At 37.6% G+C, this 144,179-nt stretch overlaps 1 protein-coding gene across 13 annotated transcripts; it reads left to right on the forward strand.

Annotated features, from left to right (window-relative positions):
- Positions 1-12,204: 12,204 nt before the first annotated feature.
- Positions 12,205-117,302, forward strand: KTN1 (kinectin 1). 13 transcript variants are annotated; one of them, XM_070469389.1, is made up of 45 exons: positions 12,215-12,293; positions 40,093-40,273; positions 41,463-42,015; positions 45,123-45,260; positions 46,659-46,829; positions 48,373-48,503; positions 55,449-55,565; positions 57,415-57,555; positions 60,630-60,736; positions 61,569-61,701; positions 63,094-63,181; positions 65,706-65,872; positions 66,286-66,354; positions 67,623-67,660; positions 68,483-68,573; positions 68,948-69,016; positions 69,741-69,778; positions 69,924-70,005; positions 70,778-70,846; positions 77,702-77,736; positions 78,171-78,261; positions 79,204-79,272; positions 79,877-79,914; positions 80,587-80,677; positions 80,828-80,896; positions 82,036-82,073; positions 82,668-82,758; positions 82,836-82,904; positions 83,376-83,413; positions 85,177-85,267; positions 88,223-88,291; positions 89,257-89,294; positions 90,799-90,889; positions 92,900-92,986; positions 96,481-96,570; positions 100,929-101,009; positions 102,129-102,218; positions 102,335-102,427; positions 103,462-103,533; positions 103,755-103,838; positions 104,004-104,087; positions 107,052-107,135; positions 108,982-109,074; positions 109,924-110,044; positions 116,828-117,302. In XM_070469389.1, the coding sequence occupies exons 3-45, from the start codon at positions 41,493-41,495 to the stop codon at positions 116,830-116,832; spliced, it is 4,074 nt and encodes a 1,357-aa protein (XP_070325490.1). In that variant the 5' UTR covers positions 12,215-12,293; positions 40,093-40,273; positions 41,463-41,492; the 3' UTR covers positions 116,833-117,302. The 13 variants fall into 13 exon arrangements, with proteins under 13 accessions (XP_070325489.1, XP_070325495.1, XP_070325494.1 ...); XM_070469388.1 differs by lacking the exon at positions 40,093-40,273 and having other exon boundaries at positions 12,205-12,293; XM_070469390.1 differs by lacking the exons at positions 12,215-12,293; positions 40,093-40,273 and adding an exon at positions 13,036-13,077.
- The last annotated feature ends 26,877 nt before the right edge of the window (positions 117,303-144,179 follow it).

The following is a 144,179-nucleotide window of genomic DNA, read 5'->3' on the forward strand; positions in this document are numbered from 1 at the left end:
TTTATTTAATATATTCTTTATTGAATGAAAGCTTTAAACTCTACGGTGCTTTACAATCTTCAAAAGTGTGGCACAAGTGATTCCCACAGCTGGTAATAACCCTTTTTCTCCTTCTCCTATACTGTCCCTCTCCCCTCCCCTCTCCACACGCAACTAGTTTGTTCTGTGAGTCTGACTCTTTTTTGCTTTATTCACTAGCTTGTTGTATTTTCTAGATTTCAGATATCATACAGTATGCGTCTTTTCCTGTTTGACTTATTTCACTTAGTACAATGCCCTCCAGGTCCATCCATATTGCTGAAATGGCAAAATTTCCAGAATGTGTAAAATTTAAACTATAGATACTATGTGAGGAATGGAAGGTGGTAGCATTCCAACATGAGGGATTGGAAGGCAGTGCCACAGGAGTAATATAATTAGGAATGAGTAAGTAGGGGGATATCGAACTTTAACATTCATAAGTATTACCTATGAAAGTATTAAGTCCTGAATAGGCCTCCCTCCACCCATCCTCCCCCAAAATTCAGAACACGTGGTCTGCTGTGGATCATACATGATTTGTGGACTACACTTTGGGAAATGCTAGTAAAGGCATGGCGGATACTGTAGGTCCCTTTCTTTTTTAGATCATGTTGGTATAATTACTTTAAAAACCCTGTGGACTTCCCAAGTGTCCATTTATAATCTATTTCATTATATAAAAGTCAGGGGACTTCCCTGGTGTTCCAGGGGCTAAGACTCCATGCTGCCAACGCAGAGGACCTGGGTCGGGTCCCTGGTGGGGGAACTGAATCCCACACGCTGCAACTAAGGGTTTGCATGCTGCAACTAAACATCCCACATGCCTGCCGCAACTAAGACTGGGCACAGCCAAATGAATAAATAAATATTAAGGGGAAAAAAAAAGCCAGGCCCATAAATCTCTTTCAAATAAGCTATTATCTACCTTGGACTCTCTGTGAAGTTGTGGTGGGAAAATGGCTTTAGATTTTTAGAAGCCCCACTGTTTAAACAGAGAACATCTGCAAGGTAGGCTTTTAAAAAATCCTTTAGAACTTTTGTCTGTTTGCAAGGATCTAATCTGCTCCACCTTAAACCTCTCTGACTTACTTGCTAAAGAAGCTCGTAGTTCTAGCCTAGATTTACCTTCTGCTCTGAAGTCATTTGAAAATCGTTCGCCATCAACAATAGATTCCTACAACCGATGGGACAAGATTAACTACAAAATTTATGAAAAGAAACTGGAAGAAAGTTTAGGAATCATTCAAACCTGATGCTTTGTGTAATACTTCAGTTGTTGATTTGTACTTCTTTCAATCAAAACATTTTTTTCTTTTTCAGAGATATGCTATTTCCCTTTGCTCAATACTAAATAACTTTTGACAAAAGTACTCATTGAACTTTTCAGTGGAGTATCTGTGCTTGGATCTGAGCTTTTCACTAATCTTGACACTATATCCTCTATTGTTAGGCTAGAAGCTGAAAGCAGTTTGTTACTGTTGACCTGTATGCTCCTGTAATTTAGTTTCTTTTCAATCTCCTGAACCAATGGGAATTCAGATCTCTCATAACAGTCCTGATACACTCAGTAGAAGAAAATACAGTTATAGAAAAATAAAATTTAAAGTCAAAGAAGGAAAAAAGTGGTAAACAAAAAATCTCTTTCATTGACCTTTAGCTGACAGTAGACATCTCCTTTCTCTCTTGGTAATTTCACAGGAGGTAGACTCTGAGTTTCTAAGCATGATGAATATTTCTTGGTTAGTATTTAAATTCACAGTTCATTGTTTTTTGCAAATTCTGCTCTTCTTTATTGTTGTCCTTGAAAAATCAGAAGAACTGATTCATAAGAGCATAACACAAGACTAGCAATCTATTTACCCCATTATATGGTTGAGGGTAGTACCAATAGAGGTTTTGTGGGAGTGTATTGTTTTATCTCAGTTGTTTCTGACCTGAAATGAAATAAATCTTAATCTTGAGTTCTACTCTGTGATTGGCGCTGTAAACTCAGTCCATCTGTGAACAGATCTTTTGACAATCACTGATGTCATTACCCAGACACAATAGAAAATGACAGTGATGTTCAATACTTAGAAGATAAGGGTACCTCACCAACAAACCCTCATTGAGAATGACTTCTGATGAGATACTAAAGAACACTGAGCTTTTTCTAGAGAAGTCAGAGCTCACAATCATACAAGCAAAAAATAAATTACTGGATTAAATGGGTAAGTATAATTTTTGATCAGTTAAGGAAATGAATGCTTGGTGAATATGACACATCATAAACTAAAACAAAAGTAATAAGGCTTAAATAACAGAATATTGCAAATAAATATGAAATATTTGGGTTGGGTTAGATGATTTCTATCATCCCTTGAAGATCTAACATACATTTTTCATACTGCTGGAAAAATTAGATTAATGAGAATTCACAAAAAAAGATAAAGATCAGAGTACCACATTCATGTCCTAGAAAATATGGGACAATATGAGTAAACAGCACACATTAGCATGACAGTCAGTCAGAGTTTTCCCTTCAACTTGCCAAGAAAGCACTGTCCCCAAAGACATGTAAACAGGATGTTTGTGAAGGGAAGCTAGCGAATGAATAGGCAAGCCATTGTCAGATGGTTCCCTCTGGGATACAGAATAAGCCCGGGTGTCATCAAGGATATATTTTGGGAGAGCAGAGATGGGTTGGGCCTGACATAAACAAGAGCCACGATACAGCAAATATGTTGAATTCTTTCAATGTCTCAGGGAACTTAGTTGGGTGACCAGCTGTCCCAGATTTCCTGGACCTGGGGGGTTTCCTGGGATATGACACTTTGAATAACAAATGAGGGAAAATCTCAGGCAAACTGATAGAATTAAGAAAACACAAAACATCTAATTGGAAGCCTCTGCATTCAGCCCAAATAGACCTATGCTGTGTCTCCTGGTAGAAGCCTTCCTCCCTTGGGAATTAAGACCATATAACACTGCAGAGATCAGAAGCAAAATTTTTAGAAGCAGATGATTAAGTAGGATAGTGTGAAAAGCTGTTCTTACTTTTTCCCCTTAGATTTCTGACATGACTGAAGCGACTTAGCAGCAGCAGCAGCAGTTTGAACCTATATACTCTGTCTGTGGGGTGAAAAAAAAAAGCCAAACACTGTGTGGATCACAACAAACTGTGGAAAATTCCTAAAGAGACTGGAATACCACACCAGCTTACTGAGAAACCTGTATGCAGGTCAAGAAGCAACAGTTAGAACCAAACATGGAACAATGGACTGGTTCCAAATTGGGAAAGGAGTACTTCAAGGCTGTATATTGTCACCCTGCTTATTTAACTTATATGCAGAATACATCATGAGAAACACTGGGCTGGATGAAGCACAAGCTGGAATCAATATTGCCGGGAGAAATATCAATAACCTCAGATACGCAGATAACACTACCGTTATGGCAGGAAGTGAAGAGGAAATGAAGAGCCTCTTGATGAAGGGAAAAAGGAGAGTGAAAAAGCTGACTTAAAACTCAACATTCAGAAAATGAAGATCATGGTATCTGGCCCCATTATTTCATGGCAAATAGATGGGGAAACAATGGAAACAGTGAGAGATTTTATTTTTGGGGGCTCCAAAATCACTGCAGATGGTGACTGTACCCATGAAATTAAAAGACACTTGCTCCTTGGAAGAAAAGCTATGACCAACCTAGACAGCATATTAAAAAGCAGAGACATTAGTTTGCCAAAAAACATCTGTCTAGTCAAAGCTATGGTTTTTCCAGTAGTCATGTATGGATGTGAGAGTTGGACCATAAAGAAGGCTGAGCACCTGGGAATTGATGCTTTTGAACTGTGGTGTTGGAGAAGACTCTTGAGAGTCCCTTGGATTGCAAGGAGATGCAATCAGTCAATCCTAAAGGAAATTAGTCCTGAATATTCATTGGAAGGACTGAGGCTAAAGCTGAAGCTCCAATACTTTGGCCACCTGATGCAAAGAACTGACTCATTAGAAAAGACCCTGATGTTGGAAAAGATTGAAGGCAGGAGTAGAAGGGGACGACAGAGGATGAGATGGTTGGATGGCATCACCGACTCAATGGACATGAGTTTGCGCAAGCTCTGGGAGATGGTAAAGGACAGGGAAGCCTGGCGTGCCGCAGTTTTTGGTGTCACAAAGAGTTGGACACAATTGAGCAACTGAACAACAACATTGCATCTTGTCGAAGAGCACCCTAATGTTGAAAGGCAATGTTTCTCTCACTTGTCACCAAAACTGGGTCTTTGATAGCCATCCCAACAACTCTATAATGTCAGCTACTTTTATTCCTTTTGTGTGTGTACTGTGAAATGATTTTGTCAGAACAAGTTGTGTGGTATTTTGTGACCATGAATAGGCATGCAGTATGTAAACAGATGGTAGTGATGGCAGAAGATTTGCATGCAGGGAAAACAAATCCATATCTAGAAGGAGTGTCTATTTCTGGGGGGACCAATCACTAACTGCTTCATATGGAAAGTGCTTGATAAAATCAACCTGCCATCTGATGGCTGATGTTTCCCCAGGATATGATGTTATACTAGGGTTCACTGTAGGTCTCTGATGTTGGTAGGCATGGCACTTAGCAGTGGTGGTAGACAGATTAATCTTGATGAGAAGTCCGTGAACTTGCACTGCTGTAGAACCTCCATCTCTGCCTTATGACCACTTTACTTTTGAATTCATTGAACACATTGCAGATTGGTGGAGGAAAGAGATTGGTGTACCTATAGTGGCCCATATTATCTACCTGAATATAAAGAAGTGCAGTCTTTTACCCTAGATAAGCATTCCTACAGGAAAGAAATATCCTTACATTCTATGTTCATTATTAAGTGGACACACCTACATGCTTCTTCCCCAAACCTCCTTTGTACCAGTTCTCCAGTCTTTTACCTTCTAAGTCTCTGACTTCAAACCCATGACTTTTTGTAGGCATAAACATATGTGCATCTCTCCTTCCAGGAAAAGTGCAAACCAGATACACAGCTTGACTTTATGCCCTGTGGGAAAATTTATTCCCATAGTTCTTCAGGGCCACCCCTGTAAAACCATAGCAGTTTACTTTCATCTAAGAGATGAAAGTAATCAGTTTCTGTAGCAGTTTACTGCTGTAAACTGTAGCAGTTTACTTTCTGTAGCAGTTTACTTTTATCTAGTACTCACATGTTATGCAGTTGCATCTCTAAACTAAGATCAATTTTTTTCTTCCTTGATTAGCTGGAATTTCTCATGAGACCACAGGTATGAATGAAGGCGAGGTGGTACTGGAGTAGATGGTGTGGAAGTTTTAGCTACTTCTTTATGTAACTCATTTGTGCTTTCAGAACCTGTTCAAACTAGATCTTGCAAAAGCCGTATCTTTTTAATGATGAACACATTTTCTCATTCCCAAGTTTATGGGTTGATGGGTCAGGTTGCACCCAGTTCATAATGGGCAACTTGGGTCACCTAAATGGTTAGTGTTCCAAGGTCAACTAGTTGATCTTTTTTTTTTTTTTTTTTTGATTGGAGTACAGCCAAATAACAATGTTGTGATGGTTTCAGGTGGACAGCAAAGGAACTCAGCCATATATATACATGTACCCATTCTCCCCTAAACTTCCCTCCCATCCAGCCTGCCACATAATACTGACATAGCTCTTTAACTTGCTGCAGAAGGGAAGTGGGAGAAATTTATGGATTCTGTTCATTTAATAAATTACCATGTATTGTCATACTGTGTGTTGGGCATTGTGCTATAAACTTGCTGAAAGCAAGTACGTGATCTTGATTAGAGGACAAATGATGAGCATATCCCCAAGTCTGCACTATGAGTCTCCTGCTGAGACTTGCCAGTGGTTTTGCACAGTTATCTCATCTTCATCTGCTGGGTCACAAGTCTCAACTGACCACAGGGTACATGAGTCCTAGACCTGCTAGAGTGCTTTCTTGATCTGGGCTTCATTCAAAATTAGTAGCCTGACAGTTTGCCCAGTAAATGAGTTAGACTAGCAGACTCAAATGTAGTTGCATGTTGGATTCAGAATCTAAAGATATGTGATGATTAATTTTATGTATCAATGTGACTAGGTCACAGTATCCAGATATTTGGTCAAACAGTATCCCAGATGTTTCTGTGAAAATATTTTTTTTAGATGAAATTAACATCTTAATGGACTAACTTTGGGTAAAGCAGATTATTCTCTATAATGTGGGTGAGCCTCATTCAATTAGTTAAAGGCCTTGAAAGACAAAACCTGACCTCCCCAGTAGAAGATGGAATTCTGCCAGCAGACTGCCTAGGGACTTGAAGAACAATACTCACTCTTCTCTGGGTCTCCAGCCTGCCTTGCCCAGCTGCAAGATTTTGGACTTCCCAGCCTCCACAATCATGTGAATGTGTAAGAAATGGGTTCTGTTTCTCTGGAGAATTCAGACTAATGCTGATGCCTTTTTCTTAGTGGTTCAGTTCAGTTCAGTTCAGTCGCTCAGTCGTGTCTGACTCTTTTCCACCCCATGAATCGCAGCACGCCAGGCCTCCCTGTCCATCACCAACTCCTGGAGTTTACTCAAACTCACGTCCATCGAGTTGGTGATGCCATCCAGTCATCTCATCCTCTGTCGTCCCCTTCTCTTCTTGCCTCCAATGCCTCCCAGCATTAGGGTCTTTTCCAATGAGTCAACTCTTTGCACAAGGTGGCCAAAGTATTGGAATTTCAGCTTTAGTCCTTCCAATGAACACCCAGGACCTATCTCCTTTAGGATGGACTGGTTGGATATCCTTGCAGTCCAAGGGACTCTCAAGAGTCTTCTCAACACCACAGTTCAAAAGCATCAATTCTTCAGTGCTCAGCCTTCTTTATGGTCCAACTCTCACATCCATACATGACCACTGGAAAAACCATAGCCAGACAACCTGACCTACCTCTTGAGAAACCTATATGCAGGTTAGGAACAGTTAGAACTGGACATGGAACAACAGACTAGTTCCAAATAGGAAAAGCAGTACGTCAAGGCTGTATATTGTCACCCTGCTTATTTAATTTATATGCAGAGTACATCATGAGAAACACTGGGCTGGAAGAAGCACAAGCTGAAATCAAGATTGCTGGCAGAAATATCAATAACCTCAGATATGCAGACAACACCACCCTTATGGCAGAAAGTAAAGAGGAACTAAAAAACCTCTTGATGAAAGTGAAAGAGGAGAGTGATAAAGTTGGCTTAAAGCTTAACATTCAGAAAACTAAGATCATGGCATCTGGTCCCATCACTTCATGGGAAATAGATGGGGAAACAGTGGAAACAGTGTCAGACTTTATTGTTTTGGGCTCCAAAATCACTGCAGATGGTGATTTCAGCCATGAAATTAAAAGACGCTTACTCCTTGGAAGGAAAGTTATGACCAACCTAGACAGCATATTAAAAAGCAGAGACATTACTTTGCCAACAAAGGTCTGTTGAGTCAAGGCTATGGTTTTTTCTTAGTGGTAAAGGATTGCAAAATGCATTCACTTGGGAAAATAGATTGTAATAGAAGACCAGAGTAGGACTGCAAAGTGGGAAAATAGAGGGGCAAGGCTGGAACCCTGAGGAACATCAACCATAAGAGACAGAGAAAAAAAAACACAAAACCTGAGAAGCTTCAGGCTGGAGAGAAGGAAAAGAGGGGCCAGAAGAGCTGTGTGGTAAGGTCACCGAGATTAAGAAAAGAAAAGCCTTACAAGAAGCAATCAGCTGTGATATGTGACAGAGAGGAGTTAGCAGCAGAGAGATCCTCGGTGACTTCAACAACCCAGTTGTTGGTGCAGAAGCAGAAGTAGGTTCCCGGAGTATAAGCAGTGAATGAATGGGTAGTGAGAATACAGTCAAGTGAGTTGCTTACCAATCTACCAATCAATGAAAAACCTGGTTTTGAGGGAAATGGGTAGATGGGGTGATCTGGAGTTTGAAAAAACTAATTTCCCCCTCATTTAAGTGGAGAGATTCCTGAATACACTCATGACTGATGGAGAGGGAAAGGTTGAAGGTTCAGACAGAAAGGGCACTGCTGATGGACTAAGGTCCCCAAGGAGGCCCAGAGGGCTGACATCCAGAAGTCTGTGTCATGAGAGTTGGCATCCAGAGGAATTATTCTACAGCCTTCACAGACTAACGATTCATAATGGAGCTGCAGTCTGTTTACTCATTCTCACAAATACAACATTTCCAAAGCAATGTATGGAAGTAACAAAAGGTAGCTTTTAAAAAGTGTTGACCTGGATCAAAGGAAACTGGTAAATTGGAGATGTGGTCAGAAACAAATGGAACAAAGCCTGGGAAAGGTTAATTATAGGGTTGTCATAGTATAGGGGGGAGAAACACTGGGCACGGACTGACTGGGATCTCAGAGTTGTCAAGAGGAGATGAATAGGGGCAAGCAAATAGAAGCGTGGTTTAAAAAGCAGGCACTATTCTGTGGGACACATATTTGTGAATGTATGTTTTATATTCAAACACCTGACATGAGGCTGTGCATGTTGCAAATATTGCTGACCTGGTTTGATTTGTTGCTACTAATCTGCCCTCACCAGGTCATGCTCTTAAGAATTATTTGGGCAGGAGTGGTGACGGTTATGCTGAAATATCCATGTTCTCTTACCTGATTCCTCGGGCTGAGGTTCTTCCCTGCAACTTAGCTGCTTGGGGTGAAGCTTGTACAGACAGCAGTGGTGAAAGAGAGCAACTTTTTTTCCCCTTTGTGTGACTAAGTTGCCTTCATGTTGACACGTTTTAAAATTTAGGGCTTACTGAACAACTAATACTAATCAACTGAGCTAGTGGCTCAGCAGTAAGGAATCTGCTTGCCAGTGCAGGAGATGAAGGAGACACACATTCGATCCCTGGGTCAGGAAGATCCATTGGAGAAGAAACTGGCAACCCACTCCAGTATTCTTGGCTACAGAGTCCCATGGGCAGAGGAGCCTGGTGAGTCCATGGGGTGGCAAAGAGTCTGGACCCCACCGAGTGGCTGAGCACACACGCAGGCAAAGTAGCTTTACCTCCGTAATCAATCCTGCCCAAGTTTCTCTGCAAAGGCCCCAGTTATGTCTCAGGATTGCATAGGCACAGTGGAAACTCCCTTCTGCTTAAATAAGACTATAAGATTTCTCGCAGCTATTTAGGAATGGAAGAAAGATGTGTTGCTTAACTATTATTGTATAACAAACTATCCAAAAGTCATAAAAAATTAAACACAGTCAGAAATTCAAGCAGGGCTTGGCTGGGTAGTTTTTCTGCTCCATGAAGTACTGACTGGGATCACTTTGTGGTATTTAGCTTGTGGCATGGATGGTCTGGGGTGTCTAGAAGTCTACTTTCATATGTTTGGCACCTTGGTGGAGGCAGTTGGGAGGCTGTGCCCAGCTGGTCCTCTCTTCTCCCCCTGTAGTCTCAAGGCCTTGCCACATGGTCTCCCCAAAGAGGTAGCTGGACTTCTCACATGGCTTAAAGCTTAGGGCTTTAAGATCAATGGTTCCAAGAGACAGCCAGTGAAATTGCCTTAGAGTCTGGGCCCAGAAATTGACACAGTGTTACTTCTGGCATACCCCGTTGGTCAGGTCGGTCACAGAGCCCCCTCAGAATCAAAAGGAGGGACACTCCACCTCTCCATGCGAAGAGTGGCAAATGATTTACAGTCACCTTTAGTCTGTTACGGAATAATTTGAATGCCATATGCTTGAAGAGATTTTATGTGAACATGAACAATACAGATCTCTGATAAGCAGTTAAGTGCCAGATACTTTGTTAGAATACCTGGTTATTTCTAGATCTGCAGTTGTAGCTGTCTGTATGAACGGCCCCACTCCATTGTTTGGGTGGAAAAGGTGGACTTGGAATCTTGTTTTTACTTTTAGTTCTGTGAAATGCTTCTGTTATAGTTTCTTCTCTGCCATCCCTTCACTGGTGAAGTTGGGGAGATGTAATCTGTTACTCAGGCACTACTCAAATCTCTATATAATCACCACTTCTGGGAAGTCTTCCCTAGCCAAAACAGGAATAGCCTGCTTTCTCTCTGTCTACTAGAGAGATATGTACTGTGCATCTTTAAAGCTTTTCCAAAATTAGAAAAAAGAATTATTACATGTTAAAAATTGGAAGGCACTCTCCAATAAATTGCACTTTTTTAAATAGAGGTGGGGGGAATACTCTTTAGTTAACAGTGTTACACTTAATCATTTTCAATAAAATTTATTTTCTAAGTTGTCACAGCTAGATATAGCTCAGATACTGGGAGTGTTAATCCTTTTTAGCAAGTTAGTTGCTGTTTCAGTAACACTGAGGGTAGTAAGCAGCAACCAAGGTTAATTATATCTGTTTAATTATAGTTAATTATATTAAATTATATTTCAAAACTTAGAGGGTAGGTCTTAATTCCTAATAGGGTTTATCATGCATAACATTTCTAATAAATCTTTTTGATTTGACGTGGGTAAATATGAAGCTTGTAAGAAGGAATGAAGCACCCAGTCACTTCCCTTTTAAAAAGTCAAAGTTCAAAAACTCAGAGAAATTGGAATAGTTGATACATTTACACTTCTTTGTTTCAAACTACAGAACACAAAAATAAGTGATCCCTGAATATAAAAAGTGGCATATTTGCTGTAAACATGTCTTTAAGCTCGTTTCTTGTCTTATGTACAAGTGTACCTAAAAATTACTGCCTCTAAAATTACCCTGGGGTTTTACAGAAATCATAAAAATTATAGAATTTAAAAATTCTAACCTAAAATCTGCTTTAGTACCAACCAGAGGAAATTAGACGGTTATTGGTAGGCTAATCAAGAGTCCTTAAACTCCTTTTACAGAAATGATAGATTTCCCCCCGCTTTGTAGTAAGAGACTAATGGCTCCTCTCCTCAGTGAAGCTGGATCCTTTATCACAGGCTCAGGAGACAGCCCGCGGCTTAAGAGACAGACTGCTTTGAGGACATTGGAACCGCCGAGGTGCTGAGTAACCCTACTGAGAAAGAAAAAAGAGGAGGCGCTTCCGGAGTTAAAATAAGACAGAATGCATCACTGGAGAACACAGCGGCTGAAGACTGGCAGAATTCTCAACAGCTCAGGCTACCACATACTGCTCAGTTTTCGTTTGTACTTTGGAGGGTCTTTAGAAACCTCTGACAAAAAAAATAATTAGAGCTACAGTACCTTTTTAGCCAGTCAATATGAAGGAAACCCTGTCGGTATAGGAACGGTTCTGATGTTCATTACTTAAATATTGCTCGTTCCCCTTTGTCAGTATGGAGGGGGAGGTGTTAGTGATGAGTCTTAATTTTTTGTATCCCTATCCACTCTCTAAAAGCTTTTGAATTATTTTGAGCGCTCATGGCATTTGAGGAGAGTTTGTCGTGTTTTGTGTATGTTCTGGACAATGCCTGGCATTCTGCGAGAAATTGATAAGCAGTAAATAATAAACACATCTCATTCACCAGTGGACCAGAAAGATCGCTGTCATTCTTTTAGCAAAGAGCGAACTAATAAGCAGGAATTCTGGCCAGCCTCTCCTTTCCGTTACAGCTTCCAGTTATTTACCCGGGCTTAATGAATGGCCACCGGCTGGCAGACACAACAGCTTTACAGTATTTGCACACAATTTATTTAGGTCGGTTTAAAAATTTTCTCTCTCTTTGACGCCAGGGTTGCCCGACGAATTCAGAGAGAAACTCTGGAGACAGAGGGACGGAAGATTTCGTTTTCCAGTGGTTTCCGAGGAGGAATCTGGGACGGGCTGGGTGAAATAGAGTACCATTTGCTTAAGGTTAAAAAAAAAAAAATTCCAGTCTGGGGGGCCAGGTGGTGCTTCGGTAGGAGGGCCTTGCAATTTGAAACCAGCTTTGGGGGAAGAACGCAGGGGGTGGGGGGTTCCTGCACGAAGAGAATTCCGCTGTGCCTCGAGCGCCCACCCTCCCCCTGGCTGCGGGACGTTATCTCTGGAGAAGAGCCCTGGAATCCCGAGCCCGCCGGACGCTGGGACTTACCCGGGCGCGCGGGAGAGCGCGCGGGGGCCGAGGCGGCGACGCCTGTGCCTTTAAGGGGCCGGTCTCCGGGCACCGCCGGGGCCCAGACGCCGGGACGTGCCGGGGCCGCCCCGCCCCGAAGCCGCCCGTTTCCTGCCGGGCGGCGCGACGGCACCTGAGCAACTGCGGCGGCGGCGGCGACTCGGTGCGGGCGGCCCGGACTTTAGTGCCGGCGCCGCCGCGTGTTCCCAGTCTCTTTTCCCGGCCGCACAGGGTAAGGGAGAGCAGGCCGCGCCGGGCCCGGGCTCCGACCGCGGGGACCGCGGAGGGGGGAGGGCTGCGCCGGCCGCGGGGTGCCGGGCCGACGGGAGGGCCGCGCCGGGCGGGGGGCGCGGCCGCGGGGTCCCGACACCACCCGCCGCCGCCCCGCCGTAGGCCTCGGGCGCCGGGTCGTCGCCGCCACCGGGCTCCAGCTTGGGCCCGGCTGCCGTGGCGGGCGGGCTCCGAGGGGCCTCTCGGCCTCACCGGGCCGCCCCGGCCCGACCCCGGTTCCGCCGCGGCGCCGCCTCCGAGGACGTCTCCCGAGGGCGAGGTCGGCGGGAGAGGGCCCTGGGGTGACCGAGGAGCCTATTTTTAGCCAGGCGTGAGGGCCCCCGGGAGGGAAGGAGGATTACCGCCTCCTCGGCCGGTGGACGGAGGGAGCGTGTCCCCGGCAGCGGCCCTGGGCCACGCTTACGCCATGCTGGAATTTCAGCTCTCGCCGCTCTCGGGGTGCTTGGGGAAGCAGCGCTCGTCCGTGCTCAGGCCCCCCCTCCCGCCGCGCAGTGCTTGTCCCCGGGCCCCAGAGTGGGGCGGTTGAGGATGGGAAAGCAGCGTGAGGGGAGAGTTTGGAAAAATCTGGGGACCGCCCTGGAGAAGGGGGAAGTTATCCTTCCTCTCCCTGAGGGGTGTGTCTTCCTTACGGATTCTTCCTCCCCTCTTCGGTTATCCAACAAGGAGATTTTTGGCTTCGGGGACCTCGGCAGAAAACCAAACCTGCAGCCAAGAGAAGTCGTACGGTAATCAGACTTGGGCAGTGCTGCCCCGCGCGTCGGTGGTGAAGGAGCATGTGTGTACCGGAGACCGGCAGCCCCAGGCGCGGGGAGCGGCATCCTAACCTCAGCTAAGCTGCACCCTGTGTAGATTCAGGAACGGGTTGTTTAATACTAGCTGTTCCTTTTGGGAGGAAGGAGGACTCTTTAAGTTCATGGTTGGGCCTATTCCAGGAGAGGATTCCTTAGCAGGTATCTTAATAAGCACTGCTTAAAAAGCTGCAATTGAAGTTAACTGTTCAGAGTTGTGGGGTGTTTTGAGATGCTTTGTGGAAACCCTCGAGAAATTTAGACAACCATTTTCTGCTAAAGATAAACATCTTGAGGTGAATGAACTAAACACCCTAAATTGTGTAGGACTTCTCTTGAAGTTTGAATTCTTGGTTAATTAGGTGGTTCTTTTCACTACCTCACCTATCAAGCGAATGGTATCACTGTCTCCAGCTTGGCTGAACTAGTTGCTGCTGAGACTGGTATGATTGTCCCAAGAATAACACCAGAGTACTCTTGAGTTGATCTGTTTTGAGTAGACATGCCTTGCTATAAATACTTTCATATTTAATGTGTTAGCTGAGAAGCACCCCCAGCCTTCGACCCCCCACCTGCTCTTCAAGGCTATAACAAGAAATAACTGTGTTTATTGTTTGTAGATTCTAAGGAAAATTCATTAATTCATCCCTTTCCCCCTGCCTCCAACACTGAATTAGAAATGTCTCTTCTAATTTTGCAGCTTTGAGCAGTGTGACTGTCTCTATCAGGTGCACTTAAAGAGTGAGGCATTCTGTTTACCTTTCTGAGATTCATACTGAAACTTAAAATATAACAAAGCCTGATGAAACTTTTTCTTAAAAATGTTAAGCACTTTAAAATTATAAAGAATATTGAGCATTGTATAGCTGTTATGGGATCAAGGTCAGCATTATGAAAAGCCATTAATTTAACATTTTGTTTCCACTTTAGTTTTTTCTGTATCCTTTAATATCACAGTCTCTTCTGCTTGATGCAGATGTTTTCTTGATTCTCTCACTCCAAGCCTCCTCAGAGTTTATAGGCCTTAATCTGCTTTTAGTAGGGCAAACATTCTAATAATTAGATATTAAATGGTAATCAATATGACATTTATGAAGGACCTGAGGTTAGTGAAGGACAGGGACGCCTGTCGTGCTGAAGTCCATGTGGTCTCAAAGAGTGGGATGCGACTTAGCAACTGAACAACAACATGCATAAATAAAGTTGAGTTTTACTGTTTCCTCTTTGAGTATTTGTGAACATGACTTTGGGTGTTCTAATCTTAAAAATGTAGTTTATGTACAAAGCACGCATAAAACATTGGTTTAGATAAGAATAGAAGCTTTTTTCCCCTATAAACAGAAAATTAAGCATAAAGAGGGAAAATCATTAGTATCATGACTAAGGAGTTTGATGTAACTTAACCTTCTGTATCTGAGCTCTCGAAAGAGAAGAGTAATGGCAGTTTATAACTTTTTGCATGCCAGGCTGTTGAATTAGTGTTTTAAATGTTTTTTTTGTTTTTCCCCCTCAGTCTTTGAGATAGATTGCAGCGTAAGCCATTTAAGCTCTTAAAATTAATTAATTCTTAAAGTGGTATAGGGTTTTAATTGGATTTATCTTAAAAAGATAAAATAGGTAAAATATTATACTTTTTGTTATTTAGTCAATAAGTTGTAGCAAATCTTGTCTGACTCTTTTGCAACCTCATGGACTGTAGCCTGCCAGGTTCCTCTGTCCATGGGATTTTCCAGGCAAGAATAGTGGAGTGGGTTGCCATTTCCTTCTCCAGGGGATCTTCCTGACCCAGAGATCGAACCTATGTCTCCTGCTTGGCAGGCAGATTCTTTACTACTGAGCCTCCTGGAAAGCCCATACTTATAGTACTAAGAATAATTTCAGTAATGACTCCAATAGGAAATCTGTTATTTCTAGGACATGTGTAAGAAGAGTTCACTTCCTTTTAAAAAAGTTATGATTTTAGTATTTTACCTATCACTTTACTACAGTTAAGAACTTTAACCTAATGTCAAGTTTCAGCAAAGTGATTTGTATACTACATGGGACTTACCATAAAATGAATTGTTTATACTCCCCTTCTTCCAGGGTATTGCTTTTAGGGTTTCTCTTCTTACTAATTATTCTGCTTATTTAGTCTTTATGATTTGTCCTCACTCTTGAAGTGCTCAATTCTTGGTTCACTTTACTTTCTATATTCCTCTGGTGATCTCATCCAGTGTCATGGCTTTAAATACCTATATGCTGATGGCTTCCATTTTTATATCTCCAGCCTAGACTTAACTCCTGTGTTCAGTAAAACCTGTTCTGAATTTCCTTTTGGATGTGAAGTAGTAAACTCAAACTAAAATTGCTTGTTCCTCTTTAAACCTGCCTAAGGTGTAGTCTAATCTGTCTTACTAGATGGCAGCTCTGTCCAACATTCAAGTGAAAAGAAAAATGGAATCATCCCTGACTTATTCATACTTGGTATTCTTGGCTCAGTCTTATCTTGAAAATATATCCAGAATCAAGTCACTTCTTACCACCTCCTTTGCTCACTAGGCTAGTCTAAACCAGTCTTCTCTCTTTTCTAGATTTCTGCAGTTAAGCTCCTAGTCGGTTTCTCTGCTTCTGTCTTGGCTGTCTGCAGTCTTTTTCAGCAGAGCAACCAGATCATACCTCTTCTCTCTTCAAAAATCCTGCAGTGACTTCCCATGTGCATCATAAAATCCCAAGTCCTTATGATCTACAAGGTCTTACAGAATCCTCCTACTCTCCCGTCTCCCCTTACCTTTCCCAAGTTAGCGACTGCTCTGCCTCGGGCTTTTTTGGCTCCAGTCCCACTGACTGTCTTAGGGACTCTATGCTGGTTGTTTCCCCTCCTTGAATCACTTTTTCTGTGAGCTATCTCTGTGACCCATTCACTTGTCTCCTTCATATCTGCTCTTGAAATGTTTTTCAGGAGTCTGCTTTCCTATTTAACGCTGCACTTTCCTACTTGTGATCCCTGTACCCTGTTCTGTTTTCCGTAGCAGTTGTCACCTTTCCAGCAAGCTATACAATTTACTTGTTGATTTTGCTTATTGTCTCTTTTCTCTGCTCCCAGACATACTATAATGTAACTTCTCTGAGGACAGGGCTTTTTGTCTGTTTTATTGATGGATCCTAAGAGTTGCTCAGTGGTTAAGAATCTGCCTGCCAATGTAGGAGAAATGGGTTCAATCCCTGATTCGGGAAGATCCCCTGGAGAAGGAAATGGCAACCCACTCCACTGTTTTTGCCTGGGAAATCCCATGGACAGGGGAGCCTGGCGAGCTATAGTCTGTGGGATTGTAAAAGAGTCAGGCACAACTTAGCAACTGAACAACACCAAGGGTTTAGGGCAGTGCTTGGTACATAACATAATCTCAATGAAGATTTTTTTTAAAAGATTTATTACAAGTGAATTAAAATCTTTGTCTCCTGCGGGGGGCGGGGGGGGGGGGGCTTGGTTACTGTGTTTTTTTTTTTTTTTAAACTGTGATGCATATCTCATTTTTGGACCCATTTGGTTTTCAGTTTCCTCCTTTCCTGTATGCACACAGAGACACAAGAAAAATGGCTGGGAACCTTTGGGAGCACCTTGATGGAGGAAGGGATGTTGGAGTGTGGTGGAGACCTTCTTACCTGTCCCATGTGGTTAGGATCATTGGTTAGGTCAGTTAAAAAGTTGGTTAAAGCAAGAACTCAAGGTATCTGTGCACTTGGTTTTAACTTTAAGCAGTTACTTTTATTTGCCTCTCATTTTATTTGGATCAGTCTCTTGTCTTTGAGTAGAGGTTTCCTGTTCTTTTTTCTATACATCATATCCTAAGAGCATTGTCTATGATTTCTAGTATTATTTCTTTTTTTAAAAAGTAAAATGAAACTTTCAAACTTACAAATTAGTCTAGGTTTTTCCAATCCTTATTAAAGGCTTCCAAAGGATTTGACTTAGTTTTGTAGAAATGAAAGCTTGATCTTTATTCTGTCATTTAATCGATTTGTAGAAATAAAATATAAAAGTGAGTAGGTTGTTAGCCAGAGCATTTAGCTTTCTGTAGACACTGTCCCCTGTATTTTTAACCAAGGGGACAAATGTCATTTAATCCAGTGAGAGGTCCTTTAAGATAGCTTCTATATTGAGTAGTTCTCACAGGATCCTAGCTGCCTACCATTACTAGTGGAGAATATAATTTATCCACATCTCTTTATTTTGATTCTCAGTGACATCTGTAATTAGTTATCAGAACTTATATGATTTTTAGTAATTACATTGTCTATCAAGAGACTTGATGACGTGCTACATTCTCACTGGAAAATGTGTGATGATGATTATTTATTCTTATACATGAATCACTTAAGTTGCCAAGGAAACAGTCTGGTCTGAGAGTCAGTAATAACTAGGAGACCTGCAGGTCTTAGACCTTATTAATTCTAATCTTCTATGCAAGTTTCTTATTGCTCATTTATTTAATTGTGTAATGTGTGGTGTAAGTGGATAAAGTGTGGGTGCTAGGGAGTCTGAAGAACTTGGGTTTGAATTTGGCTTTGCTTCTTAAAACCACTTACTGTATATGTAAATTTACCTGCCTGAGACTCATTTGCCTTGCTTATTTTATCTTAGTAGTTGCTACATAAGTGATGGCTAATATTAGAGTGCTTATTTGCTGTTTGAGACTTTGTAAATACTTTATGTATAGCATCATATTGAATCCTCTCCACAGCCTTATGAGATAGATGGTATTTGATGGAAACAATGGAGGCAGGTTAAGTAATTTGTCCAAAGACACAGAGCAAAGAAAAGGTGGAATCTGAATTTGAACTAGATATTCTGACTCTAGAGCCCATTCTCATCCATTGAGCTGTTTTATAAGAATGTTTTCTGGAAAGAAAGGAAACACTGTCCATGTGCAGTTGTCTGTTGTTAGGTATTATAAACTTGCATTAAGTTTATAAAGATTTCTTTCCCCTGGAGCTAGAGGATTAACTCTGAAAGCTAGTGACTTAAATTTGAGGACCTAAAGTTTTCCAAGGAGAGAAAATAGTAAAAGCTACTTAGAACCAAATGCTATAAAATATTTTATATAGAAAGCAGTAGGTAGACTATGATCTTTTTAATTTATAAGAAATTTTTTCAGTCTTAATTCCTATGTATGTGCATTGTGAGTTACTGCCATGTGATCTTGTAGGCATTGCTCAGTGGTTATTTCAGAAAACCCAACCCTGATTACCAAAATGCTTGTCTTTGTCTGAGCTTTATATTTTTCTTCATTGCATTATCAGTTATTACCTAATATCATAAAGCTGTGACCAACCTAGGCAGCATATTAAAAAGCAGAGACATTACTTTGCCAACAAAAGTCCATCTAGTCAAAGCTATGGTTTTTCCAGTAGTCATGTGTGGATGTGAGAGTTTGACTATAAAGAAAGCTGAGCGCCAAATGCTTTTGAACTGTGGTGTTGGAGAAGAGTCCCTTGGACTGCAAGGAGATCCAACCAGTCCATCCTAAAGGAGATCAGTCCTGAATACTCATTGGAAGGACTAATGTTGAAGCTGAAACTGCAATACTTTGGCCACTTGATGCGAAGAACTGACTCATCTGAAGAGACCGATGCTGGGAAAGATTGAAGGCAGGAGGAGAAGGGGACGATAGAGGATGAGATGGTTGGTTGGCATCACTGACTCGATGGAGATGAGTTTGAGTAAGCTCTGGGAGTAGGTGGTGGACAGGGAAGCCTGGCGTGCTGCAGTCCATGGGGTCGCAAAGAGTCGGACATGACTGAGCGACTAAACTGAACTGAACTGATAATATATGTTTATTTATTTATTTGGTTGATATCTGCTTCACCTGTAAGAATATAAACATTATGACACAGAAACTTTGTCTTGTTCACCACTGCAAACTATGTTTCTGGTACTTAGGTACTGCTTGCCAGATTTAATTTAAAAAATTAATTTATTTTAATTAGAGGATAAATACTTTACAATAGTGTGATGGTTTTTTTGCCATATGTCAACATGAATCGGCCATAGGTAAACATGTGTTCCCCCCCATCCTGAACTCCCCATTCAACCTCCCTCCCCACCCTATCCCTCTAGGTTGTCCCAGAGCACCAGCTTTTGGTGGTCTGCTTCAGGCATTGAAAATGAATGAATCAGTTGTCTGATGTTTGAGAATGATTGGAACCCATTGAGCCTTCTGCTTTCCTTGTCATTTGTGCCATCCTCCTTCTCCATTAGCATGACTAGTTGATTTACATGGAATGCCATGTAAAGTGAGACTTCAAGAATAAGGGTTTCAGGTTGACTCTTGGGAGTGGGATGGAAAATAAAATTTAATACACGAAATTTCAGCAAAAATACTTCTCTGCTTAGTACCAGTTAATCTTATTGATCAGTAAGTTTTTTAAGTGAAATATGTACATAGATTATTTAGTGATTGCATATGTCTAGATCTATTTATCTTTGAAATCAATTTGAACAAGCTACATTGAAAGCTCCCCAATGTTCTCAATGATGTGGTGTTGAACCCTTGTTTCCTTAAATTTTAAAAATCCACACACAGGTTGGATTTATGTGTTTCTGGACTGTACTTGTTTACTTTATTGGGAAATCATGTTTATTTGAAATGTGTTCTATAATTATTTTACATAGTTTTCATAACCTGGATGTCTCAGGTGGCTGAACATGACTTCTGTGAAGTGAATTTATCTTGCTTCTCATAGTAATTTGGTATTTTCATTTCCGGGTATAGTTTCAGTTGCTGTGATGTATAATCCTTTTTTGTATTTTTTTTTTTTCTTTCTAAACACTATAAATGGGATTCTTCTGTATGAGTTTATTTGCAACTTCCTTTTCCCCCTCAACTTTATTGTCCTAATATTTTTCTTCCATGTTATATATAACTTTGATTCATTCACTTTCACTTCTACGTGGAATTTCATTGTATGTGTATTTTCTAATTTATTATCTGTTGATGGGTATTTGGGTAGTTTCCAGTCCTCTTTTACTGTTAGAAACAATGCTGTTATGAATTCCTTGTATGGCTCTGTGGGTGCACTTGCATCTGTACTGTCTCTAGGTGGTTTAAAAAAATTTTTTTGTTCTTACTTATAATAACAAATAACTTTCACATTATGAGACTCAATACATTATCAGATATATACATATATAACTAAGTTTCTTGGGGGAAAATCCCTATGTGTTGCTAGTTTGTTTCATTAAAAGTATAATTGCTAATCAAGACCTACTAAGTTGATTTTTGTTACCTACTAATGTGTTGAGATTAGCAGTTTGAATGAATTGTTTTGGACCTTATATCTCACTTGGAGCGGAACTGCTAAATTGTAGGAGAAGTTCATTTTCAGCTTTAGGTAGTGCTGAGTTGTCTTCCAGTATAATTGTAGTACCAGTTTATTCTCCACATTCTTGCCTATATAGTTGACCCTTGAACATCTTGGGGGGTTAGGGACGCTGACCCTCTGTGCAGTCAAAATTCATCCTATAATTTATAATTAGCCCTCCATATCCCCTGTTCCTCTCAAACCGTGGTTTGGCATCTGTTGTGTAGTATTGAGGTAGTTATTATTGAAGAAAATCTGTGAATCAGACCCTCACATTTCACTCCCATGTTGTTTAAGGGTCTACCGGACCTAATGGTAATAAATAATAAAGTTAGACAGCCGGTTGGGCATGAATTGATATCTTGTGGGTTTTGCATTTTTGCTTATAGAGTGGAGATGTATTTTCTGAAATTTGCTGGCCATTTTTGTTTCCTTTTCTCAGAAATGACCGTTGGGTTTTTTCCTTTATTTTTTAAAAAATAATTTATTTTTGGTTGTGCTGGGTCTTCGTTGCTGTGCATAGGCTTTCTCTAGTTGTGGTGGGCAGGGCCTGCTCTTGGTTGAGGTGCGTTGTCTTCTCCTTGTGGTGGTTTCTCTTGTTGCAGCGCACCGGGCTCTAGGTGCATGGGGCCTAGTAGTTGTGGCTCACGTGCTCTAGAGCACGGGCTCAGTAGTTGAGGTGCACAGGCTTAGTTGCTCTGTGGCATGTGGATCTCCTTGGGCCAGGGACTGAACCTTTGTCCCCTGCATTGGCAGGCAGATTCCTGCACACTAGGTCTATATAGTCAGCAAAAACAAGACCACGAGCTGACTGGCAAAGATCATGAACTCCTTATTGCCAAATTCAGACTGAAATTGAAGAAAGTAGGGAAAACCACTAGACCATTCAGATATGACCTAAATCAAGTCCCTTAGGATTATGCAGTAGAAGTGAGAAATAGATTTAAGGGACTAGATCTGATAGACAGAGTGCCTGATGAACTATGGACGGAGGATTGTGACATTGGACAGGAGACAGAGTTCAAGACCATCCCCAAGAAAAAAGAAATGCCAAAAAGCAAAATGGCTGTCTGAGGAGGCCTTACAAATAGCTGTGAAAAGAAGAGAAGTGAAAAGCAAAGGAAAAAAGAAAGATACACCCATTTGAATGCAGAGTTCCAAAGAATAGCCAGGAGAGATAAGAAAGCCTTCCTCAGTGATCAGTGCAAAGAAATAGAGGAAAACAATAGAATGGGAATGACTAGAGATCTCTTCAAGAAAATCAGAGATGGCAGGGGAACATTTCATGCAAAGATGGTCACAATAAAGGACAGAAATGGTAAGGACCTAACAGAAGTAGAAGATATTAAGAAGACATGACAAGAATACACAGAAGAATTGTACAAAAAAGATCTTCACGACCCAGATAATCACAATGGTGTGATCACTCACCTAGAGCCAGACATCCTGGAATGTGAAGTCTAGTGGGTCTTAGGAAGCATCACTGCGAACAAAGCTAGTGGAGGTGATGGAATTCCAGTTGAGCTATTTCAAATCCTAAAAGATGATGCTGTGACAGTGCTGCACTCAATATGCCAGCAAATTTGGAAAACTCAGCAGTGGCCTCAGGACTGGAAAAGGTCAGTTTTCATTCCAGTCCCTAAGAAAGGCAATGCCAAAGAAGACTCAAACTACCGCACAACTGCACTCATCTCACACGCTAGTAAAGTAATGCTCAAAGTTTTCCAAGCCAGAATTCAGCAGTACGTGAACCGTGAAGTTCCAGATGTTCAAGCTGATTTTGGAAAAGGCAGAGGAACCAGAGATCAAATTGCCAACATCCGCTGGATCATTGAAAAAGCAAGAGAGTTCCCGAAAAACATCTGTTTCTGCTTTATTGACTATGCCAAAGCCTTTGACTGTGTGGATCACAATAAACTGTGGAAAATTCTGAAAGAGATGGGAATACCAGACCACCTGACCTGCCTCCTGAGAAACCTGTATGCAGGTCAAGAAGCAACAGTTAGAACTGGACATGGAACAACAGACTGCTTCCAAATCGTGAAAAGAGTACGTCAAGGCTGTATATTGTCACCCTGCTTCTTTAACTTATATGCAGAGTACATCATGAGAAACGCTGGGCTGGAAGAAGCACAAGCTGGAATCAAGATTGCTGGGAGAAATATCAATAACCTCAGATATGCAGATAGCACCACCCTTATGGCAGAAAGTGAAGAATTAAAGAGCCTCTTGAAAGTGAAAGAGGGGAGTGAAAAAGTTGGCTTAAAGCTCAACATTCAGAAATCTAAGATCATGGCATGCAGTCCCATCACTTCATGGCAAATAGATGGGGAAACAGTGGCTGACTTTATTTTTTTGGGGGCTCCAAAATCACTGCAGATGGTGACTGCAGCCATGAAATTAAAAGACACTTACTCTTTGGAAGCAAAGTTAGGACCAACCTAGACAGCACATTAAAAAGCAGAGAGATTACTTTGCCAACGAAGGTTCGTCTAGTCAAGGCTATGATTTTTCCAGTAGTCATGTATGGATGTCAGAGTTGGACCATAAAGAAAGCTGAGCACCAAAGAATTGATGCTTTTGAATTGTGGTGTTGGAGAAGACTCTTGAGAGTCCCTTGGACAGCAAGGAGATCCAACCAGTCCATCCTAAAGGAAATCAGTCCTGGGTGTTCATTGGAAGGACTGATGTTGAAGCTGAAACTCCAATACTTTGGCCACCTGATGCAAAGAGCTGACTCATTTGAAAAGACCCTGATGCTGGGAGAGATTGAAGGCAGGAGGAGAAAGGGATGACAGAGGATTAGATGGCTGGATGGCATCACCGACTCGATGGACGCAAGTTTGAGTGAACTCCAGGAGTTGGTGATGGACAGGGAGGCCTGGCGTGCTACGGTCCATGGGGTCGGGAAGCAACTGCGCGACTGGACTGGACTGAGCTGAACTCAGGGACGTCCTGTTTTCCTCTCTGATAGGAGGTCTCTATGTTCTGAATCGCGTGTCTCAGGTCGCAAGTGTCTGCCCACTTTGTGGTTTGTCTTTTTCATTCTCTTATGGTATCTTTGTTAAGAAAAGTTAACCTTTTAATTTAGTGGAGTTTCTTAGGATTTGTGTTTTATACTTTGTGTCTTGTTTAAGAAATCCTTTTCTAACAGAAAAAGAGACTCAGATGTATAGAACAGACTTGTGGACTCTGGGAGAAGGCGAGGGTGGGATGTTTCAAGAGAACAGCATTGAAACATGTATATTATCTAGGGTGAAACAGATCACCAGCCCAGGTTGGATACATGAGACAAGTGCTCGGGCCTGGTGCACTGGGAAGACCCAGAGGGATCGGGTGGAGAGGGAGGTGGGAGGGGGGACTGGGATGGGGAATACATGTAAATCCATGGCTAATTCATTTCAATGTATGACAAAAACTACTGTAATGATGTAAAGTAATTAGCCTCCAACTAATAAAAATAAATGGAAAAAAAATTAAAAAAAAAAAAAGAAATCCTTTTCTACCTCAAGGTTATAAAGATATTCTTGCATGTTGTCTTAGGGAGTTTAATGTTGCCATTCATAATTCTTTCGCAGGAGTTGATTCTTGTTTTTTCCCTTTTATGCTTCTGCTGTATTTTCTCCAGAATTCCACTGCTGCTTATTTCAGTTTGTTTTTTTAAGCAGTAAAATGTGTGAATTTAGTAGATACTTTTGAAATAAATCTTTGAGTTATTAGTATTATGTGCTGTCCACACCTTGCTTTTAGGGTCGTAGGTAAATATCATGTAAGAACATCAAGGTATGAATGGTTATCTAGTAAACTTTGATGTCTTCACTCTCCCCCAACCCCCATGTGAAGTGAAAGATTTGTAAACATTTCCGTGATGCCAGTGTTTGCATGTGGTTTTCTTAAGTTATTAAGGATATTTGCTGTGAAGTAGTCTGGTTAGTATATTTTCTTAAAATTGCAGCTGTTTGTGCTTGATACTTAATGGTTTTATTGTAGTGCACTGTGAGTGTAGACCCGTTTCTCTGTATCCAGCTTGGAGTATACATACAATCTGAGGAATCAGATCTTTCTTCAGTTTTGGAACATTCTCAGCTATTTAAATATATTAATAACTCCTATTATTATCAAGTTTCTTCTCCTTTGGTCGGCCTATGTTGGAGTTTGTTAGTGTATCCTCTGTGTATTTTAATTGTTCTTTCAGTTTTTTCTCTTTATTTTTCTATGCCTGATACTAGGGTAGCAATTTATGTTTTTCTTCTGCTTCTGTCCGGTCTGAGCCTACATGGCAGTATTTACAATTTTCATTTCTTAGATTTGGAATTGCTTTTTCATATACACCTGCCTGTTTCATTTGTCTCTCTTTTGTTTTATAACCTTTTTGCTATTTTGTAAAAAGATTCCTTTATCACTCTGACAGTTTCAACATGTTCAAATTTAAAAATCTTTGTCAGACTGTTACGTAAACTAATACAATCTGGTGTGAATTCATGTTTTTATTGATTTTTTTTTTTCCTCTCCACATTATTAAATTTCTTCCTGTGTTTTGGTTTATTTATTTATTGAGTACATTTTGAATGGAGCTTTTTTTTTTAAAACCTTTTTCCATTAGTGACCATTTCCATTCCCCCACCTCAAAATTATTATTTAACTGTTTCTGCCTGGCTCACTCTTCATCTAGTTGCAGTCTATGTTTGTTCTGAAACAGTTAAAAGGAGAAAGCAGGTGGATAGAAGTGTTTCCAAGATGAAATCATATACTGAGAAAGAGGGAGGTAAGGGTGTGTGTGTGTGTGTGTGTGTGTGTGTGTGTGTGTGTGTGTGTGTGTAGAGAGAACTGATATTTAGGGGAGTATTGAATGAAATCTAAAAAATGACAGTTTGCTATGATGGAGAGGAATATAGTGTAGAAGAGCACAGAAGAATCTATGGGTCAAAGCAAGCAGCTCATTTGTGTCCGACTCTTTGTGACCCCATGGACTGTAGGCCGTTAGGCTCCTCTGCCCGTGGGATTCTCCAGGCAAGAATACTAGAGTGGGTTGTCAAATACTGTATGTTTAATCTTTGAGTTCATAATGCTAAAAATTAAAAAAAGTTGCTCTTGGGCTAGCTCATTATTTTGACAGTTTTGATAAGTGAAGAAAAATAAGCATTTATCCTACTTTTCTTGTATGAATTGTATCTCAGGGTAGCCAAATAGGTCATAAGAGAAGTTTTTTTCTGTAGATATATTCTACCTAAGAAAGAAAGAGGGATAGACTTAGAATATCACCATTTTGCATCTCCTAATGAATAACGTCTAGGCAAAGATCTCCAGTAGTTGGTAATATCATGGAGACATTGAGGGACTTCCCTGGTGTTCCAGTGGGTGAGATTCTGAGCTCCCAATGCAAGGGACCCAGGTTCTCTCCCTGGTCAGGGAACTAGATCCCATGTGCTGCAACTAAGAGTTCTCTTGCTGCAGCTAAAGATCCCACATGCTTAACAAAAAGAATGAAGTTCCCGCATGCCACAGCTAAGACCTGGTGCAGCCAAATAAAAAAATGAACTTTTGGAAATGTGCCGTGGTGTCTGTGCCTTAGTCTTGCATTGAGGTCATAATCCTAAATCTGATCTAGCCTTTAAATTTAACTACCAATTTATAGGAAATAGAATAGACAAAAACAAAGCAAAAAGTTGTTAACACTGTGGGGATTCCATCAGCAAAATTCATACTGAGAATCTCTTCAAGAAAACCATCTGATTTTTTCCAACCCCAAATTCTGTGGATTACAACTGCTGCTACTGCTGCTAAGTCACTTCATTCGTGTCCGATTCTGTGACCCCATAGACGGCAGCCCACCAGGCTCCTCTGTCCCTGGGATTCTCCAGGCAAGAATACTGGAGTGGGTTGCTATTTCCTTCTCCAACGGATTACAAGAAACTGAGTATAAAAAAGATACAGGGATGACAAATGAAAGGAGACAAGAAATAAACATATCATTCAATATAGAATGACTGAAAAATATTTACATGGCAGTTGGGGAGATGTGAATACTGGCTTGATATTTGATATTAAGGGATTATTTTTAATTTTAAATTTGCTGTGAGGCTGGATTTTTGCCCTTTTTCCTCCCTAGGCTCAGGGCTTCTATAAAGCTATAGCACTGTTACCATAGGTTTTAAGTCTGATTCTTTTTCTTAGATACTCTCCCCTCACCTCGCCCTACAGCTGCCCCCTGCTTCTCTTTAAGACTGACAGGTGGGTCTGAGCCTAGCTCCTATCAACTCTGCTTTTGCCCTGGATCCTGGTGCACATGAGATTTTGTGTGCAGCCTTTAAGAATGAAGTCTTTATTTGCCTCCAGTCCCAGGGGGCTCCTGCAGTTAAGCTCTGTTGGCCTTCAAAGCCAAGGGCTCTGGATGGCTGTCTTCCTACTGCCAGAACCTTGACATGGGGCTCAGAACACTTAACTCCTCTGGGAGAACCTTTGCAATACAGTTATTTTCCAGTTTGTGGGTTTCCCACCCGGAATATTATGGGATTTGATTATATCACAACTCTGCTCTTCCTACCAGTCTAATTGTGGTTCGAACTTCTCTACGCCTTTGGACTGGAGCCCGCCAGGCTCCTCTGTCCATGGAATTTTCCAGGAAAGAATACTGGAGTGGGTAGCCATTCCTTTTTACAGGGATCTTCCTGACCCAGGGATCAAACCTGGGTCTCCTGCATTGGCAGCAGATTCTTTACTGTCTGAGCTGCCAGGTAAGAAGCCCTTACGTCTTTAGTTAGAGAAAATCTCTGTGGGTAGTTGCCAGTTTTTTTCATTGATGGTTGTTCTACAGGTAGTTGTGAATTTGGTGTGCTCATGAGGGTAGGTGAGTTTAGGGTCTTTCTACTCCACCATTTTGGGTGTTTTCCTATAAAATCTTTTTTTTTTTTTTTAATTAAAAAAAATTACATGTTTGTTTTTGGCTGTGTTGTCTTTGTTGTGACCCTTGGGTCTTTTGTTTCCTTGTGTGGGCTCTTTGTTGCAGCTTTCAGGCTTCTCTCTAGTTGTGGCATGTGGGCTGTAGAGTGCTGGGCTCTGGTTGTGGGGTGAGGGTTCCGGAGTTTGTGGGCTCTGTAGTTGTGGCGTGCAGGCTCTCCAGCTGTGGCTTGAGGGCTCACTAGTTATGGTGTGAGGGTTTAGTTGCCCCGTGACGTGTGGGATGGTCCCCATCAGAGACTGAACCTGTGTTCCCAGCTTTAGAAGGCGACTTCTTGACCCCTGAACCACCAGGGAAGCCCCATCTCTTATACAGTCTTAATGAAAGCTTTTTGTTTAACTGTTGGGTGGTAGGCGAAGGAAGCCTGCTCTCTTTTCCTTGTGTCAGTGCGGCCATTTCTTTTCCTTTAGTTTACGCTTTGCTGACTTGCAGAAAGTATACAGTCACTCAGTTGTGTCTGACTCTTTGAGACTCTGTGGACTATCTAGCCCACCAGGCTCCTCTCTCCATGGGATTTTTCAGGCAAAAATACTGGAGAGGGTTGCCATTTGCTCACTTGGACCCCTTAAAAAGTCCCAGTTTTAAGTACCTGTCTCATTTCTACTTCCCCAACTTATAGCCTAGTGTTTCCTGTGATAGTCTTGAGTGGCCATTAATACTTTCGGTTCCTGTTTCATGTTCCCTGTCCCCCAGGATTTCGTTTAATTTCCGGAAAACATGTCTATTTCAAAACAAAGCAACTTCTGTTACGTTTAATTGAAAGTTTTCACTTCTTATTTAAGAAATGGAGTCCTTAAATTAGCTTTAATATCATAGTTTAATTTATATTTTAAAATACAGTGAATTCAGTTTAAGCTTGAATTATATTATGAAAATAATATATGCACGTTGGAAAAAATGTTAACATTCTGAAAGATCTAAGATGAAAAGTTACCAGACAGGTACCCAGAAGTCACCATAGAGTTAATGGTTTCTGTTGTGTCCTTTCAGGAGCTCTCTAAGCGTGTATGAGCACGACTGTGTTGCTTGAAAGGGAATTTTCTCTGTATGGAGTAGTGATAGTGTTAGTTGCTCAGTTGTGTCCTGCTCTTTGTGACCCCATGGACTGTGCCTGCCAGGCTCCTCTGTGGAATTCTTGAGGCAAGAATACTGGAGTGGGTTGCCATTTCCTTCTCCAGGGGATCTTCCCCACCCAGGGATCAAAACCTGGGTCTCCTGCATTGCAGGCAGATTCTTTACCATCTGAGCCTTGTGCAGCTTGCTTTTTATGTATATTTGGTTTATTTACAGTATTCTTGAATGTCTTGCCACTTTACATGTGAAGCTGTACTGTAAGGTTGTTTAATCATTTCCCTAATGTTGGACATATGGTTCTTTCTAATTTTAAAGTGGCTTTACTAACAGTGAACACTCTTGTTAGTGTGTCTTTGTATTTGTGTGATTACAGTAAGCTACCAGAGAAGGAGTTTTCTCTATTGAAGAGTATGCACTATTCTTATATCTGTCTAGGAGATTGCACTAGTTACAATCAAGTTAACACTACGTGAGAATACTGGTTTTCATACTTCCTAGTTCATGCCAATTTTTTAAAATACGGTTTTATTGAGGTATAGTTGATGCACAATGAACTGCATGTATTTAAGTATACAATATGATAAATTTTGACACGTGTATGCTGATGAAACCATCACCACAATCAGGATGGTGTACATGTGCATCATCTCCAAAATTTCCTCATTCCTGTTTGGTAATCCCTCATTCCCACTTGTTCCTTCCCTGCCAATTTAAATGGGAAAAGGTAACATTGTTTTAATTTGCATTTCTTTAATATGAGTGAGGTTGCATTAAAAAAAAAATATATATGTATATATATATTTGTTGGATATCTTTTCCCCCCTAGGAATCTTGTAAAAGTGTCCTTTAACCTTTCTGTCTTGTGTTCATCTTTTTCTCACATTTTTGGTGATGTTTGTAAGTTAAGGCTACCAGACCTTTGTCTTTTTTGAGTTTAGTCCCTTATTTTTTCCATAAAATCTTTACTGTGTTTTCTGGGTCAGTTTTTCCCTTGATGGCTCTGAATATTACATGAGACATAGGGGGAAAAAAACCCTTTTACAAACAAAATTATTTTACATGAAAAGAAATACATTTGTCTTCTGGTTTTTCATGGTTTATTTTTTTAACCTTAAAAACTTTGATCCATATATAATTTCATTAGGAGCTTTGAGTTTTCCCCAAAGTGGCTACCATTTGTGCTGATACTATTTATTACATCATAGACTTACTTATTGATTTGAAATGGCTCTCTGATTTTATACTGAAATTTTCTTATGTATTTGGGGCTTTTTATATTACATTTATTTGGCAGTTTTTGGGCAAGAGGTAAACATTCTTGTTTCCTAGTGAAGTTTTCCAATAGTTCCATTGGAGTTTTTTGAATAGTATTTGACATTCTTGTCATTTACATTTCATGTTTAGTTTGTGAAATGATATTAAGTTTTATGTCTTTTTTGGGAATAGGTAAGAATAAATATATTATTTTATCATTTTAGTACCTTCACTGATGAGTGACCTAAGGTGATGCACTTTAGCTTAACACCTTTTAACTTCCCTGGTGCTCAGACGGTAAAGAATCTTGTCTGCAGTGCAGAAGACCTGGTTTCAATCCCTAGGTCGGTAAGATCCCCGGGAAAAGGGAATGGCTACCCACTCCAGGATTTTTGCCTGGAGAATTCCAGGACAGAGGAACCTGGCAGGTTATAGTCCATGGCATCACAAGAGTCAGATGTGGGTGAGTGACGAATGCTGTCACTTTAACACCCTAGCAGAACTTTCTTAAAGGATGATAGGGTTTGAAGTATGTTTTCTGTTTGTTGATAAATTTAATCAATACCATGCATCATTTATTAGGACTGCCTTGTGGTAGTGGAATTGGACACAGTTGATGAGCTTTAGGTCAGTTAGAGGGCCACAAGGAGAAGTTACAGGAGGAAGACTGTGGATCAAAACTAGGAACAATGTTCTAATGTCTTTATAGAAGGAGCTTATAGGAGGTGTTAATTCCTAATAAGCATAAAATTGCTGACCATTCAGCTGGGTGGGTGGTTGAATTAGATGGCCTCTTCCAACCTGGAGATCTTGTGAAGAAGTAGATTTTAAGACTGTATATTTTAGGGGAAGGAAGTTTTCTGTATATGGTGTAACTGTGTTACAGATATATCAGTAGTATGAATTTCATGTTCTAATGTTAATTTTTTGAACAATTCTGATGATTTATATTCATCTTTAGAAACTGATTTTATGTATTGATTTGAAATACTAATTATTTAAATGTATTAAGTTTCTGGTAGTAAAGTCTAACTTATGATAAGTTAGCTTTCTTTACAGAGTAAACTTAACCAGGTTATTTCCTGCAGATATGTTTTAAAATGAACAGTGTCTTTTCCTGAGAAAATGGACTAGCTGGGGCTCGATGGATAAGCAAAAATCTGAAGGATTGGCATAACTCTCAGCAGCTACCAGCTCTGCAGATCTGTTTCATTTTTTTGGAGAAGCTCTTCAAACTGATTTATCTAGTCTTGTATTAAAGGGAAGACAATGAATCTGGTTAAAAGAGAACGAATAGAAGTTTTCATGTGTTGTGACATGATACCTAATGGAGAAATTGAATTTCATTACTCATCTCTGGCTTTAGTTGGATTTGTTTCAGATTGGGGTAGCACTACTCTAGAATGGGTATTGCTGAAATAATGGATGTGTTAGTAAGGTGTGAGTATAGAAATAAATATGTGTTGCAGTATATAAGGAGAAATTGCACCTTAGCTTTAAGGTTCCAGTGTAATCTGTAAAGTAATTTTAGGAGGTTGTAAATGAAGTTCTCATGTTAGGCAACTCATTGTTTGCTTTGTTAGAGTATCTTATCTTTTGATTGCTTTGAATCTTTTCCTCTTGTTGTAAAAGATAATTTTTTATACTTGTATTATGAACTCTGGGGCGACTATACTTTTGTTGTAGTGACTAACTAGAGAATAGAAATTTAGTTAAGTTTTTGTATTTTGATGGCCTTTTTAGGAATTGATTAATTTGGTTTTTTTTAATTGGTTTGTAGAATCAAGTTTAAAAAAGTTTTTATTATAGATTTAATACACTTGTAAACTTTTAAACTTTCTCAGCTATGCAATACATAAGATGAATTCACCTGTTTTCGTGTGTTTTCTTGAAGTACTTTATACATTTTCTTAAGTTGTCTGGATGTCTTTATTTGATCTGAATGATCAAGCCTTTCCTCTACTGCTTTGAAATAATTTATAATAAACTAAATCAAAAAAATCAGTTTGGATCTATTTTAGATTTTGAGTTCCATTATTCTCTCTTCATTTATCTTCATTGCACTACAATATATTATGTTTCTCTGGTTGCTAGACTATTATGCCCTGTCTCTTAGAATTCTGTGAACGTGTACATAAAGAGTAAATGCTCTAGGATTTTAGGAGGAGAACTATCTGTAGGCATGGTGCTTGAGCTGGAAGAGTAGATCTCACTGACACTCAGGTTCTGTTTTTATGCTCTTTTTAAAGTTGTGGTGTCTTTATTTAATTGGCTGTGTTGGGTCTTTGTTGCTGCGTGCTGGCTTTCTCTAGCTGTGTAGGGCTGGGACTATTGTGGCTTCTCTTGTTGTGGAGAAAGGGTTCTAGGGCGTGTGGGTTTCAGTAGGTTTGGTGCCCAGCCTTAGTTTTCCCATAGCATGTGGAATCTTCCTGGACCAGGGATTGAACTTGTGTTCTTTCCCTGAATCGGCAGGTGGATTCTTAACCGCTGGACCACCAGGGAAGTCCTATGCTCTGTTTTGTAGATGCTGTATAGGTACTTACTCACCTAGATCATAAAATTCATTTAAAGTCAGTGAATCTGTTTGTCCAGTACTGCTAAGCGTCTTGTGTTCTCCATTCCAAGTTTTAAATTTAAGTGGAGAATAAAGTGAGCAAAATCTATAAATAAAATATTAGCCATATAATAATTAAAATGTGTTTTAAAGGATTGATGGTGCCCCCCTTTTTACCCTTACTCTGAATTAATAACTTTCCCATTTCATTAAGAAAATAGTGGCATCAGGAGGATAATTTATACACTGTATCCACCTCCTTGCTTGTGCTTATATATTCCCTAGATGTCTGTGCTTTCATCTAAGGCCAGTCTCTTTACTTGCACACAAATTCTTTCTCTCTTGCCGTTTGAAAACGTCCCTCACCGCTCTCTCTTCTGCCTCATCAGGCTTTTCCCTTCTACTGGATCATCTTTATCACTGCATTAACGTGCTGTAATTTCTTCTGCCTGTACAAACCAAACTCCCAAGCTCATATTCCCCTCCAGCTTCCATTGCATTTTTCTTTATTACTTCACAGGAAATCTCCAAAGAGTCGTTCTCATCTGCTGGAGTTCTCACTTTTCAATTCCTTTCAGTCAGGTCTTGATGATCACCGCTCTATTGTTTTGGTCAAAGTTACCACTAATGTCTCTGTTGCTAAAATCCGATACTCAGTTTCTAGTTTTTATTGTACTTTATTTACTAACACCATTTAACAAAGTTGTTTGCTCTCTCCTTCTTGATATATTTCATTCATTTAGCAACCAGGGTGACATTCTCCTAATTTTCTTTTTATTTTATTCTCAATTGTCCAGGGGCTCCGTCTTGAGATCTGGGCTCTGTTTATACTGATTCCCTTGATTTTTTTTCTCTAAGCCATAGTCCTTCCAATTGCATGTAAGAAACTACATGATTTTGTTCATTGTCCTCTGCCCCCTTCAAATGATCTCTTCAACCTCATCTTTTACTACATTTCCTCCTGTACATTAAACTTGTCTTTATTGTTCTTGCTCAACTGTTTGTCAGGCGTGTTCCTGTCTCATGTACTGTATATAAATTGCTGGACTGTCTTTTAGTCGAATGTTAGCTTTATTAAGGGCAGGGATTGTGGCCTTTAGTACTGATGTTTATTCAGAATGTCTTAGAAAACAGTGTTACACATAATTGATGATAAAATAACTATACAAAGTGATTTAATTGTTGTGGAAGATGGTAGTTGAAAAGATATTTTCATTGTAATGATTTGAGCTGTGTTTTGGGGGATTAGCGAAGATTTGATAAAAGGAACACGGCAAAACTTTCTGGGTTTTATACTAGGAAGGAGGGGAAATTGTACTTTGTAGAAAGTTGCTCCTTTTGGTTACCTGACTTAGAGTCGGTCGTGGCTTTTTACTGCTAGTCTTGTCTTAACTTAGTTGACCGCTAACCTTCTGTGTCTGGCTATAGTTTATAATTCTCAAAATCATATCCAGAACTCCCAGGCAAAAACTTACTCCTGTATTCTTGAACTTGACATATAATTTCATAGTTTACAGATTTCTTCCAAGCTGGAAGCATTGGTGTTGTCTTAGAGTCCATCCTAACTGTCACCATCCTCTAATCTCCATTGACTTAATTCACTCTATCAGATCTATTTAGCCTTTTGAAATAGTCATTTTAATTGGTTTCCTTGCACCTGTGTTAACCTATCCTTTGGATTTTAAATTTTGATTTGTAGAAGTCCTAATTGATTCATATCTACCTAGTTACTTTTGATAGTTTCTATTTTCTACTCATTCCCCGGTTTCCTCTTAGTTACTTTGTGTGTGTAGGTTGTAATCTATATAAGTAATTCAGGTATCTTAAACTTTTAGGGATGTGATTCCTTAGTTTATTTCTGTTGCCTCTTGCTCATGGTGGCTTATCTCATGTTCTGTCATTTTTGTGTTGTGTGCTCTTATCTGAATGACAGTATTTGGGGATCTTGAGCTTCCTGGCTTGAGGGAGCAATCCAGCAAGGAAGATGTACATTCATTTTTGTCACATGCACTATGGCTACCACCAACTTGGGACCGCTTAAATATTTTGTCTTGGCATTTCCAAGATCATGTAAGTAGTTTGGACTTTAGCTCTATATAAGAAGAGACCCCTGAAGTCAAGTCAGAATTGGGACCAAAAGTCCGGACTCTTGACTTCATTTTAGTGCTTCATTGTATTGCTGTTCATCAATCTGAAAATTTATTTTTGTTCAGGATATATCTGGGATATGACATGCATACTTTCTTTGAAGGTTAGTGACAACACAGTGTGGGCTTCTCTGGTGGGTCAGACAGTAAAGAATTCACCTGCAATGCAGGAGACCTGGGTTCGATCCCTGGGCTGGGAAGATCCCCTGGAGGAGGACATGGCAACCCACTCCAGTACTCTTGCCTGGAGAATCCCCATGGACAAAAGAGCCTGGCGGGCTACAGTCCATGGGGTCAATCTTAAATTTTACTAAGAAGGGATTGAAAATATTGTAGATAACTTCTGTTGTGGAATGGAACTCTGATCAAATGATACTTGCCCATGAATATACTTTTTTTAAGCACTGTATAGTACTTCCATACATAAACTGTTTTCCTCCAAAATATTAACTTGTATGTTAAAAGGGACTTCCCTGGTGGTTAAGACGGTAAAGAATCTGCCTGCAGTGCACGAGACACCAGGTGGATCCCTGGGTTGGGAAGATTCCCCTGGAGTAGGAAATGGTAACTCACTCCAGTATTCTTGCCTGGAGAGTCGGATGGACAGAGGAGCCTGGCGCGCTGCGGTCCATAGGGTTGCAAAGAATCTGACACGACTGAGTGATGTTTTCACTTCACTTCAATTCACTTCACTTGTACATTAAAAGAACAACATAAGATGTCATTTTGGATATAAAGGAAGAGAAACGTGGTATAATAGTGGCATGTTTGGAATACAGACTGTTTAGATTCAGCATGATGAGGTTACAGAGAGATTTTTTAACATATGAAATCTGTTTTTACTAAGAATCTGTGATAAGGGCTTTCAGCTACTTATAGTAATGTTGTAACTGTGTTGTACGTTGAACAAAGCTCTTGTAGAGTACTCTTGGTGTTTGTATATCTTAAAGCTGTATTCATTTAGTTGTTCAGACATTGTAGATTTATACGGGCATTTTTATGTAATTAAGTATTCCTGGGTTGAAAACTACCTTTGCCTCAACTCTTTGTTTGCTCTTTACAAATGTGCTTCCTCATATGTTACTTGGTGTACTTCAGTGGGGAAAAAAATGACTTAGTTTGTTCAGAGTTTAGTCTTGAATCTTTGTTACATTTTTCTTATTGGTTCTTTCCAGTCACCTCAGTTGACAGTTGAAGGACAGAGAATTTATAAGATTTGTTTTTTTTGTCATTTGTTTTAAATGTTCTTTTAGTTTAAAGAAAGTGGTGTCAGAGTCAAGAGTAACTAAAATGCTGTGGTAGTAAGAAAAGAGATTTCAAAATTTTTACATTTACTTGAAATTCAATAGTTTGCCTATTAAACTGCTTCCATTTTTCCTTGTATGTAAGGAACAAGTCTTTTAAAATTTGTGTTTATCTAAACTTTTAAAAGTGTAATTTAAAAGTGTAATATTGTGCATTAAGGGTAATTACTTAAATTTGTTTTAATGTAGAAAAGTTTTAAAAATGTGAAGAATGAACTGTATGTTAAAAATATTTGTAATTTTAATCTAAGAAAGCAATAATTCTCATTTTTCTGTAGTTTGAGACTACATATTTGTGCCCTACATAAATAATTTCAGCTTTTTTGTTATATAATGTATTTTGCAACCTTACACTGTTTATTTCAGATGTTTAAATGTGATGTGTTTGTAGATGTCCCACACTTAATCTCATCGACTTATCATTATAGACAATGGGACCTTCATTATGCATATAGTTTTATCTTTTTTGATTAACTAGTTCTCTTGAATTTTTTAAAAATAAAATCAAGGAGCAATTATATGAAATTTTAGTTTTCACATTATTTATTATATTAATATAAACAGATTGTTAAGCCTTTTGAGAAATTTACAAAATTTAAACTCAGTGGTACAGCTCAATTTTTGTATGAACAAACCTAAGTTATAGGAAGGCAAGTGAATAGAATCGTAAAACTGTCTGATTAGCATTTATAATATATACTCAGATGAAACACAGGATATATATATATCCATTCTGTAAACTTTTGGGGGAGAGATTTGGGAGTAGGGCAGACCAGGGATGAAAACTTTGGTCTGTTATTCTAGGGCAGGTTTCTTTAACCTGGAATCCATGCATATCTTTCAGGGAGTCCAGAAATGTTCTGAATGTACACTTTAGTGTATGCTTTTTTGTTTGAGAAAGAGACTGGTATCTTTCATAAATTTCTTGAAAGATTTATGTCCAAATAAAAGATAAAGCGACTGGTTTGGGCTTGATTTCTGAATGATCCCATGGATAGCTCACTCTGGTTCACTTGACAGAGGCATCTCTACTGCCATTAGCTGTTAATTACATTAAAATTGTGTTCTATTAAGGTTTAAGGTGTGATTAAGTTAAAGGGTCCTTAATATTACAAAGAGAATGTGATAATATGGAAGAAATTAGCATTGGTTACTTTTGCTGTCATCTCATAATCTGAGCCTCTGCTTGTCTGCATGTTTTTCTATTAATAACTCAACAAATGTACGTTGAATTGCTGCTATGGACTTAGATAGTATAGACTTTGACACTTGATTCCTGTCATCTTGAGTTAAATTAATTCTGTCTCAACTTCTTCTCCATCCTGTTTCTTTCACTTTTTTGTTGGCCACCCCTACCCCACTACTTCCTTTAAAAATCTTTCTGTCTTACATGTTTTCCCTGTATTCCCCTGAATTTCATTCCCAGTTCCTTCTTGCCACCTTTCCTCCTGCTTTGTATTACGCTTCTACCTATGGGTATAATGTAAAACTGGAGTACAGAATGAAGCAGGGAAAAGGCTAATAAGAGTTTTGCCAAGAGAATGCACTGGTCATAGCAAACACCCTCTTCTAACAACACAAGAGAATCTACACATGGACATCACCAGATAGTCAATACCAAAATCAGATTGATTATATTCTTTGCAGCCAAAGATGGAGAAGCTCTATACAGTCAGCAAAAACGAGACCGGGAGCTGACTGTGGCTCAGATCATGAACTCCTTATTGTCAAATTCAGATTTAAATTGAAGAAAGTAGGGAAAACCACTAGACCATGCAAATATGACCTAAATCAAATCCCTTATGACTATACAGTGGAAGTGAGAAATAGATTTAAGGGACTAGATCTGATAGAGCTCCTGAAAAACTATGGATGGAGGTTTGTGACATTGACAGGAGACAGGGATCAAGACCATCCCCAAGTAAAGGAAATGCCAAAAAGCAAACTGGCTGTCTGAGGAGGCCTTACAAATAGCTGTGAAAAGAAAGGAAGTGAAAAGCAAAGGAGAGAAGGAAAGACACCCATTTGAATGTAGAGTTCCAAAGAATAGCAAGGAGAGATAAGAAAGCCTTAGTGATCAGTGCAAAGAAATAGAGGAGAACAATAGAATGGGAAAGACTAGAGATCTCTCCAAGAAAATCAGAGATAGCAGGGGAATATTTCATGCAAAGATGGTCACAATAAAGGACAGAAATGGTAAGGACCTAACAGAAGCAGAAGATATTAAGAAGAGGTGGCAAGAATACACAGAAGAACTGTACAAAAAAGATCTTCACGACCCAGATAATCACAATGGTGTGATCACTCACCTAGAGCCAGACATCCTGGAATGTGAAGTCTAGTGGGCCTTAGGAAGCATCACTGCGAACAAAGCTAGTGGAAGTGATGGAATTCCAGTTGAGCTATTTCAGATCCTAAAAGATGATGCTGTGAAAGTGCTGCACTCAGTATGCCAGCAAATTTGGAAAACTCAGCAGTGGCCACAGGACTGGAAAAGGTCAGTTTTCATTCCAATCCCAAAGAAAGGCAATGCCAAAGAATGCTCAAACTACCACACAATTGTACTCATCTCACACACTATCAAAGTAATGCTCAAAATTCTCCAAGTAAGTCCTCAACAGTACATGAACCGTGAACTTGCAGATGTTCAGGCTGGTTTTAGAAAAGGCAGAGGAACCAGAGATCAAATTGCCAACATCTTCTGGATCATCAAAAAAGAGAGTTCCAGAAAAACATCTATTTCTGCTTTATTGACTATGCCAAAGCTTTTGACTGTGTGGATCACAAAAACTGGGGAAAATTCTGAAAGAGATGGGAATACCAGACCACCTGACCTGCCTGTTGAGAAATCTGTATGCAGATCAGGAAGCAGCAGTTAGAATTGGACATGGAACAGCAGACTGGTTCCAGATAGGAAAAGGAGTATGTCAAGGCTGTATATTGTTACTCTGCTTGTTTAACTTATATGCAAAGTACATCATGATAAATGCTGGGCTGGATGAAGCACAAGCTGGAATCAAGATTGCCAGGAGAAATATCAATAACCTCAGATATGCAGATAACACCACCCTTATGGCAGAAAGTGAAGAAGAACTAAAGAGCCTCTTGATGAAAGTGAAAGAGGAGAGTGAAAAAGTTGGCTTAAAGATCAGCATTCAGAAAACAAAGATCATGGCATCCGGTCCCATCACTTCATGGCAAATAGATGGGGAGACAGTGAGAGGCTTTATGTTTTTGGGCTCCAGAATTTCTGCAGATGGTGACTGCAGCCACCATGAAATTAAAAGATGCTTATTCCTTGGAAGGAAAGTTATGACCAACCTAGACAGCATATTAAAAAGTAGAGACATTACTTTGCCAACAAAGGTCCATCTAGTCAAGGCTATGTTTTTTCCAGTAGTCATGTATGGATGTCAGAGTTGGACCATAAAGAAAGCTGAGCACTGAAGAATTGATGCTTTTGAGCTGTGGTTTTGGAGAAGACTCCTGAGAGTCCCATGGTCTGCAAGGAGATCCAACCAGTCCATCCTAAAGGAGATCAGTCATGAGTGTTCATTGGAAGGACTGATGTTGAAGCTGAAACTGCAGTATTTGGCCACCTGATGTGAAGAACTGATTCATTTGAAAAGACCCTGATATTGGGAAAGATTGAAGGCATGAGGAGAAGGGTACGACAGAGGATGAGATGGTTGGATGGCATCACTGACTCAGTGAACCTGAGTTTGAGTAAACTCTGGGAGTTGGTGATGGACAGGGAGACCTGGCGTGCTGCAGTCCATGGGGTAGCAAAGAGTCAGACATGACTGAAGTACTTAACTGAACTGAACTGTGGTATATTAATCAGTACTGTAGTTCTTATTCATTTTGCTCTTTTTAAACAAGGAGTTGAAAACTTTATGAGTTCCTCTTGAACTAACAAAATTTAAAGTATTAAGACAAGTGAGACTGTACCCATGATTATTGCACAGTTCTTTAATTTACATATTCATCTTAATGACCTATTATTATACATGAGATATTTTGATCCTGCAAGTAAAATTATGGTTTTGATTATTCAGTATTTAATTGAATAGTCTCAGTATTTACAGTTTTAACAGCAATATTTTATTGAGTTTATACTTGCTAATTCAATCCATTCTGATGTTGTGTATTTAGTCTCAGCTTTTCTTATTATATGTAATATTACCCTGAACATCTTTACATATGCTTTTCTTTGTACATGTCTTGGGATAAAGTATCAGGAATATTGGATTAAAGCAATGCAAACATTTTCTTGACTTTAAATTTGCCTTGCTGTTTTGGTTGGACTCCTCCTAGATGCAGAAAGAGAGCTCAGATGAAGGGGCGTTGAATTGTATGAAGGGAATCTCCTGAAAATCTAAAGACTGAAATCATGATTCTTCCAGCCTCGTATGAGACCTAGAAAAGGGAGCTAGAAAAATCATCAGGAATCTGTGTTTCAGAGTTTCTGTGGTTTCGTGGCCTCTCTTCTCTGAAGGTTTGCTTCTTTATCTGCTTCGTCATAGATTTTGTCTCCTGAGAAAGACCTAGGCTGCATGGACTGGAGCTTGCTATTCATCAGAGACCTTCTGACTTTGATTTGACATTTTTCCAGCATTTTGGCTACTGCTCAGTGTCTTAGCCTCTTTTCTTTCCTCAGAGCAAAAATCCATAGAGTTCTAACTCATTGTTTTGTCCTTTTTCTCCCCTAACCTAACCCTCAGCCACATTGAACAGGCTTTGTAGCCTGTGGATGGTAATATTAAACAAAATCCAAACATAAAACATCTTTTAAAAATAATTTTTGGTTGACCAGTGACGGGCATAATAAAATTTGTCTAATAAATAAAAAATTTTGGATAGTTCATTAATTATTAGAGAAGAACAATTCTATATAAGTTTCTTTTTAGTATTTTGTTAGCCTGTGATTCGCTCTCCCCTTCATCTTGTTATATCTTTCTCTTAGTAGTCCAGGGTTATATTAATATCATTTAAATTTTGCTTATTGACTAAATTATTGCAATAGGATGGGATTACCCATTTTGTTTTTGAAGTATAACTTTTTTGCAGTAATAGGTACCTTGGAAAAAAATCAAGAGAAGCAACTTATTTGTAATTCATTTTAGTGCCAAATGACATATCCTAACATTTTGATTTTTACATTATTTCCGTATTCTTGATGGATCCCACCATATCATGAGGCAGTGGTTAGCTGGAATAAAGGTGCTCACAGATGAGTCAAGGAGTGAACTCCCTTTATTTTCTTTGCTGTTAAGAGTGTGTACTTTCAATGACTATCTAGGGTGTTGTTAATAGTTAATGCCTCTTTATTTCCATATATAGTATTTTCATGAACATTGTACAGTAAGAGAAAAACTAAATACTAATAGTATCAAAAGTGGATATTTTGGAGAAAAATGAATGGCTGCTTTTTTTCTGTCAGAATCTTTTCACATGCTTGAAAAATAGAAGAATGTCTTACATTCCTAGCTACCAAAAAATTTTTTTTACAGTATATAGTATATTTGAACTGTAAAGTAATCAAGTGTATGATTTAAAAAACTAACCTGTTTAGATTGGTAGATCAGGTTAAATCTGAATACCTCTTGAAAGAACAGAGGTTTTGTGTGTTTAATTTTTATAAGACTGACCCAAGTTTTTGTTTTTTCTTTTTTCCCCACATTTAGGTTTTATAGGATCACATTAACAAAAGCACCATGGAGTTTTATGAGTCAACATATTTTATTGTTCTTATTCCTTCAGTGGTTATTACAGTAATTTTCCTCTTCTTCTGGCTTTTCATGAAAGAAACATTATATGATGAAGTTCTTGCAAAACAGAAAAGAGAACAAAAGCTTATTCCTACCAAAACCGATAAAAAGAAGGCAGAAAAGAAAAAGAATAAAAAGAAAGAAATCCAAAATGGAAACCTCCATGAATCCGATTCTGAGAGTGTACCCCGGGACTTTAAATTATCTGATGCCTTGGCTGTAGAAGATGAGCAAGTTGTACCTGTTCCATTGAATGTGGTTGAAAGTCCAAGTAGTGTTAGAGAAAGAAAGAAGAAGGAAAAGAAACACAAGCCTGTACTAGAAGAGCAGGTCACCAAAGAAAGTGATGTATCAAAGATTCCATGCAAAAAAGTAGAACCTGTCCCAGTTACTAAACAGCCGACTCCCCCCTCGGAAGCAGCTGCCTCAAAGAAGAAACCAGGGCAAAAGAAGTCTAAAAATGAAAGCGGTATTGTAATTTATTAAACTTTATTGCATGGTTATATTTGTTTTAATAACTTTAATAGAGTTTGAAGTTCAGATACTTTAAGTGTGCACACATGCTAAATATTGAGTTTGAAATCGAGATCATTATCCTTTTCACTATTTGTTTTCATTAAATGCTGATAGAGTTAGTATTGATCATAAAACAGCATTTAAAGCTAAATTTCACATTACACATACGGAAAAGGCCTTAGTGGAAATATATAAAATGTGTTTTACTAAAACCACTAAATACCTATAAATATCAGTAGTTAGAAGCTTTTACATTTATTTCAACCAATACTTTCTAATCAGTGTGGTAGGAATTAAAGATGAAAAGAGAAATCAGGTATCATTTTCATCCTTGATTGATTTACTTTGCAAACATTTATCATACATCTGTTTTGTGTTAGTCACTATATAGGTGCTAGGACTAGAGATAAAGAGTGCATTTTCCAAGTAGTCACATGCAAACTGTATACACAAGCCGAAATATGTTATTATAATATAAAAAGTTTAGTGTAATGGGCTAGATATATCTCGGTCAGTATAGGAGTACTAAAGTGGGTCACTTAGAGCATGTAATACCTAAAATTATTCTGAAGTGTTGAATAAATATTAGCTAGTTTTTCTTGGTGAATAGGGTGTTCTAAGGAGAAGGGTTAACAGATGCAAAGGAAAGGACATGAGAAATGCTGTGCTGATAGGTGAAACTGAATTGTTTGCTCTGTGTGAAAGGACTTGTGTTTACCATTAAGTTGTTTTTGTATCTTAACTTGTGGAGTATTAAGTTATTGTTATATTGGATTTTAAATATTTACTTGCCAGCTATGTCAAGCATGGTACTAGAGAGACAAGAGTAAAGGGGAGAGGAGAACATTTGAGCCAATAATGAAATATGACTTACGTAAGAAAAGTACAAAGTATAGCGGTAGTACAGAAGCCAAAACAACTAGTACATATGGGATCCGTGGGTCAAAAGCTTTACAGAGGAAGCAGTTCCTGAACTGGGTCTTGCAAAATGAGTCAATTTATCAAGGAAATAGTGGGATTTTATTCCTCAGTGGCAGAAGATCATGCATAAAGGAATAAAGGTGCAAGAATGCAGTGTGTTGTTGTACCCTGAAGTGGGAGGTAGGGAATGATAGGAAACAAAATTGAAAAGGTAATGGAGTGGGTAGATTATGATGATTTTTGTGTAAAGAGCTAAATAGGTGGGATGTTATAATTTGGCCATTGTTGAAGATTTTCAAACAGGTTAGTTTCCATTGACAGATTTACATTTTAGAAAGGTATTTTTGGCAGAACTTGGGAAAAGAAGTTTCATAGGGCAGTGTTTGATATAGGCAGACTTGTTAAGAGAGTATTGTTTTCCACAGTTAAGCTGAAGGACTGAACTGTGGTAGTGACAGAAGAAGTTGAAAGGAGATGAGAGATCTGCAAAGCAAAAATGACATGGCTAACCTTATTGGATAGGATATGGCAGATAAAAAGGAGAAAGCAGGATTAAAGATGATTTCCAAGTTCTAAGTTAGGTCAGGGTTGGCAAACTGCAACCTGTGAGCCAGATCTGGCCTGTTGCTCATTTTTTATAGCTCATGAGCCAAGAATGATTTTTATGTTTCAAATAGGTTAAAAATAAAAGAAGAGTAATATTGTGTTAAATGTGGAAATGATATGAAATTGAAACCTCTGTCATAAATCAAGTTTTTTTAAATGCAACAACACTCATGTGTTAACATCTGTTTGTGGCTGGCTCTCACAATGCAACAGCAGGTGAATAGTTGTGATAAAGTCTAAATGGTCCACAGAACCTTTACTGTCTGTTCATACCTTTATAGGAAAGATTAACCAACCTTTTACTGGTAGATGTTGATAGCACTAAAGAGGCAATACTGGGGAGACAGTGGATGTGTATAGAGAGGAGAATGCTTTTAGTTTGTGTTTCTGGTGCCTGTGGGGGCTATTCACATAGGGAGCAATTCCGGATGCAGTAGGAAATTTAGGTACAGAGGCATAAGGCTAGAATACAGATTCAGAAGCCTTAAGCATGAAGGTAGTAGTTGATGTCATGGTTGTAGAGAAGATTATTCAAGGGAGGTATTTAAAATGAGAACACAACCCTGAAAAATACTAGATATATGGTATTCAGTAGGAACAGCTTACAAAGAGGACTGCAAAGGAATATTCCAAGTGTAAGAAAAGAATTCTCATGGGAGTTGAATTTTAAATTTTATTTATTTTATTGTGGTAAAATAAATGTATAAAAATTTTTAACATTCTAACCATTTTTAAGTGTATAGTTCTATGGCATTAAGTACACTCACATTCTTGAACAGTCATCACCACCAGATATCTCAAGAACTTTTCATCTTTCCCAACTAAAATTCTGTACCCATTAAGCACTAATTTCCCACTCTTTCTGCTCCCTAGTTCTTGGCAAGCAACATTCTACTTTCTGTGTCTATGGATTTGACTGCTCTAGGTACTACATATAAGGGAAATTATACAATGATTGTCCTTTTGTGACTGGCTTATTTCACTTAGCCTAATGGAGAGGAGAGAAATTTAAGGAGGTAGAGACCAATAGTTTGAAACGCTGAATAGAAGTTAAGTAAGGACTAAGGGATATTATTGATAGAACCAGATATTTGGGACACTAGGGACCTGAGTAAAATTTTTTATGGATATAATGGAAGAGATAAAAATCAGGTTGCAATTAGTTGAGAAATGGTTGTTAGAGAAGAAAGTACAGACTGTTCTTTTGTCAATATAAGAAGGAAATGGGTGTGGGAGGCTCGGGATTACAGTGGCGGGAAGGGTCTTATTTTTTAAGATAAGAGATTTGACAATGCCTATAAGCTGAGTAGGGTTAGGAGTGGCTGAGAAATGGGATATAAAAGGAGCAAGTACTAGAAATCTTGATGAAGTTAAAGAGCAGGTGTAGCAGAGCAAGAAAACTAGAATGATAAGTGAGAATTGTATATCAGAGTTTAAAATGTTGGTGGTAAAGCATTCTGGGAAGTATTCATTAATTTTTTTCTGATGTGTTCATTGTTTGGTACTATGATTTTTCATTTATTTTTAATAAAGATGATCAGGATAAAAAGGTGGAATCTCTTACGGCACCTTCAAAAAAGCAAGAATCATTACCTCTGCATCAAGAGACTAAACAAGAAAGTGGATCAGGAAAGAAGAAAGTTTCATCAAAGAAGCAGAAGACTGAAAATGGTGAAACATGTAGATACGTATTTTATAGCTACTAATTCCAGAGAAGTCTACTAGGACAAGGACCCTAGAGACTTCACATGCTCCTTAATTCTCAGCTTAATGTGTATACTAACAGCTTTAGTACTAATACAAGTCCAGGGTGCTTTGACAGATGGGCAGGGTATAAATTTGTGGTAAAAACGTTAATTTGAAATTTAAACAAGACAAAGCATTTATAAATATTCTCATTCTTAAGTGAGTTTTGAAAATAATGTGAATAGCATACAAGCTCTATAGCAGAAAAGTTTTCCTGAAATATATGTACTTTTAATATCATGTAAAGATCATACTTGAGAACACTATCTAGATGTATCATTACCCTGCATTCCTAATCATTAAATGTAATGTGCAGGTATATATGAGAAGCATCCAGTTAAAAGTGATGGAGCAGTTTTTATTCTCAGTTGTCCACAAGATGTCTTAGCTATGAAATTTATGTAGATTAAATAGTAACTTTTATAATATTGGGCTGTGATAGCAACCTGTGCTAGAAAATAATAAAATTGGAAAGGGAAAAGGTGAATTTTGTTATTTGCATTAAAATTATGGTATATCAAGCAATCAGGAATAGAAAAAAATCACTTGATATTTGATAATATCAAGTATTTATTACAGCTTTTAAATAAAAGAACTGTGCCTCCAAGTTTTTTTTTTTTTTTTTTTTAAAGTAGGGATATAGAGAGATTTCCATATGGGTGTGGAAATGTGTGTCTCTAACCAACAGATATCAGAACAGTATTTAAACTCTTACAGTTCTTCACATTAAAGCTAGAAACAAAGTAAGAAAGCTTCCTTCCTTCACTTTTAATGTTGTTTTGGAAGTTTTAACTAATGTAGTAAGATGTACCATGTAAATTAAAGGCTTAATTATTAGAAATGAGAAGATGTCTGCAAGGAACAATGGCTATTTTTGTATCTAGCAAGTAAAAAAATCAGTTAAGAATTATCAGTTGAAATAAGAGGTCAGTAAAGTACCAACATACATAGAAATTAATAGTTTTCCTTGAGCACTAGTTAAATGTGAATGTATTCTTAGTTAAATCAGAAGAAACATGAGATCGAACCAAAACATATAAGAATGTGTAAGAAGAAATTTTCAGATATTGTTAGAAGAGATGTGTGATACACTTTAGATAACCTAAGTGACATGCTGTAAAATAATACTGAATGGATATTTCTTAACTAGAAGAGTGTTTGACTTGGTAAAAAGGATAAATAGGAATTTTAAGCCAAATTGAACTGGTAATAGAGGTTTGAAAATAACTACATTTATCATGAAACTTAATTGTGCTTACATGTTATTTTATTACTCCATTATAAAAAACCTTGTGTGATTATGATTTGTAACTTAAATTGCAGTTTTGGTAGATGAACCCCTTATTCATGCAACAACTTACATTCCTCTGATGGATAATGCTGATTCAAATCCTGTGGTGGATAAGAGAGAGGTTATTGATCTGATTAAACCTGACCAAGTAGAAGTAATCCAGAAAACAGGGGCTAAGAAACTGAAGATTGAAACAGACAAAGGTAATGTATACAGAGCGCAGCAACCTGCTGTATTAAAAACACATATTTTTGAGTTCTTATGGATTGAGTGCTTTTTCTCATAGAATCAGTGAATTCCAAAAGGCTAATAGAGTCTTTGTGGTAAAGGATTTATTGGTAGTTTTCTAATCCAGTCCTCTCAGTTTTATAGAGCTGGAATTGGATTTTGACTTGCCTAAAGTCTCATAGCTGTTTTGCTGTCTGACAATCTTTTCCCTCATTTTATTGTCTCAGTTTTCTGTGTTAATTCACAGAAAACTATTACTATTTTGACCCACGTGGCTTGTGGTGTCTTAGTTTCCTGACCAGGGACTGAACCTAGACCCACGGCAGAGAAAGTGCTGAGGCTTAATAGCTGGACTGCCAGGGAACTCCCTATTATTATTTTATTAATAGATTTTTTTTTTTAGAGCAGTTTTAAGTTCATAGCAAAATTGAGTGGAAAATACAGAGTTCCTATATATGCCTTGTTACCATACATGCCCACAACTGCCTTTTTAAACTTATGATATAGCTGAAATATTAGAAGCTCTGGGCTCCTTTGGGTCTAACAGGTGGCTGTTGCTTTTTTGGAAATGCAGGTGTTGTCTAATATAAGAGCCCTAGGGAACTGAAGTGAGGTATTTGGTACATGGATTTTTAAAATGTCAGGATTGCTTTTATATAGTTGATTTTTGTAAAATAAGACTTTTTGTCAATTGTCTCTTATTTTTTTGTCTGTAAAATTTGGCTCATATGTTGTGAGTATTACAGTTAAATAAGAATATTTGTGGACATATTTCGTATAGATGCTAAAATACTAGACATTTGAATGCTTTTTTTTCCTGTGGCACTTTACTACTCTGCAGTTTGGATGCAGACCTCTATGTATTATATACGTCTTTGTGTGTGCCTGTGGGTGCGTGTGCGCTCAGTCGCATCTGACTCTCTGCAAGCCCGTAGACTGTAGCCTGCCAGGCTCCTCTGTCTGTGGAATTCTCCAGGCAAGAATACTGGAACAGGCTGCCATTTCCTACTCCAGGGGATCTTCTTGACTCAGGGATCAAACCTGAGTCCCTTTGTCTCCTGCATTGGCAGGTGGATTCTTTACCACTGCACCTGGGAAGCTTAGATACATAATATATGTGGTAAGCAACAAGGTCCTACTGTTTAGTTCAGGAAACCATATTCAGTATCCCGTGATAAACCATAATGGAAAAGAATCTAGAAAAGAATCTGTATATATAACTGAATCACGTTGCTGTATGGCAGAAATTAGCATAACATTGTAAATTAACTATATACTTCAATTAAAAAACATAGATATTCTGCAGTTTGAGCAAATTTTTAGTTAATTATTCCATATTAAAGATGATAAGCACTTTTTTCTCTCTTAACTAGAGCATTTATTATTGTTTGACCTGAAATGTAAGTCTATTTTCTCTGGGTTATTGACTTTTTGGGTCAAGAATTCTTGGTGCTTTACCTTTGCTATCTTATCACATATCTTTTAAATGTTAGTTTCTTTTTTTCCCCCTCTTTTAAGAAAATGCTGAAGTAAAATTTAAAGATTTTCTTCTGTCCTTGAAGACTATGATGTTTTCTGAAGAAGAGGCCCTTTGTGTTGTAGACTTGCTAAAGGAAAAGTCTGGTGTGATACAGGATGCTTTAAAGAAGGTAAGCATAGTTTTGATTATGAGCCTATTTGAGAGCAGTGATTAGAAGTTCACCAAGCAATACTTCTGCTAGAGCAATAAATTATAATCTACTCCCATTTTATACCCCAATAACACTTAGTCACATTTAAAAGTTCTGGAATGCCTTCAGAAGTTATTTCATGTATCCATACTAATTAAATTACCTATTTAGTTCAGACAGGTATTCGAGTCATCTGAGGTTTGACCAAAATGAATTGCTTGTAACAAATAAGATGATTTATATAACTTTAAAGTAAAGTCATTTGGCACATGGCTAAGTTGTACCTTGCTTTCTTGTGAATGTAAATACTGAAAGCAAGATCGGGTGATTTCTGGATAACTTATGGAATGTTTTTATGATTGAAGGTGGCACCATTCAGAGCATCTGGGAATCTTTTTCTTGTGTGTGTGTGTGATATTACTTTTTTAAAGTAAATGCTTTGAATGATAAAATCATTGCTATGACTGACTAAAACTTGAAAAAACCCCATGAAGCTGCTATTTAAACTATGTCATGTGTACTCTGGCATATTGCAGAAGGTGACAAGTTTTTAAGTGTTACTTGTGTGAGATAAGATGATGGTATCTGGTGTTCAGCATTAGATAGTGGGCTTAACCAGTTTTAGGGCTTCCCTGGGGACTCAGACAGTGAAGTCTGCCTGCAGTCTGAGAGACCTGGGTTTGATCCCTGGGTTGAGAAGATCCCCTGGAGAAGCAAATGGCAACTCACTCCAGTATTCTTGCCTGAAAAATCCCATGAACGAGGATCCTGGTGGGCTATAGTCCATGGGATCGGAAAGAGTTGGACACAACTGAGCAAATAAAACTTTTTTTTTTAAGCACACATACTCCTAACACTTTTCTGCTTTAAAGTGTTTAGTGGCTTCCATTTTTTTCTTAAAGACCACCCTAGTCGAAACCATCACTTCTCTTTTGATTACTGTCAGTATTCTCCTAGTTGATGTTTCTGTATTCCCTTGTAGCCTTCTGATCTATTTTTTCTATACAGGTCCAAGGTGACCTCTAAGGGGTAAATCAGGTTATATTGTTCACTGCTTTAAAAACATTTTGGATGCCTTGCTCTTTGCACTTAAAACATAATCTAGATTCCTTCAAAGGCCTATGTCTGTCTATCTCTGTAGCCTTATCTCATGATATTTTCCTCATCCTCTCATTAAAGCATACCAAATGTTTTCTTCTGTCTGGATTGTCATAAAACCCCTAAGCCCTTACCCCCAAACTTCTTCAGTTGGTTAATTCCTCCTTCAATTTTCCATTTAAATATCATTTCCTCATTTAAGGCTAATTTGAATTCCTAGTCTAAATTATTCTCCCTCATAGACTTTCTCATAACCATCTAAATTTTTTTGTCATAGCATTTGTGATGACATTATGTCTGTCCATATTTCCAAGTATCTGTTGACAGTGTTTTTACAAATCTGTGGCATTTTATAATGTTAGTATGCTTATTAGTCTCCATGTGGTGCCAGCAATGGTTCGGAATAAAGGATGTGTTCAAGGATCCTCAGAATAAGTGTGATAACTGTATGACTTTCTCTATCCAAAGTCAGATAATTCTCTTGCAAGGAACTTTCTTGCAAGTGTGTATCTTAATATATCTTTAAAGTGTTCTTAGAGGTTTGAGAAAATCTCCTAGCAAGGAAGAACCTCCAGCTGAAGTTAGTTACTAACTGTTTGAAATTACTCCTTTTTAAAATTAATTGGTTCAGGTGTTTCTCTTTTGGCTAAAGTTGTGGTTGGTGGTTTATGGGTGCAAGAATAGTCATTTTATTGCTTGGGACAGCTTTGAACTCTAGAGATTAGTCAGACTCCCCTTGATAGCTATATTAGGCAGGCTGAGAATGAAGTTGGGAATTGTTAAAGATAATGTTTTGAAATAGAGTGAACATTTTGAAACTTCACATTTTTTCCTTTTTCTTGGAACCTTTGGCTTTGAATTAAATCTTGTTCTGGCTTTCTCAGGGAGTGGTTCTATTCTTATCTTCAGGGACTTAGTGCCCTTGTAGATCCCCTGTATCAGGAAAAGACTAGGTGAATTTAATTACTCTCTTTTCATGTCATAAAAATTGAGTCTTGGTCAGGCCTTTTAGTAGATTTCAAGAACCCAGATATAGGTGAATATTCACATCTAATAAAGACCACCTCAGAGAAAGGGAAAAGGTAAATGCAGGAATACAAGCATAGGTGTGGGATAGAGATAGAGGAATCGGAGAACTTGCTGACTGATTAGATATGGTGGCTAAAGAAGAGTCTAGAATGAATGTTTTTGTTGGGGTAACTGGGTAAATTGTGGTGAGAATGGTTATTCTTAAATACGTTGCAGAAGAGAGAGCAGAGGGTTTTGAAAATTTTTAGGGAGTTGTTTTAGGCATACCTTGGAACTTTTAAGTGGTTATAATAATTTCACAGTTGAATATATATTTCTATGGAGTTGAAAATAGTTTGCATTGGGAGTAGTTTTGGAAAGTAATCAACTGTCACCAGTACATACAGGGGATGTATGTTGGTCCAGAGAGGATGTGCGGAGAGGTAAGAAAGCTCAGGAATGAACCTTGAGAAACATCAATATTTAAAGGTCAAGGAAAGCCACCACAAAGGATACTGAGAGAAAAAACACCAGGAAACAGTGGAATCATAGATGCTTAGGAAGGGTAGAGAGTTCAGAAGTGGTGGTAAAAAAAAAAAACAAAACAGTGAGATGCTTTAGAGCGATCAGGGAGAATAAGGATTGAAAAAATGGATTTGATATCCTTAGTGAAAGCACTTTCATTGTACTACTAGACTATAAATAAGTGGTGGATGACTAAGGACGGTGACAGTATCCACTTTGAATAAGCATAGATGGGAAGAGGAAAACAGTAGAAGCTAGAGGGGTTTTACAGAGTTGTAGAGGAGATATTCTGTGTATGTATGTACACATACATACCTATACTCTAAACATAAAACAGAAGTGTCTTATAACTTAAACACAAAGGCATTTTGTGTTTAAAAAAGTTATGACACTTCTGTTTTATGTTTAGAGTATAGGTTAAGATCCTGGGCTGTAGGGTCACATTTCCTAAGATTCACATCTATATGTTACTACTTTGAGCTTTGTGGCTTTAGATAATTTACTTAACCTCAGTGCCTCAGTTTCCCTGTTTTTAAAATGGGAATGATAATAAGGTTTTGAGAATTAAATGAGATAGTACACAATAGATGCTTAAAGTTTTAGCATAAAGTAATTGCTCAAAAATGTTAATTTCATGTGATAAATAGAAAATATTTAAAATGTATTTGATAAGTTTTAGTTGATTATTAATTTTCTCATGTTGGCCTTTAAATATACTTGCCTTCATTATGTGATTTCTTCCAATGCAAACTTATTAACTATTTGGCTCCATGTTGTATAATAAGAGGAAGTCTATTTAAATTTTTTCCTACTTTCTCTTTTCCTTTCCTGTCCACTTTTAAAAATTATTGCATTTGTTTATAAGATACTTATATATTTAATGTTTGTTTTGTGACTGTACCTTTTATGATTGTTTCAGTCTTAATTCTACAGCTTAATGGTGGGTTCAAATCTTGATATCAGTTCTTTTGTCATAAACTTCTTTATTTAATGTGACTTTGCATTGACTCTTCTATAAATATTCCCTTGGACAAAGCATGTCTTTTCAATTCGGAGAGTCAGTGTCCCTTGAAAGAATTGAAATGGGTGTTAAGCATAAGTTGGATCTTCTTTGCCTGTTGTCTTTATTTTTAAATGGTTGTCTGAGGAGGCCCTAAAAATAGCTGAGAAAAGAAGAGAAGCTAAAGGCAAAGGAGAAAAGGAAAGATATATCCATTTGAATGCAGATTTCCAAAGAATAGCAAGGAGAGATAAGAAAGCCTTTCTAATTGATCAGTGCAAAGAAATAGAGGAAAACAATAGAATGGGAAAGACTAGAGATCTCTTCAAGAAAATTAGAGATACCAAGGGAACATTTCATGCAAAGATGGGTTCAATAAAGGACAGAAATGGTAAGGACCTAACAGAAGCAGAAGATATTAAAAAGAGGTGGCAAGAATACATAGAAGAACTATACAAAAAAGATCTTCATGACCCAGATAACCCATGATGGTGTGATCACTCACCTAGAGCCAGACATCCTCGAGTCCGAAGTCAGATGGACCTTAGGACGCATTACTACGAACAAAGCTGGTGGAGGTGATGGAATTCCAGCTGAGCTATTTCAAATCTTAAAAGATGATGCTGTGAAAGTTCTGCACTCAACATGCCAGCAAATTTGGAAAACTCAGCAATGGCCACAGGACTGGAAAAGGTTAGTTTTCATTCCAGTCCCAAAGAAAGGCAATGCCAAAGAATGTTCAGGCTACCACACAATTGCACTCATCTCACACACTAGCAAAGTAATGCTCAAAATTCTCCAAGCCAGGCTTCAACAATACGTGAACCAAGAACTTCCAGATGTTTAAGCTAGATATAGAAAAGGCAGAGGAATCAGAGCTCAAATTGCCAACATCCATTGGATCATCGAAAAAAACAAGAGAGTTCCAGAAAAACATCTATTTCTGCTTTATTGACTACACTGAAGTCTTTGACTGTGTGGATCACAACAAACTGGAAAATATTGCAAGAGATGGGAATACCAGACCACCTGAGCTGCCTCCCGAGAAATCTGTAAGCAACAGTTAGAAGTGGACATGGAACAATGGACTGATTCCAAATTGGGAAAGGAGTATGTCAAGGCTGTATATTGTCTCCCTGCTTATTTAACTTCTGTGCAGAGTACATCATGCAAAATGCCAAGCTGGGTGAAGCACAGCTGGAATCAAGATTGCTGGGAGAAATACCAATAAACTCAGGTATGCAGATGACACCACCCTTATGGCAGAAAGCAAAGAGGAACTGAAGAGCCTCTTGATGAAGGCGAAAGAGGAGAGTGAAAAAGCTGACTTAAAATCCAACATTCAAAAAACAAAGATCATGGCATCCAGTCACATCACTTCATGGCAAATAGATGGGGAAACAATGGAAACAGTGACAGACTATTTTCTTGGACTATTTTCATGACTGCAGTCATGAAATTAAAAAATGCTTGCTCCTTGGAAGAAAAACTATGACCAATCTAGACAGCATATTAAAAAGCAGAGACATTACTTTGTCGACAAAGATCTGTCTAGTCAAAGCTATGGTTTTTCCAGTAATCATGTATAGATGTGAAAGTTGGACCATAAAGAAAGCTGAGCACCAAAGAATTGATGTTTTTGAACTGTGGTGTTGGAGAAGACTCTTGAGAGTCCCTTGGACTGCAAGGAGATCAAACTAGTCAGTCCTAAAAGAAATCAGTCCTGAATATTCTTTGGAAAGACTGATGCTGAAGCGGAAGCTCTGATACTTTGGCCACCTGATGGGAAGAACTGACTCATTGGAAAAGACCCTGATGCTGGGAAAGATTGAAGGCAGGAGAAGGGGACGACAGAGGATGAGATGGTTGGATGGCATCACTGACTTGATGGACCTGAATTTGAGCAAGCTTCAGGAGTTGGTGATGGACAGGGAAGCCTGGCGTGCTGCAGTCCATGGGGTTGCAAAGAGTCAGACACGACTGAGGGACTGAACTGGATCTTCTTTACCTGTTGTCTTTATTTTTCATATTTTGGTCATAAAAAAAGATAAAACTTTTGCTTTATTTCCACTTATTTTTATTTACTTCTCTACACTCTGAACTCTGTGTCTTCTATTATGTTTTCAGCAACACATCTTTTTCTGTTTGCTGCTTCTAATTAGATTATATATCTCATATGGTGTTACTTTTATTTCTACTTTGGGCTTTGCCAACTCATATTTCATCTCATTTTGTGGTCTTATTTTTCTTCTGAATTATTTCTTGTGAGCTCTGTTCCTTCCTCTTGTTTTAAAAAATTGTTGGTATGTTAGACTTTAAAAAGTCGTGGTGACATTTTTTAATCACAGTTTTTGTCTGTTCTTGACCATCTTTTTAGAGTTATTTTTCTGCACTTGGCATTTGGTTTTTCTTATTGCTTTTCTTGCTTTTTTTCTCATATCTTACATAGACCCTGTTTTATTTCTTTTTCATTAATACACCCTTTCCAATGAAAGGTGTTTCTCTTGCATCATCTCTGTGGCTAGAGGTTGATAATGAAGGGCCAAGCCCCACAGTTCTCCTTGGGCTATGAGCCTTTCCTTCTCAGATAAAAAACTTCATTCACTACCGAGAATCTCACTGTAGAGAATCTCTCGTAACTGCCTCACTGTTTAGCTGCCCTCTTTGAATTAGGTTTATCTGTCTGATATCTTCTATATTTCTACTTCTGCTTCTTGAGACCTGCTAGTAAGAAAATTCCTACCTTCTATCTTTGTTCTTGTGCCTGATACCAAATGGATTGTTGGTTTTACCTTTCAGTGTATGCTTGTTAACTTCAGAGAGCTATGTAACCCGTGGCACCTCTGTAGTCTTGGGTATATTCCGGCAGGGTTGTTGAGCATCTGCTTTGATCTCCACTACTTTTGGCAGTCTTTCTGATATTATACTTTGACATTACAGTTGATTGTTTTATTTTAGCTCAGTTTGCATTAGGTTTCATGTTCCTTGTTTTGATCTTTTAGGAGGGAGAGAGTACTGTCTTGACTTTGTGTTTAAAAGTGGAAGTCTGTAATTCTTTGTAAAAATCTGTTTCTTGATTGATATGTGTCCTGTTGTATACATCCGAACATGTAATGATATAGTGATTTTTCTAAATGATATTTCACTGACAGTGTTTGGCAGTCATTCTGTTTTATATGTAATAGTGAACTCTGCCTTGGCCTAAGAACACTTCATATCAGATAGTTCATTTTCATAATTTTCATTAACGGTTGTTAATTATTAATAATTCTGTATTGATTTCTCAATTGTAGTACAATAAAGGAGAGTTGACCGCACTTGTTCATCAACTTCAAGAAAAAGACAAGTTAGTTACTGCTCTGAAGGAGGATACTGCTGCTATGAAGGATCGGTGCAAGCAATTAACCCAGGTGAAGACATGTTTGTATTTGAGGGTTATACTTTCTGAATCAGAGGCAGTGAAGGATTTTAGAAGTTGTTTATCATCCCTCATTTATTTGTGTAATAAATTTACACCCAGTGAAAGTAATTTTCTTTTAGAATTTAAGTGGTGGAAATACCACTATTTCATGGTATTATATCCTTTAGTCAAATTGTGAATTTAAAATAGCAGTACTTGTAGGTATACTAATTTCAGAATAATGGAAGCATTTGGACTCTGGGAGCATGTTTCAATTGTTTCTGACCTAGAATTATTCTATAGAAGCACAAAACTCAGTGTGATCTTGTTTAAATCCAATTTGTTGGATAAATGTGAAACTCTTATATAGGTAGTTTTTAATCAGTGAAGTTCTTTAAACCCTTTTTACTCTGAGAGGTTTAAAAAAAAAAACTTAAAAAAAATATAAAAGTACAGACTTCCAGTTATAAAATATTTAAGTCCAGGGGAGTTTATATACAGCTTGGTGACTATAGTTATTAACATTGTATTGTATATTTGAAAGTTGCTAGAAGAGTTTTCATCACAAGAAAAAATTTTTAACTACGTGTGGTGATAATGTTAACTAGACTTATTGTGGTGATGATTTAGCTATAAATACAAGTATTGAATCATTATATACTCAAAACTAATGATATTCTGCGTCAGTTGCATTTTAAAAGATCATGTAGACTGAGAACGTAATTGAAATTCTATAGTAAATGTAGTCTCATTTTTCCTGAAGTGCTTTTTCTCCTTTTAGATGTTAAATACAGTAGAGTAAATGAGGTTTATTTCACTGTCATTTATGTAGCTACTAGATTACATTATGAGAATGGCCTCATTTGAATATAAATCTTTTCTGTGAATTTGAGGTGAATAAAAGTCAATGGAAAACAGATTAAGATTAACCAGTTATGATTGCTAAAATAAGTATTTCCATAAGGTTAGAAACTATAATTTTCTGATTATTTTAAAAATTAGAAAAAGAATCTGTTTACTTTTGTGTAACTCATTGAGCTATATACTCAAGATGTATTGTGTATACTTTTCCTAAATGTATTATGTACATCAGTAAAACAATTTGCGCGTGTAAATAAACTCATGCTAATGGGCAGCTCTTAGTTAAATGAAAATCTTAAAGTTTGTCAAGCAATTTCTTAGATCAGAGGAAATGGACTGATCATACCTGCTGGTAATTTTAAAGTTGCTTGGCTTTCTTGCATTTTAGTAATTAATATTTCTTCTAGGGGTTCATAATACTTGCAACACAAAGTGAAATCACTCTTTTAATGTTTGACTTGGGAAGATAATAAAACTTTCTGAGTTTTACTTTCCCTATTCTGCTATGAACATATCCTTATCTCTTCCTATAGGAAAGAGATTTTTCTCTTCTTGACAGTTTTTTTTTCCCCTGGGGGTCTTTTCTGTATTCCAGAAGAGAGCTGGTACCTGGAAATAATGAAGAATTAACTGTTTTGCTTTAAAAATGTTCTTTTTTATAATCAAGTTAGATGTAGATTTAATCCCACATTCAGCTCTTTAACTGTTAGACCAAAAGTACATTTGAAATATGAGTAAACAGAGCAGCTAAGTGTTTATGAAGGGAGTTGGTATAAAGAGCAAGTAAGATGTAGAAGACAATTTTTTTTAAACCTTTGACCTTGGTTTTTAAGCAAGTACTTATTTCAGGATTCATGATTGTTTTGCTGACATAATTTTTGCTGATGTTAAATATGTTTTCTTAGTAAAATCTTGCTCTTATTTTTTTTTTTTGTTCTTATTTTTTTAAGTAACAAGTTTTTCATAATTTTTTTTTTTTTTCTGATTTACTCTTCTAGGAAATGATGGCAGAAAAAGAAAGAAGCAGTGTGGTTATAGCAAGGATGAAAGATCGGATTGGAACGTTAGAAAAGGAACATAATGTATTTCAAAACAAAATGCATGTCAGTTATCAAGAGACTCAACAGATGCAAATGAAGGTATATTTTTGTTCTTTGAAAAGTGAAGTGAAAGTAAAGTTAGAATGTAAGATTTTATTCCACATTCTTTGAATACAAAATTAAATAGTTGTATTCATTTTATTAGCAAACTTTTAAGTGTCCTGTGCTGGCTTTGGTATCAATGACTAATTAAACTGGCTTCCTCTCCTTAAGTAAGCAACTTTTTTAGGTGGGGAGGCTGGAAGCTGACAAGTGAATACTCTGTTACAATAGAGGTAAGCATCTGGTGCTTTGGAACAATGGAGATGAGAGGTGGGGAACAGAAGGACTGTTAGGGAAGACTTGTTAGCATTGATAAACAGACTTTGTTGATTCTTTGGAAACAATTAGGCATTGTCAGGAAAGAGAGTGAAGGAATGGGCACTGGGTATAAGGCTTATTACCCAGTGAAATTCCTTCCCATCCCGAGAGATTGGTGGTTCAGTAGGTCTCTTCTGGGGTCCAGGATTGAGCTTTTTAATGAGTGCACTCCAGGTATTTTTGATATAGGTTGTCTAGAGATAACAGCTTATGAGAAATATAGTAATAGTTTTGGTATTTGGCATTCAGGGCTGGAATGAAGAGATCTAGAGAAATAAATAAAGGACTTGTATACCTGAAGACATGTCAATGGACATGAATTTGAGCAAACTCCAGGAGACAGTGAAGGACAGGGGAGCCTGGTCGGCTGCACTCCATGGGTTCGCTAAGAGCCGGATAGGACTTAGCAACTGAACAACATACCTGAAGACTGGCGGACCAGTGAAGGAGTTTAAGCAACCCAGCTGTGTGTTTATAGTATTTTAAATTATTACTCTGACATAGTATGCAGAGTGACAGCAGTGTGAAGAGTGGAACAAGGGATAGTTGGAGGACTTTTGCCGGAATCCAAGTAAGAGAAGGAAAACCTTAAGTCAAGACACTGATAATGAGGGCATTTATTTGATAAAAAAGAGGTAGTAGATAGGGCTTGGTGATGCAGTGGAGAAGAGAGGGAAAATGATAATGGTTTTAGCTTAAGTGACCTTCAGTTTTGTGTTCTTACTTTTGCCTGTTTTCTTTGAACATTTTAGAGGGTTCAGTGCTTTCTATTTTTACAGTGTTAATCCATTTTCATGATTTCCATTAGGTCTGGACCAGTGATTTTTCATTGTTTTCTTTCTTCTTTTCTTGTTTCTTCATCCTCCCTTCCATTGAAATATCATCTTTATTATTGATTAAAAGGCTATTGAAGAATATGGGTTTGGCTTGCTTGTCAAGTCGGCTTATAATACTCCCCTTAATTGAACCTTGTGGCTCAATGATTTTTTTGAAATTGTTTCCATTGCCAGCTGATGCTTCAGTGTGAAAGTGCTTGTTGGCACCTCAAAATAAACACGTGTGTAAAATCAAACTGTTGATTTTGGTCAGGTTGTTTTTATTTTCTAATGTTTTGAAGCATTATCATTATTATGCTTGAATCCTTTGAATTCTCTCTCACTTGCCCAATCTACAATTTGTTCTGAAGTCTTAAAGATACTTTATTTCTAGTTTTTCTTGCATTCAGTTTTTAGATATGACCTTAGTTTATTATTTCTTACTAGCATAATTACAACATTCTTTTTTATTTTTTGAGAAGGTAATTTAATTTTTACTTTTTTAAGTTGATTGATTGCTTTACAATATTGGTTTGATTTCTGTCATACATCAACATGAATTGACCATAGATGTACATATGTCCCCTCCCTCTTGAATCTCATTCCCTCCTCCCATCCATTCCCTCCCCTCTAGGCTGTTACAGAGCCCCAGTTATAGCATTCTTAATAGGTCTCTTTTCCAATTTAATATATAATTAGCACAAGATTTTTATTTGTAAAATAGTGCTTTGATCACATTAGTAGTCTGCTGAAAAATGAATAATTCTTTACTGTTATCAGAATTACAGTAGTATTTTCTGTGGAAAGGCCACTAATAATGAAAAAAAAAAAAGTGAATGAATCTCTTCTCAGGTTCTTAACCCATCCACTACCTGGATGCTTTAATTTGGCTCAATCCTCCATCTTCCCAGCCCCCAGTCTTTTGAAATATTCTTTTCCATTAACCAGATTATTGAAGAACTGATTTTTCCTGACCTCATGTGATCTTTTCCCCTCTTAATTCTGACTTACATTCATTTGAAAAGTAGTTGGATAGCTGTAGCAATATCTTTCCTGGAGAAGGAAATGGCAACCCACTCCAGTACTCTTGCCTGGAAAATCCCATGGATTGAGGAGCATGGTAGGCTGTAGTCCATGGGGTGACTACGAGTTGGACACGACTGAGCAACTTCACTTTCACTTTCAGCAAAATCTTTTATTGAAGGTTAAGGGTTTTGAAGTGATTATTTCTTTTTTTGAAACTGATCGCTTGCAGAAGTCAAGATATAGTTTATATGTGATAAGTTTTCTAAGAATTAGCAACATATATTTTTTTCCCTCTTAATTGAATAGGTTTACTAAAAATTATTAAGAGTTTTTCACATACTAAAGTGAGGATGTGGGAATATAAGTTTCAGTGTTCTTTGTCTTTTGATTCTATAATTCTGAAATAAAAAACTAGAAGCCAAATATTTTAGCAGGTAGATTTTTGTATAGTGAATTTGCCATCTACTTGGATATGGCTCAATTTGTAACTTAATGTAAATGTTTCAAACGTATTTTCAGTCTTTACACTTTTGATTACTAAAACCTTTTATTAAAATGTTGCTAACTTAATTGACATATTCTAGGATGAATACAGTCTCCGTTCTATATGAGTCTTGTGTAGGAAAGATTTCTAAAAATATCTTTCAGTTCTAAAACAGCATCTTAAGTATCTATTTTACATATGATAGCATCCAGCCTCTACTTGCTTTCTTGAATGCTCTGACAACTTATATTTACTTTGTATTTGTCACTATCAAAATTTATCCTTTAAATTTGCTTATATTTATTTGAGAAGGATATCCAGACTTTATTCTATTGATGCTTTTTTACTTTTCATCATGATAAATTTTCTTTGAGGTTAGCTCTGGCAGTTATTGTTTTCTAAATCTTATGTGTGTAAAATAATTTTAGTTCCAGCAAGTTCGTGAGCAGATGGAGGCAGAGATAGCTCACTTGAAGCAGGAAAATGGCATACTGAGAGATGCTGTCAGCAACACTACAAACCAACTGGAAAGCAAGTATGTTCCCAAATGCTTTACTTTTAATAAAATGACAGTATTTTCATTGAATGGTAGAGTGTTTTCTTCAGTCACCAAAATGTGTTTGATAGTAATTGGTTAGACTTTTGTTTTGTTTTTTACACTTGTTTTTAAAATGAATAAATTTTCAAAACCTATCCTCTTGCTTTTGAAGAACCTCTTCAGTTAAACTGTATGATAAATACTAGTGCCACCAGTGGGATAGCTTACAAATTTAAGAGACTGAATTAGCAAGTTTTAAATCTTCTATTTCCTTTAACAGTAGTTCTCAAACTTCATTATTCTGAAGAATATCTGGCATGTTAGCTGCAAATCATATTCTTGAGTCTTATCCTTATAAGTTTATGATTTAGTGGCTCTGAGGTAGAGTCCTGGAATCTGCATGTTAAGACACATTCCTTATGATAGTGATTTAGTTGGTGTGAGCCATACTTGAGCATGCAAGCATGAACAGTGGCATACTTTGAGAAACAGTCCTAGAGAAGACTAGTAGCATGCTTACATAGAATAACTATTCTGATTGGTTGATTCAAAACACTGATTTGAGAGTGATACTGTTGATTCATGCTCATGGTATGTGGTTACCCATTTTTCTTGATTACTTTATGGTAATTTTAGTATTTGTATTATTGTCATCAGAATGATTCAGACATTATATTCAACCAAATTCACTATTAGTAGACACTTAGAGCATTCGTTGTCATTTACCTATAAGTGGAATCACTAACTCAGCAAAACTCACATATTTTCTTTACTCATTTATGTGTGTTTGTAATAATGGAAGGTTCCTAATCCAGTTAACTGTTTTCAGGCAGTCTGCTGAACTAAACAAACTGCGCCAGGATTATGCTAGGTTGGTAAATGAGCTGACTGAGAAAACAGGGAAGCTACAGCAAGAGGAAGTCCAAAAGAAGAATGCTGAGCAAGCAGTTACTCAGTTGAAGGTGAAACAATACCTTTATTTATCATTTCATAAATAATGTGGCTTTTCAATCCAATAACTTGAAAGTGTATATAGCTTTTGAGAAATGTAGTTGGAGGCTTAATGGGCCTGTATAGAAACATGTACACTAATGACAGAATTGAATATAGGCTTGAGTTTGAAGTTAAAGACTATTTGAAGATATGAAAATTGATATTAGCTGATTGACAGGCATAAACAATAGAATTTCACCTTATGTGTGGAGGTGAGGGTCTGCATGTATAAGACAAAAATCAAATTTTTGGTAGGTAGTTAAAATCACCTTCAGCATCACTTATCAATAACTTGGATCTCTAAGTAAGTTTAGTAGAGCCTATTTTTATTTCAGCATTGGAATAGATTATTTTCTGTTGCTTGAGCACAAGGCCAAGTAATACTCCAGTTGCTTTCACTTGAGCCATAGTAGAAAAAAAAATCACACAGTTTCTTTAGACACCAGAGTGGAACTTGGTGCCATTAGATGCTTATACTGAGAAGACATGCATGGGGTTGCTTAGGCTGACTGAGAGAGAGGAGTGGACTTATTTTTCTTGCACATTTTAGCCTGTGCATATTGAGTAGAATGCTGAGTAGACTTGTCTGTTCCTCCTTGTACAGGGGAGAGGATTTGTTGAACAGTTCAGTTTCTGTAAGTTAAATGTATTGGATGGCTTCCTACCTAAGTCATCAATATAGATGATATACCTTAATACCAGTTCCAGAGTAGTAGAGGTTAAAAGAGCTCTGAGGATAATTGGATGTAGAAAGTAGTGTAGTTTTTGCTTGCTTGAAGTTTTCATGGGTCCCTGTGGGAGAGTGATATTGTTGTCCTTTCTTTAATAAAATATTTGTCTTGCTAATATATTTGCTGGTGGCATTCGTAAATACGATGTTTGTGCTCTATGGATATGGATAAGTAGATTAATGACATTAAACATTATAGTCATAATTGAAATGTTGTGCTATACCTCAAAATAAGAATTTTAGGAACCTACTAAAATTTAGCAATAAAGATATCATCCTGTCTTTTGAAAAGCCTATCACCTGAAGGAAGATTATTGGAAAGCTCATCATAGCTAAGTGGGTCAGTATATATATATATACACAGTAGTAGCTATATTGATCCACCAGCACAAATAAGGAGTTTCTGAAATCTCTAATCTGTAAATCTGTATCTGTAGTGGGTAGAATGGCTGTGACTGATAATATCTGTGCATATTATCAGGCTGAGCACATCTGCCTATGTTATTAAAATGTGGGAGACTAGTAACTAGTTGTTGGAAGAAGCAGTTTTATGGCACAATAGTAAAGATAGAGGATGCTTTTTTTCTGTAAATTGAAATCCTGTGTTTGCGCTGACTTATCCTTTCCGCAGGTTCAACTTCAAGAAGCTGAGAGGAGGTGGGAAGAAGTCCAGAGCTATATCAGGAAGAGAACAGCAGAGCATGAAGCAGCTCAGCAAGGTAAGGGGAAGAAATATTCACATAAAGTTACTATGTAATTCTGGGTAAAATTTCCTCCCCTCTCCATATGTGAAGAAAGTATAAATTGACAATTTGGTTATAGCTCAATAAAAATAGCTTTTACACTTTGAATACTTTTATTTCTTTAACATTTCTTAGGGTTTCAAAAATAAGTCTCTACTGGTTTTGTCTGAGGTAAGTTGCAGATAAAATTATAGTCCATAAACAAGAGTAGTAGGAATCTATGTGTGTTCCATTTCTGTGGTTATTCTCTCTTGTTCCATGATCAGTTCTTCATTTAATTTTTTTTTCTAAGAAGGACATTCCTATATTGTGAAGAGAAAAATGGTGAGAGCATTACCATTCCAAATAGTTGACTGAAAACCGTCTACTTAATGCTAACTTTCACGATTTATTCTTAATTTGATGAATTCACTTAGGAGCTAATGGAGCTTATAATAGTGTGTTTTATCTCAGTCTCCCTTCCTCCCATGAAAGTGGTGGTGAGCTAATAGTAAAATATAGTTCCAAACAGAAGAGTAGATCATACAGAGTTTTGGCTCTGTATTAGACCTTTGGTTTCCTCTCATATTTTTTACCCCTAGGCATTTCCCTTTAGTTCAATATTTAGATATATCTAAGATATTTGAAGGCTTTTGAAAAATATATATGAAGTTTTTTTGTTATATTAAGCTGTATTAGCTTATTTTTAATTAGTATATTTCATCAACAAAGCATTCAATTTTAACATTAGTATGACTGTATAACTCAAAGTTGAGTCAAGAAAAATAAAAGTACAATTCTTGAGCAATGTTTTAAATTTCCTGAAGTTAATATATATATAATATATATATATATATGCTGATTTGTTTATTTTGCTGCCTAGGGTCTTAGTTGCACATGCGGGACCTTCCTTGCATCATGTGGGATCTTTCTGTTGCAATACACACACTAGTTGTGGTGTGCAGGCTTCAGTAGTTGTACTGCTCTGTGATATGGGATGTGGGATCTTAGTTCCCCCACCAGGGATAGAACTTGCATCCCCTGCATTGCAAGGTAGATTCTTAACCCCTGGACCACTAGGGAAGTTCCTGCTTTATATTTTTAACTTGCTTGATCTTTGTTTTATTGTTTCAGCTTTTACCTAGGGTTAAACTCCTTAACCTCTCTGTTTCCCCAGCCTCTCCACATGTTAGATGCTGGTGAAGCTATCAGTTTTTCCTAAGGCTATACCTTCGCAGTCCTCATTCTCTCTGCCCCGGCAACTTGTTGCTTTCTGGGTTGACTCGAAAGCTGTCTTCTGAGACTTCCTTTAGTCTGTTTCCTCTGTGTTCCGGATCCTGTGTCACTGCCATCTCTTTTGCTTTCCTCCCTCATTTAATAGTATTATCTTTTAGTTGCTCTATAAGCATATACCTCAAAGTACATTTCTTGAGGCTTTGAGTAACTGAAAATGTTTTTAGTCTTTCTACTTTCATGCTTAATGGGTAGTTTGGATGTGGAGTTCTAGGTTGGAAATAGTTTTCCCCAGAGAATTTTGAAGGTATTAATTTGGTGTTGTAACTTCTCCTAATTTAGTAAGAAATATGCTTTCCTGATTCTAATCCTGGATGTTACCATTACATGTTTTAATTTTCAGGAGTTTTTTTGTGAGTTGTGTTCCATTTGTTACTAGTGTCTTGTTAAAGAAGTGACATTATCTTAACTTTTCTTAAAACTATGTAACACACTCTTATATATATATTTTTTTCTCTCTGTTTGCCTCTCTGTCCTTGGTGGTAGTGTGGTATGTTTTTATTTGTTTGTTTTTTCCTCCCCTGTTGTAGAATTATTTGTGTTATAGAATGGGGAGGCAACTCATGAGTTGCTGTTTTCTTGAGCTTTTACTTTACCCTTCCTCATCTTTGCCAAGTTAGTGATTATCTCTCCATTTATCTTAATTTCTTGTGATTTGGAGTTATATTTATTTTCTAATTGCATCAAAGACTTTTGTTTCTCATTTTCTTGTTTTGGGATTATTGCTAAGAATAGAAGTAGGCAGAAAAGTTTTAATTTATCTTACAACAGAACATTTGTCAGCTTTGAGCATCTTTCTCTGTTCTCCAGGTATGAGAGCATGCGGAATTGACAAGAAATTCACTGAATAACTTACTAAAACATCTTTGGGGAAATTAAGAATGCTTTCAAGAAATTATATAGCAGTCTTAAACATTCGTGTACTATTCAGTTAACACATTTATTAATTATGTATTTTGTGTCAAGTCTTGGGCACAGCTCTGGATATAGAGAAAAGGCAATCTCTGATCTCAGAAAGCTCACTCTTTGGGAGAAGAGGTGAATTAGTACAGTGTGGCAGGTGCAGTGAGAAAGGTAAGCATAGGCTGCTCAGGGGAGCCATATATAGGTGGGGAAGCACAGGAGAGATTCAAAAGGGGAATATTCCAGGGGAGATAACCTGCTCTAAAGATGAGTAGCAGTACCCAGGCAAAGGAAGAGACCTTTGTAAAATGCAATGTTTTGTTAGATCTACAGAGTAAATTTGTGGCCAAAGAAAATGAAGTACAGAGTCTGCATAGTAAGCTTACAGATACCTTGGTATCAAAACAACAGTTGGAGCAAAGACTAATGCAGTTAATGGAATCGGAGCAAAAAAGGGTGAACAAAGAAGAGTCTCTACAAATGCAAGTTCAGGTATCTAATTTTCCCTCTTTAAAAAATAATAAAGATGGGCAGTGGTTGGATGCGTCTTGTGTAGGAGAGAGAGGATAGCCTTCCTTATCCTAATTTTGGAGTGGGCATGAAAAATTGAAATTGAATCCTCGAGCGGTTGTCACAACATGGTCTGAATATGTGCTCAGCGATGCCTTTACTCACAGTCTTATGCTTTTTGTATTAGATTAGCAACAGTACAATGTCTTCTTAATTTCTGCTTTATAAATTAGCTCTGAGAATACAATGCCTCATCATTGTTATTTAAAATGGTGCCTTTTGGAATCTAAGAGTACCTTTAAAAGATAAACAGATGTACCTGTAATTAATTTTGTTAATATACATTGGCATTTTTAACAGCACACTTCTTCCTTCTCCTTTTTGGTTTTTGAAAGGATATTTTGGAGCAGAATGAGGCGTTGAAAGCTCAAATTCAACAATTCCATTCCCAAATAGCAGCCCAGGTAATGGTCCTTTCTTATTGCTTGTCATTACTAATAGCTTCCTAGCTGTGTAAATAGTTTGAGTGCCTCTTCAGTGCCCTGCACTGGATTAGTATTTGGGTGAGTAGTCAGTGAATCAGCTGGCTGATCCGGAGTGGTAAATGCTCTGATAAGTACGTTTAGTGCTACGAGAGAACAGTATGAAAAAAATCCAAATCTGAGTAATGGGAAGGTGGTTTAGAGAGTTTTTAACCTTAGGAGGGAAAAAAATGTCCACCGTCCTGTCACAAAAAAAGGAGGAATTGGCCAAAAGGTGTCAAGAATAATGGTTTATGTATTAAAAGTATTCATTAAATATTCACTAAACCTGTTTGTTCTTTGGCATCATTGTTGTGTAACATCATAGTTAGGTATATATAGATGCATAGCCTTTAGAATATAAATAGTATAACATTAAGAAGAGAAGAAACTTTTAAATACTTAACTTGTTGGCTTGTTTCCATAATATACATTCTGTGAATTTCAATTTCAGTTTTTCAACTTAAAGTTCTAAAAACTGTTTGTAGGAAAAGTAATAGAACAGAAGTCACTTTTCCATGCAAAAAGTAGTTCTAACATTAAAAGCTTGTTTTTAAGGTTCAGGCAAGTTGAAAATCCCAAAACTGTGAACAGGTTTTTTTTCTAATTGTTTTCTTTGTAGGAACTATTGTCTAAAATTAATTGAGAAAGAATTACATAGGAAAGGATGTTTGTGTGTATATGAATGTTTGTGTGTATGTAAATTATTAACTCAAATTGGATTGAGATCTTAAGTTATAGCTGAAAGGTAGTTCTAGAAGATTTATCAGAAATTAAATACTTAGTACCTTTGAAAAGTAAAGATGAACATGGGCTTTATCAAACGACTTGTTAAACTTAATCATGAATGGTATCATTTCATTACTAAAATTTGTTATTAAGGAGAAGTTCATAAATGAAAAATAGCCTTTGCTGCTTTTTTTTTTTTTCTGTGTGTGTGTTGCTTGTCAGTTAAATAAGTTTCAGGCCTGCCAACTTACTTCATTAGAAATGTCTTATGATGCTAATTCCCTAATACTGGAAGCTGTTGATCAAATTTACTTTCAGAATAATAGCTGTTATTTAGTGAACATTCATCATGAGCCAGCTACTTCCTTAACTTTATATATATTTATTTCTTTTAATTTTTAAAGCTCTATTGTGATGATTAGTGTGCAACTTTTGAACTTTCTCTTAAAGGCTTTTATGTTGACACTGTTTTTCTTTCTTAGACCTCCGCTTCAGCTCTAGCAGAAGAATTACATAAAGTGTAAGCCTGCCTTTCTATATTTCTCTTAAAATTGCTTAGTTATCTCTAACTTATATCTGTTAGATTCTACACTTATGATTGATTTTATGTTCTAACTTGTTCAAAAATTACTCTCAACTGAATTTGGAACAAGTTTAGCTCTTCTACCTCTATGCATTGTGTATTCTGTGTTTTTATGTCTTTGTCATATAAAGAGTTGGAAAAACTCTTTCCTTTGGGCTTTAGCAGTTATGTGGAAGAGATCACTGTGATTTGAGATTAGTGGAAGTTAGTTTTTGTATCTAATAAGTAGTTACAGCTACTCTGTATCTAACTATGAAATGTTTGGATGACATTGTTGACTCAATGGACCTAAATTTGAGCAAACTCCAGGAGATAGTGAAGGACAGGGAGGCCTGGCGTGCTGCAGTCCATGGGGTCAAAGAGTTGGACATGACTGAGCCATTGAACGACAGCTATCTAACTATATGATGATATGCTGAAAAATAAAATTATTTTTTGTTATGTAGTGTATAATTTGTATAGACATGGATCACGTAAGTTCAGAAGACCTGAAAAATGTTTTTGATACTACCAGGCTTGTGAGCTTAAATTATTAACTTCTTTGACCTCAAGTTTTAAAATAGGAGTATGTATTTTATGAAGTTGTAGTAATACATGTGACAGTTAACTACTAAACTGAAAGGGTATATAGAGATTGAAGGTACAGTTATATGAAAATTTACTTAAGTAAGGTTGATCATACTTGAGGCTTCTAATCCTTTAATTTGTGACTTGACTTCTAAATGTTTATTGAATGTACAAATCTATTTCCTTTTAAAGGATTGCAGAAAAGGATAAGCAGATAAAACAGACTGAAGATTCTTTAGCAAATGAGCATGATCATTTAGCGAGTAAAGAGGAGGAACTTAAGGTACAGTACTTCTTATAAATGGCTACAATACTTTATAGGCATTGAGTTATCCTGATCTTGTCATCAGTACGAGTGTCTGTGAAGCCTGGAAAATACTCTAGAATTCATTTGGAAATTGTCTCTTTTCTAAACTACAAAATCTCCTTTAGCCCTCTAAGAGGAGAAGTTCAAAGGCCTTTTCTCACATGATATTATTCACAATAATTTGGGAAATATGTTAAATAACAAGAATTGATGGTTTTCTTTCTGATGAGAAGTGGTAATTTGAGATTTCTGCTTTGAGACCTTTGCTTAGATAGAAAAGAGACATTATACAACTTCAAATCTAATTTTATATTAAATAATTCTAATATTATTTTTCCTTTTTGTTCTAGGACATACAGAATATGAATTTCTTATTAAAAGCTGAAGTGCAAAAATTACAGGCCCTGGCAAATGAACAGGTAGATCTTTATTGCTTTTAAGCATTTACCTTAGAATTACAGTTTGTTTATATTTATTTTCATTGGTATCGCAAGCCCTAGTTTTATCCATGTAGATAATAAGTATAATGGTTACTTGTGTTTGGCTGTGTGATATGTTGTTAAAAGCCTCTTCTGTTTGACCATGACCCTCACAACTCACCTGAATGTTACTATATTCATGTTGAAATTAATATTTGGTCCAAAGAAATTGATCATTTTTGAGTTATTGGTGAGTGAAGTGAAAGTCACTCAGTCATGTCCAACTCTTTGCGACCCCATGGCCTATACAGTCCATGGAATTCTCCAGGCCAGAATACTGGAGTGGATATCCTTTCCCTTCTCCAGGAGATCTTCCCAACCCAGGGATCGAACCAGGGTCTCCTGCATTGCAGGCAGACTCTTTACCCGCTGAGTTGTCAGAGAATTATTGGAAGACTTGATTGTAACACTCATGTGCTGATTTATTTTAGCCTTCTGCCATTTATCAGAAAAGGATGTAGCTTTTACTAGGATAAAAGTTGATCAGTGAGAAATAAAAAATACTAGACAGCAAAAATTATTACAGTAATGTGTGCTATTCATTTTACTATTAATATTTACTCTAAATATATGAAATATAACTTTAATAAGTAAAATTAAGTAAAAGAATAGTTTTGAGTGCTTCCTGAGAAATAATAGAATTCTCATCTCATTCCCAACACAGGCTGCTGCTGCACATGAACTGGAGAAGATGCAGAAAAGGTGATTAAAGTATTGCTGTACTTTAGGCCGTTCATACACTTATGTTGAAGTGTAATTGAAGAAAATATTACTGCTAATAACTGATAGTTGTGCACATAATTTATATAAGCTTTCTGAATATATGAAGTATTTTTTTTTCTCATAGTATTCATGTTAAGGATGATAAAATACGATTGCTTGAAGAGCAGCTACAGTGTGAAATTTCAAACAAAATGGAAGAATTTAAGGTGTGTAATTAAACTTGTCAACTCAGCTTTCTTTGAACAACCTTGTTTAGTTTTTAGTTGAAGTGAATGTAGAAATAACTACTTTTTATATGTAATCACTCTGAAGCAGTATTTCTATAGTTTACTTGGGGACTTAATCTATTATTTTGACTTATCTGTTTTTATAATAGACTTTTGATATTTGTTTTGCCCCAGCCTTTTTCTCTACATTTTTCAGTTGATAGTTTGAGATGGTTTTATTTGCCTCCATTGCTGATGTAGTGCTAGTTTCTGTTCATGGCCAAATATCTTGAGTATTATTGTAAAGTATTCTGATTGCATGGGTACATCTCTGCATGCAGTAAGAAATGCTTTTCTTTTTGTTTAATTAGTTTTTTTGCTTTCACTTAATAGTAATCCTCTAAGTACTCACTTATGAAAGCAGGGTTTCCCATTGGGACAAATTGTTAAACTTTTTGAAATACACGTGAAAGGGTTCTAAGCTCAGTGTTAAAACATTTGGGATAAACCACATGAATGAATTAGGGGGCTTAGATATCATCATACATGTGCTTTATACCATTACTGTATTCCTATACCCTGGAAATATATTCATTGAAACCAAAAAATGAAGCCACCATGAGATTTGCATTCTTAGGTCAGTATATAATTCACCTCTCACTTTATAAGTACTTACAGTAATTATATGGCTTTGATTTTTTAAAAACTTACTCAAATGGTTGCTTTGTTAATTTTTCCTAATAAAGCAGTAAATTGAGATTCTTTCTTTTAGATTCTAAGTGACCAAAACAAAGCATTACAGTTAGAAGTTCAGAAGCTACAGACTCTTGTTTCTGAACAGGTATGACTTTTCATGCATTATAAGTTAGAAATATCCAATGTATAACAGGATCTGGTTCTTCTTAAATAGTAATCAACTCATTCATTTTTAGGAATTTTGTTTAAATGTAGGTATGTCTTTTAATTGGATTTCTAGTCATCTTGTGCTAGTCAAGTATCTAAATTGAGGAAAATTTACATTTTCTTCCTTAGAAGAAGCTAATGTGAACCTGTTTATAAGCACCACTCCCACACCAAAATAAAGTTTAATAGGATGCGTAAAAATAATTTCTTTAAACCAGTTTGATACATTTAGCTCTCAGGATAATAATCCTTGGACTTTGGGAGCTTCAGTTTTTTCCTCTCAAATAGTGTGGATTCTTAAAAAGAGAATGGGTTTGAAACCTACTTTGTTGTTGTTTAGTTGCGAAGTCGAGACCAATTCTTTTTGCGACCCTCTGGACTGTATGTAGCCCGTCAGGCTCCTCTGTTCATGGGATTTCCCCGGCAAGAATACTGGAGTGGGTTGCCATTTCCTTCTGCAGGGCAACTTCCTGGCCCAGGATCAAATTCGAGTCTCCTGCATTGGCAGGAGGATTTTTGACCGCTGAGCCACCTGGGAAGTCCTTGAACCCAGTACCAGCACCTAAAAGCAGTGATGATCAAATTGTTTAATTTTTCTAATGCCTCTCATTCCAAGTCTTTTACATTGAGATTTTATTTACATTCTGAGCTTGTCAGAATTAAGTGGGGGAGTTTATATAGAGTTGAGTAGCCTAGTGCTTTGCTTATAGCAGACAGCTTAAGCCTAATTCCTTTCCTTTAGAATATTTATTTTTCCCATCTCATCTCCACCTGCTTCTGCCATGATACTTCTTTTTGTATTTATAGCAAGCCCTCAAAACTATAGCAGCCTGAATAAGCATGGCTCCATAAACTCGCACCCCAGGTGATATCTATTCTATGGCTATTCCTAAGAGTTGCATTCATACTCTTCTAAATATAATTCTTCAAATTCTGGTTTCTAAAAGTATTCTAGAAATGTGTCATATTATATGACACATTAAAATAGAAGCCTTGCATGTTTCTCTATTACTGTTAAATTTGGACACATTTTATTAGAGGCTGAAATGCAATAATAGCACTTCCTTTAGCAGATGCCTGCTTTCTTTTTATTTTAAAATTCACATCTATGCAGGTATTGCATTGGTGTGACTGTGCCAAATCCTGTGAAAGTATCTTAGAAGTATTTTGTTAACATCCATTTGCTTGTCAAGAATTAATCCATTATTTCTTATTTTCCCTTCCCACTAAATATGATTAAGTGCTTTGCATATACTTTATTACTTTATGTTTTATCCTTTCCAACTAAAGATAATAGAAGAGAAAATGCTGAATGAATAATGTTTAGTGCAGGGATGTAACTTCATGCCAATGAAATGCTCAATTGGTATTTCATTTTTGTTCTTAAATCGTATTCCTGTTTCCTTTTGTTGTGGTATGGCTTTTAGCAAACGTGGTGTTTCATCAGTGTGAGGTTTTCCCGCCTCCTCAGTTTACCACCTGAGGGTAGCTGCACCTTTGTCTCAGGTTGCAGTGTAATGAAGGCGTCGTTAATTCTCAGTGTTATGCGAAGATTCTGCCAGTTGGACATACAGCACTGGGGACTTGGATTGGAGAAAATAATGATAGATATTTTTTGGTTGTGTTAATTCTTATCCAGAAAAGCAGAGTGGAATTCTTTTTTGAGTTGGTTGTCAGAGATTCTGAAACATCTATTTTAATATGTAAAGTTTTAAACTTTCTAAAGTTAATTTCATGGGAGATAAAATAAATGCTTAGAAACTTTTCAATCTGCCCTAGAATTCTAGTATTAAAGGTGCTGGTGATTCTTACTTAGGTTTCAACAGAGTACCTGGGTCTTTTCAGTTTTATTCTGTGTTAAAAATTACACTCTTCATCATTAGATAAGAGTAAAACCATTAGCCTTAATTTTTTTTCCCTTAAGATAACATGATACCTTAAGAACTGCCATTGTAACATCTTACATAAAATTCCCTATCACATGTGTGGAGTTAATATTTTTTAAAATCCCAATTTCTTTTTTGGGGGGTTTGAATTGTATTTTGTTAAAATACTTTATATTGAAGTATAGCTGATTTACACTTGTTTTAGTTTCTGGTGTACATAAAAGTGATTCAGTTATACACATATATATTTTTATCATATTTTCATTGTAGTTTATTACATGATATTGAATATAGTTCCCTGTGCTATACAATAGGATCTTGTTTGTCTAATCTTCTTTTTGGGTCAGGCTTCCATCTATAAAACTTCTGTGTATTTTTAGATATTCTGTTAACATAACACTGAGCATGAGATGGGTTTTTTTTTTAAATGAAGAAGAGCTTTATGAAGAACAGTCCAAAGAAGAGAATTCCATAGCCACATTTTAAAATTTATCTAAAAGAACTATTTGATAAAAGGGGAAACTCATTTTTTAAGATTTGTTCTTTGACTAATTTTTAGAATTTTTTTTCTTGTTCTGAGAACTCTTTAATTAAAAAAAAAAAAAAGTCTAGAAAGCATATGTAATGCTCAAAATCCTCCAAGCTAGGCTTCAACAGTACGTGAACCGAGAACTTCCAGATGTTCAAGCTGGATTTAGAAAAGGCGGAGGAACCAGGAATCAAATTGCCAGCATCTGTTGGATATAGAAAAAGCAAGAGAATTCCGTAAGAACATCTAATTTTGCTCCATTGACTATGCCAAAGCCTTTGACTGTGTGGATCACAACAAACTGTGGAAAATTCTTCAAGAGATAGGAATACCAGACCACCTTACCTGCCTCCTGTGAAACCTGTATTCAGGTCAAGAAGCAACAGTTAGAACCAGTATGGAACAATGGACTGGTTCAAAATTGGGAAAGGAGTACATCAAGGATGTATTTTGTCACCCTGCTTATTTAACATATTTGCAGAGTACACCATGCGAAATGCCGGGCTGGATGAAGCACAAGCTGGAATCAAGACTGCCGGGAGAAATACCAATAACCTCAGATATGCAGATGACACCACCCTTACGGCAGAAAGTGAAGAAGAACTAAAGAGCCTCTTGATGAAGGCAAAAGAGAAGGTTGAAAAAGCTGGCTTAAAGCTCAACATTCAAAAAAGTAAGATCATGGCATCTGGTTCCATCACTTCATGGCATATAGATAGGGAAACAATGGGAACAGTGAGAGATGTGATTTTCTTGGGCTCCAGAATCACTGCAGATGGTAACTGCAGCCATGAAATTAAAAGATGCTTTTTCCTTGGAAGAAAAGCAATGACAAACCTATACAGAGTATTAAAAAGCAGAGACATTACTTTGCTGACAAAGGTTCGTATAGTCAAAGCTACGGTTTTTCCAGTAGTCATGTATGAAAGTGAGAGTTGGACCGTAAAGAAGGCTGAGCACCAAAGAATTGATGCTTTTGAATTGTGGTGTTGGAGAAGACTCTTGAGAGTCCATTGAACAGCAAGGAGATCCAACCAATCAGTCCTAAAGAAAATCAGTCCTGAATATTCATTGGGAGGACTGATGATGAAGCTGAACCTCCAATATTTTGGCCACCTGATGGGAAGAACTGATTCATTGGAAAACACCGTGATGCTGGGAAAGATTGAAGGCAGGAGGAGAGTGGGACAACAGAGGATGAGATGGTTGGATGTCATCAGTGCTTGATAGACATGAGTTTGAGCAAACTCTGGGAGATGGTGAAGGACAGGGACGCCTGGTGTGCTGCAGTCCATGGGGTCTCCAGGAGTCGAACATGACTGAGTGGCTGAACAATAAAGAAGCATATGACGGTGATGGTGTATTTTTGGTTGTCATTATGACTTCTGTCTTATCTTGGCAGACCAAAGAGCCAGCTGTTTGGTTTTCCCCTCTGGTCATTTTTATTGTCAATGCTAGTGAAAGAAGAGATACAAGATTAGCATAGTTTTAATTTCTTTCATTTCCACCCTTCTTTAACCCCTTCCTGCCCAGCAGTCAGAGTTCCAAGTGACAGTTGAGAGATGAGCAGTTTAGTTATAAAAAAATTTCAGTCCCTTGCCCCATGGATTTTTATCCTGGAGGAAAAGGTTGAGCTTATTGAAGTGGAAACCGACAATGGTACCAAGTTGTTGTTTCTTTAGGTGTAGGAAGCAGAAAGATAAATACCAGGTAAGGTAACCTGCTTATATACTAAAGAAGAAAAGACTTCATTTGGATGTAATCCTGTGAATAGATCACACAAATAAATCAGTCACTAAGATCTCATTTATTCAGAATAAAACAAAACTTTTTTTGGGTGGGGAATGTCCTGAGCTGTCTTTTTTTTTTTTGAGCATCATGAGCATCATCCAATATTCATTGGAAGGACTGATGCTGAAGCTGAAGCTCCAGTATTTTGGCCATCTGATGAGAAGAACTGACTCATTGGAAAAGACCCTGATGATGGGAAAGATTGAAGGCAGGAGGAGAATGGGATGACAGAGGATGAGATGGTTGGAACAGAGGAACAGCATGACTTTTTATTTTTATTCTAATACTTTTGTCAGATTCAGTGGAGCTTGATGGGCTACAGTCCATGGTGTCACAAAGACTCAGACGTGAGTGAGCAACTAACACATACACGCACAACAAGATTATTAAGTAAAGATGGTAGAAGCAGAATATTTTTTTCTCTTTTGCCCTGCAGCCTTGTTGTATTTTGTTGCAGAAAATTTCATTACTGTATAAGATGTAGTTTTGAAGATCATCCAGGGAGGAGAAAATTGGGTTGGATTAGATTAATAATATATAAAGTTAAAATACTGGGTTGATACTAAATTGGGTCAATTTAATACAATTGAATATTCATTGAGCAATTGACGAAGAATACTTTAACTGTAACCTTGTTAAAGGATATTCAGTCCACTGAATTTTTACTGAGAGTATGCTAGGTATTGTGCTACAATGCCAAGGCTATGGAGATGAATAAGACTTGATTCCTGCCTTTGAGAATATGGGTGGAGATAGATGTATACATAGAAAATTGTGATGAATAAGATTATTTTTTTCTGAAAATTCTTAAAATGTGGATAGATTTATATGAAGAGAGAATTCTATCTGAAGGAGAATAAGGATGAAGAGGCACCACAGAGAGGGGACAATTAAACCTGATTTTGAAAAAAGCCAAGTATCTGCTGAGCAGCTAAGGGGAAATCCAGGCTAAGGGAATACAGTATTAAAAGCTGTGGCAGTGTGGAAGATTTGCATATTCAGGGCATATTGTGGAAGTGTAAGAAGAGACAATCTTGCTAGGGCCTAATCATGAAGGCTGTGTAAGGACCATGAGCTTGATCTATTTATGTGGCTGTGCTGCTGAAAGATGTTGAAAGAATGAATAAGCATTTTGTCTGGTATTTTAGATGAATCATAATGGTATCCATGAGGTGTTTGAATTTATGTGGTAGTGAAGTATGCAGTACTAAAGGTGTAATACAACTGATTGATTAAGCTGTATCTAACTAAGACTTAATAGTATTTTTTTAAAATTGAGTTACAATTGACATTAATTTCAGGTGTATAACATAATAATTTGACATTTGTGTTACTGTTAAATGATTACAGTAAGTCTAGTTAACATCTGTCATCATGCATGGTCACAAATTTTATATTTTTATGTGGGATGGGATTCATGAAAAATAAAGATGGACAAAAGTCATCTGGATGAAAGGTTTATAAACTTATTGCATGATTTATTTTTCAGTTTATAATCATGATTTAATATATTTTTGACATCTCTCTCCTTTCTAGTGGTAGGAAAGTTTTTTTTTCCCATTGAGAAGTTCTCCTGTACCCCTCACAGTATAATCCTTGTGAACTAGAGGCAGGGTATTATGATATTTGAGATGTATAAAGCTGGAGACCTAGCCTAAGGTATTGAAGAAAACAGTTAATTTTTAGAAATATTTAGTAAATGGAATCTTAGGATTAGGATTTGGTAATGGAAAAATTAATAGTATTTGTGAAAAAATGGTTGTAATGATGGTTTTAGTAAAATGGGAAAAAACTACAAAACTAGTAGAATTAGGAGAAAGCAGGTAGGAAACAGAATGGGTAGAAGAGAATGTTGAAGGGAAAAAGACCCTGAACCTGTTTTGTCAGGTTGCTTAGCTGCCTGAAGGCTTAAGACTTGCAAGGGGGTGCCCCGCTGCTGGACACATAGTAAATTATAACATTGAGGAATTTGTGTCTATTGGGGGAATACTAGAAGATAAGATGGGGATCAGCTCACATGTCATGTTTTAACGTAACAAGGAGAATATGTGCTTGTGTTTCTTCTGCACTTTACAGTCAGTTTTAAAACATTCTGTATATAGGCTTAGGTGGTGGTTATGTGAAATCTGCATGTTAAAAACTCATTGAATTGAACACAGGTTTTGTACAGTTGCCTTATGCCTTAGTTGAAAAACAAATGAAAAAAAGCAAAGCCTGTTTCTTGGCCTACAAGGCCTTAGAGCCTTGGAATTTTAGAGTTGAAGAATTAATGTAAAAGAGAGGCAAATTCTCTTCTTATCCTTAAGATTTTCTTTTATGGTAATTAAAAACTTACTCACAAGGGTAAGTTTGGGCATTTCCAGCCCATTTTATACTTCATCTTTGTCTTTCGTGTAGCCTCATCTCTTGTGTTTTCTGAATGAAAAAATTCTTTAACTGTTAGCAGTCTTTAAATATGGATCATCTTCCTAAATTTTGGATCTATTTAATAGTAAACAATTTTCATAGAATTTTATTTCTAAGGTAGTTTTATTTCATGCAAACTTGGTAAAAGTATCTTTTTTTTTTTTTGGTGATTTTGTTTTAGCCTAATAAAGATGTTTTGGAACAAATGGAAAGATGGTAAGAGCTTAAAATTATTTTTGATATTTTAATGACTCATTTCTACCAAGTCTGAGATAACAGAATGATTAACTATATTAATGTAAATTCTTAAAATTTTCTTTGTACATCATAAAGGGAAGAGAGTGATGTACTGTTGATTGCTTTGGCATTACATTAGGTTTGTGAGAGTCATGTATGGCCATGATTTACTTGTTTAGGCTAGCATGTAAGCATGTATTACTTGACTACATTTTATTTATTGGTAAAGGGGAAGAACCCTTGGACCAGGATTGAAGATCATCAGAAACCATTTTAGAATTGAAAGTTTATAAAGAACGATGGGCATAAGAGTTAATCCATGTCAAATATTTATTTAGAAATCATGTTTCTTGAAATGATTTCATTTTCCTTGAAATGTAGTTCATACATGTGTTTTAAATTTATTATTTCAGCATTCAAGAGAAAGATGAGAAGTTGAAGACTGTAGAAGAATTACTCGAAACTGGACTTATTCAGGTGGCCACGAAAGAGGAAGAGCTGAATGTAAAGCATATTGTATATTTGTTTTACCTGTGATTATTCAGTGACATGAAGAGTTTTTGCTGTAGCATGTAATATTTTTCCCATAGATTTTAGTTACCCACATTTTATGAATTTATATGATGTTCTTTTTTCATTAAATTTAAGATTTTATTGTAAATAGAAAAATGTGTGGTTGACTGTAGCATTTACTGTCTTAATGAGGTAGATACTGTTGTTATGGTTTGTAGTGCTTTCCCACCTCCACCCATGCCCGAATTAACCAAACAGTAACTAGTTATAATAGTAACTAGTAGAGTTGATAAGTTCATGAAGTAGTGTTAGAGACCAGAGAAATGAGAAAATGAAGTTCCATTTTATGGTCATCATTAGCCTTGCCTGAGTGTGTGCTAAGTCGCTTCAGTCGTGTCTGAATCTTTGCGACCCGATGGACTGTAGCCCACCAGGCTCTTCTGTCCTTGGGATTCTCCAGGCAAGAATACTGGAGTGGGTTGTCATGTCCTCCTCCAGGGGATCTTCCTCACCCAGGGATCGAACCCACATCTCTTATGTCTCCTGCATTGGCAGGTGGGTTCTTTACCTCTAGCACCACTTGGGATGCCCCATCGTTAGCCTTAAGTAACTTAATATGAATAGGATTGCTGGAAGAAATAGGGTAAACAGTGTATTTGATTTTAAGGCAAGAAGTGACATGACAAGTGGTATACTTTGTGATTTTCAGGTTGTGGAAACATAAGTAGAAATACTTGAGAGGATAATCAAATTAAAACTCTATTTGGCTGGCTCTGGAAGTTATAGAATTGTAGACATGTAGAGCAACTGAGATTTCTGGGCCTTCAGAAAGGAAAAGAAGCAGCTAGAGAAAAATGAGAAGCTACTATATTTTGAAGCTAGTTGTTTTTTCAGAAAATTAAAGTATGTTGTACTTATGTGTCTTTGAAAAAGGCAATTAGAACAGAAAACTCATCTTTGACAAAAGAAGTTCAAGATTTAAAGGCCAAGCAAAATGATCAGGTAATATATTAAGTGGATCCTGCAACTGTTCTCTTTTAAACAGTGGGCACACCTGTTATCAAATACAGTAGCAAGGCTTGTTTGTTCCTCCCTTCTCCAACATGGCATTTGTCATTTGTAGTTTTAATCTGTGATTGATTGGTGACTTGATTGTGAGTAATAGGAGCTGCAATTTAGTAAATGCTGACTTTATGGCAGACACTGGATAGAGTACTCTAGATAGCATGTCCTTCCTCGTTATTATAATGATAGATGGTTTTGAATATACGTATGTAAAGTAAAAATTCTAAATAATAGTATAAGAGGTTACCTATCTTCTCCTTATATGGTTAGGATCATTGAGTTAATAATTTTAATATTTATACATTTATTTTTCTTTTGATCTATACTTACCATAAGTAGCTTTAAAGCTCCTTACTTTCAAAGTGCTTTTCATTTTCCTAATTCTGACATTTAAAAAAATCTGGAAAGAATTAATTCCCATGTTTATTTTTCACAGATTTTGGTATAGTAGAAAATTTAATTTAAAAATAACATATTTTTCTATTTATGACCCATTTATGTTTTGAGCATATTACTAAGTAGGATACCCTTCTATTTCTAGGTTTCCTTTGCATCTCTAGTTGAAGAGCTTAAGAAAGTGTAAGTAATGACATTATTAAGCTGGTCTTTTTTTTTTACTCCATTTTCTTTGTGCTCATAAGTCTTACTTTATTGTGCAATTGAGGTGGCTAGGATTTTTTCATTGTTGGAATAAGGCAACTTAGCTGTGCTTTCCCAGTGCAATTTGTGATTGTTAAAAATCAGTTTCCATGATGGACTCCCATTTATGAACTTAGAGCATCGAATTGTTAATTTTGCTTAAGCAGTAAGAACTACTAATGAACAGGTTATATTGAATAGAGGTCAGTTTTTATATGTGTTGTTTTCTTGAAGTGTCTGTAAGGTTTAATGCTATAATTGTATATAAGTTCTGCTATAGCATTCAGAGCTCTCTAGAAGCCTATATTGTTGAGAGGAACTTAGTTCTCCCCAGTATTCTTTGGAATACAAATCTTATATTCTTTGTGCTCTTTTGAAGCTTGTCACCAGCTTCTTCTTGTGTGAATAGGCTTCAACCATCTAGTAGTTACTGCTTAATTCTTATGTAGGAAGAACTCTTAAGTGTTTTTTCCTGGCTGCAAGTTGCTCTTTTACTTAAAATGGGGAGAATTGATCTGGTGAACTTGTTCATGATTTGGTGCTGTTTTTATATCTTAGTGGTGGGTCTTGATGATTTCTTTCCACGTTTAACACTGCATTTCCTTATCTAAGGATCCATGAAAAAGACGGAAAGATCAAGTCTGTGGAAGAGCTTTTGGAAGCTGAACTTCTCAAAGTTGCTAATAAGGAGAAAACTATTCAGGTATTCAGAGAGATAAAACCTATGTTATGTTTTTTTTGTTTATCAACTTTAGTGAATACCATTTAATTTCATGTGTTTGTCTGTACATTGCATTTTATGTCAATTTCTGTGTTTCCATTGTCCAATCTTGTCTGTTTTGTCATTGTCAAGGATTTGAAACAGGAAATAGAGGCTCTAAAAGAAGAAATAGGAAATATCCAGCTTGAAAAGGCTCAACAGGTAAAAATCCCAGAGCCATAGCATGACAGATTTATTAGTGTATATGTATTTATGAACTATTTGGTTTTTTTCTTGTTACTCGGAAAAATACTTTTAGTAATGTGTTGTAAGTATGCTGGGTTTTGTGCTTATTATTTTTGCCTGATTTGAGAAAATGTTCTTAATATTTGAATCAACATACCTTTTAATTGTTAAAGTTCTTTTTCTGGGAATTTTTCTGTAGTATTATTTATTTTAGTTTGCCAACTTAACAAAACAAAACACTTTGGTAAACTTTTTTTTTAAAATGCATGTTCCAAAATATATTTAATATATGTATTACTCAACCTTTGCCTATAGAATAAAGTACAGATTTCATAGGGGTATTTCAGAGGTAGATGTGGTTACTGGAAATAAATGTGTGGTTTTGGTGAATTTAATCTGATAAGGTTTCATTGAAAGAAATATTGAGATTGCATGGAAGAGATGATTCATACATTCATCCAACAGATTAATTTAGAAATGTTTATTCAGTTCCTCCTACTTATCAAAGTATTATTTGTTGGAGATAATGTGTTGAATGAAATAAGGTATGAGGAAATGATTAAACTCCTAGCAGAGATTGAGAATTCAGAAAGTCCCCTCCTGAGGAGCTGATACCTAAGCCGAGATCTGAAGAGATTGTGAGAAGACAGTTACTATCTGGGGAATCCCCATGGACAGGGGCCTGGTGGGCTACAGTACATGGGGTTGCAAAGAGTTGGACATGGCTGAGAGACTAAGCACACACATAAAGTACTGTTGAGTAGTTGGCCTTGAAGACTGGGAGGGAAAAGTGCTCTGACCTTGTAGGGAGGTATGTGGACAGTTAATATTCTAATTTTCACAGTTTTAGGTTTTAGAAGTATCACTTTCCTTAGACATACCATTCGTAACTGTATTCCTTGTCTCTTCTCCCCCTATCCCCCTTTTAAAAATTTCTTACTCTTACTGTCATCAGAGTCAGGAGAGGGTGAAATCAAGTCATCTCATTTTGACATGAATAATTCAACTAGGATCTTTGTGATTTGAAATGTACACATTTTAAGGTTTATCATAAAGCCTAGTAAAGTAAACTGAAAGAAAATGAGTTACTGTTTTTCTGCTTCTTTGCATTTCAGTTATCTATCACTTCTCAAGTTCAGGAACTTCAGAACTTGTAAGTATCATCTTCCTCACTTCCCTTTAATATTTCTTTTCCCTTTTCCCTCACTTCCCTTTAAAATTTCTTATATTTCAAGTTAAATATAAAATTATAATGAAAATCCTAACTCCTTTTTATTTGATTTCAAGTAATATTTTAAAGAACATCAAATTATATCTTAAAGGCCTCAAGGTCTTAAATTTTTCATTAGACATTAATCTACAGGTTTACCGATGGGAATGGGGACACAGTGGAAGTCTTTATTTTTCTGGTTTATAATCCAAACATGACCTTAAACTGATATGTTACTCTTTGCTCATTTTAATAGTCAGTGTTAAACTGGTTATATATTTCATACCCAAACTAGTTGTAATAAGCTAAATTTGCTGGTATTGACTTAAACAGTGTGTTAATGGGTGGGAATAGAGCCGCTTCTCAGTTTGGTGTCTTATATGCCTTTATACATAAATATTTATTTTTTAGTTATTTAATCAATTTGGGTTACGAGTGTGATCTGAAATATACTTCTCCCGTCTCCAGCACTTTTACTTTGTTTAGTCTTGAGTCCTGTAACATTCGCGTTGATAGTTCTTGTTAACTTCCTGTTAGATTAAGAGGAAAGGAGGAGCAGATGAATAGCATGAAGACCGCTTTAGAAGAGAAGGAGAAAGACCTCGATGACAGAGGGAGACGGCTACAGGTGAGAAGGTAAAAATGAAAGGTAACACGCTTTTTTATATTTCAATATCAGTTTTATTCAGACTTACTCTTTTTCAGGATCTTCAAGAAGAAAACGAATCTTTAAAAATTCATGTTCAGGAGTTTGCACAGCATAAGTTTCAAGAGGTATAGTATAAACAGATTGCCAGCATATTTTATAAAAAGTGAGGGATCTCTATTTTACTGTACTAGAAAATAAAGACGTTAATATATTCTCCTGAGTTTGTTTTGCCATAAAAGTCACTGTTATCATAGTTTTATTGTTGTTGATAAAATAAAATTAACTTTTATTCCTGTCATATCTGTTACTGGCTCTTTTGTCAACCTGAGTAAAAGCATTTCCTCTCCTTACTTTTTCAGATGGACTCTCATTCTCCCCTTTAAGTGTCTGTTGTTTAATTGGTATATTAATCTGTAATCCTTTAACAAGTGGATATTAAAAATTAAAGAAAATTCATTCTTTGTTCTATGAATGGCTCAATCTTAAATCTACCGCAGATAATTGTGTTTTTATTTTATTGGTGACTGTTTCTATAATATGTTGTAGAACCTGATCTTTTTGACGTTAGAATTTAAAATGTGAAATCTGTTTCTTAGGCTTGTTCTGCATCACAATTTGAAGAACTTCAGATTGTGTAAGTATACTTTTAGCCAGCATTTTAAAGAACTTTTCAATATTTTCTTGAATGTCCTTGAATATTATGATGAGTTTCTTCTAAGTCTTTAACTTTCTTGTTAAGTAGGAATTATAACCCAAGGGTAAATAAATCTCTATTTGGTGTAATAAAACAGCGACCTTTCAAGTGCTTTCAGATACCTGAAGACTATCCTTTCCAAACTCTTCAAATGCATTCTCTAAAATATTCTTTCTGTTAATGTGGACTGGTTTTAAGTTCTCTGTCTCTCTCTCTTATTGAATGAAGTATGTAATTATTGTAAAGAGAGGTTAAATTTATTTAAAATTAAAATCATTTTTATTACTTGAAAGATCAATATCTCTGAATTAACCAGAAGATAATCTTAGCCATAATCTTGATAGTGAATATGGACTCTTTCTATAAAAGTAACTTGCTCTTTGGGGAAAGTAGTATCTTTTGTCATGTCAGTCATATTGTGCCAAATAGTAAAAATATTCAATCTAATGAGCATGGGCTTCCCAGGTGGCACTAGTGGTAAAGAAACCCACCTGCCAAGGCAGGAGACAGGAAGAGATGTGGATTCGATCTCTGGGTCAGGTAGATCCCTTGGAGGAGGAAAGAGGAACCTACCCCAGTATTGCCTGGAGAATCTTATGGACAGAGGAGCCTGGCAGGCTACAGTCCATAGGGTCGCAAAGAGTTGGACATGACTGAAGTGACTTAGCATGCACCTAGCATACATGCAATGAGCATAGGAAGTATTATTCTGTTCATCCTAGAAAATTTTTATCCTGTGAAGTCTGTTCTCTTAAATTGGTCTAAGGGGTAAAAAGTATATCTGGACTTAATCTTTTTGGCCTTCTATTAATTACTTTTAAGAGATTTTTGCTTAGATATGATCTTTTCAGTCTTTGTTGTTTAAGAAGTGGCTCTTTGAAGCTGTTATCTTTAAAGAAGTAAAATATTGAAGATATTTGTTACGTCATTATCTTCATGGAGAAAAGGGGGATGTCTCTATTTGTAGCACTAGTGTTGCTCATTTGTACAACTGTTTATCTTGTGGGCTTGTGTAACTGTCAAGGTGCTTTTGTATCATTTGCAAATAGAAAGCTGAGAGACATGTTTGAGGCCTGTTGTTAGTGGTCTGGTGGTGGTGGTTTAGTTGCTAAGTCGTGTCTGACTCCTGAGACCCCTTGGACTGTAGCCTGCCAGGCTCCTCTGTCCACGGAGATTCTCAAGGCAAGAATACTGGAGTGGATTGCCATTTCCTTCTCCAGGGGATCTTCCCAACCCAGGAATCGAACCCAGATCTTCTCATTGCAGGCAGATTCTTTACCGACCGAGCTACAAGGGAAACCCTCTTAGTGGTATATAGATCATTAAAGTATGATTTTAGATTTATTTCTACCTCACATTAAAAAATTAATGCAATATTTGGGGGAGCACTTTTAGGTTTACAGAGAAAATTGAGAGAGCAGTACAGAGAATTTCTGTATACCCTCCCCTCTCATTTCTCTTATTTACATCTTATATTAGTGTGGTAATTTGTTACAATTCATGAGTGAAGTCAGTATATTGTTATTAACTGTCCATAGTATCCATTAGGGTTCAGTTTTGTGTTGTACATTCTGTAGGTTTTTGACTAATGTATGATGTATCTGTCATTATAGAATCACAAAAGAAAAAGTTTATTGTCCTAAAATTCTTCTATGCTCCTCCAATTCACCTAACTAAATATAACATCTTTGTAAAAATTCTAGGTTGAAAGAAAAGGAAAATGAAATGAAGAGATTAGAAACTATGCTAAAAGAGAGGGAGAGTGATCTTTCCAACAAATCAAAGCTGTTACAGGTAAATGTGTTTACTTAAAATTATCATGTGAGTTAATGAGTTATCATGTACTGTCTTTGCATGTTTGAAAACAATTTTAACTACTAAAGAAGAAGATAGAATACAAAATGACATTCCCTCCCATCCAGATCCTGGGTCTCATTCCTCAGATAACTACTATCACTTGTTTATATATCTTTTGAGTAAGTGCCCATGCATAAAATGTGTGTGTGTTTAAATATACTGTATTTTTAATCATACACACTTTTGTATTTTGCTCCTCTGCTCACCCAATTAATAATCTTTCTGAGATATTTCCACATAAGCACATTTTTATTTTAATGTTTAATGACGTTGTTATTTTTTTATATGATTGTATTACTCTTTATACCGCCAGTCTTAGTTTATGAATACCTAGATTATTTAGAGTTGTGTTTCCTGTTAAAACAATTCTGTGGTTAGTATCCTTAACACACACACCTTCTGTACTTACAGTACCATGCCAAGTTGCTTCAGTTGTGTCTGACTCTTTGCTACCCTTGGGATTGTAGCCCACCAGGCTCCTGTGTCCCTGGGATCTCCCAGGCAAGAACACTAGAGTGAATTGCCATTTCCTTCTCCAGGTGGTCTCCCTGACCCAGGGATTGAACCCACGTCTCTTAGGTCTCCTGCATTGGCAGGCTGGTTCTTACACAGTACTGTATCTGTATTTAAAATTCCTGCAAGTGAACTTTTGGGTGAAAGTTTAATGCAGAGGGTTTTTTCCCTTCTTGAAAGTGATAGTTAAAATAGAAAATATTATCACATCATCTTCATGTAGTTAGTATTGAAAGTCCTTATAGAGCTTTGTTTTGAAGTGATAGATTTTAGATGTCTGCATTGTCTCATGCGTGTATGTGAAAGTTGGACCAGAAAGAAGGCTGGGTGTCGAAGAAGTGATGCTTTCAAACTGTGGTGCTGGAGAAGACTCTTGAGAGTCCCTTGTACTGCAAGGAGATCCAACCAGTCAATCCTAAAGGAAATCAGTCGTGAATATTCATTGGAAGGACTGATGCTGAAGCTCCAATAGTTTGGCCACCTGATGTGAAGAGCCGAGACATTGGAAAAGACCCTGATGCTGGGAAGGATTACAGGCAGGAGGAGAAGGGGATGACAGAGGATGAGATGGTTGAATGGCGTCACTAATTCAGTGGACATGAGTTTGAACAAACTCGGAGATTGTGAAGGACAAGGAGGCCTGGCGTGCTGCAGTCCACGGGTCGCAAAGTGTCTGACACGACTGAGTGGCTAAACAACAACAACACTGTCTCACATACTTGTTTTCACATTTTCTGCTCCAAGGATTGGTTCTGACACATTCCCTTTTGTTCCCAAGTAGATTCATTTAAAATTTTGTCAGATAATACTAAATTGCCCTCCCAAGTGTTTTTACTAATTTACACTCTGTGATAGACTGAATTACAACTAAACAACTAAATTACACTCAGTTGAACAACTGAACTACAACAACTAAATTACATTCTCCAGCAGAGAGCCATTCATTTTCATCCTCATCAATACTGATGAAGATGAAAGATTTGATATTCTGTTTGGAAGACGGTTAGATTATTTTAATTTGCATTTGCTAGTGAGGGAAGTAGGGCTCCCCAGGTGGGCTCATTGGTAAAGAATCCTCCTGCCAGTGCAGGAGATGTAGGTTCAGTCCCTGGAGAAGGAAATGGCTACCCGCTCCAGTACTCTTGCCTGGGAAATCCCATGGACAGAGAGCCTGGTAGGCTACAGTCCATAGGGTTGCAAAAGAGTTGGACTGGACATAGATGCTACCAGTGACTTAGTGACTAAACTAGAGTGAGAGAAGTTAAGCACTCCTCATTTGTATATGAGTATTTGTAAATGAGTTTCCTAATTTCTTCCTCTTGGTTGACTTTTTTTTTAACTAATTTAGTAAGATCCTTTTTATATAATAAGAGAAATTAGCCTTCTGTCGTATGTGTGGCAATTTAAGTTTTTCTTTTGACTTCCTTTGTCCCCCCCCTACCTTAGAAGTTTAAAACTTTTATGTACTCAGATATAAGTAATTTTCTGAGTTTGAAGTTTTGCAATTTATCTCTCCTATGATCATAAGAATGTTTTCACATGTTCTCTTCTAATACTGTTTATAATGTATTTATTTTTGCTTAGATGTTTTATTCACATGTAATTTAAGTTATGAGATTAGCATTTTAACCTTAAAAAAAGAAAAGACAAGCTACATTTTTAAGTAATCTGTTATTACTTTACTGCAGTGGTTCTCCCCCCTCCCTGCTTCACCCTTGCCCCAGTATTTGGAGACATTTTTGGTTGTCACAGCTGGTAGAGTGGTGCTATTGCATCTAGTGGATGGAGACTATGGATACTGCTGAACATCCTACAGTATGTAGGACAGCCCCCCCACAAAGACATATCCAGTCCAAAATTTCAGTAGAACTTGCCCTACTGATTTGAGGTATCACCCTGTAGTAAATTCCTACAGGTGTTTGGATTTGTTTCTGGATTTCTTCCATTGAGACATACTCACTCCCCAGATAGTACAGAATAATTTAATTATTCCAATTTTATGCATGTGTGTGTGCTAAGTTGCCTCAGTAGCATCTTTGTGACCCTATGGACTGTAGCCCACCAGGCTCCTCTGTCCATGGGATTCTCCAGGCAAGAATACTAGAGTGGTTTGCCATGTCCTTGGGCCTCCAAGGGATCTTCCCCACCCAGGGATCAAACCTGCTTCTCATATGCCTCCTGCATTGGCCGACAGGCTCTTTACCACTCTTGCCACCTGGGAAGCCCTATTCTAATTTTATAAAGTGTTTTAATATAGGGCTTATTATACCGTTTGAAAATCTTTATTGTTTTAGAATTTCTCTGGCTTGTATGATATGTTTTAAAGTTTATATTGAAAATAAAAATTTCTGTATTCATGTTTAATTTTTGTTTAAATAGGAAGTACAAGATGAAAACAAATTGTTTAAGTCCCAAATTGAGGAGCTTAAGCAACAAAACTACCAACAGGTAGGTTCTGTTAGATGCTTTGACTTTTATTTATGTGGTAAAAATTTTATGACTCATGACTTTTGCCTTTTCATTGTTTTGTTTATTTATAACTGTTTATCAAATTTCCTAAAATATAAAGCAGTTTGTTATGTCATAGCCAAGATATAATCTATAGTTTATAAAGTATCCACAGTATTACTATGTATATATATTCCAGCTCTGTTTTGTATCCGTGTGTCTATGTTTTCAGATCCTTTAGAATGCTTTCCTTAGCAAGTCAGATAAAATCCTTTAGAGGTCAGTTTAAAACTGTGTGTATGCCTTACTTCTTCCCCTTTTCTCAGAACATCTACAGTTGGAGAGAAACTAAGAAATGTGTAATATATAAGTAATAATTTACCACTATTCAAAATACTTTTTCAAAGTATAATTCAGCTTGGTAAAAATATGATGATTGTTACCAAAATAGTCTTTAAATTAATTTATCTTATGTATGTATATGGATAAACTGGAAACTATTTTGAAGGACAAAAGAATTAGTGTCCTTGTCAACAAAAAGTTTATAGTAGTTTAGTTTGGGAGATTATAGTCATCAAGCATAAATACTGTATATGAAGAGCTATATACATAATATGCAAGTTACTTAACCTTTCCTTCATTAATGGTTTTTGGAAACTTAACATAGTCAAATGTGAATTGTGCATTATGAAAATTTAAATTAACTCAGTGCTTTGCACCTGATAGGAAACTGATATATATTTAAATGAAAAGTTTAAGACAATAGTGACAATGAAGGTTTGATTTAAGACTCAATACATTTTATAAATGTGTACATGTTTTTATTAAAATTACTTTTTGATGGCATATCAATTATGCTATAGTTTACCTTTGGTGTTGCCCTAATTTATGTCTGAGAAGAGTTTTAATTATTTGCAGTCTTCTGGAAAGCTTTGTTTTAAAGTAATGTTGAACTCTTTTAATAGGCATCTTCTTTTCCCCCTCATGAAGAACTGTTAAAAGTGTAAGTAATAATCTTTATTCACAATTTGAAAAGTGGTATATTTTTATTACTAAATACTTCTCAGATAAGCAATTTAATGTAATCGCAAATGCTCCCCTACTTTTTACAGTTCTATTTGGATTTCTTGGATAGTAGATCAAAGAGCTTAGCTATGCCTTTGGCTGAGCTAATGTACCTTTTATGGTATTAAATATTTGGGTTTCTTTGAACATTTTGTTGAGAGTGATACTGGTTTTTCAGGCATTCAGAAAATATCTAATCACATATAGCTATACTTTGAAGCCTTTACTAATTTACCTTAAATTATCTCACTTATTCTACTGATATCATTATGGAATTGAACCATGCAAATTTTGGTTTAGCTTCTGCATTAAAAAAGCAAATCTTGTAATCTTTATGGTTGCTCTCTTTTAAGAAGTTTTTTTTTTTTTTTTTTTTAAAAAACTGAAGCATTTTTATTGTGGGTCTGTATTTTTCTCTAAGAGGCTGTATTTAAGGTCATTTCAGATAAGTTGGTATGCTTCAACATGTTAAATGTCAGCCACATTAAGTATATTCAGTGAAATATCTATATGTTCTTCCATCTTGACTAGTTTACGAAGTTGGTGGTTTACAAAGTTGCTAGTTTAGAATTATTTACTGTTAAATTGGGTCTTAAGTTTGACTATGTAAAAGCAAGGGTCAGCAAACAAACTTCTTTTTAATAAACGGCCTGATAGTGAATATTTTAGGCTTTGTGGGCCACATAGTTTCATACTCTTTTTCCCCCTTTATTTCCCACAATTCTTTAGAAACATAAAATCAGCTGTTGGCTTGAGGTTCATACAAAACCAGACTGTGGGTCTTGCCTAGAACTTGTTTGCGAACCCTTTATATAGAGCCTTATTCTTAGGGAAGAGGTATTTGTAATTTAATTTTCTACCCTAGCTACTTCTCAGCTATAACAGAATCAAAGTATAAATCTTTACCATTTCTTTCTGCATTTCTGGGAAGTAACTAAGTCATTTGACAGAACCAAAATAACATGAATCCTAAGACTTGTTAGGAAAGTGAAATGAGAACACCTACCTTACGTTAATGTCATACTTTTATTGTGGGTTAGCCACTGAAAATCATAATGATTTCATTACCTTCTGAAAAAAAAATTTAAGGGAGTGCACCTACATCACTTTTTACTCTTGTGAAAATAGCTACTTCACTGCCCTAGTTAAAAATAGAAGTAACTACAAATATAGCAGTTCATGTATTCATGAACTGTTTCTTAGGGGATGATTTCTTTTTAGCATAAATGTCAACATATTATACTGTAAAGTTTTATTTATTTCTGAAAATAATTCATTCTGAAAATAGATTTTCTGTGGTAACTATAGTTAAGCTTAAAGAGTTTGCCTAGGTTACTGTGTTTTTCAAAGCATCACCTACTTGCTGTTTTTATTTTGTAGTAACTAATATTATGTTCACTGTTTCCTAAAATACTGTTATATAAGTCCATTTTCTGGTTTAGAATTTCAGAAAGAGAGAAGAAAATAACTGATCTCGAGAATGAGTTAGATTCTTTGAAGGATGCTGTTGAACACCAGAGGAAGAAAAATAATGTAAGCAAGTCTTTATCAGAATAAAGCTTATTATTATTTCACTGAAATCCATGGATTAGAATTCTTTTAATCTACTTTTACTTTAAATTTCTTAATCTTTGTAGGAAAGTACTGTTTTGTGTGTAGGTTTTTTGAGAAGATTATTGGGGAAATCACTTTATTAGAGAGTAGATTTTTTTTTTTAATGAATAAGTGAAAAGTCCATTTTGTACACATCTGAATATTTAAATATTTGAGTTAGAATTATTATAGCTTCAGCTTAAAAAGAAACCTATAGTTTACTTTCTGTTGAACCTTTACTGGAAAATTATTCTTTCAGCTCATTATCTTAAAGGCTTTTCTTTTTTTTGACTGGGCTAGCCTTTTTGTAAACTACAAAAGTAATGCCAGAATTCAAACTTAGTATTTTCAATAATTATATGTCTTTTGAAGTCTCTGGCACTTCCCTTTTTAAACTGAGAGGCGTTTTCAAATTTTGGTGATTAAGCATGTTAGAGGCCTCATAATCTGAATACATTTAGGTTAGAATGGATGGGATAGTGCCCTGAGAAATATTGACAAATAGTAAATTTAGATAAGTTTCTTAAAGTCTCTCTGATCAGAAGACGACACCTTTAAGTAGAATACAAGCATTCTTGCTAGATGAAAAATTTTTGCACACAAAAGTTTCATTGTTAAGACTTGAGCAAAGTTAGAAATGTTATTGAAATCTAAGCTGGTATTTTCTAATGAAATTTGATTTTTCAAAGTTTGCATTAATTTGTTAATTTAACAAGTTGACATGTTTCTGCTCCCCTTGGTTTGTCAAAATTAGGTACGTGAATTGCCCTTTGTGTGTTTGTAACGTTACTAATAGCATTGCTTGGCCAGAAAACCAGAGATGAATTTGCCAGTATTACTGTTAACAGCTGTGTTTTATGATTGGAATTGTAAGATAAGGATGGCATAGTAATGCCAGTTCAATGCAGCAGCAGCAGCAGTGCTGGAGGCATTGCAGAGTGTGGAAAGAGCCGGGACACTGGAGGCCAGCAGATTGTGACGTCAGTCCGTTCTGGTTCTGCCTCCTCATTTGCTTTGTACACGTGGTCATGTTTATTAACTTACCTGAGCTGTGGTTTTGCCATCTGTAGAATGGGAATACGTACCTCTTCGGGTTGTTATGAGGATTAATGAAAATTTATGTGAAGTGCCAGGTACAGTGTTGGATACACAAGTAAGCATTCAATACATAGTGGTTATTGGCTTTTTATTTTGTTTTTGTTTTTAATCTTTTTAGATTTCTAAATTGAAGAAAGACTGAAATATAGCGGATTGTCCTTATTAATATTTGCTAATGAAATGCTGTTAAAATAGATCTTTCAGAGCTCAGCTTCTTTCTCTTAGAAAAGAATGGGTTTTATAGCTTTCTAGCCTCCCTGTTTGCCTTGATCAAGTAGCTTGTGCAATTCCTGTCAGGTGGTTTTTTGGTATGCACGTTTGACCATGCCAAGAAGGATAGAGAAATACACTAAATTCCTATGTCATTCCCGGGTAGACTTGAAATGTGTTAAATCAATAAAACATATTTAGAGGAAAAATTGTTATGCTTCAGTGGAAAGTCCCATGAATGATATTGGGTCCTGTTTAAAAATCATATTTAAAGCTTTTTATAATACTTGTATATTTGTTCTGTCCTTAATCCTTTGATATTCGATGTACCTGAAATTATATTTGTAATCTTGGTTTCTGTGCTTACTTTTGAATGCTTTCTTCTTTGTCTTGTGTGCATAGTAATTACTTTAAAGCTGGCCTATTTGGTGTGTATACTAAAACATGGGAAGTGGGCTTCTTTATTTTCTCATTCAAACTTCTAAACATTGCTTTTTATTTTTTTGCTAATATACATATTTTCCCATTGAAATAATTTTGCAGTAACCAGCATTTAAATGCAGTGCAAAATACTGATGAAGCAAAAAGCAAAAATATTTCAATAATGGATAAACTGAAATCATTTTTTCTAAAAATGATTAGGACCTTCGGGAGAAAAACTGGGAAGCAATGGAAGCATTGGCATCAACTGAAAAATTGCTGCAGGACAAAGTGAACAAGACTTCCAAGGTTGTAATGCTAACTCCTAGAAACAATCCACTGAACAGAGAAAATCTGCAGCTTGTCTTAAAATCCGACTAAAGCATTTAATTTTACTGCAATTTAAATATAAAATCTCCTTATCATCCATATTTATCACCTCTGTCATCTCTGCTTTTTTCATCTACTCCTAGAAGCTTTAATTTTGGGCATGCTGTTTTGTTGTGATTACCTGATTTTTTGAGCTTTGGTGATTACTGCTTTAAGCTTAAAAGTCTCAGGAGACCTGTGCTACCCATGTAAGCTCTTGTCAGACAGAGTGTACCTCTTGGGTTGGTTAAGAGAACTTGGTGCAAGCTCTGAGCCAAAAAAAAGTCTAGTCTCATTAATAAACACACATCCAGTGGACTCTCCTAGATTCTCTGAGGCATACCACGATGACTGAAACAAGGTGGAAAACGATGAAAGTCTTCAGAAGTACAAGGAAGGCATCGATTTTGGGTGTGTTATTGGGCATGGTCCCTTAGAAGAGATGAAATTAAACTAGGTTTTTAAGCGACTGGACGGTAACGATGCATGTATGTTTAGTATACAGTATTAGTATAAGGGATAATTCTTTTAACTGGAGTATATAAAGTACTCCTGAAATGTATATCCCCCCTCTGTCTTACAGATAATTAAGAATTCTCCCTGAGTTCAAGTTGTTCCATGGATTTAAAGATTTGTAATCAATTAGAATTGAGAAGTTGAATTTAAAGATTGAGAGAAATAAATGGGGCAGTTTCAAGAATTTTGAAAGTTCCTACCAAGAATAAACTTGGAACAGAGTTGTTGAATTTTTGTTATGGGTTAAAGTTCATTATGTTATTCAGTTCAGCATTCTAGAAGTATCAGTATTTTGTGTGCTAAGGTAATATGTTGAATTTTAAATGTAAGTCTTTATGACATTTGAAGGACTTTTTTTTAAAAAAAGAGTAGAATTGTAATAAAAATTTTAACCAAATATATGTTTGTAGTTATATTTCCTTTAGTGTGATGGATTTGTGTTTAGTTACATACTTACTCATCAGACCCTAATTTTCACTAAAACCTTGATTTGAGACAGCTAGCAAATATTGGGACCAGAGAAATCTAGGCCAGAGAATAGAAAAATCTAGGCCAGCTTGGACATTATTGTTTCATTGTCAGTGGCTGCAGTCAGCTCTGTCATCAGTAGGGGCTCTGTGTAGTTTCTGAATGTTTCTATAACTTTGGTTTTCACTGTTTAGAGCTCCCTTTTAAGGTTTTATTTTGCTAATGAGGCTGGTTATCTACTAAGTGCTAAACTCTTAATATCATGCTATTCCTACAAGAAGTTATATACCACTAGGCATTCTTGCATGTTATGATTCCAAAAGAAAACTAGAATTTGTTTCACCATGTATTTGGTGATGAATAGAAGAATTTATCTATGTTTCAGACCTCATCACCAAATGCATGATGGCCTCTTGCATGGCTAATGATCTATACAGCATAGACTTTATACTCTTTCTCTGTTTTAATGTGTGTGTTTAGACAGTCCTGAGATAGCATAGGTATAAAGTGATACTGGTTAACCTATAGACTACAAGTTGTACTATAAGGAGTAAATATGTTCTTGAGGAGCCACTGTAAATGACAGGTTCACATGAAAGACATTTCACACATATTACACTTAGATAAAAATAGTAAGGAAATTGTAATAGTAAGGAAATAATGATAATGATGCAATTTTCAGTTATATCTTTTCCAGATTTTAAGGTGGAATGGAAATTGCTATTCACAACCAAACTACTATGTCAAATGAAAACTTTTTACCTAACTTGTTGGTTTACCTTTGTTCTTGTTAGTTACAAATTAGACATCTATTTCCTTTAGTTAGATTATTCTTCCCTTGGGGAATTTTCAAAAAGTTTTGTCTCACAGTCTCTCTTCCTAACTGATTTTCTTTAGAGGTTGCTCTACTGCTTCTATGCTTCGTTGCTCAGTCATGTCTGACTCTTTGTGACTCCATGGACTGTAGCCCGCCACTCCTCTGTCCATGGGATTTTTCAGGCAAGAATACTGGAGTGGGTTGCCATTTCCTTCTCCAGAGCATCTTCCAGACCTAGGGATCAAACCCCTGTCTCCTGTGTTTCTTGCACTGCAGATGGATTCTTTATCTGCTGAGGTATCAGGGAAGCCCACCACTTCTGTGGTCAGATGATAAAAATGAGCTCTTGATTATTTCTGAATTAGCTGTTAATCATTTTCCTTAAATGAATGTACCTGATTTTATGCAGTTAGATGGGTATATTTCTGAAAAATAGTGGACTTTATTGAGTTATTGAAAATATTCCATTAAAACTCATTGAATTGTTGAAAATACTCTATTAAATATTCCATTTTTAAAATCCTGCCACTAGTCTGAGTAAAGTAACAGCATTTTGTATGTACAGAATATGATTAATCTCTAGCTTCTTATTGCATAACTTTAGATTTTTTATACCATTTTATACCATTCTTAAAATGAAGTGTGTGCATCTTAAATCTGTAATGGATTTGAAAGGTCAGTTTAAATAATGGGGGAAAGGTAGGCTTGAGATCTTGCTAGCCTGCTTGCCTTCTTGTCACCTGTTGAACTTCACCAGTGTTTTGAGATGATTTTCTTGACTTTGTTTAGATGTGTATTTTTATAGATGTCTTTTTTTAATCTTGTAGAGATAATTTGAATAATAGATATTTATTTTTTGTGTGATCAAATCATTATCCTAATTTTGACAAACTGTGGCTTTGAATTAATCATTGATACGCATTAGACTTGGATTTGAAATCACCAAATCTGGACATGCATTTGTAATACTTATCTTTAAATTTACAGCTGACAGAGTCCATGCATTTGTGTCAAAATTAGTTTTCTTGATGTATGGCATTGGTGAAGTAGTATACCATCAATTTTCCCTCTTTCTCTTTACTCCTTTTTTCATACGTACACTTGTCAAATTTTGGTGGTTCTTTTTTCCCCCTTTGTTTAGCATAAATAGCTTCATATGACCTTGAAACTGGAAGTATCAAAAGTTGCCATTTTAATCCGATGGTATTATCATCCATCAGTGATGTATTTTTTGGAAAGAGACTTGCCAGCCTCAGTTATGTCACCCAGATGCATATTTTTTGCATGTAGCTTGTTTTAGCTGTAGGAAGTGTTTTTTGTTTTGGTTTCATTTTTGAATTGTTCCTGGAGGGGTATCACTTGATGGCAAGGAAAATGTTCATATTGTCAGATATTGCCTTAGCTTGATTAATGTAAGACATTATTTGTTACTTAGGATGCCTTTGAGATTTTGCAGATTTTTTTTCTTATGTAAGCATTTTGATATTTCAGAATGGGAAATTTGAACATTTGTCATTAAGAAGAATTTTAAAAATACCATTGCCTTTTCTTCTTTAAGCTTAAAAGACTGTAGCTTTTTTATTTTTCAATTCTGTAATCTTCTGAGTTTGATTTGGTGCTTCCTCTGCTTTAGGAAAGACAACAACACGTGGAAGCTGTTGAGTTAGAAGCTAAAGAAGTTCTCAAAAAATTATTTCCAAAGGTGTCTGTCCCTTCTAATTTGGTAAGATTAATTTATTATTTTTTAAAGCATAGCATCTTTATCATTATTTAAGGAAGTTGTGAATAAGTAGCATTTGCACTCTGCATTTGGTTTTAAAGGTGTGCTTATCAGTCTTTCTCATTTTTAACCTAGGGTGTCTTGAGTAGTTAAAATCAGGTAACTTGGTTCAAAATCATTTATGTTGTTTCATTTGCTACTTTATTGTAATCTATAAAATTTATATGTAAGACATTATTTAGGTTATAAATACCATAAATGAGAAAGAAATATTTCTTCATAAGTCAGTAGTGGTTGAAAGTGAAAGTGTTAGTCACTCAGTTGTGTCCTACTCTTTGCAACCCCATGGAGTGCAGCCCACCAGGCTCCTCTGTCCATGGAATTCTCCAGACAAGGGTATTGGAGTGGGTAGACATTTCTGTCTCCAGGGGATCTTCCTGACTCAGGGATCAAACCCTGGTCTCCTGCATTGCAGGCAGATTCTTTACTGTCTGAACCACCAGGGAAGACCCAATAGTGGTTAATAAATCAGTAATATTCTTAATGACTTTATTAAAAATAGAACTTAATTTTAGGAGCACTTTATTTTAAAAAGTATTTAATACTAAGAACCAGACTCTCTTTATTTCAAAACTTAAGATTTTGGTCATCTGTTAACTTTTTAAGCAAAAGTCTTGAAGATGATTTGAAATAACTTGTTTTATTTGAGATTGTATGTGTTTTAAATGGGAGAGAAAAGTTTGCTTGATTCAGAGAATATAATAAATATTTGAGGGCAGAGAAAGAAAACCTGTAAGTGTGCATGTAGTTTTCTAAAATGATACTATAGGTCTTTTTTCCTTTTAATGGAAAATTATACATACAGTCAGAAGTAGAGAGAATAGCATGATGAACCTGATGTACCTAGTATCTCACCTTAACAATTACCTATACGACATGCATTGATACTGACAGTCTTGTTTTACTGCTAACCCTGTACTTCCTAAGTTATTTTGAAGGAAGTCAAACATCAGAGCATTTCATCAGTAAATATTTCTAAATAATAAAGATTCTTTAAAAAAGTACTATTATTCTATTTTTAAAAAATTTCTTATACATCTAGTCAATACTTGAATTTCTTCAGTTGTGATACAGTGTATTTTAATGAAGTAATAACAACTTATTGTAGTTTGTTTTAGTTAGGATTCAAATACAGTCAACATGTGATTGATTTAAGATGTCTTTTAGATACTTTTTATTCCACGAGTTCCCTTTTGTCAGCATACCTTCTCGCCCCCCCCCCCCCCCCTTTTTTTTTAATGTAGTGGTTTCAAGTTCATTTTCCCAGTCTGGATTTAGCTGACTGCATCCCTGTAATGTCAGTATGTTCCTCTGTCCTTTGTGTATCTCGTGAATTGGTAATCAGTGGAGGCTTGATTAGATTCAGACTCAGCACTTCAGGGGTAGGACAGGGTGGAGGCAAGACTATTTCATGAACAGTGCTGTGCATTTCCATTAGAAGGGCCATAAGGCTCAGTGATAAAGTATCTACCTGCCAGTGCAGGAGATGTGGGTTCGATCCCTAGGTTGGGAAGATCCCCTGGAGAAGGAAGTGGCAACCCACTCCAGTATTCTTGTCTGGAAAATTCCATTGACAGAGGAGTCTATTGACCATGAGGTCGAAAAAGGCTGAACATGGACATTATTTAGCAACTAATCAGCAACAATGTTTGCCTGTGCTTCTTTGGCCCATTGGAGCTTATTTAATCTGGCTGCCAAATCTTTTTGACAGGGCACTGCTAATCTTTGGTAGCTTCTTTGCTTAGTGATGTGATAAGATGTTCCTGAATTTATCATATACATTTCCTGCCCCAAATTTTGAATTAGGATATTTCTCCAAGGAGAGGGCTTTGGGTGCCAGGTGTGATGTAAGTAAACTTAATGACCTGTTCTCCATGCAGTCTGAGTTTAGCTGCTTGCTCTCTTAGGTTATATCTATGTATATTCTATGTCTAACTTGCAGAAGAAGCAAAAATGCTTCTGTTTTCATTGTAACTGTTGAGGATATATTCAGGTTTGATCACTTAATAGATAATTGGTTGAATTGATGAAATACCTTGCTCTGGCAATATGGATAAATTGTCAGTTCTAGTGCTGTTTTTACAATAAACATAGGGGGAGTTGTTCTTCCTATAGTTCATATTTTTTTACTTTGTAGCCATAAGTCATTTTTATTTCTGTATTCCTATTTTATATTTCATTAATGGAATAATGAAATTGGGAGATTTGTTTGATAGTATTTTATGAGCCAGAAGAGTTCATGATTTGTATTTCTTTTCTTTAAAGATTGTATAAGATCACCAGAATTAAAAATTCTTTTTAATGTAAAAAATTATTTCTTAACAGCTATATTACCCACCTACAACCACCAAACCTTTTTTACACTATAAATATTTATAAATCACTGTAAGATTTGGATGATTATATTTGGCTTCTATTCATCCACTTGATAAAAGTTGAATACTTCTGCATGTAGTCTATATTTAAGAATATATTAAGTTTTCTGTGTGCTACTTAGAGTCTAGTATTTGAGTTTTTAGAGATATGATGGTTAATAGACTACCTTAAGATAAAGCAATAATGATTAAATTTAATATTAAATTAATATAGTCAGTAGATATAAAAGGGGTTTTATACATGAAGTAATTTTTATAAACTGTTTTCTATTGCTTTTTTGCAAGAAAATCAGCAGAGATGAGATCTAAACTATATGACTGAGATTGAAGGGAAGTTTATATACTTTAAGCATCTAAACAATTTCTCAGCTGAATTTAATTTATATAGAATCCTAGTATTTGAAGCTAAGTGGGATTTTAATAGTACGTTTTCATCATCAATCAGATTTATGATTGTGCTCAGTTGTGTCTGACTCTTTGTGACCTCATAGACTGTAGCCCATCAGGCTCCTCTGTCTATGGAGTTTTTCAGACAAGAATACTGGAGTGGTTTGCCAGTTCCTCCTCCAGCCCTGGGTTTGAACCCACATCTCTTGCATTACAGGAGGATTCCTTACCACTGAGCCACAGGGGAATGTAATTTTTTTTTAAATGGAGAGGCTTTTGTGACTAATATGTACTATGGGATATTGCACTACAGGGTGATCTCAACATCCAGTTTTCTTTGTTTTTTATTTGATGAAGTATAGAGAATCCTGATTCAGCCACATAAGTAAAGCTTTTAATTAGAGCAATTAATAGAAATTTCATGTGTGTGTGGTTTTTTTAAGTCTTGAATTAAACTAAACCAAAGGCCTATCAGTGGGCTTCCCTCATAGCTCAGTTGGTAAAGAATCCGCCTGCAATGCCGGAGACCCCAGTTTGATTCCTGGGTTGGGGAAGATTCGCTGGAGAAGGGATAGGCTACCCACTCCAGTATTCTGGCTTCCCTTGTGGCTCAGCTGGTAAAGAATCTGCCTGCAATATGGGAGACCTGGGTTCGATCCCTGGATTGGGAAGATCCCCTGGAGAAGGGAAAGGCTACCCACTCCAGTATTCTGGCCTGGAGAATTCCATGGACTGTATAGCCCTTGGGGTGGGTGGTGAAGAGTCAGACACGACTGAGTGACTTTCACTTTCAAAGACCTAAAAGACCTAAGAGGAAATTTGCTTTGAAGTATCTACCTAACACTCTTTATCAGAGTTTAAAATTGAGACAAGAAGCATCAAAAATCTAGAATAATTTATTTTTAAATTTGGAATAATGACTAAAGCTATAAGCATGCCTTGTGTTTGCCTCAGCTAACCTTACAGTACAAATAGAATTCTTGTTGATTTTAAACACATACATGTTTGTGAATTCTTATTTCTCATTATGATTTTTAAAATGTTTCATAATATTTATTTTCAAGTATTTTCATAATGCCTTGAACACCTTCATAGAACCTGAAATCTTCAGACTAGTGTATCTCTGTGGAACTATCTCCTAAAAAAAATAAAGTTTGAAAAATTGCTTAATCTAGGCTTTCTCTATCTTAAAGATTGAATCTATTAGTCCCAGCACTGGTTAGTGGTAGAGGCTAGTTTGAGCCCAAATCTTACCTTTATGGCCTGAATTTATTCGCAAATATCCTTGGACAGGGTAAATAAATTTAGATTTGATTTTGATGATAATATAGTACACAGGCATATTTTTACTGTTTATTTTCAAGGCCAGGTCATGTACAACTTACTTAACAATTATAATATTATTTGAGATTTCCACAGGGATGGTGTTTGTCTATGTAGGTTTCTTTTTATAATCTTTCAATTTGGTTATTTACCTTTTTTTTACTTACTTCATTTAGGTATTTAAAAAAATTAGTTATTTGACTTTTTTCTCCACAGAGTTATAGTGAATGGTTGCATGGATTTGAAAAGAAGGCAAAAGAATGTTTGGCTGGAGCTTCAGGGTCAGAGGAGGTTAAGGTTAGTTCAAGAAGTAAAGTATGTATATTTTAAACAAATGTAGAAAAAAAGAATAAATCAGAATTTGTCTTTAAGTTTGGGAAAGATAATAACTACATTAGGAGTAGAGTAGTGATCTTTTCAGAAAGCACAAGAAGGTGATTTAATTTTGTGTACATTTTGGTGCAGATGCTGTTGTCTTCCTCATGTTTGATATGTGTACAAAGCTGGTGTTTGTCAGTTCTTCAGCTCTGTTATCTTAGTCATTTATAAAGCTGGATATTTATCTCTGATTCTCTTTTTGGTTTGGGTTCAGGAAGTAAAGACCAGTTAATAGGTAGAACCTGACTGGTTTATTAACATATTGTCAAATACACTATTCGGGAGTGTTCAGAGCCTAGATGTACTTTTATGCTTGACTGCTAAAATTTGGGAGATTCACTTTTTTTGTATCGCAAGTGGCATGAATATATAACCCTCTTTCTTATGGCATTGTAACTTTATTTCATATGAGGATCTGCTTGACTTTAGTGTCTCATTAAGTAGTGACAAGCCTATTTATATAAAATTGTATGATTATATTTTGTATTAAACATACTCGAGAAGTTTTATCTTTTGGCCACTCCTCCTGGCTTCTCTGGTGGCTCAGAAAAGTAAAGAATCTGCCTGCAATGCAGGAGATGTGGGTTCAATCCCTAGGTTGGGAAGATCCACTGGAGAAAGGAGTGGGAACCCACTCCAGTATTCTTGCCTGGAGAATCCCATGGACAGAGGAGCCTGGCAGGCTACAGTCCATAGGGTTGCAAAGAGTCGGACACAACTGAGTAACTAAACTTTTTCTTTCCTGGCACGTGAGATCTTAGTTTCCTGACCAGGGTTTAAACCTGTGTCCCCTGCATTGGAAGCATGGTCTTAACCACTGGACTGCCAGTGAAGTCCCAGACTGGGAGTTTTATTAGGAAAATCAAATGACTTAACAGTGTCATTGAATTTCACTGCTACTTGAGAAGGTTGAAATATAATGATTAACGATAAAACAGAAGCCATTTATCTTAATATATCAATAAGTACAGAAGCAAATTTTAAGCACAAAACTTTCTGGTAAAACTAGAGAATTTTTATTTATATCATTCTTTGCAGGATTTGGAGCACAAGTTGAAAGAAGCTGATGAAATGCACACATTGTTACAACTAGAGTGTGAAAAATACAAATCCGTCCTTGCAGAAACAGTAAGAAATGATTTTTAATCTACATTTAAAAATAATTATTAATTTATTAGTGACTTAAGTAGTTTATCTTGGTATTAGAACATGAATTTTTCAGAACAACTATACTGTGTTCATAGGAAGGAATTTTACAGAAGCTACAGAGAAGTGTGGAGCAAGAAGAGAATAAATGGAAAGTTAAGGTTGATGAATCGCAGAAGACTATTAAGCAGGTATTTTAGAAAGCTTAAGAGTTGTGTGAACTATTGAAAACAAAATCCAAACAGACTGGCAGTTCTCAATGTGGGGGTTCTTAATCAGCAGCATCAGTATCACATGGGAACTTGTTAGAAATGCTTTTAGGCCCCACCCATAGCTTACTGAGGGTGAAACTCTGTGGGGCCAACTCAGAGTTTTAAAGAGCACCCCCTGCAATGATACAGTGTTTTAAAAACACTGTTTTAAAGAGTTCTAAAACACTGTTTTAAAGAGGCCTCCCCTCCCCAATGATACAGAATGTAAAGTGGTGTTAAAGAACCACAATGGGATAACATAAGGCAAATAATTTGGTATTCACCGTTTTAAAACACTGATTTGTGACTTATGATACAGTATTCAAGAAAAAGTAGGTCCTTCTGTTCATGGGACCTGAATGTTGTTAATGTAGTCTTAGTTTTTCTTCTATAGTTTTCCCTCCATATCCATCAGGGAAGTGGTTTCAGAATCTTCAAAGATGCCCAAATCTGGTGTCTTGAATGCTCATATAAAATGGAGAGTGGTAAAGAGTGCTGTCTCTTGCTCACTTGTTTTCCTGGGCCAACTTGTGCAGAATCTAGGGTTGTTGATGGTATTCTGTAATAATGCATTTGGGGATTGATGAAGCTGATTTTCAGTTAATTTTTAAAAAATTAAGCACTTTAGCTGGACCTCATATAATGTCATGCAAATGAGGTAGGTTTTGACCACAGTTTAAATCAAGTTATATGTGACACTCTCATTTTTAAGGGCTTTTAAAATTCAGTTATGGCTTTAAATGAAATACATTAAAAAAAAACACAAAAACTTCTGGGGACACAGTTTTTGAGGGAGTAGCCTACTGTTTTCTCCCTTTGCCCGGCAAAGAAATAAAGCCACTCTTTCTCCTCCAAAACAAACAAACAAACAAAAAACCCCTCTGAAGTATCTAATTGATTAAAATTCTACAAGATAGAAAAGCCTTTGTATCATTGGTGGTTTGACTTGGTCATATAATTATTTCACATTTCAGATGCAGTTGTCATTCACATCTTTGGAGCAAGAGCTAGATCGGTTAAGAAGAGAAAATAAAGATGTTGAAAATGTATGTTATCTCATTGTTTGATTTGTAACCTATGGCCTCATTTTTAGCATTAAGGTTCTCTTACAGGCTGTGTTTTAAGATTTCATTTATCTAATGATGTGGTTGTTGTACCTTTATTGATATGGTAATAGTTTTGTATTCAGTAAGTGTTGTAACTTCTCATTGTAGGGGAGCATCTTAAATATGTTTCTTAACTTTTTCCTTCTTTGTTGCATTGCTAGCTGAGAAGAGAACGAGAGCATTTGGAAATGGAACTAGAGAAGGCAGAAATGGAACGATCTACCTATGTTACAGAAGTCAGAGAGGTACTTATAATAGAATTTTTTCAACCTTGCTTCTCAGGTGAAGTTAAATTTAAAACAGAATGATAAAATATTTCAGTGTAAGTTATTTGTGGCAGAACTTCCAAGTAGCATACAAACATGGGATATCATAAGGAGATCAATCTTAAACTCTAAACTTCATTGCAGCTGAAAGATCTGTTGACTGAATTGCAGAAAAAACTTGATGATTCATATTCTGAAGCAGTAAGGCAGAATGAAGAGCTAAATTTGGTAAGAAGCTTGTTCTCCACTGTGTATCAAGTAGGCTCTGAAAACACTTGTGTTGACATGTGGAGAAGCCATCCAAACCTTTCTCCTTGCTAACACCCTTAGCTTGGCATTTTTAAAGTTTAAGATAATCTTCATCTTCTGATGATTCAAGATGGTCTGTCTTTTCTTGATTCCTAAGATGATCCTTCTTTTCTTAGCTCCTAACAATGGCATGTTTGGCTTGCAACTCTTTTTCAAAAAATTTTCTGTGTTTTATAAAACCAAATTTCTTCAACAGCATTATTTTCAGTGAATAAAGAAATTAAACAAACAAGGTAAAGACTGGCTGTGTTAACTGGGCCTCTTATTTTCTAACATGGAAGGAGATTATTGAAGGTGGAAGATACATACTCTTCTTTCAAGGGCAGTAATCCAATCTAGCTTCTTATTTTAACTGGCATTTCTATATGTTATATATAATGTAAAGCTTATGGAATTCTTTACCATCATCATATAATTCAGAGCATAATAATTTTAAAACTACAGTCTCAGAGTTAGCTAAATGTTGTATAAAGACATAGAGTACAAGGTATTCCCATTCTTAAATTTTCTGGAAATTTACACTGATTGACAGGCTTACTTGTTACATAAACATGACTCTCTTATTGCACTTGATCTTAGCCAAAAGGCCGAGAAGCGATAAACATGGCTATCTTATTGTATGTTTCAAACAATAGTCATTATGTCTGTCTGTGACTTTAAAAAATTAAGAATGTTACTAGATTTTTTTAAAAAGTACCTGAATGAACTCTAGTACAATCACAATAAGCTGATTGTCTCCTTACTATAAGTTGGTGCTGCCAAGTTTGGAATTTTCTTTTTAGTATTGCTGTATACCAAAGAAAATTTCTTAACTCATTCATGTTAAGCAGTGTTACAGCAGTGATCCATGGGAATCAATTTTCAGAGTAGGGCTGTCTATGAAATGTACACATCAAGTCCCCACCATGACCCCCTGTCTATACACATACCCCTTTCTAGTTTTAAAATAAAATTTACCTTCATTTTACCTGAATTAAATCATTCCCACTGCAATGTAAGATTAATTTTAGGTACATTTGCTATATATTACACAGATTGGTACTGTGGTATGCTATAGCTTTAAGGGATTTGCTTACCCTATAATGTGGTTTTAAAAAATCCATTTCTAACTACAGTTGTTGGAGATTTTACGTTTAACTTTGATGCTTGGTGGCTGACCCCAATATTAGCTTCAAACCCAAGGATTATGTTGAGTCTCCATTTAGCCTGATGCTCTCTTTGTATATTTTGAGCCTTCTGTCAAAAGGTCATTTTGAATGGTATTTAAATTTTTTTTTGCCTTGAGTTTGCAGTCTTCATTTTAATCTTCCTGTTTGTTTTTTGCTCAGGGTAACTGTTCCACATTTTAAGATATATTAAAGTAATTTTGCTTTTGCTTATACATTGTATGTTCCTGGGCCAAAGGAATAACCTCTCTGATGAATGAAATCAGAGTTAAATAAAGGAGCAGAAACTGAAGCATTTGGAATAGAGTTTACAAAATCAAATTTGCAAATGGCATGTTGTGTGTGCACTGATTCTTTCTACATGTTTGAAATGCCACTGTCTTATATTTTCCCCTTTGGGGTTTCCAGAACTGTTTGGAATGCTTTGCTTATGGGTAAGAGGCATAATCAATTAATTTGATGAGTTTAATTAAAAAAAGTTATTTTTTGTCAGTGAGTTCATTTCCTTCATTCATAATTATTCAGGATAGTTAACGAGAGAAGAGGCAATATGTATTGACGCTGGAGTTTAATACAGCTTTATAACTGTTTCAACAAGTTGGTTGAGATGTATATGTTAAGATGTTTCTTGTTGGTATAGTTAAAGTCAGTGTGGTCTTGCACTCATCTCTCTAGTGACATCTTAAAGGATGAACAACATTTAAATTTTTGAAGATTTCATTTTACTGAATTTTTGAAGATTTCATTTTCTCTTCAGTGTTTTTAAAAATATTACACAATTCTTAACTATATAGGTTAAGAAAACCTTCAAACATTTAAAATTAGTAGACTTTATTACTTGCCTTTTAATTTGGAATAAATGTGAATGAATATGCTTTATGAATAGCTAATAGTAATACTTAAAATAGCTGTGACAAACCTAGACAGTGTATTAAAAAGCAAAGATATCACTTTTCCAACAAAGGTCTGGATAGTCAAAGCTATGGTTTTTCCAGTAGTCTTGTATGGATATGAGAGATGGACTCTAAAGAAAGCTGAGCGCCAAAGAATTGATGCCTTTGAATTGTGGTGTTGGAGAAGACTCTTGAGAGTCCCTTGGACTGCAAGGAGATCCAACCAGTCAATCCTAAAGGAAATCAGTCCTGAATATTCATTGGAAGGACTGATGTTGAAGATGAAACTCCAATACTTTGGCTACTTGATGTGAAGAGCCGACTTACTGGAAAAGACCCTGATGCTGGGAAAGATGGAGGGCAGAAGGAGGAGGGGCCGACAGAGAATGAAATGGTTGGATGGCATCACTCACTCAATGGACATGAGTTTGAGCAAGCTCTGGGAGATAGTGAAGGATAGGAGAGCCTGGTGTGCTGCAGTCCATGGGGTCCCAAAGACTTGGACACGACTTAAGTGACTGAACAACAACAGTACTTAAAATAGTAATACTCTGCTGGAATTTTATGGTTTTGTTTTTATATTTGCAGTTTTCTAAACTCTAGTTTGTTTCTGTAGCTTTTCTTAAGGTTAGGTTTACAGATTGGAATCTCCACTGCTTACAGCTTTTCTCTATACATCTGGTGCAGCATATTAGCTAATCCACTGTACATAATAACTGTTAGTGATCCCATTCTTTCTCATTCATTCTTCAATCATAGGGGTCTCAGCATAATCAAAGAAGGATGTGAATTAAGTTAATTGTGGTGTTCCTTTATTTTTACAGTTAAAGAAACAGTTAAATGAAACACACGCAAAACTTAGAACTGAACAAAGTGAAAGACAGAAGGTAGCTGGTGACTTGCATAAGGTAAGACACTGCTTGTCCTGAAGATGCCATATCATTATAATATATTGTACTTTGAGTCTTAAGCTGACATACTGCTAACTCTGGACTTATTCTTTTGCATCATCCCATTAATTTGTTCTTAAATTTAAGCTGTTTGCTACATAGTTAGATATTTGGAACTAGACTTTTTGGCTTGTTTTTCCATTTTTCTTAATTTGCTTCTTCTGTTCATCATATTTATATAATTAATTGCTTTGTAAAGTACAGATTATATTTTGAATTCAGTTGATATTACTCTTAAAAAATTTGGTTACATCTGTACATTTTTTATTGGGATTTGCTTATATGGTCATTTACAAAGTATGTTTCTTTGGATCTTCATGCCTCCTGGGTGGTTCAAATGGTTAAGAGTCCGCCTGCAATGCGGGAGACCTGGGTTTGAATCCTGGGTCGGGAAGATCCCCTGGAGAAGGGAAAGGCTACCCACTCCAGTATTCTGGCCTGGAGAATTCCATGGACAGAGGAGCCTAGCTGTCGATAGTCCATGGGGTCGCAAAGAGTCGGACACGACTGAGCAACTTTCACCTCACCTCATCTCACCTCATGTATCTAAAAGAAGTGTAGACCTCTGCTCTTTCAGAGATTTATGCCTTTATTTCTTTGTAGAAGTATGTTTCTCTTAATCTCACATAGATGGGTGATTTAGGATTATGTTTTTTATTCTTTGTGTTAGTTTGACAAGTTATTTGTAATTCTGTTGATATTTTTAATAGTGTAATTTGTATATGCCTTTATCAGGGCTTCTTTCGAGCTATGATTGTGTTTATAGGAGGTATAGTCAGCAAAACAAATATGTCACTTTCTGAAAGATTGCAGGAAATATTTCTCTTGGTTCTGTATGATTATAGCTTATAATTATGCAAAAGTCTAAGACTCTAGAGTTGGTTCAGATTTCTTTGATGTTGTGGCCAGTAGAGAAAATGTGAACTTAAAAAGTTTTGGAGCTCTGACTTAAATATAAATAATACATTGCCAAGACTGAGCAATCTAATTTCCTTTGATACTTGATTTTAGTGTTTGACACTGGACAAACTAATAAAAAATGCAATTTTAGCCTAACAATTTATTTTCTCAGAAGGTGCTTTAAAGATGTTAAACAGGTGCTCAAAGATATGGATATGCCATGTTGTTTGGCATAAAATGACAACAATAGTTGATAGTGAACTGCCCCATACCTATGTAATAGAAATATTGTGTAACTCATGATTGGAAATGCATGTAAATATTTACTGACATGTAAAAAGATAACAAAATTTTTCATGAAGTAATGTGTATGTTAAAAGCCCGCTTACAGAACATTTTTATGTATATGCCCTGATGAGGAATTCACATCAGGAATCAACAGAATCAAAGTTTTAGGATTTACTGGCCACCTATAGTTTATTTCACATACTGTTTGTTTGTCTAACATGACTCTTTAAAAATGTAAAAACCATACTTAGCTTGTGAACTGTACAAAGGCAGTGTGGCTAGATTTGGCCAGCCTCTGATCTAGACTAATATCACTAATGTGATCTTGATCTAACCTAAATACCACTGAGGTTATTTCTTCTTTTAATTTCTTTATACATTTTCTTCATTGTTTGAACTTTTGAAAATGGTGAGCATGTGTTTTTATAATCCGGTTGGGGAGACAGCTATTTGATTTTGGAGAAAAAACTTGAACAGGTTGACTTTTATGTTGTATTGTGAGAAGAGCTTTAGTTTTATACAAAATATGTAAGGAAATCACTCATTTTTTCATATATGTATATATAGTTATCTATCAATTGTAGTATTGATAGGCTCTATATTGCTTTCCTTACAGGCTCAACAGTCACTAGATCTTATCCAGTCAAAAATAGTAAAAGCTGCTGGAGACACTACTGTTATTGAGAATAGTGATGTTTCCCAAGAAATGGTATGTATTTTCTTTAGCTCCAAATCTCTGGGCTAATTACCTTATAAATTACGTGAAGAATGAAAAATGTACAAGATCCATCTCTGACTGAAAAAATGCCTTTGTAATGTGCTTCCATCAATTTTGTTGCATTCTTAACTCAAGGTCATCTTTTCTTTGAGGTATCTTATCTGAAATTCTGTGTTTTTATTAATGTTTGTTTTCACTTTAGCTTGGTGAGATATTATATTAATGTTTAGGTTTGAGTTGGAGGTATGGTATACTACTTAAGACTGTAGACTCTGCTTTTTGCATTTGAATCCTGATTCTGTTGTTCAGTAGCTGTGTGACTGACTTAGTGGAAACTCTTCAGCCTCTCTGGGCTTTAGTTGCTCCATGTATAAAAGGTAATGATAATAATACGTATTTTGTAGGATTATTGAAGGGAATAAGTGAGTTACTATATAAAACACTCAGAATAGTGGGTAACCCAACAGTGCCTCAAAGTTTGTAAGAGCTCAATATATGTTTGTTATTTTTCTGTTGTGAGTGTATTCTCCTTTGGCTCTTTGTACATTTTTTATGAAAGGAGAAAAGGATTTATGTCTGATATTCATAGATTCTTTGTTTTTCCCCTTTGTAGCCTAGTGACAACATTTATATAACATTAAAGTTTCTTAGGTGCAAACTAACTTGCACTACTAGGTAGCAAATACTATTGCTCTGTGTGGTTTTTATTGTCAATTTTCATGCCATCTTTCAGATTTTTTATATCTGTGTGTAAAACAACGGTAAAATATTTTCTGTTTTTGGTTGCCAATGCCTTTTCTTTATGCTTAGGGTTTTTCATCTCTTTAATCTTTTTCTTAGGAGTCTTCTGAGAAGGAGACAATGTCTATAAGTCTAAATCAGACTGTAACACAGTTACAGCAGTTGCTTCAGGCAGTAAACCAACAGCTCACAAAGGAGAAAGAACACTATCAGGTATTAGGTAAGAATAACTGAAGAATTACTGTCTGTCTGTGGATAATTGACATAGTGTGTGTGTGTGAATGTATATACAGTGTGTATTTACGATAAATACAGAAACTCTTGTTACCGTAGTGGAAATTTTCCCTCTGTATCTCTCTGAAAACCTCCAACGTTAGCTTTCTTGGAGTTTTATTTCCATTTTGTGCATACTTTGATCTTGTACTTTAGAGAAGAAAATACATACCTTTAAAAAAAAAATACATACCTTTTTTTTTTTTAAAGTATATATAAGTTCCATGATTATAGCATTATACTTGTATACATTGCAAGGTCATAACCACCACAAGACTAGTTACCATCTGTCACCGTACAGTTGACCTTTTTCACTTTTGCCCACTTCCAACTCCCTTCCCCTCTGGTAACCACTAAGCTATTCTGTTTTGTGAATTTTTGTTTTGTCTTATTTTGTCTGTTTGTTTTGTTTTCTTTAGATTCCACATACTAGTGAAATCATGTTACTTGTCTTTCTCTGACTTAGTTTATTTAGCATAATACTTCCAAGTTCTAACCATGTTGTTGCAAATGGCAGTATTTCCTTCTTTTTTTATGGCTTCATTGTGTGTATGTGTGTGTTTACCTTCTCTATATATTCATTCATTATTGGACACAGGTTGTGTCTATAAATCTTGGCTATTGTGAATAATGCTGCAATGAACAGAGCAGTGTATATAGCTTTTTGAATTAGTATTTTCACATAGAAACACTTTTCTTCTTTGACCTTTCACATAAGATGCTGAACTGAAAAATTGTCATCACAATTTACATTGGAAGCTGGGTTTTATTTAAGGTTGCTTATGGGCAGTGGCACCCCACTCCAGTACTCTGGCCTGGAAAATCCCATGGACAGAGGAGCCTGGTGGGCTGCAGTCCATGGGGTTGCTAGGAGTCGGTCATGAGTGAGCAATTTCACTTTCACTTTTCACTTTCATGCATTGGAGAAGGAAATGGCAACCCACTCCAGTGTTCTTGCCTGGAGAATCCCAGGGATGGGGGAGCCTGGTGGGCTGCCGTCTATGGGGTTGCACAGAGTCGGACACAACTGAAGTGACTTAGCAGCAGTAGCGGCAGCAGCATGGGTAATCAAAGAAATACATTTTTTAATTCTTGAAGTGAGAGTCTTAGCTGAAGATAAATAAACCATCATTAGCCAAACTGTTATGAAATTTTATTGCCCATATTACCTGAGAATGCATGTTAATGAATTCATGTTGGTTCCTGGGTTTTACCTGTTTTAAGAATGACTTAAGTCACAATGCCTTGGGTAATTAAAATGTTCTGGTATGCACTGAATACTTTAGATATTCTTCTTTTGAAGCTGTTTGTTCTGTAATAATCATACTGTCTTGGAGATCAGTGGAGTGGCCTGTGGAACGCCACGGGGCAACTTACCACTGAATTCTCTCTTTCAGCACTCAAACTTAGGACTCTTAGCTTATGCAAAGGCCTCAGGATAGGTTAGTGAAAGTTGCTCAGTCATGTCTGACTCTTTGTGATCCATGGACTATACAATCCATGGAGTTTTGCAGGCCAGAATACAATTTTGTAGCCATTCCTTTCTCCAGGGAATCTTCCCAACCCAGGGATCGAACCCAGATCTCCTGAATTGCAGGCAGATTCTTTACGAACTGAGCCGCCAGGGAAGCCCCATAAATAGGTTGGGTGCCCTGAAAAAGTTGGGAGGGACCTCTGTCTTGATTCCAGGGGCATTCTGTCTCACTTGTAGATTGATCATTCTCTTGTCTGCCTTAGTGCATACTCTTCTTTAAACTGCTATTTCAGGTCAGTTACCTCTATGAAGACTTTGCACATAAACTCAACTCATTCTTCTAACTTGTCAATAACAAGAATTATATCTCAGTCTTTTATCCTTGGTAAGCTGACTCCTCAGTTGCCTAGAGTTCTCCTAACTGAGAAAATAACCTTGCTTCCTGTGTCCCAGGGCAGCTTTCCTTCCTACATCTTCAGTCCTGTTTTCTTCTCCACATACTGCTTCTGTTTAGTCTTGAAAACATGCTCAAATATATTATTTTAACTTTATGCTTCAGGATACCATCCTAGTTTTTTTTTTATTTCACTGCTTAAAATTTTTTAAAAGAAGAAACTATCCTTACAGTATCTACTTCTTTACTTGCTACTCTCTTCTCCAGAGAAAGGCTTCTTTTTCTGCTGTTCCAGGAGCTGGATGAAATGACCTGTCATTCCTTGTCATTCATTAGTGATTTCCTAATTGCTGGAGCTAATACAGGATCTTCTTTCACATACAGGAACTGTGAATAGTTATGAATTCTAAATATGGTGAGGTCAGTCCATAGAAGGATTTTGTTTCTGAGAAGCTGCAAAATTATAAGCTGTCCTGTACCCTTTTCCTTCAGGTCTTGTCAATAATATCTCGCTAGCATCTCAAAAGTATTCTCTAGTTACTTTCTTTTTTTTTTCTCAGACATGTGGTCTGAACCATTTTGGCTTGCCTGTTTCCACTTTGGTCTTAATCATATAAAATTTGAGCCTTACACTGATCATCAGTAATAACACTTTTATTTTTCAGATTTTTTTCTTCCTGGTTTATAAAATTACAGTGTGTAATTTGTTAAAAGAAATACGTATACCCTGGCAACACAACTAAAACTGAACTGTTGTTTAGCAGGAAGCTAAGTGATAACTCAGCATTCTTTTGTCAGCTGGTGAACATAAGTCCACTTTTGGCAGGTGAAAGGGTGGTTGAGTGATCAGTAGTATATCATGCAGGTTAGATGGATTGTATGAATTTAGAGGTCCACCAGCACTTGAGAACTGTCCTTGCATAGGTTCTATCCAGCACTGATCATGATCACCCGTCTGTAGGGATCCCTTGGTTCCCACAACTTTTCTTTATGCCTTTTAAATGTTTGTGTTACCCTTAGTTTTTTAACCTCAGCCATCATTTTTGCTCAGTGTATACTCCCTCTTGTTAACTTTTTTAAAACTATCAATACTACTGGATGATTAAATTGGAAATACAAATTTTTTAATCATCAGAATTCATAGGCTAGTGTCTGATGTGAAGAATCTTCTCTTTTTCCCCCCTATTTTATTCAGGTATAGTTTATTACTTTTTTAAAAATTGAAGTATGGTTAATTTACAATCTTGTTTTAGTTTATGGTATACAGCACACACACACATGTATTTTAATATCTTTTCCATTATATTCGGTTCAGTTCAGTTGCTCAGTCGTGTCCCAACTCTTTGCGACTGCATGCACCATAGCACGCCAGGCCTCTCTGTCCATCAATCAACTCCCGGAGTCTACCCAAACTCAGGTCCATCGAGTTGGTGATGCCATCTGACCATCTCATCCTCTATCATCCCCTTCTCCTCCTGCCCTCAATCTTTCCCAGCATCAGGGTCTTTTCCAATGAGTCAGCTCTTCGCATCAGGTGGCCGAAGTATTGGAGTTTCAGCTTCAACATCAGTCCTTCCAGTGAACACCCAGGCCTGATCTCATTTAGGATGGACTGGTTGGATCTCCTTGCAGTCCAAGGGACTCTCAAGAGTCTTCTCCAACACCACAGTTCAAAAGCATCAATTCTTCGGCACTCAGCCTTCTTTATAGTCCAACTCTCACATCCATACATGACTACTGGAAAAACCATAGCCTTGACTCAGCAGACCTTTGTTGACAAAGTAATGTCTCTGCTTTTTAATATGCTGTCTAGGTTGGTCATAACTTTTCTTCCAAGGAGTAAGTGTCTTTTAATTTTCATGGCTGCAATCACCATCTGCAGTGATTTTGGAGCCCCCCAAAATAAAGTCAGCCACTGTTTCCCCATGTATCTGCCATGAAGTTCTTGCCTCCGAAATGGACAGAGGAGCCTGGTGGGCTATAGTCCATTGGGTTGCAGAGTCGGACATAACTTAGCAACTAAACCACAGCAATAACATATTAACTCTTTTTAGTTTTTTGAAGAACCTCCATACTGTTTTCTGTATTGACCGAACCAATTTACATTCCCACTAGGAATCTTACTTCTTGGTATGTATTTCAAGTGCATATGAATTGTTTAAGGTAATGCTGTACATTTTCAGTATGGGAAAAGCTATTTTTAAAAGGCAAAAATGAGAGAGATAATATATAGTAAAATTTCGTTTTCTAAATCCTAATACACAGAACTTAGCATTGCTGTGAATTGTAGGGGTAGGTGTATTTATCTTGTATCCTTAATTTGTGAAACATGAACCTTCTTTTCTCCTGGAAGTCTGCCTACTCATCTCCTATTCTTCTCTCCCCACCCCACCACCTCTCCGAAAAGAAGGCTCTCATCCCCCCATGCTTTTCACAGCTGTGTATTTATTTATTTAGTGGCTGTGTTGGGTCTCGGTTGCAGCACTCTGGCCTCTGTCTGGTTGTGGACTTGGGCTTAGCTGCTCTGCAGCCTGTGGGGTCTTAGTTCCCAGACCAGGGACTGAACCTGTGTCCCCTGAATTGGAAGGCAAATTCTTAACCAGTGGACCACCAGGGACATCCCTGGCCGGTGCTTTTAATTAGAGTAATTTTTTTTTATAGCTTTGGACTGGTAACACTAGTATTTTGTAGTATAAGTTTTTTGTTTTTAGATATCTACTTTTTCTTATGTTGCATATTTGCCTGGTTTCTAAGTGTTCCAAGTGTATATCTGACCACACCAGAAAACTTTATTACCCTAGTGTCTTTGTTTGGCTGCTATAACAAAAATCTTATATACGAGCTTAAGCAGTTGAGATTTTTTTTCACAGTTTTGGAGGCTGGGGGATTCTCAGATCAAGGCACCAGTAGATTCTGTCAGATGAGACCCACTTCCTGGTTTAAAGATGGCCATCTTCTTTTCTGTCCTCACCTGGCAAAAGGGGCAGTGGCGCTCTCTGGGGTTCTTTGTATAAGTGTATTAACCCCAATCATGAGTGGAGTCTCCTAAGGGCCCCATTTCGAATACCATTACCATGAGGGTTAGAATCTTGACATAGGAATTTTGAGGGAGAGGGAGACACAAACACTGAGACATCACCACCCAGGGTCCCTTACCTGGAACCTGTTTGTGGAATCATGTGGAAGAAGGATGATGGTTTTAACAGCTAACACTTTGTAAGTGTTCCTCTAAGAATGAACATGCTTCTAACATGTGGTCAATCATTTAAATATTCACAACAACCCAGTGCAGTAGATAGGTAGGGATTGTTAATAATAATCCCTTATTATATTATAATTCCCATTTTACAAGAGAGCCACAGGGGTTCTGTAAATGTCCAAAGTCACACAGAACTAGTCGAGCTGGGATTTAGATTAAGGTGGTCTGTCTGAGCCCAGGCCCTGTGCTCTTAATCTGTACTTTTCTCCTCCTTACTTCAAGCACTGTGTGTTCTGATCCTTGTTGTCATTGCTTTCTTCTCTCCTCATTCTATCTAACCCTCTCTTGCCAGCCTCTTCTAGTTTCTTCCTTCCGTCCTGGCTTTTTCCTGAAGTTGATATTTAGTTTGTCAGTAGTGAATTGGAAAGACTTTTAATGTATCCAGGAAAAACTGAGGTGAAATTTTGTTTATGTGTTTGATGTATATGTGTCCTCCTTACTCCCTTTAACAAGTAGATTTTTTAACGATACGGTTGTGTTTTGTTTCTGAAAGAAAAAAGTTCTTTTTTGGTGTATTGAAGTATTAGAGTTAATGTTTCAGATAAAGACTAGCTTCTATTTCTATACTTTACACTTCCTTGTCATATGGAGCTTCATTTTCTATAATGTGTTTACATAGCACTTCTTAGTCTAACATACCAGTGGCCTATGTAGACTTTCTGATTGGCGTTAATCTTGCTTCAGTTAGAGTATGTGATAGCCAGTGATTACTTTTAACTTTCTGATTGCTTCTTTTCACCTCAACTTTGTGAAAAATTTCACGCATAGTGAAAAGTTGAAAGAATATATAACAGTCAGTCACCCTTCAACTGCTTCATCTTTTTATTTGTGTATGCATATTTTGTTGCTGTTAAACCATTAGAAAGTAACTTTGAGATAACATGATCTTTTATCCCTAAGCACATAAGTGTGCATCTCAAGAACAAAGATATTCTCTTATAAATCTGTAGTATCCCTGTCTCATCCCAAATCACCAAAACAGTAATTCTATAATATCACCCCTTTTTTAAGTGTATATTCAGGTGTCTCTACTTATACCTGAAACATCTTTTTAGTTAACTTTTTTCCAAACCAGGATCCAGTCACATGTTGCATATGGTTAAATCCTTTTAGTTTTTTTTAATGGCTTTTGAGGTTTAATTTCTTTGGTCATTTTATCTGATTTGGAAAGCTTCAAAAGGCTTTAGAAAATCTCTGAAACTTAAATTATTTATTTGTGGGTGGAGAGTTGTAAATTTCAGTCTCTTTTCAGTGCTGTTGATTTGTCTTATTAGCTTTATAGTCTCTTGAATGGAGCAGTAATACAAATGGATTCCCAATGTTGTTTTCTTAAATGTTTTCTAAATAGGGTTCAAAATCCCTACATTATTCTCAGTTTGGTCTGAGGTTTTGGCTCACATATTTTAAAATCCATCTGAAAACTTCTTCTGAATCCTGAGATTTTTCTCTTATTTTTGATTACCATTAGTATTGATCTGATTTTAGTTGAACGGGCCATGCTAGATCAAATGGAATATGTACCTTTGGTGTTTGACCGAAGTCTTCTGATTGTCTTTTGTTTCTTTGTTTTAAAATGAATTCGTTTCTTTCTGATCTTTTGCAGAGTGAAGTAATTGGGAAGCTGTTCATTCAAGGATAACAGAAGGCATTGTATTATATTTTGCCAAATTAAAGCCTTATTTATGTTTTCACCCTTTCTACTTTGTCAGAAACACTGAACAGAGTTTTGTCTTTTCTAATCCTTGTTAGACTACTGATTTAAAGAGAGAAAAAAGCCAACTCTGTAGACACCTTCAGAGTTTAGTTTTATAATAAAAACTGTTTGAATAATTAGACCTTTACATTCCTGAAGATAAAATAAACATGTAATCTTTTATCTTATTTTGCTCAATAAAATTGTTCAGAAGATCAAAAGTGGTAAAGACAATGTAAAATTTAACATTTTAATACTGATGTTGTACACTGTTTTACTTAACATTTTGGGGAGTAACTGCCTCTGACTTCAACTCAAGAAAACACTTTTTGTTGCTAATGTAATCGGTTTTTGTAATGGCGTCAGCAAATAAAGGGATGCTTATTATTCAAATGTGTTGTGATTTTCATTGAGCTTTAACAAATTTCATTAGCACTTCAGAGCAGCATAATTTAGAGCACAGTCATTCATCGCTACTTCAGACAAGGTAGGTTTGTTGCGTGTGTACATTCTCAGCTGGAGCTCTGGGTCTTCTCTGTGGTTGTGTGCCGTGTAAACTGTGTCCTGAAGTTCTGTGGCTTATAGAAAAGATGGGGGCAAGTGTTTAAGCTTTCAGGCTTACCACCCTCACTTTAGGTAGAAGAGCTTTATTTTTATTACCATTGTTATTTTAAGTAATAATTAACTTTTTAGTTTCCTTCTTACCAGATACTGTTACACAGACTACATATGTTATCTTTTTTGTTTTGGACTAGTTGATACCATGTTTTATCTTTTGTTTTCTTTTTTAATAATTAGGTGAAGACACTGAGCATTTAGATGCTAACTGAGCATTTAGATGCTATCTAAGCATTGGCAAATGTCTTATGCCATTGAGTATAAAGTAGCTGCTGACCATATGGTGACCAGCTTGCTGGTTCAGCTGTGCTTCTACCATGGAGCCTTTCCATTCTGTTTTCTTTCTGCTAAAACTCTCTCCTCTTGGATATCAGTCTTCACTTGTTCCCTCACCATCATGAAATCTGCTTAAATGTCACATTTTTTATTAGATCTTAACCATCTAGTATGTATGCCGCGCCTACCATATCCCACTACCTGTTTTTGGTCTATAACATTAATAGTCTTCCAGTATATACTGGGTCTTCCCTATACCCCTCTCTATCAAAAAGTAAGCTCCAGGAGTGCCAGAATAATCTCTCTTGTTCTTTGCTTTATCCCAAGCCCTGGGGAAGTGCCTGTTTTAACTGTGCTCAAATATTTCAATGAATGAATGGGTGAAATTAATTTTTATTGTTTATTTGGCCATGCTGCGCAGCTTATGGGATCTTAGTTCCCTGATCAGGGATCAAACCCGGCAGTGACCTCTGGACCTAACCTCTGGACCACTAGGGAATTCCCCAAATTCATTTATATACCTTGAGGATTATCTAAAGTGGTGCCTTCACCACATAGCACATGCTCCAGATAGTATTTCTAATGTATGTGGAGGTAAACTGAAAAGACTGCTCATGGCCTTCGGGCTACCCCAGGCCTTACTGGGCTGCTTTCAGCAAACTGCTGGGAAATTGATCTGAAGGCCAGCCAGACACCATCTCATCATTATCTCCTTTCCTTTTGCCATTGCTTTTACTTCCCCGGTGACTTCAGCGGTAAAGAATCTGCCCACAATGCGGGAGCTGCAGGAGATGTGGGTTTGATCCCTGGGTTGGGAAGATCCCCTGGAGGAGGGCACAGCAACCCGCTCCAGTGTTATCTCCTGGGAAGTCCCATGGGCAGAGAAGCCTGGCGGGTTATAGTCCACAGGGTTGCAAAAAGAGCTGGACATGACTTAGCTTGGCATAGCATGGTGTAAAGAATTCATATCTCTGCCATCTGAAAAAACAAATATAGCATTCCCTCTTATAACCTCTTCTTGCTGTTTTTGTCCTTTCAGAGCTTATTTTCTCAGAACTGTGTATTTGTATTATGTCTGTTGATTTGGAAAAAAAAAAATTGCAAGAGATTTTAAGGACTCAGTGTAATCTCTTATTAATTTCTGTTCCCTCCCTCAACATCCCAACCTAATATGTATTCATCTTTTTGCCTCTGAGGTGGCAAGTTTGCAGTTAGGTGCAGTTGTAATTGCTGGTGGTTATTAAAGTATTGTATTGAAAGTTTGGTACCTGTTACTTATATCAGTTTGTCCTACTTCCTTACTCCAGAATCACATAGGAAAAGCTTATCACACTCCCTTTCAATTCTTCAGATATGCCAAGACAGCTCCATGTTCTCTGAAGTCCATTTCCCTCTAGGTTAAATACCCTCAGTTCCTTAGTTGTCCTGAGTGATGGAAGGCTAAACAAGCCTTCTTGTCTTACCCATTCCCAGCTGTTCATCCTTCCCCAGTGTGCTGTATGCCAATCGCTGGGAGAGGGCGAGAGCATCAAAACGGGGCATCCATGTCCTCAGACTCTAGTGCCTCCTCTTGTCACTGTTGCAGCCAATTAAGGTAGAGAGCCCTAAGAAAATTTGTTAGAAGGACAATAACTCCTGGGAGGGGAGAAATGACCAGTGTAGTTGATAGCAGGCATCTTGATCCTTAAAAAGAGTGGAGAGTTGTGGAAGGGAGTGACGGGATACCTGAGAAGCAGGCTAAACCCTTCAGTTTGGTGTAGCAAAGCTAGTATATTTCTGGGAGGTCACTCACATTGTGTAAATCATCCAGGCTTGTGTTCACCCCAGCCACAAGGAGGCAGTAGCTGTATTTGCCCATGGAGGGTTTGAGCCAGGACCAGATTTTTCACACATCTTGCATCCCAGGGGGAACCACACATGGGCATCTGCCACTTGTGGGATCTGCCGTAGATGGCATGTACAGGAGGAGCAGTGATCACCAGAGGGGAGCTGCAGGTGAGTAAAGAGATGTTTGTCCCTTGACCGCATTCATCATTTGCGTCCCCAGAGAAGGGAGAGCAAAGAAGGAGTTAAAGAACAGACTCCTTGGTGCTGCCACTAAACTACAGTTACAAGAGAGTTGTGGGAATCTGCTCGGGATGGGCTTGAGAGAAGAGGGAAGTGCTGCTCAAAGATGCTGCTTGGGAAAATGAGTCTGAGGCCAAATCCAGGCCCTTTTACCAACTGGTTGATAAATTTTTCTCTTTCTTCTTGACTCAGTTTTTGCCGTCTATGTTTTTCTTGGAAATTGGGAAATTTCATATTCATTTGCTTATGACAGCTGATACATAATCACTTAACACAACTTAGCACATGCCAGACATTTTTAAAGTACTTTACTTGCGTTAATTCATTTAATCCTCACCAGAACTTATTGAAGGGGCGCTTTTATCATCATCCCCATTTTATAAATAAGGAAGTTGAGACGCTGGGGCTGGGGGTGGCAGTTTGGACAATTAAATAAGGTCTCACAGCTGCTGACTGGAGGAACTAGGATTCCATCCTCCAACTTCTGGCCTACTTCTCTTATTGGCACACTGATAAATATATTCACGTATATATGTGTGTGTAATTATGTGCATAATTTAAGTTTATAATTGAAAAAATACTGTATAGTTTTTTAACCCTACTTCTCCCTGATGTTATTATATACCTTCTCATTTTTCTCTTCATTGTACTTTCCAAGGGATTTTCTACCTGAGTGATTCTCAAACGTGTGGTTTTCAGGGCACTGGGCTTCCCTGAGGCACTTTGCAGAACTCTGAAAGGTCAGAACTACTTTGATAATACTAAGATGTTATTTGCCTTTTTCTCTGATGGTGTTAAAACAAGTAGGTAAAACTACTGGTGCTTCAGCAAGGATCGGAACAGTGACTCCAAACTGTGTTAGTAGTTACTGTATTTTCACCACTATTCACTCCCATAAAGACAATATTGGATTCACTGGAGAATGTCTTTTCTGATGAGATCAGTAGTGGTATTAATGAATGTGGTTTTTTGGTATATATAATGAAATGTGTCAACATTTAGAAGATCTGCATAACTCAGTGAACCAGAATTTTTCAAATGACCAATGTTCAATGTTACAAAATCAAGCTTGGGTAGAAGATTCATTCAAAAAACAAGATAAACTAATGAATTTTAATGTAACAGTACAAAAAGTTCATTGATAGAGTTTCAGACTCTGTATTACAATTAATCTTTAAGAAATCGCCACATCTGAAATGGCTACTTTCTAGTTTTCCAATGACATTTCTGTGTGAGGTCATATTTTTTTCTTATACTCCAAAGAAAATGACCCCTCACAACAGATTCAATGTATTAATAGAAACAGTTGTCTTCGTGTAAAGCAATGCTGGTCTTCTCACTACATCTTTTTGGTTTATTTGTTTTAGGAAATGAAGTTACATTTCTTGAGAACATGTTCATTTTTATTTTAAAATAAATGTTTGTAATTTACTTGAAAACTCAGCAGTGGCCTCAGGACTGGAAGAGGTCAGTTTTCATTCCAATCCCAAAGAAAGGCAATGCCAAAGAATACTCAAACTACCGCACAATTGCACTCATCTCACACGCTAGTAAAGTAATGCTCAAAATTCTCTAAGCCAGGCTTCAGTAATATGTGAACCGTGAAGTTCCAGATGTTCGAGCTGATTTTAGAAAAGGCAGAGGAACCAGAGATCAAATTGGCCAACATCCGCTGGATCATAGAAAAAGCAAGAGAGTTCCAGAAAAACATCTATTTCTGCTTTATTGACTATGCCAAAGCCTTTGACTGTGTGGATCACAATAAACTGTGGAAAATTCTGAGAGATGGGAACACCAGACCACCTGACCTGTCTCCTGAGAAACCTGTATGCAGGTCAGGAAGCAACAGTTAGAACTGGACATGGAACAACAGACTGGTTCCAAAGAGGGAAACGAGTACATCAAGGCTGTGTATTGTCACCCTGCTTATTTAACTTATATGCAGAGTACATCATGATAAATGTTGGGCCGGAAGAAGCACAAGCTGGAATCAAGATTGCCGGGAGAAATATCAATAACCTGATATGCAGATGACACCACCCTTATGGCGAAAGCCTCTTGATGAACATGAAAGAGGAGAGTGAAAAAGTTGGCTTAAAGCTCAACATTCAGAAAACTAAGATCATGGCATCTGGTCCCATCACTTCATGGCAAATAGACGGGGAAACAGTGGAAACAGTGGCTGACTTTATTTTTCTGGGCTCCAAAATCACTGCAGATGGTGACTGCAGCCATCAATTTAAAAGACGCTTACTCCTTGGAAGCAAAGTTATGACCAACCTAGACAGCATATTAAAAAACAGAGACAATACTTTGTCAACAAAGGTCCGTCTAGTCAAGGCTATGGTTTTTCCAGTAGTCATGTATGGATGTGAGAGTTGGACTATAAAGAAGGCTGAGCGCAGAAGAATTGATGCTTTTGAACTGTGGTGTTGGAGAAGACTCTTGAGAGCCCCTTGGACTGCAAGGAGATCCAACCAGTCCATCCTAAAGGAGATCAGGCCTGGGTGTTCATTGGAGGGACTGATGTTGAAGCGGAAACTGCAATGCTTTGGCCACCTGATGTGAAGAGCTGACTCATTGGAAAAGCCCCTGATGCTGGGAAAGATTGAGGGCAGGAGGAGAAGGGGATGATAGAGGATGAGATGGTTGGATGGCATTACCGACTCGATGGATATGAGTCTGAGTAAACTCTGGGAATTGGTGATGGACGGGGAGGCCTGGCATGCTGCGGTTCATGGGGTCACAAAGAGTTGGGACACGACTGAGCGACTGAACTGAACTGAATTTACTTGGTTTAACTTTTACTACATTGAATGTTAATAGAAATAACAAAAAAGTTTTTAAAAGTGTAAAGGAGTTCTGAGATTAAAAAATTGATGGCTGCTGGTCTAAAATACTGTTCTTTTTCAATGGTTTTTAAAATTACACTGGGCAGTTCTATCAGCGCTTTCTTGTATTTTGTTTTATATTTAATTCATCTGTGGTTTTATCATTTTTCAGTCCTCTTTCTTTGCATTTATTTTGTTGCATTTTATGAAATTACTTCTTTAAATTTTAATTCATTTATTTTCAATTTTTCTTATTTTCTATTTCCTTTTAGAGGCTGTAAGTTTTCCTTTGGATTTCTTGGTATCCCACAGATTTTGCTATGTGGGAATTTTGTTTTTCAGTTCTTACAATCATGAATATTTCAAATATACAGAAAGTCATGGAAAATAATTGAAAACACTTTGTACCCCACTCAATATAAAATATTAACATTTTACCATATTTTTTTAAATAAAAAGAACACAACAGTTGATACAGTTGAGGCATTTTGTATATCTTTCCCTGATTCCATTCCTGTCCCTCTCCAGAGGTAGCCATTGCACTCAAGGTAATGTTTACCATTTAATTTTTTTGAAATATAGTTAATTTATAGGATGTGTTAGTTTTAGGTGTGCAGCATAGTGATTGAGTTTGTGCAGATTATATTCCATTATAGGTTACTATAAGATAATGGGCATTCCTGTTGCTATACAGTAAATCCTTGTTGCTTATCTATTTTATATATAGTAGATTGTTAATCTCATACTCTTAATTTAACCCTCCCCTCTTCCCGCCTCCCTTTGGTAGCCACAGGTTTGCTTTGTATATCTTTGAGTCTGATTCTGTTTTGTGTATGCAATCATTTGTATTGTTTTTTAGATTCTACATATCAGATCAGTTCAGTTGCTCAGTCATGTCTGACTCCTTGTGACCCCATGGACTGCAGCACATCAGGCTTCCCTGTCCATCACCAACTCCTGGAGGTTACTCCAACTCATGTCCATTGAGTTGGGTGATGCCATCCAACCATCTCGTCCTCTGTCATCCCCTTCTCCTGCCTTCAGTCTTTCCCAGCTTCATGGTCCTTTCCAATGAGTCAGTACTTCCCATCACGTGGCCAAAGTTTTGGCGTTTCAGCTTCAGCATCAGTCGTTCCAGTGAATATTCAAGGTTGGTTTTCTTTAGGATGGACTGGTTGGATCTCCTTGCTGTTCAAGGGACTCTCAAGAGTCTTCTCCAGTGTTTGCAGCTGCTGCCGCGCCGCCGTCGCTTTCCAACGCCAGCGCCGCTTCTAGCTCGCCGAGCTCCAGCCGAAGGAGAAGAGGGGTAAGTAAGGAGGTCTCTATACCATGGCTCACACAAAGCGGACTGCCCGCAAATCGACCGGTGGTAAAGCACCGAGGAAGCAACTCGCCACAAAAGCCGCTTGCAAGAGTGCGCCCTCTACTGGAGGGGTGAAGAAACCTCATCGTTACTGGCCTGGTACTGTGGCACTCCGTGAAATTAGACGTTATCAGAAGTCCACTGAACTTCTGATTTGCAAACTTCCCTTCCAGCGTCTGGTGTGGGAAATTGCTCAGGGCTTCAAAACAGACCTGCGCTTCCAGAGCGCAGCTATCGGTGCTTTGCAGGAGGCAGGTGAGGCCTATCTGGTTGGCCTTTTTGAAGACACCAACCTGTGTGCTATCCATGCCAAACGTGTAACAATTATACCGAAAGATATCCAGCTAGCATGTCACATACGTGGAGAATGTGCTTAAGAACCCACTATGATGGGAAACATTTCATTCTTAAAAAAAAAAAATTTTCTTCCTGTTATTGGTAGTTCTGAACATTAGATTTTTTTTTTCCCCATGGGGTCAAAAGATACCTAAGGATATGATTGCAAGTGGAAAAATAGGGGACGGAAATCAAGTATTGGCAGTTTTTCCATTTTCATTTGTGTGTGAATTTTTAATATAAATGCAGGGACATAAAGCATTAATGAAAGTCAAAATGTTTCAGTGAACAAGTTTCAGCAGTTCAACTTTATAACAATTATAAATCTATTAAATTTTCTGGACAATGCCAGCATTTGGATTTTTTTAAAACAAGTAAATTTCTTATTGACTGCAAAAAAAGAGAGTCTTCTCCAACACCACAGTTCGAAAGCATCAGTTCTTCAGCGCTTAGCGTTCTTTATAGTCCAACTCTAACATCCATACATGACTACTGGAAAAACCATAGCTTTGACTAGACGGACCTTTGTTGGCAAAGTAATGTCACTACTTTTTATATAGATGATGTATAGTGTTTGTCTTTCTTTGTCTGGTTTACTTCATTAAGCATAATATTCTCTAGGTCCATCCATGTTGCTGCAAATGGCAGTATTTAATTCTTTTTTTATGGCTGAGTAATATTCCCACACCCACATCTTCTTAACCCAACTGTCTGTTGATGGACACTTGGGTTGTTTCCATGTTTTGTCTATTGTAAATAATGTTATGAGCACTGGTGTGCATGTATTTTTTTCGGATAAGTTTTTTCACTTTTTTTCTGGATATATTCTCAGGAATGGAATTGTTTGATATGATAGTTCTGTTTTTAGTTTCTTAAGGAACCTCCATACTGTTTCCCACAGTGGCTGTACTAATTTCCCTTTCTACCAACAATATCAGAGGGTTCTTTTTTCTCCACATTTTCTCCAACATTTGTTACTGGCATAATTTTTTGATGATGGCCATTCTGACAGGTGTGAGGTGGTATTGTGTGGTTTTGATTTGCATTTCTCTAATGGCATCACCAACTCGATGGGCATGAGTTTGAGTAAACTCCAGGAGTTGTTGATGGACAGGGGGGCCTGGCGTGCTGTGATTCATGGGGTCGCAAAGAGTTGGACACGACTGAGCGACTGAACTGAACTGAACTGAATGTTTAGTGATGCCAACCACCTTTCTGCATGCCTGTTAGTCACCTGTGTCATCTTTGGAGAATGTCTATTCAGGCCTTCTGCCATTTTTTTGATTGAGTTATTTGCTTTTTAAATGTTGAATTGTACTAGCTGTCTATGTATTTTGGATATTAACTCCTTGTTAGTTGCATCATTTGCAAATACTTTCTCCCATTCACTAGGTTGTCTTCATTTTGTTGATGCTTTTCTTTGCTGTGCAAATGTTTATAAGTTTAATTAGGTACTCTTTATTTTTGCTTCTTTCTTTTGCATTAAGGGAGTGATCCAAGAAAATATTGCTATAATTTATGTCAAAGAGTGTCCCACCTATATTCTCTTTTAGGAGTTTTATGTTTTCAGGTCTTAGGTTTAGGTCTTTGAAGCATTTTGAGTTTCTTTTTTTTGATATGGTGTGAGGGAATCCTCTGATCTCATTGTCTTACATGTAGCTGTCCAGTTTTCCCAGAACCACTTGTTGAAGAGAGTGTCTTTTCTCCACTGTATATTCCTGCCTCCTTTGTTGTAGACTAATTGATTGTAGGTATGTGGGTTTATTTTTGTGCTCTCTGTGCTGTTGATCTGTGTGTCTATTTTTGTGCTAATGCTGTGCTATTTTTTTTAAATTTTTTGTATCATCAGAGAAATTTGTGCAACTTAAATTTTTTTTATTTAAAAAAATTTTTATTGAAGTATACTGGATTTTGCGTTTCATATGTACAGCAAAGTGATTCATTATACATTTTAATTTTTCCAGATTCTTTTCCTTTATAGGTTTTACAAAGCATTGAGTGTAAGTTGCTTGTGCTATATACACAGTAAGTTCTTGTTGGTTATCTGTTTTATATATAGTGAAAGTGTTAGTCCTTCAGTCAGACTCTTTGCATGTCTGACTCTTTGTGACCCCATGCACTGAAGCCCACCAGGCTCCTCTGTCCATGAAATTCTCCAGGCAAGAATACTGGAATGGACAGCCATTTCCTTCTCCAGAGGATCTTACCCAGGGATTGAACCTGGGTTTCCCACATTGCAGGCAGATTCTTTACCTGCTGAGCCACCAGGGAAGCCCTTTCTATAGTAGTATGAGTGTATATTTTGATTATTATAGCTTTGTAGTAGAGTCTAAAGTCTGGGAGGGTTATTCCTCCAGCTTTGTTCTTTTTTCTCAAGATTGCTTTGGTAATTCTGGGTCTTTTGTGGTTCCATATACATTTTAGGATTATTTGTCCTAGTTCTGTGAAAAATATCATGGGTATTTTGATAGGGATTGCATTAAATTTGAAGATTGCCAGTTATCTTTCCATTTCTTTGAATCATCTGTTTCCTTCATCAGTGTTCTATAGTTTTCACAGTATAGGTCTTTAGCTTCTTTGGTTAAGTTTCATTCCTAAGTATTTTAATATTTTAATGTAATTTTTAAAGGTTTCTTTTTTTTCAGTTCAGTTCAGTTCAGTTCAGTCACTCAGTCGTGTCCAACTCTTTGCGACCCCATGAACCACAGCATGCCAGGCCTCCCTGTCCATCACCAACTCCCAGAGTCCACCCAAACCCATATCCATTGAGTCGATGATGCCATCCAGCCATCTCATCCTCTGTCGTCCCCTTCTCCTGCCCTCAATCTTTCCCAGCATCAGGGTCTTTTCCAATGAGTCAGCTCTTCGCATCAGGTGGTCAAAGTATTGGAGTTTCAGCTTCAACATCAGTCCCTCCAATGAACACCCAGGACTGATCTCCTTTAGGATGGACTGGTTGGATCTCCTTGCAGTCCAAGGGGCTCTCAAGAGTCTTCTCCAACACCACAGTTCAAAAGCATCAATTCTTCTGCGCTCAGCCTTCTTTATAGTCCAACTCTCACACCCATACATGACTACTGGAAAAACCATAGCTTTGACTAGACGGACCTTTGTTGACAAAGTATTGTCTCTTTTTTAATACGCTGTCTAGGTTGGTCATAACTTTCCTTCCAAGGAGTAAGTGTCTGTTAATTTCATGGCTGCAATCATCACCTGCAGTGATTTTGGAGCCCAAAAAAATTAGATCAGCCACTGTTTCCCCGTCTATTTGCCATGAAGTGATGGGACCAGATGCCATGATCTTAGTTTTCTGAATGTTGAACTTTAAGCCAACTTTTTCACTCTCCTCTTTCACCTTCATCAAGAGGCTCTTTAGTTCTTCCTCACTTTGTGCCATTACTTTCTGACATTTCATTATTATTGTATAGAAATGCAACAGATGTCTATATATTAATCTTGTATCCTACAACCTTATTGAATTCATTTAGTAGTTCTAATAGTTTTGGGGTATATTTATCACTTAATTTCATGTTGCTATATGCTTAATACATATGCATGTATCCTGAAACACATAATAGTATTTTCAAACTTTATATAAATAATTCTGTCATTTGCTTTATTTGGTCAATACTAGTTTTAAAATTAATATATGCAGCTTTTATTAATTCATTTTTAACCATGGCTATGCCACAATTTATTTGTACATTTCTCTGCCAATAGATAGTTTTATGTTAACTTTTGTTTTGATTTCCTTTAAGTTAAGAGAATTTTTGTTTCTTTGAGCTTGTGTATTTTCCACATCATGAATTTTTAAAGTACTGCATTTGAGTCAGTGAATATGATCTATATGACAAATCATATAGACTTGTTTTTTTTTTCCTCCTGAATGTGTGGAGACTGCAGAAGAAAGAAAAATATAAACAAAAAAAAAATTATTTAGTTTTGGTTTAAAACAAAAGAGATTATCTGAAAGACTGCTAAGCTTTGGTGGGAAATGATTTTACTTATAGAGTAGTTTGAATTTTCACATTGCTTTACCAGGCTAGTTGTTATCCTCTTTGGTTAGAAAATGAGAGAGTCATGCATGTTGAATATTTATTTTCTAGTGATCTCAGGAACACAGGAAACAGTCAAACAGGTGGAGAAATGTCTTATTTACATTTATATTTATGCATTGTCTGATGTTTTTGCTATGAAAAATCTAGAAATTATGAGTTTTTGAGCAAAGAGCAGTTTCTTCCTGAGTTATTCAATACAAAGTTCTTGAGATTTCATTCAATGCCAAGTACAAACTTTCTGTTTATCTGTTGAATGCAGTATTCTTTTAAAAATATCTGAAGTATGGTATTGTTGACTGTAATTCATATACTATAGTTGTAGAAAATGGAACTTCACTTACACTATGAATTATGTTAAGGTGTGTTCATCACCACCTAAATTGTGCAGACTTTTCAACCTGTGTGTCTCATTTTCCTTCTTGCTAACTGTGCCAGTAAAATAAAACTGTGGCTCTAGTAAATTCTAATCTAAATGCAATCTAATTCTTCAGCAATTCCTTTGTTGCCAAGTTCATGGTCAATATCTGTAAGTATTCCAAGCCATTGAAAAGAACAGATATTTTCTATCTATTAAATTCAAATTTATTAATTCCCATGGTTCCCAAGCTGTGTTTCTAGTTTATCATTTCTGGGTTGCCTCAGGAATGCATTTCAAACAAGTTCCAAGTGATGCTGATGTTGCTGGTTTGGGGACCATACTTTGGATAATCATGCATTATGGTTTTCAATTTGCTTTCCTTTTTTGGTAATTTCTTCACTTTTTTTTTTTCTGTCAAATGAGAGTTCTTGTTTTCAAATATTGCTAAATATTTACTAATATATTTTTATGTTAATTTTCTAATTTCTACAAATTTGAGCAGGGAGAGATTGTAGCCTGTACTCAGTCTAACATGTTGAAAACCAAATTCTCCCAAAATAGGCCTAAAAAAGGTGAAGTGCTAATTGGTGGTTTTCTTGGCGTTTCTTGTTATTTCCTGGATATGCCAACACAAGGAATATTGTCTCCTCTTTGGTAAATTTCTTTATAGAAATGAATACTGTCCTCCCATTGACCAGTGTTATCATTTTTAGCCCCTTGTAAGGAAGACATAATAAGAATAAAATTAGATGAGACAACAAGTTTGTCTCACTTATGATACCAAGGATAGGATGACTTATGTCCTCAACAGTTTGAGTACAATACAGAAATCCAGGTATAAAGAATCTTACAGTCTCTTTGCCTTGATGTTCCTTTAAGGGACAGTTTCTATGGACTGGATCTTCTGTTAAAATAGATGAATGTGTCCAGTCATGTGGAACAGGGTTTTTTCTGACAATCAATCTTCATAACTTTCTGTCCATAGCTTGACACCTATTGAGTAAACTAACTGCATTTCCTACCCACATTTGCATGGAAAATACAAAACTTTCTCACAGGTGTCGAGTGCCTGGTTTGAGTGTTAAGAGTAGCCTGCATACTCTGAGACATACAGGCAACTGGCCATACTGAGACCACTGGCCGGCTCTCCAGTCACTCTCAGAGTAGCTTAGGAGAGAAGGATGAACTTCTTTCACCAGCTTACACTACATCACCCAGTGCCCTAGAACATACGCTCACTTAGCATATACCACCGAACTTTAAACTGGATTATGACTGATGCCCCTATAAAGCAACTAATTAACCATATCATTTTATCAATGATAACAACAATACAAGAATAATTGCATTGGAATAATTACATACATTTGTTGAGTGCTATTTTCCAGCATTTGCTGCAGCACATGCTAAATGTTTTTAACCTCATGTTTCATTTTGTCTGCATTACCCATGTATTTCAGAATGCAGGATATATGTGTGTGTGCCATGAACCAGACATGAGCCATGTGAGGGAGAAATCCAGGGGGATTGTCTTGGATGCTGCCCAGAAAAAGACTCAGCAGACCAAACTGAAGATACCCCCAGAGGCCTATGAGCTAAGGAAGAAGTAACCAGCGAGTTCCTGCCCTCAAAGGCGAGTGCAGGCATATGACCTCCAAGGCAGGCAGGGAAGGGTTGGGGTTGGCAGCGATGCACCAAGGAGCCCAGATCCCCAGGAGTCTTTGAGGGAGAGCCATGCAGAAGAGAGCCACACAGCATGCGGTGTGGACAAGGAGCATAATCTGCTGTCGAGGTGGCTGCCAGGGCTTATTAGTTACCACATTCAGCAAAGCCTCTCACCCCAGAGGGCTGTGGTGAGAAGAGTGGCGTGCTGGCCTGATAATGGAGATCCCGCACGCCCCTCACAGTGACCCAGAGCCTCCCTCAGCATGCAGGGACTAGCATGTGTGCTGAAGTACATCTGTGGCCAGGAACTGAGTCCTTGTTGCCAGAAAGCCTGTTTAGGTTCCCTGAGTACATGTCTCAGCCTCATTTGCTGGTGTGTCTTTCTTATTCTTTCTAATCTGGGTGCCCGTGTTGTAGTTATCTACAGATCTCAACATGAAGCAGCATCTTTATACAGGTCCACATCACAGTTAAGCCCATTCCTTCTTGACTTCATTTCTGGGATGGTTTTTTTTACTGATGTGCCTGCTTTTGAGGTAGGAGTAAGGTACTTCCTACAAATACAGGTATGTTACAGTATGTTTATGGGGGATATGCGACTTTTATCCATTCAATAAATTTTTATTGTACATCTTCTAAGAATCAGGCTGAAGGTCTAGGGAGCAGAGAATGAGACATGATGATATCTTTATAGGGCTCAGGGGGTCATGGGGGTTCCAGATCACGCAAAGTCCAGTGATGGCCACTGAACCAGGTCAAGCACAGCTCCCGGGAGAACACAAGGTCTCAGCTAAGGCCTGAAATGGAGGGTACAGGCAGAGAAGGGAATTTAGGGTGGGGTGTGGCAGAGGATGGGGGGATGAGGGGCTGGAGCAGGAGGTATAGGAGAGGGTGATGGATGATTTAGGTGTGTTTCTACCTTCATCTAAATGACTCTCCCCCCCTATTGTCGGGCAGGTACATGATAATGATGCCATGACAATTCTGTACATAGAATCTTACTCTTAAAGCGTTTCTGAATGAGAACCAGCAGCACAATCACATTTTTAAATAAATCGCATTTATGGATTGCAAGTCAGGAATCAAGACTTGGCTTAAGCATGTCTTAGCCCATTCAGACTGTTATAACAAAAATACCACAGACTGGGCAGGTTAGAAACAAGAGAAATATATTTCTCCCAGTTCTGGGAGGTGGAAGTCTGAGATCAGGGTGCCAGCACAGTGGGGTGAGGTTCCACTGCCACATACAGACTTCTCACTGTGTCTTACATGGTGGAAGGGCAAAGGGTCTCTTGTATAAGAGCACTAACTTCATACATGAGGGCTCCTCCTCATGACCTAATCACCTCCCAGAGGCCCACTTTCTAATGCCATCACCTTGGGACTTAGGTTTCAACATATGAATTTTGGGTGTGCACATTCAGACCATGGCAAGCATGATATCTGCTCTGAAATATTCCTGACCATGTGTGACTTGTCCACCCAAAAGCCACACCCAACCTCCTTCTCTTTTGTTGCCTCCTATTATAGGCGCTGAAAAGCCAAGTATTTTCTAGCTTTCCCTGCAGCTTAGAGTGGCCATGTAATCCAAATTTGGGCTGTGAACCCCAAGTAGAAGTCTGTAAGAGGGGCTTCCAAGAAAAGAAGTTCTCTCATGATATATTTAAAAAAAAAAGAAAGCAAGCAAGCACATGCTCTGGTCCCACCCTTTGGCCTTTCCCCTTTCTCCTGCCTTGAATATAGACACAGTGGCTGGAGATGCAGCAGCCATTTTGTGACATGAAGGACAAGCCAAAGAAATGGCACACAGGGCTCCCAAATCTTTGAAATTCTTACTTATCCCTGTGACATCTCACTTCAGACTTCTGAGTATGAAAACAGAAACAAAAAACAATTTGTTTTAAACTCCTTTAGTTGATTTGCAGCCCGTCAATCCTGGTACACAGTGCTAGGCAGAATCTAGTAGTCCTTCCTCTGAGTTTCTGTTTGTGTGTTTTACAGTCTTGTATTCCATTATTACTGACTATTATTTCTTGCTTGTCTGACTTTCCCAATACTGTGAGCTCCTTTGGGTCAGGGACTATCTAATCATTTTGGTGACCCCAAATCTACTACAGTGCCTGGCACTTAATAGCCACCTCGTAACACTTTGTTAAGCAAGTGAAGAACTGAGTGCATAATGTAGTCATGTGGAGGATGATGTGGGTAAGGAGGCATAGTGGTAGTGAGACCAGAGAAGAGGTTGTAGCAGGGAGAATCCAGGCAAGAGGCGAAGAGAGTGCAAATCAAAGCGGGACCATGCAGATGAGAGAGAGGATGGATTCAGGGCTTATTTAGGAGACAGAAGGGACAGGACCTAATAAGAACTTGGGGAAGAGAGGGAGAGAGAAGATGGCTCAAGGATGGATGAGAGCCTCTTAATATGGAGTGGGTTTGAGTGTCCACTGGTTCTGTGATCTTGGGTTAGTTACTCAGACATGTTGGCACCTTTGTCATCTCATCTGCAACAGGATAACAGTAACACACTCCAGGAGTTGGTGATGGACAGGGAGGCCTGGCATGCGGCAGTCCATGGGGTCGCAAACAGTTGGACACGACTAAGCGACTGAACTGAACTGAACACACTCTTAGGTTTGTTGTAGGAGGTAAATGGCTTAGCACCTGTAAATTCCTTGTAACAGAGACTAGCTCGTTGTAGATATTCCATAGTTGTTATCAATTGTCATTGTCATTGTCAATATTGGGGCAGGAGAGCAAGAAACTAAGGAGACTGTTGAGAGAGGTGAGAATAAGCAGGAGGAGGCTTCAGGAGGAATGAGAAGGAAGGACCAGGCAGCTAGGAGAGTGATGCTAAACACCTGAAGAGAAAGGCTTTATTTAAAGTGGGACTGAAAGCATTAATGTTCTCAAGAGGAATGGCATTAGGTACAGGCTGCTTTTATTCATGACTTGTGTCAACTGGTTATGCTGCTTTGATTATTGTTTTAAACATGTCCCAGGGGGCTGAGGGTAAGAAATGAAGAGTTGAAGATGCTCATTTTTAATGTGAAGAATTGTAAGCTATTGTAGGGCACAGTAGGAGCCTCGGGAGGGTTGTGCCTAACAGCTTTCTGAGACAATTAATGCAGCCCAGCAGCAAGGATAACACAGAGGCATCACTTGAGGGCCGTTAGCCTGGAGGCAGTGGAAGATCCTGCATAATGAGCAGGATAAGGTGGCTGGGCAGGAACCACACTCAGCCGCTGCATTCGGTGCCATTTATTAGGTTTTATGGGAACAGTGACAAAAGCTCTGCTTATGTAATGCCTACAGGGGTCAAGTATTTTATACATTACTTCATTCCCTGCAAGATTGTGGTGTTATTATGTCCATTTGAAGGATGAGAAAACTGAGGACTGAAGATATTAAGTAACATTTCCAAGATCCACCAACCAGAAAGATATAGAACCAAGATTCAGACCAAATCTGGTCACCAAGACTTGGCTGTTTCCCTTTTTACTGTGTTGTAGTTTATGACACTGGAGAAGGCAATGGCAACCCACTCCAGTACTCTTGCCTGGAGAATCCCATGGACAGAGAAGCCTGGTAGGCTGCAGTCCATCAGGTCACTCACTACGAGTCAGACAGGACTGAGCGACTTCACTTTCACTTTTCACTTTCACACATTGGAGAAGGAAATGGCAACCCACTCCAGTGTTCTTGCCTTGAGAATCCCAGGGATGGGGGAGCCTGATGGGCTGCCATCTATGGGGTCACACAGGGTCAGACACGACTGAAGCGACTTAGCAGCAGTTAATGACACTGCTGCTCAGGAAATTTTATTGGAGTTTTTGCTTCTGTACTACAGTAGGTGCTTTTCTTTCTTTTTTTTTTTTTTTTAATAATTTTATTTATTTATTTATTTATTTTTGGCAGCACTGGGTCTTTGTTGCTGGCAGGCTTTTTTCTCTGGTTGCGGCGAGCAGGAGCTACTCTCTAGCTGTGGTGGGTTAGCTTCTCATTGTGGTGGCTTCTCTTGTTGCGGAGCACCCGATCTAGGGTAAACGGGCTTCAGCAGTTGCGACTCCTGGGCTCTAGGGTGCAGGCTCAATGCTGTGGCCCGCCGGTTTAGCTGCTCTGTGACATGTGGGATCCCCTCTTCAGTGTGGGCAGGCCTCATCCCATCAGTTGGAGGCCTGAATAGAACAAAAAGACTGACCCTCTCCCAGATAAGAGAGAATTCCTCCTGCCTGCCTGCCTTTGAGTGAGGAAGTCATTTTCTCCCGCCTTCATACTTGAACTGAAACATCAACTCTTCCTGGATATCGCGACTGCTTGTCTTCAGCCCAAAACTTTGCCCACAGCATTCCTGGTCCTCCAGCTTGCTAACTCACCCCTGCCAGTCTCCATAATCACATAAGCCAATTAATTATCATGAATTTCTTTCTGTCTGTCTTTTTTGTGTGTCACACACACACACATACACACACACCCTTTCTCTGGAGACCTTTGATGAATACACTGCAGTGCTGTGCAGATAAATGCCAACAAGTGATAGTGAAAGAAGAAAGTAAGTTTCCCTGCAAAATGCAGGAGATAGAAACTATATTACAGTTATATGTGGACTTGGAGCAAATATTATTCCTTGCACTTCGTATTAAGGACTCTGATTTCAGGACAGGACAAGTCAGGGTAGCAAAGCACTGATGAACACTGGATGGGAAAGTCGACAGCTCTCTTACTTGGACCCCAGGAGCCCCGCCACCAGGCTTCCATCACAGCCTCTGTGAACTCTATAATGATCACAGGGTTCACTCACCAGTCTGGAGGCTCTGTCTTTCCCCAGACACAGGTGTGAAGAGGGAAGGGAGGAGGGTATATGTCACACAAAACAGAATCTGCCTAAAATGCAAAACCAAAGAAAAGGAGGACATTTCCTTTAGCTATATCTGGCTGAAGCTGTTCATCAGTTCCTTGCAAGGAGAGATTGGAAGAGAATCCACCCCATTGTAGGTTAGTTATTGTTTGTTGTGTATAATTCTGATTAACTGTAATGATAGTAATAATAACAGTGAATATTTATTGTATGATCACTGTATTCCAGCTGCTGTGCTAAGTTAAACTTTAAGGGTATCATCTCTTTTAACTGTCACAGTAAATGAAGTAGATTCTCATATTGCCTTATCATATAAATGAGAAAAGTGAGACTTGAAGAGAACTCGTCGACTTGCTAAGATTGCACAGCTATTGAGTGGCCTGATCAAGGTTTCATGCAGGCAGTGTGATGTACAGCCTGTGTTCTGAACTCCACTCCTTGGAGTGAAGGTGGCCATTCTCATCCGGTTCTTTTGGCTGACTTCATAAAGTTAAAGATACCCTCCAAGTTCCTGAATGGAGTGGTGCCTATGTGGCAACTGCAGTCACGATTGTGTTGTCCAGACTGGCTGATGAGGTGCACAGCTTGCCTATTCAGTGCTGCCTGAGTGTGCCTGTGTGTGACTGGACATGCCATCTTTTTAGGTGGCAGTTTTCACTAACAGTGACTTTTGCTGCTTCTTGGGATGTCAGCATTGTAGTTAGATCACTTCCGAATACCCAGGAATTTGTTCCAAATCCTTTTGTCGCTCAAGCTGTATGGCCATAGGTAAAATGATCTAAACCTTTAGATCTTGTATCTGTTAAGGAGGGATTCTAGCACCTGTTTCATAAGATCATTGTGAGGGCTAAAGGATAAACCTGGGTCAAGCATATACAATGCCTGGCACTCAGAAGGGACTCAGTGAATGTTTGTCTCCTAAAGGAAGAGCTAAAACTTTTTGGTCCTGCATCCTTTAGGGTTTGCTTGTTTTTTTAATCCCAATACACATGAATAGAGCCCTTCAGTTCAATCTAACATATTTGTTGTGTACAAATATGATGGGCTCTGATTCCCAAGGATCCCTGGCTCCTGGGGTGGGTTGGCAGACTAGGTCCTTGGTTTGTTACAGATCTTGGCATGGGCTTGCAGCACCTACTGGAAGCTCTGAAGGAACTGAGACCACGATGACATCTCCTGCTTCCCCTTTAGGGTCTGGAGTACAAGTTCTGTAGCCTCAGTGCAGAGAAGCTAGCACAGACTTAGTTGTGAGCCCAACAGCTCACATCCCAGAACATGAATTTTGGAGAGCACCTTCCTACTGCACAGTAAAAAGAAGTCCAATCCTTTGCACCTTGGAGATGGCAAAGGTGGCATTTTCTTCAGCATCAGGAAGGAGGCACATGAGTAAAGAAGTTTGTGTAGTCACAGAGTTCCCTTTCTCTGCCATTTATCTCATAAGACCCTAAAGGACCTGGTGGAGCCTTGACTCTTGACTCCTCCATGGAGTGGAGACAGAGGCTAACGCTTGTTCCAAAGGCTGCCTGCGTGACTCCGGTTGTGTCAAAGGCGTTTACTCTTCATCCTGACATCTGCTCAGTCCTGGTGCTGGAGCTATTTTGGGTAGCTGACTACAGGCATTACTTCCCATCATCCCCGAACGGATCTCATGAGCCTATAATTGCTCTGAAACTCTCTATGTGTGTGTGCCTGATAATAAGTCTGCTTTAGAGGCTTAAAGAGCTCCCTATGGATGTTTCTGCCCTTTCTCATGACCCCTGGTTCCTCTTTAGCCAGCAGGGGATAAAGTCTTTGAGGAAGAGAATCCCTGCTGAACACAGCCTGGTCTGGACACGCTCTTCTGGCTGTGCTGGGTGCCCAGAGCTGGGCGGATGCACGCTCACAGGAACCAGGGAGCCTCAGGAAAGGGTGTCCCCTGGGTTTGCACGGGGCTCTGGGCTTGAGGCCCAAGCTGAGGGATGCCAGGGCTTGCCATGCCAAGCCTCTTCTCCTTTAGACGTGAACTGTATGACAAGCCTCAAGCGAACTTAAAAAGGGAGAAATAACAGAAAACTGAGCAAAAGAAAATAGAATTAAGTAATTATAATGGTATGGTTTTCAGTAGGATGCCTCCCAGTAGGTTCAAAAACTGTAAGTGGGTTTCTAAGGCAGTGAAAACCTCTCCTCAAAGATGCTCTTAAAGGCTGGGAGGGAGGTTTGGGGGAGAATGGATACATGTATATGTATGGCTGAGTCCCTTTGCTGTTCACCTTAAACTATCACAGCATTGTTAATTGGCTAACCCCAATACAAAATTAAAAGTTTAAAGTATGAAAAAAAAAAAGCTGCTTGAAACAGCAGCAGTAGCGACAGCCATATCATTTTTACAGGCCTTACCTGTGCACCTAACACAACGCTCAAGCATGCATGAATATAGCTCACTGAGTCCTTCCTGCATCTCTGATGTGTGAAGTTCACCTCCTTTTACACATATGGAAATGCAGGCACTGAGTTTAAACCCGTGGCTGGACATCACAAGGGGATGCATGGCAGCACCAAACTCCAAGTGCAGGTCTCACTCCAAACACCTAGGTTTTGATTAATAAGTTCTAAAGCCATGTGAGCGTGAGGTGATTTAGTGGTGGAATACACTTTGCCTGTTTCATGAGACTGTTGTCAGAATACAGAAAAGCATTCTGAGGACTTGCGGTATTGTACAAGTATAAAGAGGCAGTATTATCATTGGGTCATTTGATTTTTCAACTCTATGATGGATTCTTAGTGCACATCTCCTATATAATCACTAGGGGGAGGCAATAGACAATGCATATAAGCAAACTTAGTCTTGGAAGGGAAGTGTATTTTTCTTGTAATTGAGGCTCAGAGATTTAAAATAGAAAAGAAAAAGACTTGTGTTAGGCACTGACTGCTTTTCTCATCCAGATTTGATCCTGTGCTTCCATTGAAGTGTTTCCATGAAGGCATCTTATCCTCTCATGAATACTTTTGAATAGTGGGTGTTGCCCAGCAAATGAATGGACGATGCTAAAGGCTAAGCATTGACTCTCTCATTATCCTCTGGCTTCTTGCCTCGTTCCTCTGTAATCACTTCTGTTTTTCTTGAGGTTCAGTTTCCCCTTTCTTCATTCCTCTGTAAACCATGTTTGTTGGTCATGTGAAGCAGAGCTGGTGAGGCATGCTCTTGACCATTCCCATCCATTTAAATGTGCTCTTCTGGGCTAGTCTGTTTGGTTATTGCATGCAAAACTTTTCATGACTATTTCTAGTTCATTGTCATCCTGGTGCTTCTATCATGATTTGTTCTCTTCTCTTTCCATTTTTCTAGAATTCTTCATTTCCCTTTTGGAAAGGGAAACATGTTGGACTAGTAGTTCAAGCCCTATGAATACCACTCATGAGCTAGTTGATTTTGAGACACAGAACACCACTGTAATGAACACCAGGAGTAATGATAACTTCCAAGTCTACCATTCAGATACAGAATTATTTACTTCATTACATTAATCTAGCTCTTGCCTCTGCTGTTGGTGCAGAATTACTCAAATAGTACACCATCTCTCCCACTTCAAATATTTCTGGGACTTAGTCCCCGGGTACTTATGAAGGAGTCTCTACCTGCACTGTCTGCACTGTTCTGCCAGGTGAAGATCTTTTGTGGGAGAGCTATATGGACCTCTATTGCCAAAAGGAAGAAGGGCTCTCTTCCCTCGTCTTACCACCTGCTGGAAGGAGCCCAGAGCAGCGCTGCTCGAACTTCCAGGTGTGACAGTTTACCACCATCTCAGTTGCCCACTCTCACCTCAGGACTGGCTGGAGGTGGGGAGAATAGCCTTTCCCCCAGCCCTGTCCCACTTGACTTGTGACTGTCTATTCTCCTTTAACAACCAAGGGCCAGTCAGTGGTGCTCAACTCCCCTCCCTTAAGACAAGCTGTACATCCTTCTGAAAATAGGGTATTTGCCAGGCATAACCTAATATTTTTGAACCTATCAACAGGTATATCCTGAGTTCCTCCCACAGACTTACCATGCACATCAACTATTGTAAGACCGTCTCTGTGGCTCCTGATCCCCAGGGGTGGATGTGGAGGCTGTGGCTGAAGATGGGATCTCCACTTTGACTGAAAAGAATTTCCACTGGGACCGTGGCTCTCCTCTTGCCCAGGTCTTCATGACTTTCTTCCTCCACGTTTCTCTCAATCTCTGTCTTTCCTTCTAAATACCATTGAAATGTGTTCACAACAATCCATGTCAAAAGACAGGATTTGCTTGAATAGGCTCCTCTCCTAACCAGATTTGGAACAACTTGAATATGAAAGTTAATAATCAGAATAATAATGACAGTAATGGATAATAACACTTTACATTAAATAAATTATCTACTAGTCCATATTTATACTGAATAAAAAAGGGAAGGAGAAGAAAAATCCCTTCTTTGTAGATGAATGTAAATGAATAAATACAGAGGCATGACAGAATTACAAAACTCATCATTTTTCAGTCACTGCAGTAAAAATTAATTCAGGTAAGAATTTTTAATATATGCTAAAACCATTGGGTGAAAGGTTGATGAGGCAGAGGGTATTCACAGTTTCTAAGTATCATCTCCTAGATTACTTTCTAATTACAAAGGGGAAAAGGTCTGTTATGAAGGAGAAATCTGGCAGACACCACCTTAGCTAAGTGATCAACATTAACATCAACAATAATGGATAAATTGACATCATGGTCTCTGGTGTGACACACGAGGACCAACACCACCTGTGTGGGATTCTTGCCAAAAATAATTAGTCTGAATCTAATCAAGAAGAAACCATCAAATACAGCCAAATTTGAGGACATTCTACAAAACAACTGGCCTGAATTCTTCAAAAATTCAATGTCATAAAAGATGAAAAGAGAACTATCCCAGACCTGGTGATATAAGAATTATCATGAGAACTAAAATGAGAACTATCTCAGCTGGTAAAGAATCCTCCTGCGATGCAGGAGACAGTGGTTCAATTCCTGGGTTGGGAAGATCCCCCGGAGAAGGGATAGGCTACCCACTCCAGTATTCTTGGGCTTCCCTGGTGGCTCAGCTGGTAAAGACTCTGCCTGCAATGTGGGACACCTGCGTTTGATCCCTGGGTTGGGAAGATCCCCTGGAGAAGGGAACAGCTACCCACTCAAGTATTCTGGGCTAGAGAATCCCCATGGACAGAGGCGCCTGGAGAGCTACAGTCCATGGGGTCACAAAGAATTGGACACGACAGTGACTCAGCACAGCACCGCAAGACACTTCAGCTAAGTGCAATGTGTGATCCTTGACTGGATCCTGGATATTGGGAAAAGTTTGCCTCTAAAAGACAGCTTTAGAACAATAGAGAAAGTTTGAATTTGGATGGTAATAGTGTCATATCTATGTTAGAAATCTTAACTTGTATAAAAAACAAAAGTTTTAAGTGAAGTTAGAAATAAAATGAAATAAAATATCATTATTTACATGAATTTGTTTTTCTAAAAGCCTACAGATTTTATGGGCTGGTAAATATTTCTGTGATTCTTGCTCCTTTTCTGATTTTCTCTCTCAATTTTCTTTTGGTTATTTCTTGGTAAGATGGATCTCACAAAGAGGGATAATAAACAAGAAATGGCATTTAAAATTTTTATTTATTTTTATTTTTTATTTTATTTATTTTTTTAACCTGATAAAAATTTTTATTTATTTTTAAAAATTTTATTTATTTTTTTGGTTGCACGGCATGAGGGATCTTAGTTCCCTGATCAGGGATCGGATCTACACTCCTGCACTGGAAGCATGGAATCCCAACCACTGAATTGTCAGGGAAGCCCAAGAAATAGCAGTTTGAAGGGCACCATTATTATAGCTGGTATTTCCTTCGGGGACAATTGTGGGAGAGTCACAGCTTTTGACAAAAGAGGCCATTTCTGTTTTTAATGGACAAGGGCTTGGTTTGGGATAAGACCTTAAGGACTTTGTTTAGGTTCTAAAAGTTTGCTTATTTGAAAAACGCGGTATTTCCTTTCTTTGCTCTTGCTAGCTCAACACCCAGGGCAGAAGCCTGGAAGCAGGGAGCCTCCATAAATAGGTCATCTGGATCATGGAACAACTTGGACATGGAGCCCAAGGGGCAGTGAAGCCAGCAGTTCCTTGCCAAGAGGAGAAACACTTGTTACTATTGGAAAATTACCATCATTACTATTTTGCTAATATTCAGTTCAGTTCAGTCGCTCAGATGTGTCTCTCTCTTTGCAGCTCCATGGACTGCAGCATGCCAGGCCTCCCTGTCCATCACCAACTTCAGGAGCTTGCTCAAATTTATGTCCTTAAAGTCGGTGATGCCATCCAACCATCTCATCCTCTGTCGTCCCCTTCTCCTCCTGCCTTCAATCTTTCCCAGCATCAGGGACTTTTCCAATGAGTCAGTTCTTCACATCAGGTGACCAAAGTATTGGAGTTTCAGCTTCAACATCAGTCCTTCCAGTGAATATTCAGGACTGATTTCCTTTAGGATTGACTGGTTGGATCTCCTTGCAGTCCAAGGGACTCTCAAGAGCCTTCTCCAACACCACAATTCAAAAGCCTCAATTCACTGCAGTGTTGTAAAGTAATTAGCCTCCAACTAATAAAAATAAATGGAAAAACAAAAGCATCAATTCTTTGGTGCTCAGCTTTCTATATAGTCCCACTCTCACATCCATACATGACTACTGGAAAAACCATAGCTTTGACTAGATGGACCTTTGTTGACAAAATAATGTCTCTGCTTTTTAGTATGCTGTCTAGGTTGGTCATAACTTTCCTTCCAAGGAGTAAGCGTTTTTTAATTTCATGGCTGCAGTCACCATCTACAGTGATTTTGGAGTCCCCCAAAATAAAGTCTCTCACTGTTTCCATTATTTCCCCATCTATTTGCCATGAAGTGATGGGACCAGATGCCATGATCTTAGTTTTTTGAATGTTGAGATTTAAGCCAACTTTCTCACTCTCCTCTTTCACTTTCATCAAGAGTCTCTCTAGTTCTTCTTCACTTTCTGCCATAAGGGTGGTGTCATCTGCATATCTGAGGTTATTGATATTTCTCCCGGCAATCTTGATTCCCACTTGTGCTTCATCCAGCCCGGCATTTCGCATGATGTACTCCGCATATAAATTAAATAAGAAGGGTGACAATATACAGCCTTGATGTACTCCTTTCCCAATTTGGAACCAGTCTGGTTTTCCATGTCTAGTTCTAACTGTTGCTTCTTGACCTGCATACAGATTTCTCAGGAGGCAGGTCAGGTGTCTGGTATTCCCATCTCTTTAAGGATTTTCCACAGTTTATACTCTTATTGTTATTTGAGTTCCAAAGGGAAAAACAAAACCAACCTCCCACCCCCCCCCCCCCCCACAAAAAGAAAAAAAAAAACTGAAGGAGCTTAGGGTTGACTTCAAAAACAATGGCACTGGAAAGAAAGAATAAATATGTAAGGACAGTCTTTCTTGCCAAATATAAATCTTTTCTTGGCTTTGGAGAAGTTTCTTTGGTTTTGATTTTTGAGTTAGGAGATAAGTTGAATTTGATATAAGAAGTATTTCAGAGAAAGGATCACACCATCAGAACCAAGCCCCAGGCTTGAGGTTGGTAGATGGAAACCCCAGTGAAGTCTGGGTGACCGCACCCAGAACGCGGTGACTTGTGTGTTCCCTGCCTGTGTGCAGGCCAGGGCCCACGAAGGTGGAGAAGGAAAGGGCGATTAGGGGACATCCAGGGGCACTCCCCTACCCCCTCATAGTGCAAAGAGAATTCCAAGGGTCCTGGGCCCCCGGAAGGACGAGGAGGGGCTGAGAGAGGCCCAGGGTGGGGAAGACGTGGGCATAGACATGTACTTAATTTTGACAAGAATGAGTTTGCTGCCATCAGTAGATCAGGGGCTCAGATACAGAAATTAAGTTGGCTATATATAATTAATATGATACCTTGACAGTCTGAGTCAGGCTCTGAAATTGGAATGGCTATCCCCACTTCGTTGGGTTTTGCTGGAGCCTGAATAAACTGCTGTTACTGAGAGCAGATCGTATCTGAACTTCTCTTGCTTTTTTTTTTTCATTCATTTATTTTTTTGCTTCTTTTATTTTAGATTAAGATTTTCCCAGGACTGGGAGGCCAGGCCCTTTATTTCAGTCCCCTCCTCCTTCCTGCTCCATCTAGGATTCCTGATCCAGAAGTGCACGGGAGCGGTTTGCGGTGAATCTTTCTTCTACCTTTCTGGGGCTCATTCCCCATCCTCAGTCTGCACCCAGTGCTGGCCCGAGATGACGGGGGGTGGGGGGGTGGGGCCTGGGGGCGCCAGAGACCCAAAGGCGCCCTGAGGAGAAGCCCCTGTCTTCCACCCCTGGGCGGCAGCAGCTCTTGATGCAGTTTGTCTTTCAGCTCCTCCGGTAACTTCCCCTTGAACGCCCTGGAGGCGCAAGGATGCGAGGCAGCTGCCAGCGGCCGGGCCACTCCATCCACTACCCGCACCCTGTATCCGTCCACGGTCCACGGTAGGAAGGGCCAGGCTGGGAGGCCGCCGGCTGCCAGCCCTGGAAAGCCACCGCCCTGGGCTGTGAGGGTTTTTGTTAATCAATCACACAGGTGAGTGTGAGCTTCAGGCGCCCAGGGAAGCTACATGGCAATCTATAGCTTTAAGAGCCCCGAGGAAACTGCATTTGTTTGTTTCCGAGGCTTTGAGTTTCAAATGTCTAGTAATAAACCGTCCATTACTAGGACTCGCGGTCCTAGTAAACAGAGCCCCATCTGGGGACAAGAATTGGAGGTGGCTCTCTCCTCCATCCGCAGCAGGGTGTA

Source organism: Odocoileus virginianus, chromosome 6 (assembly GCF_023699985.2).
Source record: "Odocoileus virginianus isolate 20LAN1187 ecotype Illinois chromosome 6, Ovbor_1.2, whole genome shotgun sequence".
NCBI lineage: Eukaryota > Metazoa > Chordata > Mammalia > Artiodactyla > Cervidae > Odocoileus > Odocoileus virginianus.

Bases quoted from the DNA above. Each gene is read 5' to 3' on its own strand.
- KTN1 (XM_070469388.1), top strand. From the start codon at position 41,493: ATGGAGTTTTATGAGTCAACATATTTTATTGTTCTTATTCCTTCAGTG. The intron at 66,355-67,622 runs GTAATGGTCCTT...TTTCTTTCTTAG, and splicing joins ATTCCCAAATAGCAGCCCAG to ACCTCCGCTTCAGCTCTAGC. The intron at 103,534-103,754 runs GTATGTTATCTC...TTGCATTGCTAG, and splicing joins AAAATAAAGATGTTGAAAAT to CTGAGAAGAGAACGAGAGCA.